Source organism: Hemiscyllium ocellatum, chromosome 18, assembly GCF_020745735.1.
Source record: "Hemiscyllium ocellatum isolate sHemOce1 chromosome 18, sHemOce1.pat.X.cur, whole genome shotgun sequence".
NCBI classification, from domain to species: Eukaryota; Metazoa; Chordata; class Chondrichthyes; order Orectolobiformes; family Hemiscylliidae; genus Hemiscyllium; species Hemiscyllium ocellatum.
In genome coordinates, this window is record NC_083418.1 from 59,017,063 (window position 1) to 59,138,958 (window position 121,896).

General features: G+C 40.8%; 1 protein-coding gene across 1 annotated transcript; it reads left to right on the top strand.

Annotated features, from left to right (window-relative positions):
• Nucleotides 1–63,678: 63,678 nt before the first annotated feature.
• On the top strand, nt 63,679–110,781 carry rcn1 (reticulocalbin 1, EF-hand calcium binding domain). Its single transcript, XM_060838564.1, has 7 exons — nt 63,679–63,852; nt 63,964–64,211; nt 78,803–78,996; nt 90,409–90,587; nt 96,922–96,982; nt 101,726–101,925; nt 107,299–110,781. Exons 2-7 carry the CDS (start codon nt 63,991–63,993, stop codon nt 107,404–107,406), a joined length of 963 nt encoding a protein of 320 aa, XP_060694547.1. The 5' UTR covers nt 63,679–63,852; nt 63,964–63,990; the 3' UTR covers nt 107,407–110,781.
• The last annotated feature ends 11,115 nt before the right edge of the window (nt 110,782–121,896 follow it).

The window sequence follows — 121,896 nt, forward strand, 5'->3', positions numbered from 1 at the left end:
TGTGTTTTCAGCCTAAAGATTGTTCTATGTTAATAAATTATGGCTCAGGATTGAGGTGCCATTTAGCCAACTACTATTATTAATTCATATGTCCTTCTTTAGCAGCTAAACTGCGGCCTGGGCTGCAGAGAATACCTTTGATGCATGAGCATCTTAACTGGCACAACTCCATACAAGGAAGACTAGTTATTCTGTCTGGAGCATTTGAGAACAAGCACATGTTGCGATATAATAGAATTACATAGGATAACTGCCACAAAATTAGTCATTTGGCCCAATCAGTCCACAAAAGTTTTGCATCATTTGACTATCCTCCCCATCTTTTCTCAATAAGTCTACCCTCTGCTTTTATTTCTTCCCTTCGATCACATATCAGGGAGGAATGATCCCCATTCTTTTCCATTAGTTGGGCTTGGATGTTTGATCTAGTTTTCTTTTAAGCCCTTCCTGAAGACAACAGGGAACTTAAGGGGAAAAGGATCTTTTTGAGTGTCTGCTATAGTTCAGTGGTTAGGACTTTTACCTCTGCATCAGAAAGTTGTAAATTTGTGGTACTCACCCAGAGACAAGGCACTGAACTTTGGCTAAAGTTTTCAGTTGAAATACTGTGGCTCAGCTAGTAGGAAGCTTGCTGCTGCTCACAAAGTTCTGGCTCCAAGTCCTGTATCAGGTCTTGCATACAAATATAAAGGTTGACACTCCAGTACAGATCTGAGCGAGCATTGTATCACTTCTGTTCTTGTTTCTTATAGTCTTATGGTCTGTAAAGCAAAGGGAGTGTTCATGTTTGTAGAGAAAAGACAAAGTGTAGATCCAAAGAAAGTATTAATTGTGGAATAAAAATCAGTTCTGACTGAAAGCAAAAATATGAAAACCAGATACAGACAGTACATGAAAAAAAATCATATGAAAATGGAGGATGGATTTACTTATTAGAAATTGTTGAACACAACATTGAATTCAGAAAATTGTAGAATATGAAATGTGGCTGCTCCACCTTGTGTTGGGCTTCCCTGGAACATTGCAGCAGGCACAGGACAGCAATGTGAGAATGAGAAGAAGATGGCACATTAATAGCCAAAGTTCAAGGATCTTGCTCCATATAGAGTCTTTTATAAAGTATAACATTCCAATTGTAGGACAGATGCCCGAAAGCTTTTCAGGAGAATCATAGCAGAGGAGACAGAGATCGAGAGATGGAAAGGTTTTGAGAAGGAATTCCATACTTTAGAGCCCAGGCATTTGAAAGGACAGCCACCAATTGCAGAGAAGTGGAAATCAATGTATTGCAAGAGGTTAGGCTTGAAAAAGATGGAATGTGGTCTGACGATTGTTTAGTAATAAAGGATGCCTTGATGGAGTGGGGTGGGTGAATTAAAATTAAAGTTAAAGGAATGAAGGGAATAGGAGGAGTCTGGCTTGAAATGATGAAAGCAGAAAAAGAGAAGTCTGTGATAGGGTGGAGGCCAGGATGTATTCAATGACAAAAAGAATCTACAGTGAAAAGTGAAAGGATAAGGAATGAGATGAAGAAACAAAAAAGATATCTAGCAAACCTGTGAATGACAGGATCCTGAATAGCTCTTATTTATTTGACTTTGTTTTCAATCTGCAACAACTGTTCTGTTTTTCTTCCTACTCCCACCTCTTTCACTTGTTTAAAAAACCTATTGCATTTCTAACTTTTCCCAGTTATGATGCATTTCAAAACATGAAAATTAGGAACAGGGACAGGCCATTTCATCCTTTGAGCCTGCACCACCATTCAATGTGATCAAGGCTGATCATGCAACTCAGTATCCTGTTCCTGCTTTTTCACCATACCCTTTGATCCCTTTAGCCCTAAGAACTATATGTAACTACCTCAATTCCTAAATAATGAATTCAAGCAACACCACCTGTCTCCCCAGTACCTTTCCACTATCTATAAGGCACGAGTCAGTAGTGGGTTAGACTAATCTCTGTTTGCCTGGATGAGTGCAGTTCCAACAACACAAAAGAAACTTGACACCATCCAGGTCAAAGCAGGCAACTTGATTGTCAGTCCATCTACCACCTTCAATATTTACCATTGTGAAGGCAAACTATAGCAACATACCAAAGGTCCTTCAAATTCTTGACTTTTGTCACCTACAAGGAGAAGGTCAGCAGATACATAGGAACACCACCACTTGCAAGTTCCCCTCCAAGCTCCATACCATCCAGACTTGGAAGTGTATTGGCATTCCTTTGTTGTCAGTGGATCAAAATCATGGAACTCTCTTCCTAACAATACTGTGGTTGAACCTACACCCAAAGACTGCAGGAGATCAATAAGGCTGTCACCTTCTCAAGGGCTATTTGGTATGGGCAATAAATAAGTCAAATATGAAAATTAGCAGCAGTTCAATACAGTGACAATGGAGAAAGAAATAATACCTTCAAGCAGACCTAAAAACACAACACATCAGATAGGAATTAAACTGGCTTATATGGAAGAGACAATTCATGGGATACAAAATTGCTTCAGGATTACAGAAAAAGGCTCAGAAGAACTAAATATTCCTGGTGGCAGATCATTTTTAAAATGTCAGAATGTAAGAGAAGAGACAGATACCTTTGACGATATTGTACAAGCATTTGACTGTTACTTTACATTAAGCAATGGAGAGAGCAAGAATACAGCTCACAGAAGAACATACTGATGATCTTTTAAAGAATCCTTATGTATTGTCAGAATTTTGTGTGTGTAGTAATTTGCAACCAGGATTACTTCAATACATAATTATCATCAGAATTTCTGATCCATTTCTTTTAAAGGACGATTCCATATCAGAAACAATGATCTGGATGGGGGTAGAAGCTTTAATTCAAAGATAGCATGAGACAATGATGAGAAGAGCAAACCAATCTAACTGGTGAACTTTATTATGCCTGTAATCTGTCAACTTTCCAAAGTACAAAATCACCAAACACTTTCATGATAAATCAACATAAAACGTCTTTAAATCTTTATCATTAGAACTCATTGTTCCAGATCTGGAAATAGAGAAACAGAAACACTGGGCCAGCATTATCATACCAATGCAAATTTATAAGGATGTGGGACATTTCCAGAGAATGTGCAAAAGTCATGAAGTGTTGAATAATGGAATTGATAATGCTTGCACAAAGAGGCCAGCATCTTTCTGCAAGCATCTTTGAAAGAAAATCCAGAGTAGCAGGGCATCCTTCAGTGGAATAAATATCCTTTTATGGCAATATTCTACCTTTGGAAGATGCAAATCAACTATTCCTTCGGGTAATAGGTGACTCATCCAAACCAGAAATGACAGCAATCATACAAGATAACGGTTATGCAATTCATTTCAAACTTGACTGCGGGGTAAATGTTACTCTATTATCTGAGAGGCAACCTTGGTTGAAGACAATAAAATTGCAGCTTTCTGATTTAGTACTACCTGGGGGAGGTGGAACAAACCCCAAAATGAAAGGCACGTTAAAAGAGTCCTTGCGGCATAAAGATTATAGCTACACTGAAATAGCGTATGTCATTCATAATCGTCAGAGCTCATTGTTGAGCAAGTTTCACTCTGAAACTCTTCTGCAGAGTAAAATAACTTGCAACAGAAAGGATAAGTTTGAGTAATAATGTCATAAACAAATCAAAGGTTTCAGTAAGCTTAACACAGAATATGGCATCATGTTAAGAAAAGATTCTAAACTTTTGTGGTTTTATACAACTAGGAAGATTTCTCATTGTTTAATGAAATGAATTAAGAAATGATTGCTAGAAATGACCAATATGGGTATCATCTCACATGTGACAAGGCTAAAAGAATTTTGTTCGGCAGGGACACTGTATCAAAACCTATTGATTCTATCAGAATATATGTCATTCTACCACACTACAGTGACTGAAAATGAGAGTCTACAAAACTTTCAAAAAACAAAATCTTTGATAAGGTTAATGACAATAATGGTTTCTGGCAAAATATAGGAGAAAAGTCCATATTGATTGTTACATTCATCACTCTGTTCCAAAAGACTGTGGTTTGGAATTTCTCAGCTTCAGAGATCTTCAAATGTATTATTTCTAGAAATCTACAAGGGTTGGAAGTTGTTGCATGTCCTCTGGGCAATATTCTGATCCTTGCAAAAATTCATGATGACAAGTGGATGTACAGTCTAAAAACAACTTGCAGGTAGCAAGATCTATGCTTTGTAAGAAATGTGAGTTCTCCAAAGACTCTATTCAATTTCTAGGGCATGTCATTGACAAAGGTGGTAAAAAGCCAAACCCTTGAAATACAAGGGGAGTAAAGGATTTTCCTACTCCATAGTTAGTACATGACTTACAAGGATTTCTGGGAATGATAAATCAGCTAGCAAAATGTTTACCCTACTTGGCAATCATCACAGATCTATTGAAAAAGATTACTCCAAAATGTCTCAAGGATAATGTTGGAACACAAGTCAGGAAGAGGCTTTTCAGACGATCACATATTTCCTGACTTCTGCAAATCTCTCATTTCCATTATTCTGTGAATGCCTTATCAATAGGTACTATACATGGGCAGCACGGTGGGCAGCACGGTGGCACAGTGGTTAGCACTGCTGCCTCACAGCGCCTGAGACCCGGGTTCAATTCCCGACTCAGGCGACTGACTGTGTGGAGTTTGCACGTTCTCCCCGTGTCTGCGTGGGTTTCCTCTGGGTGCTCCGGTTTCCTCCCACAGTCCAAAGATGTGCGGGTCAGGTGAATTGGCCATGCTAAATTGCCCGTAGTGTTAGGTAGGGGTAAATGTAGGGGTATGGGTGGGTTGCGCTTCGGTGGGTCGGTGTGGACTTGTTGGGCCGAAGGGCCTGTTTCCACACTGTAAGTAATCTAATCTAATCTACATAGCTGTTGGAGCAGTCATCTTCCAAAAACAGCTGCAAGGATATAGAAACCAATGTATCATGCATTTAAACATGATTTAACATGGAAACTCGGTATGCAGTTGTTGAAAATGAAGCTCTCTCAGTTATGTGGGCCTTTGAGAGATTTTCAGATTGCATACTGGGTCCAAGTAGGTGCAAGGGGTTTATAGCCATTAAAAATGTCCTCTCCTAAGCAACTGTTAGCAACCTTACATCAAATGAGTTTGCTGGTGAACTCAATTCATACACTCAAGCAAGAAGAATGTTGTGGCCAACAACACAAACAAAGCTTAAGCTCAGTGGAACAGAAAAAAATCTCAAAGTCTTGCCATATGTTGAAACTGTACAGAAGATTGGCCAGAAAAGAATCCTGGTGACTTAAGTATGAAAATTCATTGCAAATATTGGCAACATTACATTATGGTTGATGATTTACTGGTTTTCAATGGCAGACTCAGAAACACTCCTTCACTGAGAAACAATATCCTTGACAAATACATCAAGGACACCTGGACAAAATGGAAAGCTAGAGTTTGAACTTCAGTGTAGAGACCAGGAATCCTAAACATTGAAAATCAAATTACTGACTGCCTGTCATATATGTGCCAAACATAGCTACAAAAGATGGGAATGATTGATTCTTGTTACATTTCCAACAATTATGGGGCACATAGGGGTTGACCTGTTCCATTTGTGAAGTAATCTAATAGTGGCCACTCATTTTTCTCCATGAATTGAATTGAATTGAATTAAACTTTCCACAGTCGTCAAGGTTCTCTATGAAATATTTTCCATTCATTGAATCCAAGTTATGTTTATAACTGATAATGAACTACAATTTGCCAATAAGAGAAATTTGTAACCATTTCATCACCTTCAGTTGAATGGCAAAGCTGAAAATGGAGTCCCAACAGTACAAACATCTTCATACCTCTCTGAAACTTCAACCTCTCCAATGTGGCATCTCACCAGAAGGGCAGCCAAAGGGGAGAAGACTAAAACCCAGCTCTATAGCATTACAGAATGATTCATTCTATAAATAAGCCCATGCATTTAAAAATGTGGTGATGCAGGAGGAACCTTTGGTGATGCTTCCTTTCAGACCTCTGTACTATTGCAGTCAGGGATAGAGGAGATAGCTTCTAGTGGGCTTGGCCTTTTTGCTGTGATAGACATGTTGGCAGTACCTGCAAGACCAAAGAGACACAAGATGTGACTAGAAATGATATGCAATGAATATGCCTGACAGTGGGGTTAACATGAGAGTTGCAGTGGAATAAAAAGTGACACTTACTTGGTTGGCAGGACGTGGATGTCTCAGCATTTCCACAAGAATGATCATGGTTATCTCCTGAGAGGTCCAGGATTCCATCCTCAAAGGAACTGAGGAGTCAAATGTTGGCACCATGCCACCTTTCTGGGCCCTTTGACCCCTTTTGTGGGTTCACTTCTACTGGAATGAAAGAAAAGTGGAATTGATGAGGTGAAAATGGGTAGCACAACTATTTATGGTGGTACAGATTATTGAACGGCAGTGAGGTATCCTAGGTAATTCAGTCAGCAGTGGAGATGTCAGGCAGCATTAGTGGTATGGGAGTTTAGGCGTGTGTATTTGAACAAGTTAGGGAAAATGTTGCATTAAACAGTCAGAGTGGTGGAGCATGAGCCTTCTGGGATGTAGGTGCAGTGGCAGAGATAGAGTGAATGTGAAGTACCAAAGTGAAGAGTGTAGCACTTATTCCAGTAGATCAGAGAGAATCATTGATATTCTTACAGCACTGCTGGTTGGTCTGTTAACAAGCACAGACCCGGATGGTGACCTCAGACCAGGCTGGTAGTGAGGCCTCCTCTTCCAGCTCTACAGGAAAAGGACACCTTTCCTTTGCACTACCTCCTTGATCAGGATCTCCCGGTCCCTTCAGAGAATCATGGCACCATCTTCCCCTTTTTCGATATGTTCATATTCTGTCCTTAACCAAGCAGCTTCAGAATGCTAATGCTTATCTAGGAGCAGAGTGGCCTTTAAAATGTGGTACATGTGCTCTGGATGCTGCTCCCTAGGCAATACCTTGTGTGTACGAATTGTTCTGAGAATGGTGTGTATTAAAATGCGGATAAAAAATGGGATTCGCATAGATGACTGTTGGATGACTGGTGTGAACAAGATGGGCTGAAGGACCTTTTTTTGCACATAAAATTGCTAGGACTCTCAAATTGGATGTGAGCCACGCCATAGAGGTGGTGTAGGTAGTTAATGAGGTGCATTTGGTAACATAAACCAAGAAATATCAATAGGTTTCATTGTGAGGATCCCTCCAAAGAACCTGATGCAACTTGCACTTGGCCAAAAAAATGCAAGATTCAGCCCAATTTGTTTGGGTCTTCACTTGTTCATCCTCAAACTGAGGATATCAAAATGCACCAGCCTGTAGAAATTACCAAAATTGAATGTGTTTATTACTTCAGTGCAGTAATGTGGCACAGTCATGGATGCGTGAAGCCATCAATAAGAATAGTAGAAAATGTGAAGATAAAACTGCAAAGGTGAAACTCAGGTTTGGTTGGACAGTAAATCTAATGTAAAACTATTTCACATTAATGTATCGGAACTGCATTCATTTTGTTCAAACTTAACAGAAACATTATCTAAATTTTACATGCAATATTTTTAAAAATGAATCGACAAATCTTAATAAGGAGATGTGTTATGTGCACAGCAAATCATTGCTTATTTTATACTGCCTTACATTATTATTCTATGGATCTTGCAAACAGCAAAAAATATTTTTTGTTTAACAGTTGTTGTCATGCTACTTCTTGGAGAATGTGAATTACTACAATACTTACAGTAGTGACTACATACAAAATATTTCATTGGTTGTAAAGTGCTTAAGGACATCTTGAGAATATGAAAGTTGCTATTGGAATGCAAGCCTTTCTTTCTTGCAATATCGTCTTCACTTTAACCCTATTGTGTAGTATCTGAGAGAATGAGAGAGAAGGAGGGCATAGGTTTAGGGTGAGAGGAGAAAGATTCAAAAGGAGCAACTTTTTCACACAGAAGGTGGTACGTGTATGGAATGAGCTGCAAGAGGAAGTGGTGGAGGTTGGTACAATTACATCATTTAAGAGGCATCTGGATGGATATATGAATAGGAAGGATTTAGAGAGGTATGGGCCAAATGCTGGCAAATGGGACTAGATTAATTTAGGATATCTGCTCAGCATGGACGAGTTGGGTCGAAGGATCTATTTCCATGCTGTATATCTCTGTGACTGTATGACTCTATGACACATTCTGTGCAGTGCTTTAGACACTTTACTATTCTGCTAACTTATGCATGCACTCCTTGTTTTGTCTGAAAGCAAATAGGAATTATTGAAGTTAAAAAAAATGTCATTGCAGTTCTCTTATGGCACTGTTCCTAGAACTAGTTTTAAAAAATCCTCACCTGCTATTACACTGCATTTCAAAAGATTACAACCGGATTAGACTTTTCGGGTCCTTTAGCATGGTCTGCCAATAGACTGTAGCTAAACTTGACTTAGTTTTTCAACCTTGGTCCCATCATTTCTTTTTTAAAAACTATCAATCTTAGTTTTAATTTTTTGACTGCTCCCCAAATTCACAGAACCGGTGGAAGAACAGTAGACTAAAGCAGTACTACAAACTAAAACCTCCACCTTAAAGCTGGTAAGAGGGTCATGAAGGACAGTGTGGAAAAGATGTGAGTACAAAAACTAGTTACTCTCAGCAATTACAGAGTCCTCAGAGAAGAAGGTTTTGTGTGGCAGCCTAATCTGAGGTTTGGCTGGGAAACAGCTATTTTGGAGTTCTGTGAATAAAGTTAATAATTCCTGTAGGTAAGGGGAAATAAAGCTTCAAGTTAGTAGCACAAAGGACCAAACTGTGAAAAGTGGAAGTAAAAAAATAGCAGTTATGATTCACAGCAAGTGTTCCCACCCCTGCAAAGATGAGTACACACCAAGAAGCATGGATGAAATAAGGTAGTGAAGAGACATTGATTTAATTAACAATGAGGCTCCAAAATTAGGAATGTCACAGACCAGATTTAGGATCACAAGAGGGCAATTTTAAACATCTACAATACAGTCTGACAGAAGTATGTGGATGTACCTACTAGAGAAGGTACAAAACTTGACCTACTCTTGGAAATAAGGCAGGGTAGGTGACTGAGGTGTCAGTGGGGGAACACTTTGGGGCCAGCGACCATAATTCTATTCGTTTTAAAATAGTAATGGAAAATGATAGATCAGATCTAAAAGTTGAAGTTCTAAATTGGAGAAAAGCCAATTTTGACGGTATTAGACAAGAACTTTCAAAAGCTGATTGGAAGCAGATGTGCACAAGTAAAGGGATGACTGGAAAATGGGAAGCCTTCAGAAATGAGATAACAAGAATCCAGAGAAAGTATAAACTCTCAGGGTGAAAGGGAAGACTGGTAGGTATAGGGAATGCTGGATGACTAAAGAAATTGAGGGTTCGGTTAATAAAAAGAAGGAAGCATATGTCAGGTATAGACAGGATAGATCGAGTGAATCCTTAGAAGAGTATAAAGAAAGTAGGACTATACTTAAGAGGGAAATCAGGAGGGCAAAACGGGGACATGAGATAGCTTTGGCAAATAGAATTAAGGAGAATCCAAAGGGTTTTTACAAATATATTAAGGACAAAAGGGTAACTAGGGCGAGAATAGGGCCCCTCAAAGATCAGCAAGGCAGCCTTTGTGTGGAGCCACAGAAAATGGGGGAGACACTAAAGGAATATTTTGCATCAGTATTTACTGTAGAAAAGGATATGGAAGATATGGACCGTAGGGAGATAGATGGTGACATCTTGCAAAATGTCCAGATTACAGAGGAGGAAATGCTGGATGTCTTGAAATGGTTAAAGGTGGATAAATCCCCAGGACTTGATCAGGTGTACCCAAGAACTCTGTGGAAAGCTAGAGAAGTGATTGCTGGGCCTCTTGCTGAGATATTTGTATCATTGATAGTCACAGGTGAGGTGCCGAAAGACTGGGGGTTGGCAAACGTGGTGCCACTGTTTAAGAATGGCGGTAAAGACAAGCGAGGGAACTATAGACCAGTGAGCCTGACCTCGGTGGTAGGCAAGTTGTTGGAGGGAATCCTGAGGGACAGGATGTACATGTATTTGGAAAGGCAAGGACTGATTCAGGACAGTCAACATGGCTTTGTGCATGGGAAATCATGTCTCACAAAAATGATTGAGTTTTTTGAAGAAGTAACAAAGAGGATTGATGAGGGCAGAGCAGTGGATGTGATCTATATGGACTTCAGTAAGGCGTTCGACAAGTTCCCCATGGGAGACTGATTAGCAAGGTTAGATCTCATGGAATACAAGGAGAACTAGCCATTTGGATACAGAATGGGCTCAAAAGTAGAAGACAGAGGGTGGTGGTGGAGGGTTGTTTTTCATACTGGAAGCCTGTGACCAGTGGAGTACCACAAGGATCGGTGCTGGGCCCTCTAACTTTTTGTCATTTACATAAATGATTTGGATGCGAGCATATGAGGTACAGCCACAGTCAGTCACAGTCACAGAGATGTAAGAATCATAGAGATGTACAGCATCTTCAGCATAAATACCAACATTTTCCTAGCTACAACTTTTTCATGCAGAGGGTGGTACATGTATGGAATGAGCTGCCAGAAGGTGTGGTGGAGTCTGGTACAATTGCAAGATTTAAAAGGCATTTGGATGGGTATATGAATAGGAAGGGTTTGGAGGGATATGGGCCGAGTGCTGGCAAGTGGGACTAGTTTGGGTTGGGATATCTGGTCGGCGTGGACGGGTTGGACCGAAGGGTCTGGTTCCGTGCTGTACATCTCTTTAACTTTATAAATGGATAGTAGAATCTTAAGGCAGTGATAACATTGGGAGATGTATAATGCAAGCCATAGATTTAGGGCGAAGATTCATTAAGTCCACAGCCTAAGACATTTATTTGAAATATTGGGAACAGAGCATGAATTGTCTGTTAGGCCAAGAGAAAAAGAAAGTAGAGATACAAAGAGTGCAGAAGGTGCCAACAATCTTCAGATTTCCTGCAGAAGATGAGAAAACCATTATTTTGTTTGTAAGAAAATGTTGGGAAAACACCCAGCAAGCAGTACAGAGGTACAAATTCTTATTTAACATAATCAAAAGCTTTAAGCACAGCAAAATACTACCGCATTGTCACACAACAAAACAAGAACCACGTTTCCATGATACTGAGTTTAAACACTTGAAAAGCATTTAAAACCAGGGAATTAAATCAGAATTAAAAATCAGCAGATTGTCAAAAGCAGAGAAGTGGCAGTTTTAGAACAACTTTAAAGCAGACACATTAAGAAAGAAAATGACAGAAGAAGTAATACTATTTCAGCCTTTATGTTGGTGATGAGGCAAACAGAGCATAGGATTGGACAATTAACAACAGCTCTCAAGATGCAGCATTGATTCCTAATTAGAATCCCAACAGTGTGGAAGCAGGCCTTTATGTCCATCAGATCCACACCGACTCTCTGAAGAGCATCCCACCCAGACACATCCTTCTGCCCTATCCCTATTACCCTACATTCCCCATGGCTAAGCCACCAAACCAACACATCATTGGGCACTATGGACAATTTAGAATGGACAATCCATCTAAACTGCACATTGTGGACTGTGGGATGAAACCAGAGCACCCAAAGGAAACCCATGCAGAAACAGGGAGAATGTGCTAACTCCACACAGACAGTCACCTGAGGCTGGAATTGAACCTCGGTCGCTGGCGTTGTGAGGCATCAGTGCTAACCACTGGGCCATTATCTTAAGTCTTAAGTTTCAAGCTTAACAAATAAATGTAGGATATGTTTTATTTTATAAGAATAGGTAGGAGTATTGGTAACAGTTTTGTAATTTCTATCTTTAGTATTAACTGGTAGTGGCTGGTTCCACTAGACATTTAACAAGTAATGATAGCAGGAGTTGGAACAGCAGAATCCAGAACAGGAGGAACAGGACCAGCAGCAGCAAGTGGAACAGAAATAACAAGAAAAAAGTGCTGGCATGGTCACAGGAGCAGGAACAGGCACTACTTCTCCTTCACTACTCATTGCACAATAGGGTAGAGGTGATGAAGACAGAGCTGCAACTCACAGGAGGTGATATCCCAATGTAATGTATATAGACAGAGGATTGGCTTTCTGCACGTGACACAAGAGAACCTTGGAACACTATTCCTGACATCTGTAATATCCTTCTAAGTAGACCAACTAGACATATGTTGTCAATGGCTGTCAAGGCCACCATTGCTCTTAGTTTCTTCATCTTTGACTCCTGTTAGGGAGCTGTAATGGGTGCATATTTCACATAAGTGCACCTCTGCATTTGCTGCAGTGGCTGGATTTCCACAGTTACAGGTGTTGCAATATGTCATACATTTAAGACATATATCATCACTGCATTATACCTGAGGGTATAAGCATCTCAGACTTCATCTTAACTGGGGCCATTTGAAGCATGACATGCTGATGAAGGCATACAACTTATTGTAACTAGATTGCTTAATACTAACCCAAACATCTGTGACTAAAACATTTCTCCAGGCAGTCCCCGGATTATGAACAGGTTCCATTCCTGAGAGTATTCGTAAGTCAATTTGTATGCAAGTCAGAACACAATACAGTATTATATAAAATAGTCGGTCGTAATTATGAGTGAATGTTCCCACGTTGTATCCTTAAAAATAATATTCATATTAGACCTCATTGCTAAGTATGAGAACTCGTTAAGTCAAGCATTCATAAATTGTGGTTTGCCTGTATCTAACAGTAAGCTGTAATAAACATTTTATTGGATTCTTCAATACCTCATTCCCACATCTAACTTTTATATTATTAGTGATAACATAAGTATTGCTGTATTAAGTACAAATGTTTACAATTTTTAATATTTGGAATTACAGGACTAATGGCAGCATTTTGACCATTGTCAATTGTTGTAAAAACCCATGTGGTTCATTAATGTCTTGAAGAAAAGAAATCTGATGTCCTTATGTGACCTGACCTCCATATGAAACCAACCCTCAGCAATGGGGCTGACTGTTAACTGCCCTCTCAAATGGCCTAGCAACCCATTTAATTCAAGGTTAATTGGGTTAGGCAATAAATGCCGACATTACCAGAGAAACCCATATCTGTAAATGACAAAAGCACCTTGCTGGAGGCAAAATGTATATCAATAGAGAGTAATTGACTGCATCTGGATGTATCTATCAATCATAAAAGGATTCCATTCCATTACTATTCTGCTAAGGGTATTCATTCACATTTGTGCGAGATATCCTGGAAGCTGCCATGATTTCTTTATGCTGTAACAGTCTCATGACTCACAAGCCTTCACTCTAGAAAATGCAGTTGCTCCTTGGTGATAAGGTCTACGGTCTAGATCTAGCTGATGAAACCACTGAGGATCACTTCCATATGAGCAGGGGAAAGAGAATGAGGGCCCACATGAACAGAGGAGTGGTTACTGACCAAGTCATTGAGATGTGATTCTGGAGCCTGGACAGGTCAGGGGCTGCTTTTCAATACACACTAATAAGAAAATGGAGAACGATGTGCCTTGCCTGTTGTTCCTCACAAAATATTGCAAGGAGGAGAAATATGACAGCTACATTGCTACTTTGGAGGAAGAGCCAGAACTCTCACAGCTACTTACTTTGAGGACAGAGAAAAAAACTGTGATGGGCATGATTTGCTATCCTGCAGATATACAGCTATATGGCACATTCATTCTGTATCAACTGGACTATTGCTCCTACCCCTGTCATGCCAAGATAAAGAAATCACTTAGTCAATAAAACTTCTATGTTTTTGACACCCAGGTGAAAGGCAACAATGTAGATGATGGAGCAACAGAGTTTTGAAGTGGAGTTTATGTTGCATTAGCACTGACAACAAAATTGGTGCATTAATAAAGTTTTGGACACCCAAATGATATGTCTTTTGGTACTACATTTTATATCTTTCATTTCCCATTACTTAAACATGCTGCAACTCCTATGGCTTCAGCAGGCTGTTCATTCCCCTGCTCTGATATCTGATATGCTCATGGCAGGCAATCTCTGGGATTCAGATCTGTTGTTGCCAATGTGGTGTCTTAGAGGATGGTTAGTGTGAGCCAGCTTTATGAAAGAGAGTATTTTGCATCAGTACTTACTGAGGAGAATGACATGGAAGATGAAGACTGTAGGGAAATAGATGGTGACATCTTTCAAAATGTCCATATTACAGAGGAAGAAGTGCTGGATGTCTTGAAATGCATAAAGGTGGATAAATCCCCAGGACATGATCAGGTGTACCCCAGATCTCTGTGGGAAGCTAGGGAAGTGATTGCTGGGCCTCTTGCTGAGATATTTGTATCATCGATAGTCACAGGTGATGTGCCAGAAGAGGTTGGCTAATGTGGTGCCACTGTTTAAGAAGGGAACTATAGACGAGTGAGCCTGACATTGGTGGTGGGCATGTTGTTGGAAGGAATCCTGAGGGACAGGATGTACATGTATTTGGAAAAGCAAGGACTGAGTTGGGATAGTCAACATGGCTTTGCGCGTGGGAAATCATAGTCTCACAAACTTGATTGAGCTTTTTGAAGAAGTAATAAAAAGGATTGATGAGGGCAGAGTGGTAGATATGATCTATATGGACTTCAATAAGGCATTCAACAAGGTTCCTCATGGGAAACTGGTTAGCAAGACTAGATCTCATGGAATGCAGGGAGAACTAGCCATTTGGATACAGAACGGGCTCAAAGGTAGAAGACAGAGAGTGGTGTTGGAGGGTTGCTTTTCAGAATGGAGCCTGTGACCAGTGGAGTGCCACAAGGATCGGTGCTGGGTCCTCTATTTTTAGTAATTTATATAAATGATTTGGATGTGAGCATAAGAGGTACCGTTAGTAAGTTTGCAGATGACACCAAAATTGGAGGTGTAGTGGACAGCGAAGAAGGTTACCTCAGATTACAACAGGATCTTGATCAGATGGGCCAATGGGCTGATAAGTGGCAGATGGAGTTTAATTCAGATAAATGTGAGGTGCTGCATTTTGGGAAAACAAATCTTAGCAGGACTTATATACTTAATGGTAAGGTCCTAGGGAATGTTGCTGAACAAAAGAGACCTTTGAGTGCAGGTCCATAGCTCCTTAAAAGTGGAGTCACAGGATAGTGAAGAAGGCGTTTGGTATGCTTTCCTTTATTGTCAGAGTATTGAGTACAGGAGTTGGGAGGTAATGTTGCAGCTGTATAGGACATTGGTTAGGCCACTGTTGGAATGTTGTGTGCAATTCTGGTCTCCTTCCTATTGGAAAGATGTTGTGAAACCTGAAAGGTCTTAGAAAATATTTACAAGGATGTTGCCAGGGTTGGAGGATTTGAGCTATAGGGAGAGTTTGAACTGGCTGGGGCTGTTTTCCCTGGAATGTCAGAGGCTGAGGGGTGACCTTATCAAGGTTTACAAATTTATGAGGGGCATGGATAGGATAAATAGACAAAGTCTTTTCCTGGGGATGGGGGAGTCCAGAACCAGAGGGCATACATTTAGGGTGAGAGGGAAAAGCTATAAAAGAGACCTAAGGGACAACTTTTTTCATGCAGAGTGTGGTATGTGTATGGAATGAGCTGCCAGAGGAAGTGGTGGAGGCTGGTACAATTGCAAGATTTAAAAGGCATTTGGATGGGTATATGAATAGGAAGGGTTTGGAGGGATATGAGCCAGGTGCTGGCATGTGGGACTACTTTGGGTTGGGATATCTGGTCAGCATGGACGGGTTGGACCAAAGGGTCTATTTCCATGCTGTACATCTCTATGACTCTATGTGACTAGAATTTTTGAACTTCTCAAAATTAATTTTTAAACTTTTTCTACGTACAGTCTAACTGCATCAGGTCAAAGCTGTTGCTCCACTCTTACAGAGTCTCTGCATCATCCTCTGGTCATGGTTTCCTTTGTACATGCTTAAGAGTTAACCCTTTCATCTACATGGAACAAGATAAGGATTAGTGGCCTGACACCTCCAGCCATTTCTGTGAGCCACTGTGTACTTGCTTGAATGCCATTTCTGATGCTATGTACAAGGAGTCACTCTTTCCATGGAGGTGAATGTCAGTGCAATGGCCTGAGGTATCTGGGCGTTAATGCTATGGTTAAGCTTTTCCAACCCCTCTCCAGTTATGCCTCATGCCTCCTGCTGCTCCACGGTAGTCCACTTCATTGATGATCACGAGACTCATCATCTACATCCAACTGAACAGAACTTGGAGGCTCCTTGATCTCTGAGCAGGACTTTCCACTGATGCCAGATCTGGAAAATAAGGCAGACCTGAAATCTTCTCCTAGGGGAAAAGTGAGGACTGCAGAAGCTGGAGATGAGAGTTGAAAAATGTGGTGCTGGAAAAACACAGCAGGCCTGGCAGCATCCGAGGAGCAGGAGAATCGACATTTCGGGCATAAGCCTGGCCTGCTGTGTTTTTCCAGCACTACATTTTTCACCTCTGAAATCCTCTCCCTTCACATTAACCTGCTAAGTATTTCCAGCCATTTTCTCTCTGATTTTTAATCTTAGTCTTGGCATTTGTGTTCATAATTTAATGCTTATTGCCCTGGCAGCATTCTGACTGTTATAAGGTTTATCTTTGAAAATGTTGCATCATGTTACCTTCTACTGTATGAATGAAATAAAATCAGAAAATGATGGAAATAGCCAGAAAATCTAGTAGTGTCAGAGGAGAGAGAAACAGAATGAATATTTCAGTTCAATGAGCTTTCATCCCAATGTAATAGCCCTAGCATCAGATAAACCCTCATTCTGTTAACATGACAGCTTGATCAGATGGTGCAGAGAGAATATAGACAACAAATCTCTTTAGTATTCTATAGTATTCTAGTTCCCTTAGGGGACAATTGTCTCAGTAAGCAAAAAGCTTCTATAAACAAAGACTAATGTGGCACTTTCCTTTTTGGATTCAATTATTTATTAGGCAAAACAGACTTAATGTAAGTATTTCTGAGCTACAATACCCCCCTTTTATGTATATACAGACAGCAAAGATATTTCAGCTTTTGAAGCATTCTGGAGAGAAAAAAATTCAACACAAATGAACAGCAGGTAAAGCTGAAATAAAGACTAAAATTATTGAGATCTGGCAATATCTTTAAGCCATCATGGCTCTTCAAGACAGGAAAATCACTCCCTCGTTTATGCAGATTTTAAAGAAACATACTCAAAGGTTAATTAGTATTGAATGTATTTGATTAAAAACAATGTTTCAATAGCTAAAAATCAGGTCCTGCTGCTTGCGTGTGGAAAGTGAATTATACAGAGATACAGCATATACCAGCACTGGTCCTTCCAGCATGTTTTTTTTCTCTCTGTCTTTAATATTCAGGCTGAAAACTTTGAATATGTTTAACATTTTAACTGCTTGTCAGGGTCACCCCTGTCTCCTGTCACATTCATAATTATATGTTCTGATAAAGTTTCATTAGTGTCTCTGCGTCCCTCTTTTACACAATTGAAATACTGTCTGCTGGTAAGAAAAGATGAGCAACATTTTACGTCAGATCATTTGACCATTTGACAGCCATTATGCGATCAAGCTAAAATATGAGGAATTCAGTGTGTGGGGAGATGGGAAGAGAGAGAGAGAGAGAGAAACCTGAGGAATATTAGCAATAGGGAAAAAAATAAATTATTTTGTAAACTGATTTCATTTTATTTGCTTTTTGTATGACTTGGTAATTAATAATGACTGAACATGTTGTATTTAAACAAATTACCAATTCAGTTATAAAGTGGTGTATTACCTTGCAGCATTAAGTACATCATCTTATTTCAATTGTAAGTCTGCGACAGACATGTAGAATTTAAAAAGCAGAATACAGCAGTACAGCTTTTCAATTTCTTTATGGTTGGTTATGATCATTCCCATCACGTTAGGCGACAGATCTAAAAAATGCAGATACAATTTTTTGCTTCAGCAAGCTGCAGATATGCGAGATACCATCATGTTTCTGTTTATCACAGATTGATACCAATTGTGACCCGAAATGATGTTTTATTGTCTGGAACTCTAAAATGCTGACACAAACATTGGTATCTATTCAGTCATCAACAAAACTCGAGATAGATACAATGGTGATACCATGTACTTCACTACGGAATGTGACTAAGGCACTTCATTAAATTATGGAAGGAGAAAATAGACTGCATTTATGTAGCATGATTTATACTTAATTCTTTTAAAAAATACACAGATATCTGAAATGTTATGTTATACATGAAAGAGCTTGCACTCATATAACACCTTTGACCAGCTCTGGATGTTTCAAAGCATGTTATGAAATTAAGTACTTTTGATGTGTAATCTTTGTTGTAGCACATCTAACGCAGCATCCAATTTATGTACGACAATCTCTCACAAACAGCAATATGATAATCACCAGATAAGTACTGATCAGGGCACTAGGGTCAACTCCCCTGCTCTTTTTTTGCAATCAGATCTTTTACATCTGCCTGTGCGGTCAATTGGGACCTTGGTTTAATGTCTCATTTGAACAGCAGCACCTCTGAAAATGCAACACTATTGCAGTACATCAATGAATTGTCAGCAAGGTTTTCTGTTCAAGTCTCTGGAATGAATATCTTAGAAGTGAGATTGTGACCGTAAATCAAGGAATCCTCAACATACTTCCCTCATGTTTTTTTAAGGAAGACTAGGGATAGGGGAGTGACATGGAGCAGCTAGAGGATGGGAGTAGCTGTGGATGTTTTGGTGTGGGAGTAAGTTTCAGAATGGCTGTGAAGCCCATCAGACCACTAAATAATGAAGTTAGTTGATGCTCTCTCCTTCACTTTCGATGAAGGAGCAGCTAAGCACAGTTGGTAAAGGTATAATGTGAAAAGATAATGATCTATTGCTAGTTTCCCTGTGTTACTGAGACAGTGGGAGTTATATTTCTCCTTTCTCCCAATGGTCACAGGAGATGATGAGGCGCACAAATCTCAGGCCAGTACTGATTCTAAAAGATTTAATTCCTTGTCACTTTTCAAAGTCAGGGAGATATTGTTGCCATTTAATAAGTATCACTGCACATTTCAAATAAATTCAAATGAAACTAACATATAAAATAATAATAGTGCTTAATCATATTTGAAAAATAAATGTTTTTTTCTAAAAAGTAACAAGTGCTTTCTATTTTTTAGGTGAGATAATGGAATTAAGATACTGTAAGGCATGCGAGTATCGTGGGGGAGGGAAGGGAAGAACGAGGCTGACGCCAGACAGTGAATCATTGTTTACACACTCTGAGCATTCAGTAAATCCCTGATGGGACTCCATTGTCACAAACAATCCCAAACATTCCAGACAGCACACGCCGAAGTCATATTGCCCCCTTATTGCAATAAACTTTCACAGTTTGAAAAGCTGTTTTCTCAATCCTTGAATATCTTTTGACTGTAAAGATGAGATGTTAGCCTTGCTGGTAAATTCTCATTTTAGCATCACAAATGCAAAGAATTATACTTTTTTTTTCTTTGTATAGTCTTCAGATTGAAAAATAACACAGATATTGAAAACCTGGCAGTAGACAACAGGTTTATTTGAAAAGGAAGAAAGCAATTTTTGGCTTCACAGTTTCCAACAGAATTAATACTTAAATCACAGGTTGTCATTCCACCAATTCTTCTATTTTAAAACATCTAACCACATTTGTGAACCTTTAATTCTTTAGCAGTATCTGCTTTGAATCTTAAAGCCTGCAGTAAAAAATAAACATCTGCAAGTAATTGAAATGGGTGGAATTTGTATGGCAGTCATAGAGATATACAACACAGAAGCAGACCTGTCAGTCCAACTTGTCCATGCCGACCAGATATCCCAAATAAATCTAGTCCCATTTGCCAGCATCTGACTCATATCTCTATAAACCTTTTCTATTCATATACCCATCCAGGTGCCTTTTAAGTGTCATAATTGAACCAGCCTCCATCACTTCCTCTGGCAGGTCACTCCATGCATGTGCCACCTTCTGCATGGAAAAGTTGCTCCTTAGGTCCTTTCTAAATCTTTTCCCTGTCACCTTTAATCTATGGCGTCTAGTTTTGGATTTCCTCACCCTGGACAAAAGACCTTGTCTATTTATCCTATGCATACCCCACATGATTTTATAAACATCTATGAGGTCACCCCTCAGCCACCAATGCTCCAGGGAAAATAGCCCCAGACTGTTCAGCCAGTCCATATAGCTCAAGCCCTCCAATCCTGGCAACATCCTTGCAAATCTTTTCTGAACCCTTTCAAGTTTCAAGTCAACAGTAACTTGCATTTATATAGGGCTTTATCCCAACATACTTCTCAGGAATGTCAACAAAAACAACACTTATGGAGATTTTAGGAGATTCAGTCAAAGACACAGGAATGTCTTTGTGAAGGAGAAAAAAGAGAAGAGATTTCGTGAGGGAATTTTAGAGCTTAGGTTGTGGAAACTGAAGGCATGACTGTCAATGGTGGAGAGAAGGAAAGTGAGTGATATGCAAGAAGCCAGATTTGGAGGAACCTAAGTTTATTTCAGCTGATCTGATAAAGTATTCATAAAGAATCTCATAAATTGGCATCAGCATCTGAAGGTTTAAACATCATGCAGCGTCCTCCACATTTATGTTGGCTATACGTGAAATATCCATGCATTTCTTAATAGATTTAGATAGTATTCTTGTTTGTCCCTCAGACAGCAATTCTCAACTAACGTAGTTTTGGGTGTCCATCAGTCACTGAGCCTGTCAGAGTGTATTCCTGTATAACTACTGTCTGGTCAAAATTATTTTAATGCTTCTCTTTCTGGGTTAGAGAAAAGAAACCCTGACAATATTTGACAGAAATTAAATGTGACAACAAATTTTTACAAACAAAAATATGCCTAACAGCCTCCTTCATAACATAATCTTTTTGTAAGCATGTGTCTACGATACAGAGTCATAATGAACAACTGGCACACAGCCCAGTAGTGTCTGCTTGTAGACGAAAGCTAAGTAACTTCAGACTACCCAGGGAATGGCAGCAATTTGAGCAATAGGTGAGCAGTGTTGCTAAATGGTCTCATTAGAGGTAATTGTGAAGTGTCTGGATTCAAATTGGTTGATTCTATTCTTGCTTTATAACTGTGGAGAGGTGCCGTGTAGAAAATTACATCTCACCAAAGACAACTCACATTTACGCTGAACCTTAAACAAAATAAAACATCCCAAGGCACTTCAGAGGTGCATTAGCAAACAACATTTGACACCAAAGCACATGAAGGGATATTAGGAAAAGTGATCATGAGTTTGTTGAAAGAAGTGTGTGCTAATTGATACCTGAAAGTAGGAGAGGGAGCACAGAGAGATGGACAGAATTCCAGTGTTTAGGGACAACTGGCATAATGGCACAAGGAAAATGGGAGAATTTGCAAGAAACACAAATTGAAAAAACATAGAGACCTCAGCAGGTTGTAGAGCTGGGGGAAACTACAGGTTCGAGGCAGGCAAGACTATGGAGGAATTTGAAAACAAGAACAACAAATCTAGGATTTCACAGATTGAGAGCCAATGCAGCAATCAGAGGGAATGGATGAACAGAATTTGGTGGAAATTGGGATACAGCCAGCAGAAATGTTAATGAATTCAGATATACAGACTGGGTGAGTTGGAGGCTGGCAAGGAGAGCCATCCAAATCCTTGTTCTTGGCCACAACATTTACAGAAAGGGAACATCTTTAATTAAAACTATTTCTGCAAAATTTACTTAACTACAGTTAAAGTAACTGGAACAAATTAAAGAATTATAATATTGTAATTTCTAATTAATTACCAAGTTATCATTGGCAAGACACAAGATACAACAATAATGAAGTTACTAAAATCAATCATAGCAAGCAACATCTGCTGATTAATCTACAATATACCCAGAAATGAGGTGAGGAAAGATTCATTGATGGTAAACATTGGGATATAGACGTAAAAAGATGCTACATTTAGATGGCAACAGATGTAGCAGAGTGTATGGGACAGTATTAGATTGTGATTAGCCTGAAAGATTATTGCATGTATATCTATGTGGTATATGTGAATATCTTCAATGGTGCTGTAGGAGGAGGTTGAGTGGAAGTCGCTAGATTAAACATAAAAAAGTTTATGTAACAAATAAAATTGAAAATCCATTAACCGTAACTATACCACCAAGCTTGGTTGAACAAGAAAAACCGCATCCAACAATAAAAAAGCAGGAAAACCTTTGCTGCACCAACCCATCTCAATTGCGGATTCATTTGCTCTTTGGAATTGTCAAGAATTAGTGTCAAAGTTTTCTGAATCACCAGCAGGTGGTGCTATTAAAGCCGGAGAAATTGTAACACCAAATGACAAGGTTGATGAGAACTTCCTGAACTTGCTTCCCATCATTTGGATTTAATATGATTTTTATTTGAATGTTCTATAACACCATTTAGTTTCAGCATGTTAGCCCAGAAATTGCATTTGAACATTTGACATCAGTCTGCCATCTGTAGTAGACAGGACAGCCTTAAAAGACACAGGCCAGTGACTGTAGCCATTTAGTCCCTAATGTAATTGTAATTTCTTGACCAAAATGAAAATGCTGATGTAAGTTGATGAAATATATATCTGTGTTTAAGACATCAGTTTGAATGTCCTTTTACCAGATGAACTGACTCCAGATTAAGGTTGCATTTTTCGGAATTTATTTGAATCTGTAATAATTATACAAAATGAATTGGAGATGCCGGTGTTGGACTGGGTTGTACCAAGTTAAAAATCACACAACACCAGGTTATAGTCCAACAGGTTTACTTGGAAGCCCACTAGCTTTCAGAGCATCGCTCCTACATCAGGTGGTAGTGGAGGCCTCAATCCTACACTTTGAATCTTATCTGTTCCCAGGAGTGGCAATCAAAGTGGGTAGAGGAGTCATGCATGCTCATTGAAAGGGACTGTCACCAGAATTAAGTTCCTCTCCCACTTAAGTAATCTGCAAATGAGCAATGTATGCCTCAGATTTGGGACTGCATATAATTGTTAAACAGCAGGTGAGGTACTCAAATTGCTGGAACTGGAATAGGTAGCCACTCTTTTCTTTCCTCTTTGGGCCATTATTTTCAACAATGCAATGATTTAAATAAGGAGGAGGCAGAATAAGGGGCTGAGGGCAGGGAAGCTGGCTGAGGGAGACAGGGGGCCTAGACAGGAAGAGGTATAAGGAGAGACAACAAAGGAGGGACCATCAGATGTAAGAAGATGTAGGCTATTTGGCCTATCAAGTCTTGTCTGGAATTCAATAAGGTCATGGCTAATCTGATAATCCTCAACTCCACTTTCCTGCATTTTCCTCATAATCCTTGATTCCCTTAGTGATTGAAACTATGTCTATCTCAGCCATGAGCATACTTAACAACACAGCCTCGACAGCCCCTGAGGTGAAGAGTTCCAGAGATTCACTGCACTCTGAAAGAAAAAAATCCTTCCCTTCACTGTCCTAACTAGGTGGTCTTTACCCTGATATTATGTCCTCTGGTCCTAAGGGAAGCAATTTCTCTGCATCCACCCTGTCAAACTCCCTAAGAATTTTATAAATTTCAATAATAAGTATGTAAGTTAGCTCTCTGAGCTTAAAGGTGTGTTTTCAGACATTTCATCACCATACTAGGTAGCATCATCAGTGAGAGTCTCTGGTGAAGTGCTGGTGGTATGTCCTGCCTCTCCATTTATAGGTCTTGGTTTCTTAAGGTAGATGATGCCATTTCCATTTTTCTTTCAAGGGTAGGTGGATAGGATCTAAATAGATATATTTATTGATGAACTTCTGGAAGGAATGCCATGCCTCCAAGAATTCTTGTGCATGTCTTTGTTTCGTCTGTCCTGGGATGTGAGTGTTGTCCCAGTTAAAGTGGTATCCTTCTTTGTCTGTATGTATAAAAACTAGTAATCATCCCAATACCCACAAACGGAGCTGCATCAAGACATTATTTCATTGAGCTACATCACACTGCATCACCCAAGAACTACAAAAAGCAGAAGTGGGCGGCACAGTGGCACAGTGGTTAGCACTACTGCCTCACAGCACCAGAGACCCGGGTTCTATTCCCGACTCAGGCAACTGACTGTGTGGAGTTTGCACATTTTCACCGTGTCTGCGTGGGTTTCCTCTGGGTGCTCCGGTTTCCTCCCACAGTCCAAAGATGTGCAGGTTAGGTGAATTGGTCATGCTAAATTGCCTGTAGTGTTAGGTAAAGGGGTGGGTTGCGCTTCGGCGGGTCGGTGTGGACTTGTTGGGCTGAAGGGCCTGTTTCCACACTGTAAGTAATCTAAAATATTCATACAATGTTTTCAAGAAAAATGGGTACCCAATAAACACAATCTGCAGATTCCTCAGAAACAAACCCAAACAAGTAGACAAAATGCAACCAAAGCCTTACATCAAAGACATATCAGAAATTAGTTCCAGACTACTCAGACCCCATGGCATCATGGTAGCCCACAAACCTACCAACGCACTTAAGCAACGACTAATGAATCCAAAGGATTTATTAGATACCACCAGCAAAACTAATGTCATTTATAAGATACCATGCAAGAACTGCAAAAAACAACTACATCAGGCAAACTAGCAGGAAACTTGCCACCAGGATACATGAACACCAACTGTCTACCAACAGACATGACCCACTATCACTAATTTCTATACCTACAGACAAAGAAGGACACCACTTTGACTGAGACACTCATACATCCTAGGGCAAGCAAAACAAAGATACGCATGAGAATTCTTAGAGGCATAGCATTCTAATCAGAACTCCGACAATTATCACATCGATTTAGATCCTATCCACCTACCCTTGGAAAAAAAACAGAAATGACATCACACGTCTTAAGAAACCAAGACCTATAAATAGAAAGGCAGGCCATACCACCAGCGCTTTACCAGAGACTCTCACAAATGATGTTACCTAGTAAGGTGACAAAACATCTGAAATCAAACCTTCAAGCTCAGCGAGCTAACTTACATACTTATCATCAACCTGAGCTACAAATCTTCTCAACCATTACTAATATTTCAATAATGTTGCTTCTCATTCTTCTAATCGCCAAAGTGCATCACCTCACAGTTCCCATATTATATTCTATCTGCCAAACTTTCATCTCAGTCACTTAAAGTATCTCTGTCCTTCTGTAGACTTTTGTATTATTCTCACCACTTACCTTCTCACATATTTCTGTGTCAAACATGGTTGTAGTACATTCACTTTCCTCATCTAAGTCATTTATATATAACATACATACTTGTAGCTCCAGCATTGATTTCTGTGGTACTCCAGTGGATACAGAAGCCATCATTTTCAGGATGCGGATGTGCTGGTGTTGGACTGGGTGGACAAGGTTAAAAATCACACAAAACCAGGTTATAGTCCAACAGGTTTATTTGAAGTACAAGATTTCGGTGCGCTGCTTCTTCATCAGATAGCTAGTGGGGCAGGATCGTAGGACACAGAATTTATCGTACAAGATCAAAGTGTTACACAACTAATGCGATATATTCAATACATTGTATCAGTTGTATGACACTTTGATCTATCACTAGAAATTCTGTGTTCTATGATCCTGCCCATTAGCTACCTGATGAAGGGCCAGCACTCTGAAAGCTTGTACTTTCAAATGAACCTGTTGGACTATAACCTGGTGTTGGTGCGATTTTTAAAAATCATTTTCAGGGTAATCCTAACTTATCCCAACTCTCTCTCTTCTGTTTCTTAGCCAATCCTCTGCCCATGCTAATATACTATCCACAACACTACAGACTCTTATCTTATTAAGTAACCTTATTAATTAGTCATCTTTTGTTTTTAAAATTTTTTTCAGTCCTCTGGCTTACCACTAATTGTTGCCATATTGTATGTCTTTCTCTTTTAATTTGATCCTATCCACAACTTCTCCCGTGAGCCATAGTTGGCTTATTCCCAACCTGGACTCTTTTCTCACTAGGATATATCTTTGTTACAGAGTCATAGAGATGTACAGCATGGAAACAAACCCTTCAGTCCAACTCATCCATGCCTTTCCCAGAACCGCATCACCATATAGCCAAGAAAGTTCTGCCCTATGTCTCTCATCAAAATGAACAAGATTTTGGATGTAGGTTTGCTCGCTGAGCTGGAAGGTTTGTTTCTAGATGTTTCATCCCCCTATTAAGTAATATCTTCAGTGGGCCTCCAGGCGAAGCTCTTGTGTAAAGATTTTGTGTAAAGTTCAAAGTAATACTAAACAAGCAGATCCCAGAGTGAAATCTGGACTGGTCGACCATAAGTTTTATTATTACTATTTGTTTACCATGGTGGCTAGTCACTGAACTTATTCACAAGAGGCTGCTAATATACTTTTAACAAAAGGACACAAAAGTTATGGGCGGCACGGTAGCACAGTGGTTAGCACTGCTGCCTCACAGCACCAGAGACCTGGGTTCAATTCCCGTCTCAGGCAACTGTCTGTGTGGAGTTTGCACATTCTCCCCGTGTCTGCGTGGGTTTCCTCTGGGTGCTCCGTTTTCCCCCCACAGTCCAAAGATGTGCAGGTTAGGTGAATTGGCCATGCTAATTTGCCCATAGTGTTAGATGAAGGAGTAAATTAGGGGAATGGGTCTGGGTGGGTTGCTCTTCAGAGGGTTGGTGTGGACTTGTTGGGCCGAAGGGCCTGTTTCCACACTGTAAGTAATCTAAAACAAAACACAAATTATGTCATAATGTATAAGAACTATTTAAGATAGTCTGATTATAAATAACAGAAAGAAAGATTAATCCCTTTTTTCCCCACAATAACTTTACAGACATACAAACCTCAGTTTCTCCCTGTTCAGCAAGTATGCCTGTAACTGGCTTCCTTTCCAGCAGAGCTCTATGTATTTGCTTGATGATATTTTAAGCTAATGTTTTCTACTGAGACCCTTAAAGCTGCTAACTCAGTTCACTTGTTCTATAAACTTATGTCTTCATGTCATACATTTGTCCTCTCCAGCACAGTAATCTTCTATTTATGGGGGTTTCTTCTAAGCAACTCAGGACTTCTCCCTAGTCCTGTCTTGACTTTTTTTCTGAAGACTGCCAAACTAACAACATCTCTGCTGTTGGGAAATTGTTCTCTCTGAATGAAATTGCTCATTGCCAGACTTGTATCATTAGACAACAAGAGTTTTTTTTCCCTTCGTTTACACTGTCTAATGCACTGAAATGTTCACCTCAAGTGTCTAAGGCACCTCATTTAAATGAATGAAATCACAATAACTTTCTAGACACTCCAGACCACTTACAAAGCAAACCTAAAGTGAAACTGAAAATCTCCTTAACCCCCTTCTTAACACACATAATATAGAAATAAAAATTACTCTTAATGGTATATATTGTCTTCCACTTTAGGATCCAAGCTCAACAACAATAACACATGATAAACATTCACCATAAGATAAACCAGTTACATTAATTGCTTGTCACATGATCAAATGCAGTTCTATAAGATTTGTCAGTGGTCAATGAATATTAAACTTTATAAACATATTTAAGTTAACAGCCACACAGGCCAGAATCTGAAGGGAATTTATGATTGTCCAACTAACAACTCTTTACTGCATCAGTTACCATATGACAGTTGTTAACTGTTGTTGAGCTCATTTGTGGCTGGAAAATCGAACTGTTTGCCTTCATTAACTCTTGCTTATGTCTTGCCTTTATGAATGATTGTATCATAATGCAGTTCAGAGCCTTGACGCAATATTTGTCACATTACAGTACACCATCAAATCACCCATTCCCACTTGGAATGTACAAAACCATCTGATTCCTTCCTTATTAATAAAACTAAACTATAAAACATTTCTGGAGTGATCATGTAATTCAATAAACTGAAACTAATGTTTTATTCATTATCTTACACAGTTATTCATCACACTCACTTTGACTCAGAAGCATATAGATTCAAACATTTTGCTGGAGATTTGAGCACATATTCCATACTGACACATCACTGCAGCACTAAGTTAGCACTGAAATGGGAGAGGTTCTGAGCTTTTAATGTGCATTTAATCTCAGGTGTCTTCTGCCCTCTATGTTGGACATAAAAGTTTCCAAGACATCATTTCAAATAATAGCAGGTGAGTTCGCCCTTGTATTCTGGTCAACATTTCTCCTTCAACCAATATCACAAAAACAGACTTTTTTATGATCACATTATGTTATTTGAACTTGCTGTGTGGAAATTGATTGCTATGTTCTTTACACAGCAACAGTGAACAAACCTTAAAAATACATTATTCGTTGTGAAATACTTTAGAACACCCTATTTTCCTGCAAAAGGCTATATAATTGCACGTCTCTTTATCTGAGTAACTAATCCAACTATTTTGATTTGGTTTCATATGGTAATTGGAGCTGGTACTAGATTAATGGTATGATTATAGCCTAATTCCTGCAAATTCTTTCCAAGGTATTTGATGTTTCTCCATGTCAGCATTTAATAATGCTCCCCTCCCGCCTTGCTTGAATCCACTTTCCTCTCCAGTGTGCTTGTTGAACGAAGAGATGAAGATGGAGAATGATTGCACACCGCTACACAACTCTGAAGGATGATTTACCCAGGCAGACTAACTGGCTGCTGTGCCAGGTTCCCCAACAGATGGTAGTGGCGACAGCTCCACAGCTGTCTGTCACTTTAATCTGTCTCTTGTTGTTGGGATAACTTTATAAGCTTTCAATCGGACAATAGCACCATCTCTATATTTCCCCAGCTAATTAAAATAAAGCAATAGGTTTTCACCAGTGTAATTAAGCAAAAAAAAACAACTATGATGCTACTCCCTCTTTTTTTAAGAGGACAATTAACTGGAAACTAAACCATAAAAAATACTCATTAAACTAAATAATGATATTACGTCCACTGTTGACTATTGCCTCCAGTTCTTGCAGTGCCTTTGATTTCGGAAGACATTGTGCACTCTTTCTGGGGATAGTTGGAGTCAGACATGGCTGCTGAAGACAGTAGGTACAGCCAGTACAGATCACAGATATTTCTTACAGATGTTGATTGAGGGATCAAGTTTGATCAGGTCAATGGCGTAAACTCCCCAAATCTTCAAGATACTGGTGTGGATTCTTTATCACCCACCTGAGAAAGCAGATGGGGGCTTCATTTTAACATCTCATCTAAAAGCTGGCAGTTCCATCGATTCCAGCATAGCAGCTGCAGCCTGGAGCTTACATTTATTTGTTGGAGAAGGAGGTGTACCCTCTGACCATAAGGCAAAAACGGACCACAGCTGACATTATACCATACATTCTTGAGCATAAGTAATGATAGTATTGATCTTATCCAGCATGGTCTTAGCAGCATGAGTATTTAAATCAGTATTGTTACAATCATGATGTTCATTTATTATTACTTGCTTGGATCAAAACTTTAAGCTTAGGTTTGATGAAGGGAACCGTGTGACCTGTTCTGCAGTGTGTCTGCAGTATTCTGATCTTTACAAGAAACAGTTCCTATTCTGCTACTATCCAGCCAACCTATGCTACATCATGACAGAGCCTCAAATTGGCTGAGGTCATGTTTTTTTTTATCAGCCTTCAGCTTTGTTCCAAAAAGCTTTGCTATTCATGGAATCACACAATGCAAAAGAAATCCTTTGGCCCGATGCATCCATATTACCAAAACTACACTAAATCTACACTAGTCCCACTTACAGAACTGGCCTCATAGCCTTGAAGGTTATGACATTTCAAGTGCTCATCCAAGTACTTCTTAAAAGTTGTGAGGTTGCCTGTCTCAACTACCCTCCCAGTACATTCCATTTTGATACTAGAATATGGGGCTGCCAATTGACCTTGCTCATTGTACCTTAGCAACAGCTTTCTTAGCACAGCAGGACAAACCCATGGCTCAGTAGGTAGCAATTTCAGCTGCTTAAGAGATTTAAGCTCAGAATTGAGGCTGAAACTCCAGTGCAATAAAAAGCACAGTCTACTTTGACCAATTTAAACAATTTTAAGATATTCAAACAGAGACTTCTCCCTGAATTCATTTTGGTTTGTCATCCTGATAAGGTCAACAGTTCTACTAACTGATTTACTGTAAATTGGGTTGAAATAAAAACCATTAAACTGCTTAGTGTCTACAATGCAGAAATATGATATGAGCTGTGCAGGCATTCTTTACTCACAGTATAGTTTACTACTATTTTAAATTGTTAGCTGATGCTCCTTGTAGAGAAAGAGCAAATATAATTCCTCAATAATTCACCCAGATCAAAATCCCTGGGCTATTTTCTTTTGGAGATACAATGGAAGACTATGGAAAAATGGTTTACCAGGACCAACTTTGACACTGGCAGGAGGAGGTGGCAAGTGGTCTGCCTGCCCACAATACAAATGAGCTACTCACGTGACCATACCTGCTCCAGCCTCTGGACATTTTAGCTGAATTGGGAACCTTGCATAGGGAGATTGCTAGCTGGCCAGTGTTCTGTGGACAATCTTTGATCCATAAAGGGGTTCTCCACCATCAAGCCCACAGCCCCTATCCCCAACAGGCATTTCCTGCCCTCAGTGTAGTCTTCAAGTGTGATTATGTGAGTCACATATAATACACATTGTACTTGATTGGTTTAGCTTGAGTGTGAACAAACGTTCGAAAAGAACTAAGCAGACAGTAAACATTTTAAAGCAGCATTAATAAAACCTGTCACACACTTATGAACTGGTGTCATCTGTAAATTGTTCTATAATATAAAACAGTCTGACCCCCATAAACCCCTTACCTCTCATCTCTGAGCTGGTTGCACTGGACATGACTGATCATGGCCCACTCCTTGAATTGCTTTGATACGGAACACTGACCCAGACAACTCCAATTGGCTGATTGATCATGTCCAAGCTCTTTGGATGAGATTGGATTGTGCCCTAGAAAGACCGTTGTAATACCCTTGGATTGATGACAATCTCTTTACAAAGATTACTTACCACAAACTTTGAGAAATGACTATTTAGTATCTGGAAAATGCCTGTAAGTGCATTAGTGACATAGCATTGTACCATTCTGCAACATTTTCTGTTTTATATTATTTCAGGTTTTCAGTATCCACAGTATTTCATATTTGATTGACTTAATGTAAGTTGGATTGTGCATTTTAGCTACTGAGTGGTACTGAGACTGATACTGCAATTGTATATGTGAACCCAATTCACATAGTTGTGTCTGAAACTGACAGTTTTGTTTGTAAATACAATGCTGATAATTCCAGAATATCAAATACAGTTGAGCTAACATACATTACTTTGCTCAGTCACAAATAACAAGCTCCTTATCTCCATCAGTTTTCTCTTCCTCCAAAAATCCATAGCAAGCTTTCAAAATGCATGTCTATGAATCATTTAATCATTTAAGTTACTTAATCACATGAATTACCCCCCTATAATTCAACAATTTTCAATCTTGGTCATGGCCTTTACCTATGAACGTTAACTCTTCATTGCAGTTTTCAATAAGAAAAATAATAGGATGTTCTTTTTTTTGTAGCTGTTCATGTTTCTGCATAGCAGTTTTATTAATTACATGGAAAACAAAACAAAAATATTAAAAGATCTCCAAACTAATGAAAACAAGTTTGAAATAATTAATAAATGAACACTAGGAATAATGAGATATCTTTTGCCAGGAAAGTTATTATAATCAAGAATGTACAGTCTGAAAGGATGATGGAAGCAGATTCAAAAGAAACGTTCAGAAGATTCTGTATGTTTCTATACCCCTTAACATCTACCCTACATTATTCTGATTTACGATTTTATAGCCTAACTTTGAGTCTCGCAACAGACTTAGCCCAGACCAGTTTGGGCTGAGGTAGACATGTAGTCAACTGCCGAGGGTTTTTGAGTTGACAATTCATTTTTTAATAGTTAGGGAGAGATCCATATAACACCAAAATTGCAAACAATGTTAAAAATATCAGACTGTTTTGTGGAAAACATCACCGGACCATTCATGTTACTTACCCCTTGCTAATAATCAAAGGATGAAAAATAATTTATTGCACTGACACAACTTTTGAATACATAAGTTAGTGATATCAAAGCTGATTTCAACATCTGTACATATTACCAATGCAACTTTACTAATAATCATTTTAAAGGCAGTAACATTACCTTTAACCACATCTGCTATATGTTGCTGCAAAGATCTAAAAAAAACCAACTAAATAGAATATATGTACTTGTCTCTTATGATTGCCTATCCATTAAAGTTGTTATTTCAACCAGCTAGCTACTCTCATTTAATTTCATGCATAAATTTAATTTATATGCCAGAGTTTTAATCTGTTTACCCCCACCCCCTGCAGTTAATTACTTTAATTAATCTCTTTTTTTCTCTACGTGGCTATAAAATTATACATGAAAAGTCATAAGTTCAGTAATAAATAAACCTTATTAGCTTACCCTTTTCCATTCTATTTGATAGATTTGGTACTGTAGCATGTCAGCTTGGTCACATTATGTTTTTGTTTTTTGACTGTAAACTCCTGAAGCCAATGGGCTGGCATTTTCTCCTGGCTTCAATAAACTTTCTGTCTCTGCCAGGCTAGATCATGCAGAACAGAATTAGGTTGAAAGACATTAGCCATTCTATATTACATTGAGTGTATTAATAAATTTAAAGGCATTCTCTTATAGATTCAAGGTACAGAGGCCTACAACGCACCCAAGTGGTCACTCTTTATTTGTGTGCACAGTAATAAGCATCAGTGAGATATTTGACTGTAAGAGGCTTCAGAACTGGAATCAATTCTCATCCAACACCTAAACATGCTGCATATGTACAAAAGATGCAACTTCTGCTCTTTTAACATCCTTTCCCACTAAAGAAGTTCCCAAATACGTTTTCCAAGTAAAAGTGCAGTCTAATCTCCAGTTACTGGTGAGTAATCAAAGATATTAATTAGGTGCAAGTTGGAAGTTTTTAAGTGTTTGTCAGTGTAAACTGTAGCAGATGGGCAGTGGTTTTCAGGGGGAGGGGAAGGGGGGAGATGGGTTGTAGTGGGAGGGGTAGGTGGGAATAGGTAAAACCAATATAGAGGAGATACAGTTTTTGAAAATGTGTTGCTGTAAGAGTGCAGCAGGTCAGGCAGTATCCAAGGAACAGGAGATTCGACGTTTCAGGCATAAGCCCTTCTTCAGGAATGAAGAGGGCATAAGCCATTCCTGAAGAACGGCTTATGCCCAAAACATTGAATCTCCTGTTCCTTGGATGCTGCCTGACCTGCTGCGCTCTTCCAGCAACACATTTTCAGCTCTGATCTCCAGCATCTGCAGACCTCACTTTCTCCTTGGAGATACAGTATTGCCCAACTTTACTTTAATTAGTTGTTTTGTTCACTATTGTTGGTTTCCTCACCACCTTTCTAGCAGCTATGTCCTTTTGGACTCAACCAGCTCAGTGAGTAGTGGTGTATCTGGGCCACTTTTCATGATGAACAATAAAGTTCCCAACATGTTCTGTGTCCTTGTCAACCACAATGTTTCTTCCAATTGGTGTTCAACATAAAGAAGTAGGGGTTAATTTGCTAACAGTGTGGGGTGCGATAGGAGTAATCAGTAAGAGGTTTCCTTGTCTATGTTTGATTTGATGTGATGGGTTTTAAAGTCAATGTGGGGGATTTCTATGGCAACTTCCTCCCAGCTTCCTCTCCTATCTTTCTTTTGGTAGTGCTAGACATACCTAGGAATTGGAAATGACAATTCACTGAGGGCATTAATGAACTGGATCGGCTATTACAACCGTCATTTCATGGTCACCATCACTAAGGTTGGCTTTTAATTCCAGATTTATTCATTGAATTTGAATTCCACTGCAATATAATTTAAACTCAGTGCATTAACTTGAGCTCTGGGTAACCAATCCAGTGACATTATCACCACACCAATACTTCTTCCCTACCCTCTCCAAATGTGTGGAAGATCCACAATTAGGATAAGAGGGTTTAGATCTAATAACCATTACAGAGTCATAGTTGCATCACCTTCCCTCATGCTCCCATCTTTTGCTGAGGCCTGCTGCAGTGTTCCAGAGAAGCCCCACACAAGCTGGAGGAATAGCCATCATTTTCCAATTAGGCAGCTGCACTGATTGGAATGAGGCCCAGATGGCTCTCATTGAGTATAAAATCCCTGATTTGGGATGTTAACCTGGACTGATCAGGGAGTCCTGGCTGACAGATATAAACAGAATATTAGGAGTGCCTCCTCACTCTTGGGACTGGTTACTACACTTGTGGTGTACCTAAAGGTTGGCTTGGTAATGGGATACTAGCTTTTGTGCAGTTATTTCAATTTTCTGTATTCAACAGTGAGTTCACTAACTTCCAACCATGAACTCTGTCCTCTAGCTTAATATTATTGTCTCCCCAGTGTCAGTATCTTGTTTTTTATGTTTTTGGTGTCAATCAAAGCAAACTTTATGCTGCTATTAACACCTACTCTGTATCAACACTTTGTCTCTCCATCAAAACATTACAAATCCTCTTGCCTTTTTTCCAATGATACATCTGATTCCTATTCAATCTCTCACTCTAATCTTCCCTTACCTTCCTTTTGCTCTACTTACTGCTTCCCCACTTTATAAACAGTGTCAAATATATTGCATTACCGTGTCCCTTCTGTTCCAAAGAAGAGTCAATGTTTTGATCATAATTATTCCGTGAGTTTTAAGATAATCATGGAAAAGGATCATACTGGTCCTTGGGTGAGAGTACGAAAATTAGGAGAAGGCTAATTACAAAAGTATTAGATGGGACCTGGAAAAATTGGATTGGGACAACTGTCTGAAGCTAAGTCTGACATGTGGGAGTCTTTTGAAAGCCAGTTGACCAGACTTAAGAACCAGTATGTGAGAATGAAAGATAAGGATGGCAACATTTGGAAACCTTGGATGTTGTAAGTTTAATTAAAAAGAAAAAGGAAGCATATGTAAGGTTTAGGAAATTAAACAAGGTCCTTGAGTATGAAGAAAACAGAAAAAACATAGGTGATGGTAAGATTCGGGAGAGGTTTGCTGTTAGTCTAAGGCATGGTGATATCAAGAAGGAGATAGTGTTGGGTGTCTTGAAAAACATTAAGGAAGATAAATCCCAGGACCCAATGGACCTAGGGTTCAGAAGGAGGCAAGGGAGGAAATTGCTGAGGCCTTAACAGCAATCTTTGTATCCTCTTTAGCTGCAGGCAAGGTTACAGAAGACAGGAGAATAGCCGTTGATGTTCCTTTGTTTAAGAAAATCAACGGGGATAATCCAGGAAATTATAAGCCAATGAGCCTTACATCAGTAGTAGGGAAGTTATTTGAGAAATTCTTAGGGACAGATTCACTTGCATTTGGAGACGAATGGGCTTATTCAGGATAGTCGCTACGGCTTTACGCAGAAGAGGTCTTCTGTCAAATTTGCTTAAGTATTTTGAGGATGTGACGAAGACGATTAATAAGGGAAAGGTAGTGGATGTTAGTCTACATGGTCTTTCGCAAGGTCCCTTGTGGTAAGTTGGTCCAGAAGATCAAATCGCATGGAATCCATGGTGCATTCACAAATTGGATATAAAGTTGGATTGGGCATAGAAGACAGAGGGTAGTTGCAGAAGGGAGATTTTTCTGACTGAACGTCTGTAAGCTGTGGCGTTCCATAAGGATCAGTGTTAGGATCGCTGTTGTTTGTAATGTATATAAAGGAAAATGTCAGTCGTCGGATTCATCAGTTTGTAGGTAATACAAAAGTTGGTGGAGGTGGATAGTGAGGAAGGATAGCAAAGGATGCAGCAGGATATTGATCAGTTGGGCAGAGAAATAACAGATAGAGTTTTAATTTTTGAAAGTGGAGTTGCAGGAAGACAAGATAGTGAAGGCATTTGGCGTGCGTGCCTTTATTGGTCAGTGCTTTGAGTATAGGAGTTGGGAGGTCATGTTGCGGCTGTACAGGACATTGATTAGGGCAGTTGTGGAGTACTGCATATAATTCTGGTCTCCCTGCTATCGGAAGGATGTTGTGAAACTTGAAAAGATTCAGAAAAGACTTGCAAGATTTACAAAGCGCGATAAATTCTGGTGATCTGAAATAAAAGCAGGAAGCGCTGCAGAAACTCTGCAGGTTAGATAGCATCTATGCAGAGTGAAAGATTTCAATTCCAATAGAACATAGAACAGTACAGGACAGGAATGGGCTCTTCAGCCTACCATGTCCGTGCCACAAGGATCTTGCCCTGATTGAAGGGTTTGAGCTTCGGGGAGAGACTGAATAGGCTGGGGCCATTTTCCCTGGAGGGTTGGAAGCTGAGAGGCGACCTTAAGACATTTATAATATCATGAGAGGCATGGATAGGGTAAATAGACAAGGTCTTTTCTTCAGGATAGCACAGTCCAAAGCTAAAGGACATAGGTTTAAGGTGAGAGAGGAAAGATTTAAAAAGGATCTAAGGGACAACATTTTCAGCAGTGGGCTGGGCATTATTCTTTTGTGTGCTGGAGAAAGATGGTCTTAGGAGAAACAAGAGGAGTTGGTAGAAGCAGATATGTTTGAACATTTAAGAGGTATTTAAACAGGCACATGGACAGGCAGAGAAAAGAGGGATATTGTCCATGTACAGCCAAATGAGATTATTTTAAAATAGCATCATTGTCGGCACAGACATGGTGGGCTGAAGAGCCTGTTCCTGTGCTGCACTGTTCTATGTTCTGTTAGAACTGAAATTGGAGTATTAACTCTTTTACTCTGCACAGATGCTATCTGACCTGCAGAGTTGCTCCAGCACTTCCTGCTTTTATTTCAGATCACCAGTATTCACTGTGCTTTGCTTTTATTTTAATGATTAATTCATTGCCTCTTTACTGCAGGAATGGCTACTATGAAGATGTTCTGCACCTCCCCCACCCCTCCTCCGTCTTATCAGAATTCTGTTTATTCTTTCATCTTGTTCATCTTCATTGCTTTTTAATTTCTTCTTGGTGTTTTATAAGATGTTTACCAAAACTCATTTTGACAGTCATATCTCCTTCCTCAATGACTGTGTCTAGCCTCAACCTACCTCATGTGGATTCCATCTCTGAAGTTCCATCCTTCATGTTGCAAATCCACTCAGGTTTGCAGACATCTTCAGACATACAATATTCCTCAGCAACACCCTGAGATCTACACTCTGTACCATACATTGATGTGTGTACGCACTCAGCTTTTCTTTTCATCCACACTACTTCATGTTACATCAAAGCTGTCATGGATTTTAGTTCCATTTCATTCTTTATCTCATTCAACATTTTAACATAATACATTTTCTCTTTCTAAGTAGGATTGCAAGCTGTAATAACTTAAGGGTACCATCCTTGAAGAGAAAAGCAGAGTTAACATTTCAGGTCAATGTGATTTCCACAGAAATAGAGGAAGTTACATGTTTAGCAGTTATTAAGCAAGAAGAGGAGGCAGAAAAATGGATTGTTGAGGGACTGGGAGAAAGGTCTGTGATAAGGTTTTAGGAGAAAAGGTGAACTGACAGAATGATAGTGTAAGGCAAAAGGGAACAGCAATGAGACAAATAAACAAACAAAATACGAGATCTAAATGGTATCAACAGAATTATTTGGAATCCTGTCCAAAAACTGAGAAGTCCATGCTGAGTCAGAAGCTTGTCAAGTCTTATGTTAGATCTCTAGTATTTTTCCAGTTGTCAGTAACTGGGTTATGTTCTTGTCTGTCACCTTACATTTATTTCCATTTCCATTTCCATTTCTGCTACCTATACAATTCAAACTCCATTGTGCTTTTCCTATTCAGTGCAATATCAGAATTACTGTGTTTTTCCTACTCCATTGCATAAGATTATATTTATCCTATGCCATCCATTACTGTTCTTCAATGTCCCTCAAGCCAAAGTAGAGCAAGGAAGTAAGGAAGAAACATGGGAATCTTTTATTCTGATTTGGGACCAGAGCTTCCTTTGGTACATTGCTCAAGATCTGAATTATTCTAATGGGTCCACCTCGGTCTCCAGTCAAGAAGGACGGACGTCTGTACCCATAAAATGCAATAAATTATATTTTCATGTTAGCAAAGATTTGATAGGCTAGTTGGGCATTTTACTGATATTAAAAAGGTGAGGCACTCAACAAGAAAAACAAATGTAGTCAAGAGTGTGATGCTGGAAAAGCACAACAGGTCAGGCAGCATCCAAGGAGCAGCAGAATCGGAATTTCGGGCAAGAGCCCGAAAGAAATGTAATTAAGTGTTACCTTTCATCTCTTTGGGAAATCCCAAAGCTGCCAACAAGATACTTTTAAAGTACAGTCTCCACTCTAAGTATTGCAAACATCACAGTTAAGTATAGCTCAGCAAGGTCCCATAAACAACAACTGAACCAGTGACAAAAAGGATCCATTTTTGTGATGTTAGTTGGATGACAAACGCTGACCAAGATACTGGAGAGCTCTCCTATAACCTTCATTTAAATAATACCATGGGATATTATTCCTGATATACCTCATTCCTGATGAAGGGCTCTGGCCCGAAACGTCGAATTTCCTGTTCCTTGGATGCTGCCTAACCTGCTGTGCTTTAACCAGCAACACATTCTCAGCATGGGATATTACACATCCACCTCAGATGGGGTCTCAGTTTAACACTTCATCATAAAGACAGCACTTCAGCATTGATTTATCAGGCTGGATTTAGTGCTGGAGTGGAATTTGAGCCCGTGATCTTTCTTACTCTGCAGTCATGGAAGGTGCCATATAAATGCAAACCATTTGTTTTTGTTTAAGAAACAAAAATAAGCACAATATCTTGTGCCTGAAACGAATGAATGTTGTGGCAATTCATCACAGGAAAGAAGAGCTGCCAGACTGAAGTTGGACAGAAATGTGGGGAAGGGTCTGTGAGAAATGACAGCAAGGTAAAAACAATGACTGCAGATGCTGGATTCTGGATTAGTGGTGCTGGAAGAGCACAGCAGTTCAGGCAGCATCCGAGGAGCAGTAAAATCGATGTTTCGGGCAAAAGGCCTTCATCAGGAATACAGGCAGAGAGCCTGAAGGGTGGAGAGATAAGTGAGAGGAGGGTGGAGGTGGGGAGAAAGTAGCATAGAGTACAATAGATGAATGGGGGAGCGGATGGGGGTGGAGGATGGAGTAGATAGGTGGAAAAGAAGGTAGGCAGGTAGGACAAGTCATGGGACAGTGCTGAGCTGGAAGTTTGGAACTGGGGTGAGGTGGGGGAAGGGGAAATGAGGAAACTGTTGAAGTCCACATTGATGCCCTGGGGTTGAAGTGTTCCGAGGCGGAAGATGAGGCGTTCTTCCTTCAGGCGCCTGGTGGTGAGGGAGTGGCGGTGAAGGAGGCCCAGGACCTCCATGTCCTCAGCAGAGTGGGAGGGGGAGTTGAAATGTTGGGCCACAGGGTGGTGTGGTTGGTTGGTGCGGGTGTCTCGGAGGTGTTCCCTAAAGCGCTCTGCTAGGAGGCGTCCAGTCTCCCCAATGTAGAGGAGACTGCATCGAGTGCAACGGATACAATAAATAATATTGGTGGATGTGCAGGTAAAACATTGATGGATGTGGAAGGCTCAGTGAGAGACAATAAAAAACAGGCAACATTGCAAGGCTCAGGATGAATCGCTGCAGGGATCAGTCAAACTCAAGATGAGCCACGTGATTCCTGCCTGCTGTACATTAGAGCATCCCCAGCAATCACAGCAAGAAGTGACAGCTTTTCTCAAGATTACTCAAGAACCAAGTGTCCTGATTAATTAGTTAATTCCTATAAATATCAAACATGTCACAATGAGTCTTCATGAGAGAAAAGAGTACCGTTCTGTATACCCTGATATGAAGCCAGTAGAAAGCAGTAACAAGTCATTCAACAAGTGTGTTCTCCTTCCTAGTGACATTCTGAAGAAAGAAAAAACCAACGGCAAACACAAATAGTGTTCCTGTGAATGCGCCTGTTATAAAGAGTGGGGATTGTGTACCAGTGGAATCTTTAGACTGGAAAGACAAAGGAGCTTCGGCACAAGATTATATTTGAAAGGCATACCCAGACACAACTAAACCAAAATATCAGCCACGATTATGTGCTCAAGTCTCTGAATTGGGAGTGTGAAATTCTCAACCTTCCAAGTCAGAGGTATGAGTGCTACCCAACTGAGCCAGAATTGTCATTACATTGAGGATAAGCCAATTTCATTATCGTAACTTGTTTCTATTTCGTCACATGTATCGCGACAGGTAAAATGTTTGCATTGTCACTGCTCTTGCTCTTTGCACTATATGATTTGAATTTGTAACTTAGAGCCAAATTTTATGTTGTCTCAGCTATGTCTGAGTTGTGTCAAATGTTTTGGAGGCTTAGCAAGTTCTCTTGCCCTATCTTACTAAACTCACCTCATTAATTACCTATCCTGTCCTTCTGGCATCCCTCACACCCAATTTCCAACACAGCTTACTGCACACATTCCCAGAACAACTCGTTGCTCATTGGATATCCTGGAATTCAATGATATCTGTGTCATTTTTGAAAGCCCATTGTGTACTAGGTCAAGAACTGCCCATATGGAGCTGCTTGTACAGTTGCTGACATTTGTTGTGGACATGACAGACAGTGGAAAATCCACACCCCATTTTTTAGGCAAACTCCTAGAGGTTCTGGGCTGGACGGCTTGGTGCCAACACAGGACTTCATCCTCCCCCAGCACCAGCAGTAGAGTCTCAGCATCAGACCATGCCAGCCTGGTCTGAGGTTGCTACTCAGAGTAAAATATTCTGTGCTGTCTTGAGAAATGCCCGGCAAAGTATCAAGAAGATTGATGTCCTTCTCCAGTTTGCCAGACTACATTTCACCACCTTATCTCCAATGCCTCACATTCTTTCTATCTCTGCCATATGCCCCCATCTCTCCAAGACTCATCCTCTACCACTCTTGCTATTGCCTGCAGCATCTTCCCCACTCACTGTCACCCACCCCAATCCCTGACACCACTAACTCTGCATGCCTTCTGTGCTGCCTACTCACGCAGTTGTGAACAAAAAGACAATAATATTGCAGTGTCCCTTAGCCTAATTTCAGTTTGTACTAAATTTCACCTGACAGAGATCATTAGGAATATTTGTATATAAATAGTTATGCAAATAATTATAGTGTCAGTCAAGAATAGTCGTGAGAAATTGTGGAATGCTGTTTGAATAAATAACTGTTTTATTATGCTATGCTATTGAATAAACTAATATCTGGGCAAGATTCCATTATCAGCATCTGGGCTTCACATACCCAACATGTTACAAATGACCACCTTCCTTGAGCAGGTTAAACAGACTGCTCTTTGGAATCAAATTGGGAAGTATGTGTTCATGTCAACTTTCCTTGGGAGAATTGGTAATCTATTGACTGAAATGCAGCAAGTATTTGAGATTGCTCTAGGATTTGGGAGTTATGGAAGCTGCCAGGATAGTGGGCACACACCTCTAGGAAATGGTATCAGTGAGCAAAGATCTCCTGCATATTAATGGAATGGAATAATTTCTTGCTGAAGAATTCTGCAATATTATGATACGGCCCTCTCAGTGCCATGTGTGTACAGTTATTAGCACACTGCACATGGGGGAATGGTTCTGAATGCGGCACAGTAGCACAGCGGTTAGCACTGCTGCCTCACAGTGCCAGGGGCCAGAGTTTGTTTCCATCCTTGGGTGCCTGTCTGTGTGAAGTTTGTACATTCTCCCCTGCAGGAGTCTTCTCTGCATGCTCCCGTTTTCTCCCACAATCCAAAGATTGCCCTGTAAAAGTTGCCCTGTAGTGTCCAGGGCTGAACAGATTAGATGGGTTAGTCATGGTAAAAACCCCATGCAGATTTATGGGAGTAGGTCTAGGTGGGATTCTGTTTGGAGGATCGGTGTAGAGTCAATGAGTTTAATGGCCTCTTTCTGCACTGTAGGGATTCTATGTATCCTGCTGCCCCTGGTCTGCAGTACTGACCTTGTCATAAGCCAGTTGATCTTGCATGGAAGGCATTGGTCACTGTCTTGGTACATTTGTGGATGACTGACAGTGATATCCAACACAGGTCACCCATTGCTCCCTGGAAATAACCAGTTGCAAAGATGATCAAAAGGGCTATTACCTTCATAGACACTGGGAGCAATGTTTCCTCTAAGTTGCCCACACATGCAGAGGTTCCATGTACACTGATCAGTATGATTGACATACCACGTGTTGACATCCAGTTTTAGAGTTTGCTGCTCCACACTGACCTTGGAGTTGCTCATACTGAGAAAACAAATGAGGAATATTGACTAGGAGAAGATTGCCTCCCACTCCTGCAGCTCTCAGGCTCTGCTGTAGCATGTGACATAGCTCCATCACAGTGTCCTGGGACATGTGGAGCCTCTTTCAACACTGGAAATGGAGGGAGAAAATCTCAGGTCATTGTGTACACAATGTGCATCCTGATGGACCCTGTGGATGCACTTCTCCCTGAGCTCAGTGCCCCTTGTCCTTCATAGCAGCCTGCTGCTGCTTCTTAGCTTTGCAGGTTGCCCTGATCATTCTGCATTGCTTTCACCTTATTCGGAATGCAGCCACAATGACTGATGTCCCACCAGCAGCTGAGTGCATGATTCTTGTTGGCAATGTCATAAGGAATAAATCAGGTTCTTAGCACTGAGAACAGGCAGTAGTGATATGCCCTATAGATATCACGGTGGCACAGTGGTTAGCACTGCTGCCTCACAGTGCCGGAGACCTGGGTTCAATTCCCAACTCAGGTGACTGACTGTGTGGAGTTTGCACATTCTCCCCGTGTCTGCGTGGGTTTCCTCCTGGTGCTCCGGTTTCCTCCCATAGTCCAAAGATGTGCAGGTCAGGTGAATTGGCCATGCTAAATTGCCCGTAGTATTAGGTAAGGGGTAAATGTAGGGGTATGGGTGGGTTGCGCTTCGGCGGGTCAGTGTGGACTTGTTGGGCCGAAGGGCCTGTTTCCACACTGTAAGTAATCTAATCTAATAGAGGCTGAACACACTCCTCCATACAGGCAGAAATTCAGCACCCTCATTATGAGAGCCACAACTCTGTCATTCATTAACTGCAATCTCAGCACATGCAGCAATTTGGTGACAGTACTGGGCTGGCTAAGTAACCAACATACCATCAAAAAGGAAATATCTGCTGTGTTCTGACTCCTTCGACGCACATTGACCGTGAAATATATAATTGAATTCAGTATAGTCCATTGTAAAACTTGGAGGACAAATGAAGAAGTGATTGCCTCTGCCTCCTTGAAGGTCTCACAAGTTGTGCTTCACTATAGGACAGCATTCACCTTTTTCTAAGTCAATGCCACTAACTCCTACATTGTTGGGGTTCAATTTGCATAATGGCATTGTGCAAATAGACTTTGACAGCATTTGAACTCTAAACACATTCACTCTGCATGCATTGTAAATAGACAATGAAATGATTGGAAATTACATTTGGCTGCAGTTTGCAAGAGTATGCTTCATATATTTGGTCTGTGCACAGTACTATTGGGAGCAACATCTCCTGACTGACAGTCGCCTCCCAACCTCCCTTGTCTGGACTAAGGACCAGTCCCTGTCTTGCTTCAGACATAGCCATTTGGCTGAATGGATGTGTGATGTGTTTATCACATGGGCAGCTGGCACATTGTCAATGTCAGATTGTTGTCTCTGTGTGCTGTACAACAAGATGTCCTCCTCTCCAGACAAAACTATAGACAAGTATGATAAGCAGCCTATCTGTGTGTCTTCCCAAAAGATCAATGTGGCAGCACTGATAGTCTTAGGCTCTAGCGGAAACATCAAAGTACTAATAGGTTTTGCATGCCTGGCAAGACACGGATGCTGAAAATATGTTGCTGGAAAAGCGCAGCAGGTCAGGCAGCATCCAAGGAACAGGAGATTTGACGTTTCGGGCATAAGCCCATCTTCAGGAATGCCCGAAACGTCGAATCTCCTGTTCCTTGGATGCTTATGCCCGAAACGTCGAATCTCCTGTTCCTTGTATGCTGCCTGACCTGCTGCGCTTTTCCAGCAACACATTTTCAGCTCTGATCTCCAGCATCTGCAGTCCTCACTTTCTCCTCGAAGACACGGATGCTGCAAGCATGCAGGTACATGCTAAGTCAATGATTGCAAAGAGACCAAGTAAGCAGCTATGAGACACAGCCTGGTTAAATATGTGAGTTGGGTGCCTGACCCTGTGTGCAAAGTTTTCTTACATGATCCTTTCAATGCAAGTTGACAATGAACCCTAAAATACAGGTTTTGATAGAGTCCAGAAGTGTATGTCTATGTGGATCCTGAGGGATTGGCAGTTGTCGGATGCCAATGTTTATATACAAGGGATGCACGCAGCAGGTGCCCATGGATTGCGGCCTAATATGCTATGGCATTATAACCAACATGAATGGTCTTTGCAGCCAGAGACAAGCTGATGTTATAAAGTATGCACTCTGATTTTGATAAGAGAATTCTGGGCTTTTAGTTTGCTCATGGCAGGTGGCAGGGTAAGAAGTTGCACATTAATGAGGTGAGATGTGCAGTTGACATGATCGTTAACATACAATAACCTCCATTAATAGGAAACTCACTGCTGCCTATTGAGAATTTTGCCTCGACACTTGAACCTTAGTTAAAAGGTGAGTTGCTCCTGATGTTGGGATAAGACCTCATTGAATTTTTCAGGTAATTCTGCCACATTTCTCATCATAATTCACATCATTCATGTTCCTACATTATTCTGCATTTATGTCATTTTCACCACTTGATTTCAATCTAATTTTATGTCTCCTGCAAACACAGTGATAGTACATTTGCTCATCCAACTCTATAATATATATTGTTAATAACTGTGGTCCCAATATTGACCACTGTGGTTGTCCATAAATTATAGGTTGGGACTCTGAAAATGACCCCTTATTTCAATTCTTTGTCTTCTATTGGTTAGCCAAACCTCTATACTTGTTAATATGCTACCCCAATTTATTATCTTATTTTATCTTATTAAGGAGCTTTACGTGCATTGGTTTTCCCCATTATCTATCCTATTTGTTACCACTTTAAAAAATTCTAATAATTTGTCATGCATGGTTTCCCTTTAATGGAGCCATACTGACACTGTTTGGTTATGACGGTATTTCTATATGCTCTGTTATGATGTACTTTATAAAAGACTCTGATAATGTTCCATTAACAAGCTGACTGGTCTGTTGTTATTTGTTCTTTCAGAAGAAAGTGAGGACTGCAGAACCCTCCAACCACAAGGGATGAATGCAGATTTCTCCAGCTTCCTCATTTCCCCTCTCCCCACCTTATCTCTGTCCCAACCCTCGGACTCAGCACAGCCTTCTTGACCTGCAATCTTCTTCCCGACCTCTCCGCCCCCACCCCCTTTCCGGCCTATCACCCTCACTTTAACCTCCTTCCACCTATCGCATTCCCAACGCCCCTCCCCCAAGTCCCTCCTCCCTACCTTTTATCTTAGCCTGCTTGACACACCTTCCTCATTCCTGAAGAAAGGCTTATGCCTGAAACGTTGATCCTCCTGCTCCTTGGATGCTGCCTGACCTGCTGTGCTTTTCCAGCAATACATTTTTCAGCTTATTTGATCTTTTGTCTTCTTTTGTTTTTTAATACGCGAGTTGCATTGACACATTCCCTGTCCTCGAGGACTTTCCCAGAACCTATAGATCCTTGGAACATTACTACCACAACATTCAGTATCTGTAGCTATTTTCTTTAATATTCTAGGATGCAACTTATCAGGTCCAAGGTATTTTTCAGCCTTTAGCTCCATTAGTTTCTCTAGTAATATTTTTCTATTGATGGCTATTGCATTGACTTCTACTCCTCATTCTGGCACTTTGATTATTTAGTGTTTTTGAAATGAAAGTAGTGTCTTCTATCATGAAGACTGATGCAAAATATTTATTCAACTTCTCTACAATTTCCTGGGTTTTCTTTCTTCATTCATGGGATGCAGGTATCACTGAATGGCTTTGCTGATCTGTAGTTGCTCTTGAGTGAGTAGTGGTGAGTGACCTTCTTGGTGATGAATCACTATACTTCAGTGCTCTAGTGCTGTGGGTAGATAGTGAGGGAGGGAGTTCCAGTATTTTGACCCAGCTACACTGAAGGAACAATGCTATATTTCAAAGTCAAGATGATGAATGGTTTGGAGCAGTAATGTTCCTGATAATGCATTATTATTCAGTCATCCTCATCCTTTAAGGTTTTGCATTAACTTTGGCTCCTCACTTCTCTTTTTAGATATTTTAAGAAATTCTGACTATTCATTTTGATATTATTTGCTAGTTTACCTTAAAAGTTTATTTTCCCTCTTTTTTTTTGGTCATCCTTTATTGGTTTTGAAATTTTTCTCAATCGTCCTGCTTATCACCAATTTTTCTTTCCAAATATTATTCTTAACTTCCATGGTGAACCATGGTTAGCTTATTCCCTTCCTGGGATCCTTCTCTCTTATTGCAGTATAGCTTTGCCATACTTTCCTACATGTCTGCCATTGTTACATAGAACATAGAACATTACAGCGCAGTATAGGCCCTTTGGCCCTTGATGTCGCACTGCCCTGTCATACTAATCTGAAGCACATCCCACCTACACTATTCCATGTACATCCATTTGCCTGTCTAATGACGACTTAAATGCACTTAAACTTGGCAAATCTATTACCGTTGCAGGCAAAGCATTCCATACCCTTACTACTCTCTGAGTAAGGAAACTACCTCTGACATCTATCTTATATCTATCTCCCCTCACTTTAAAGTTGTGTCCCCTCATGTTTGCTGTCCCCATACTTGGAAAAAGGCTCTCCCTGTCCACTCTATCTAACCCTCTGATTATCTTGTATGTCTCGATTAAGTCACCTCTCAACCTTCTTCTCTCTAACGAGAACAGCCTCAAGGCCCTCAGCCTTTCCTCGTATGGTATTTCTTCCATACCAGGCAAATCTCCTCTGCACCCTTTCCAAAGCTTCTACATCCTTCTTTTATTGCGGTGACCAGAACTGTACACAATACTCCAAGTGTGGCCATACCAGAGCTTTGTACAGCTGCAGCATAACCTCCTGCTTCTGGAATTCAATCCCTCTATTAATAAAGGCCAAAACACTGTATGCCTTCTTAACAACCCTGTCAATCAGGGTGGCAACTTTCAGGGATCTGCGTACATGGACACCGAGATCTCTCTGCTCATCTGCATGCCCAAGAATCTTACCATTAGCACAGTACTTTGCATTCTGATTACTCAGTCCAAAGTGTATCACCTCACACTTGTCCACATTAAATTCCATTTGCCACCTCTCAGCCCAGCTCTGCATCCTATCTATGTCTCTCTGCAACCTACTACATCCTTTGTCACTATCCACAACTCCACCAACCTTAGTGTTGTCCACAAATTTACTAACCCACCCTTCTAAGCCCTCATCCAGGTCATTTATATAAATGATGAACAGCAGTGGACCCAACACCAACCCTTGCGGTACACCACTATTAACTGGACACCAAGATGAACATATTTCATCAACTACAACCCTCTGTTTTCTTTCAGCAAGCCAAATACTGATCCAAACTGCTATGTCTCCCACAATCCCATTCCTCTGCATTTTGTACTGTGGGTAACCTTATCGAACGCCTTGCTGAAATCCATATACACCACATCAACCGATTTACTCTCATCTACCTGTTTGGTCACTTTGTCAAAAAAGTCAATGAGATTCGTTAGGCATGACCTACCCTTCACAAAACTGTGCTGACTGTCCCTGATCAGATTATTCTGTTCTAGATGGTTATAAATCCTATCTCTTATAACCTTTTCCAACACTTTACCAACAACTGAAGTGAGACTCACTGGTTTGTAATTACCAGGGTTGTCTCTACTGCCCTTTTTGAACAAGAGAACCACATTTGCTATCCTCCAGTCCTCAGGCACTATTCCTGTAAAAAATGATGATTTGAAGATCAATGCCAAAAGCTCGGCAATCTCTTCCTTTGCTTCCCAGAGGATCCTAGGATAGATCCCATCCAGCCCAGGGGACTTGTCTATTTTCACACTCTGCAGTATTTCTAATATCTCTTCCTTGTGAACCTCAATCTCTTCTAGTCTAGATGCAAGTATCTCTGTATCTTCCTCGCCAGCATTTTCATTTTCTATAGTGACCACTGTTGAAAAATATTTATATAGTGCTTCCCCTATCTCCTCTGACTCCACACACAACTTCCCACTATTATCCTTGATTGGCCCTAATTTAACTCTCATCACTCTTTTATTCCTGACATACCTATGGAAAGCCTTAGGGTTTACCCTGATCCTATCCACCAACAACTTCTCATGTCTCCTCCTGGCTCTTCTGAGCTCTCTTTTTAGGTCTTTCCTCTCAAGGTAACACTCAAGCGCCCTGAGTTTTCACATTTCGTCCTAACATAAGCTTTCTTCTTCTTCTTGACCAGGGATTCCACTTCCTTAGTAAACCACAGCTCACATGTTCTATATCTTCCTCTCTGCCTGACAGGTACATACCTATCTAGGACATACAGGAGCTTTTCCTTGAATAAGCTCCACATTTTTAATGTGCTCATCCCCTGCAGTTTCCTTCCCCATTCTAAGCTTCCTAAATCTTTCCTATTTGCATCGTAATTTCCCTTCCCCCAGCTGTAACTCTTGCTCAGTGGAGTACACCTATCCCTTTCCATCACTAAAGTAAACCTGACAGAATTGTGATCGCTGACTCCAAAGTGCTCACCTACTTCCAAATCTAACACCTGGCCAGGCTCATTACCCAGTACTAAATCTAATGTTCATCAATTATCTTTAAATTTCTTTCCCAGTCCACTCCAGCAGGCTCTATCGTCATTTCTTTGTAATCATAATTCTAAAAAAAACTTTAGCACAGTTGTTTCTCCTGCAACAAAAATAGAAATTGCTGGTGAAGCTCTGCTGGTCTGGCAGCATTGGTGGGAAGAAAAGAGAGCAAATATTTCAAGTCAAGTGATTTTTCATCAGAACTACAGACGGATTGCACAGAAGTCAGTTTCTCAATAGCACGGTTTCAGCACCTGTCAAGCATTCTGTTAAACAAAGAAAAAATGTTTTATCATTTCCCACCAGTTGGATTTATATCTACTATGGACTAACTTTCGCCTCTACCAGGACATCCCTTGAGGGGAAGTGAAAACATGAAATACCATCTTTGCAGAATGTGGTTCTCCCAAGTATTTCTGGTTCTCTTGTGACACAGAAAAAATATTAAATGCACTGTCTAAATACTTTCCTTTAAAAGTACCTTATACCTGTTAACACCAGCAGAAAATTCTAGGTCAAATGGATCACAATAGAAGCATTGAGCACAGCTGTTGAAGTTAATGTCAGTTTGGTCAAGTATTTGGGTAGGTTTGTGCTATAAGTGCCAAACTCAGCAAAACTTTAAAATGCTTAACAGCTTTCAAGATAGAAGAGGTGTTTACTTCTTGGCCGAGTATTGAACTCACACCCTACATTTATAAGCCCAAGTAGAGCTGTTCAAACCAGTCTGACAGCCATGTTACTTCATTCCACTTTCGCAGAAATCACTTGACAAAACCACCCCAAAGGATCTAGGGTAAGTTTTTTTAAAAAAAGGGCTCCATGGTGAACAACCTTAAAGGTGGAGCTAAACCATTCAAGGATAAACATTTCCAATAACAAAATCAATAAAAATCAATAACTCAATACTTCCAAGATTCTGTTAAGGCTGATTGAAAGTTTCAAAACTGAGATTGATAGATTTTTGTTCAGTAACAGCATTAAGATGGCTCGGTAGTTTTTTAACATAATCGGTGATATAATTGAACGGTGGAACAGACTCAAGGGGCTGAACATCAAATCTTGTTTCTTCAGCTGTCATATTATGATCATTGATTAATAAAATAAGCATAATGATAAATAATCTTATGTGAATCATGTGAAATGAAAGAAAATTGAACAGACTGCATTTATATTCCATATTTCACATTCCCAAGACATGACAAAGTGCTTCACCAATTAGCTGCTCGGTTACTGTTGTTTTCCAGACAAACATGACAATTAATTTGTCGGCTGTTAGGTTCTGCATGTTCCTGATGAAGGGCTTTTGCCTGAAACGTCAATTTCGCTGCTTGTTGGATGCTGCCTGAACTGCTGTGCTCTTCCAGCACCACTGATCCAGGTTCTGCATATAGCTGAGATAAAATACTATTTAATGAGCAGAATTTTCTCATTTTCACTTAAAGTGTTTTGTTGAGTGAGATTCATGGTGCCCAATCCACCATGGCTTGGAGGCTGTTTTATCATTCAATCTTCTTCTCTTCACCTCATTATACAACTGGGCTCATGAACATCATTCTTAGGGAATCCACAGCCACAGAGGCTTGCCTCTGCAGGGTCCTCCCATTAAACACATCTCTGGAGCTATACTCACTACATACACAAACAGACACACATCTCACCAAGGGCAATGAGCTACAACTCTCAGTATTGCATGCAACGTGTCCACTCAACAGTTGTCACCTACCTCATCCTTGAAGCTACTAATTCTTTCTCTCTGTTTTTCTTATTCACTCAGTGGGGACACCTTACCACCTCTCCTGTTCATGCATCACCACTAGCTGCTGTTCTATTCACTTCCAATACATTAAATCTCTCTTATTTGTCTCACTGCAGGAAGCATTGGCCAACAACTTCACTGAGAGGTGTAGCAGGTGTTGGACATCAGACTCCTCATTCCCTGTGAAAAAAAATTCTGGATTTGGCCAGAGAAGAGCATGACTGCTCATGTAGGGATAGAAAATCTCAGTATGCAACTAATCCACTAAACTTCATTGCGAGATGCAGCTCTCCATTACCACAAATATAATGTAATCAGCATAAGTTTTTATCCTTCTTGAAAACTAATTCCCTCTCTTAGATAGATACAAACACTAGCCAGTGAATCACTGTGAAATGCCAGCGCTAGAGATTCTTAGCTATCCTTCCACCTCTGAGGAGGAAGCCACTGAATCTTCAAAAAGATGCATCCACCAGCTCAGAGACTTGGTTGATAGTTTATTTTTATTAGCCTTGGGAGCATTATCTGGTAATCCCATCAGTGACTGCAATGTCAATGCAAAAGATAAGGCTTTTTTAAAATTTACTGGTTGGGCATCGCTGACAGGTCAGCATTTATTGCCTGTCTCTAGTCGCTGTTGAAAAGGTTGTGGCACAGTCCCACTGAATGACAGAGCAGATTTGATAGGCTAAATGGCCCACCTCTGCTACTACATCCAGTCCACATGCTGTCAGTTGACCCACAATGCTCTGAGGGAGGTAATTCCAGGATTTTGACCCAGCGACACTGAAGGAACATGATATATTTCCAAGTTAGGACAGGGAGTGACTTGGAGGGGAATTTGCAGGTGGTTGTGTTCCCATTGTCCTGGATGGTGTCAAGCTTCTTGAGTGTCATTGGAACTGCACCCCTCCAGACAAGTGGACAATATTCTATCACACTCCTGACTTGTGCCTCGTAGAAGATGGACAAGTTTTCAGGAGTCAGGAGGTAAGTTACTCTCTGCAGAATTCTCAGCATCTTACCTGCGACCTTAGTTTAGCTGACCTGAGAAATGAGATTTACAAACTTAAATTGCCACCTTCTCACCTGAAAGGTGGTTAGGAGGTGAAAAAGTTGCTCTTTTTTTAAGATTGTAAACGGACTAGACAACATAGACGTAAGCAAGCTATTTTGTTTCGTCCAGACAGTAGAGCCAGGGGACATGGTCTGCATTAAAACAGGGCAAATTCAACCTAAATTTGTATAAACAACATTTCAACAAAAGGATAGTCAGTCTATAGAACAGGGTACCCAGGGGAATGACAAAGGCATTTAGTATTGATCCTTTAAATCTATTTCTTATGGCATCTCCCTGGCACTTTTTTCCAAGTTTAAGCACTAATGTATTTTCTGTGTCTTGTTAAGCGGAATACCATGAATTCTGTAGTGAATGGTAATCGGTCACAGTCGTTCTTAATGCGATGAACAGTCTGATTCAGGTGGTCACACATTAAAAATGGAAAGGACTGCAAATGCTGTAAATCAAAGACAAAGATAGAAAGTGCTGGAAAAGCTCAGCAGGTCGAGCAGCATCTGGGGAGAGAAATCAGAGTGAACTGAGTTCTGAGGAAGGGCCACTCCACCCAAAACGTTAACTCTGATTTCTCTCCCCTGATGCGCCTGACCTGCTGAGCTTTTCCAGCAATTCTATTTTTGTCTTTGTAATTCTCTTGGTACCCTGCTCTATACACTAGCCATCCTTTTGTTTAAATGTTGTTGAAATTGAGTTCTGAGGAAGGGCCACTCCATCCAAAATGTTAACTTTGATTCCTCTCCACTGATGCTGCTAGACCTGCTGAGCTTTTCCAGCATTTTCAGTTTTGGTCACAGTCACATGTAGGGTCATTCCTGAAATTCCAGTTATGGAAGAGGTGTGAAGTCCTAGTATGGAGGATGCAAGTCCTGTTGAGTGTAGACCAACAGATTGAGGATGTCAAACTCTGAAGGCTGTACTGTCTGTTAATTCCACAGATATTTGCAATTGATTTTGTTGTCAGCCCAAAGGCTGGAACATTTGTTCTTTTTTGTGAGAAGTTGCATTGCTCAAAGCCTTGTCAGGGCTCTAGAAAGGTTTGTGAAACGTGAGTTTCATGTTTGGCATGTTTTGAAGATCTTCAGGGATTGGCAGTTCTGAGTTGTCTTTAATGCAGTTAAACTATGTTAGTGGATGTGTCCTCTGGTGCACGTCATGAGATGGGATATTAGACAGGACAAGAGCCAATCCATCACTGATTATTGATATGTTCAGGGATATGTATAAGCATTTTGTGCGACTTCTCTATCTGTGTGTACACAGGAATGATATTCTGATGAAAAACACTCAACAACAATGTTAACAGTACAAAGATTGAAAATAAAATCAGAAATTGTTGGAGAACATCAGCTGGTCTGGCAGCATCCATGGCAGAGTCAACATCAGCAAAAGCATCTTTACCAATGTATGTCAATAGGAGATTTCTAGCTCACTGTTAACCAAATGGTTGCTGCAGTGGGAAACATTGACCATGGTCTTAATCAGGTTTGGATGGAATGACCGTTAGTTCAGATATTGCTCTATCATTTCTAAGTCCGAGGACAAAATGCTGTTGAGATCTTCAAGGTTGGTTGTTTAGATAGAATGGACCAGATAATTTTCATTAGCAAGAGGTTGTGGGAGGCATATCACTCACACAGATGAGAAGATTCGAGCAAAAACAGAATTATGAGGAATTCTACCATTGTGAGTCACTGGGGAACTTGTTCAGTTAAACCCTATATCGTTGTTGTTCAGCATTGAAGAAAGTATATTGTAGCCTGACACTGGGAAAATCTGGCATCTTTCAACAGAAGACCATACTGCCACATTGTGTGATATGCTGGTGAAAGGTTTATGGGTGATCTCATTGAATGACAGAGCAGATTTAGAACATAGAACATAGAACAATACAGCACAGAGCAGGCCCTTCTGCCCTCAATGTTGTGTTGACCTGTGAACTATTCTCAGCTCGTCCCCCTACCCTATCCCATCATTATCCATGCGCTTATCCAAGCTTTGTTTAAATCTCCCTAATGTGGCTGAGTTAACTACATTGGCAGGGAGGGCATTACATGCCCTTACCACTCTCTGAGTAAAGAACTTGCCACTGACATCTGTCTTAAATCTATCACCCAGGTAAAAACAATGACTGCGGATGCTGGAAACCAGATTCTGGATTAGAGTGGTGCTGGAAAAGCACAGCAGTTCAGACAGCATCCGAGAGGCAGTAAAATTGATGTTTCGGGCAAAAGCCCTTCATCAGGAAGACAGGCAGAGTGCCTGAAGGGTGGAGAGATAAATGAGAGGAGGGTGGGGGTGGGGAGAAAGTAGCATTGAGTACAATAGGTGAATAGGGGTGGGGATGAAGGTGATAGGTTGGGGAGGACGGTGGGGGAAGATAGCAAAGAGTACAATGGGTGGATGGGGGTGGGATGAAGGTGATAGGTCATAGAGGAGGGTGGAGTGGATAGGTGGAAAGGAAGATAGGCATATAGGACAAGTCATGGGGACAATGTTGAGCTAGAAATTTGGAGTTGGGGTGAGGTGGGGGGAGGGAAAATGAAGAAACTGGTGAAGTCCACATTGATGCCCTGGGTTGAAGTGTTTCAAGGAGAAAGATAAGGGGTTCTTCCTCCAGGCATCGGGTGGTGAGGGAGCAGTAGTGAAGGAGGCCTAGGACCACCATGTCCTCAGCTGAGTGGGTGGGGGATTTGAAATGTTGGGCCACAGGACGGTGTGGTTGATTGGTGTGGGTGTCCCAGAGATGTTCCCTAAAGCGCTCTGATAGGAGGCGTCCGGTCTCCCCAATGTAGAGGAGACCGCATCGGGAGCAATGGATACAATAAATGATATCGGTGGACGTGCAGATAAAACTTTGATGGATATGGAAGTCTCCTTTAGGGCCTTGGATGGAGGTGAGGGAGGAGGTGTGGGCGCTAGTTTTGCAATTCCTGCGGTGGCAGGGGAAGGTGCCAGGGTGTGTTGTTGGGGGGCGTGGACCTGACCAGGTAGTCACGGAGGGAACGGTCTTTGCGGAAGGCGAAAAGGGGTGGGGAGGGAAATATATCCTGGTAGTGGGGTCTGTTTGGAGGTGGCGGAAATGTCGGTGGATGATTTGGTTTATGCGAAGGTTTGTAGGATGAAAGGTGAGCACCAGGGGCGTTCTGTCCTTGTTACGGTTGGAGGGGTGTGGTCTGAGGGCAGAGGTGCAGGATGTGGACAAGATGCGTTGGAGGGCATCTTTAACCACGGGGGAGGGAAATTGCAGTCTCCCAAAAAAAAGAAGCCAACTGGTGTGTTCTATGGTGGAACTTGTCCTCCTGGGAGCAGGTATGGCAGAGGCAGAGGAATTGGGAATAAGGGATGGCATTTTTGCAGGAGGTAGGGTGGAAGAGGTGTAATCCAGGTAGCTGTTGGAGTCGGTGGGTTTGTAAAAAAGGCCGGTGTCAGGTCGGTCATCATTAACGGAAATGGCGAGATCCAGGAAGGGGAGGGAGGTGTCAGAGATGATCCAGGTAAATGTAAGGTCAGGGTGGAATGTGTTGGTGAAGTTGATGAATTGCTCAACCTCCTCGCGGGAGCATGAGGTAGCGCCAATGCAGTCATCAATGTAGCGGAGGAAGAGGTGGGAAGTGGTGCCGGTGTAATTACGGAAGATGGACTGTTCTACGTAGCCAACAAAGAGACAGGCATAGCTGGGGCCCATACGGGTGCCCATGGCTACCCCTTTGGTCTGGAGGAAGTGGGAGGATTTGAAGGAGGACCAGTTCAGCCAAACGAATGAGAGTGTCGGTAGAAGGATACTGTTGGGGACGTCAGGAGAGGAAGAAACAGAGGGCTTGGATGCCCTGGTCATGGCAGATGGAGGTGTAGAGGGATATTTGATATCCATGGTGAAGATGAGGCGTTGGGGGCCGGGTAAATGGAAGTCATGGAGGAGGTGGAGTGCATGGGTGGTGTCTCGAATGTATGTGGGGAGTTCCCGGACTAGGGGGGATAGGATATGTCGAGGTAAGTAGAGATGAGTTCAGTGGGGCAGGAGCATGCTGAGACAATGGGTCGGTCAGGGTGATCAGGCTTGTGGATCTTGGGAAGGAGGTAGAACTGGGCAGTGCAGGGTTCCCGGACTCTGAGGTTGGAAGCTGTGGGTGGGAGATCTCCTGAGGTGATGAGGTTCTGTATGGTCTGGGAGATGATAGTTTGGTGATGGGGGGTGGGGTCATGGTCGAGGGGCAGTAGGAGGAGGTGGCCTCGACTTGGCGTCTGGTTCCGCGGTGTAGACTGGCTTCCGCCAGACTACCACTGCGCCCCCTTTATCTGCTAGCTTGATGGTGAGGTCGGGATTGGAGCAGAGGGAGTAGGGGGCAGCGCATTGTGAGGGTGAGAGGTTGGAGTGGGGTTGGTGGGTAGACAGATTGAGGCGGTTAATGTCCCAGCGGCAGTTGGAAATGAAGAGGTCGAGGTCGAGGGCGAGTAATAGGACAGCACGGGGTGTTGGAGAGTGTTGGAGGCAGGGGAAGGGGTCCTCGGAAGGTGGGCTGAAGTCCTGATTGTGAAAGTAAGCTGGGAAGCAGAGGCAGTGGAAGAAGTGTTCAACGTCATAGTGTGTACTAAATTCATTGATGCGGGGGTGGAGGGGAATAAGGGGGAAGCCTTTGCTGAGGACTGATCGTTCGTCCTCAGTGAGGGGGAAGTCTGGAGGGATGGTGAAAACTTGGCAGGGCTGGGACCTGGGATCTGGTGTGCGTGTGGAACTGGGAATGGGGGTGGAGCCTGTAACTGGAGTGGGTGTGGTGGTGGGGGGAATGGGGGTGGTGTCATGAGCAGCAGTGGTGTTTCCCTCAGGGTTCTGGAGGACGGGGATGGTGACAGTGGGATCTGTGGGGGGCATGTCAGCAGAATGCAGGTGAGTGGCATTGGTGGGTGTGGAAGTGGTGGCAAACACAGCAGTGGGGGGGGCGGAGGTCACTGAGCGTGTGACATCAGCAATGATGTGAGGGGTGTAAGTGATGTCACGTGCGGTGCATGAGGAATTGTGAGAGGCGGAAGTGGTTGTGGAAGCGGCCATGATGGGGGCAGAAGTGATGTCATCCATCATCGTTGGGATGGTAGCTGCAGCAGCCACATGGCTAATGGCATCCAAGCAGTTCCAGAGGCCGGGGGAATCTTCTGCAATGTTTGAGGAGTGCTATCACTCCTCAATTTGTAGTTATGCCCCCTTGTACAAGCTGATGTCATCATCCTAGGAAAAAGACTTTCACTGTCTACCCTATCTAATCCTCTGATCATCTTGTATGTCTCTATCAAATCCCCTCTCAGCCTTCTTTCCAATGAGAACTGACCTAAGCCTTTCAGCCGTTCCTCATAAGACCTTCCCTCCAGACCAGGCAACATCCTGGTAAATCTCCTTTGCACCTTTTCCAATCCTTCCACAGTCTTCCCGAAATATGGCAACCAGAACTATACACAATATTCCAAGTGCAGCCGCAGTAGCGTTTTGTATAGTTGCAGCATGATATTGCGGCTCTGGAACTCAATCCCTCTACCAATGAAACCGAATACACCGTATGCCTTCTTAACAACACTATCATCCTGGGTGGCAACTTTCAGGGATCTATGTACATGGACTCCAAGATCCCTCTTCACACTACCAAGAATCTTTCCGTTGACCCAGTACTCTGCCTTCCTGTTATTCTTGCCAAAGTGAATCACCTCACATTTAGTTGTATTAAACTCCACTTGCCACCTCTCAGCCCAATTCTGCAGTTTATCCAAGTCCCCCGTAACCTGTAACATTCTTCTAAACTGTCCACTACTCCACTGACATTAGTGTCATCTGCAAATTTACTAATCCATCCACCTATGCCTGCATCTAAGTCACTTATAAAATGACAAACAGCAGTGGTCCCAAAACAGATCCTTGTGGCACATCAAGGCTGAATATTTTCCATCAACCATCATTCGCTGCCTTCGTTCAGAAAACCAATTTCTAATCCAAACTGCTAAATCACCCTCAATCCCATGCTTCTGAATTTTCTCCAACAGCCTACCATGTGGAACCTTATCAAAGGCTTTACTGAAGTCCAAGTATACTATGTCAACTGCCCTGTCCTCATCTACATGCTTGGTCACCTTCTCAAAAACGTCAATGAGGTTTGTGAGACACAACCTGCCCTTGACGAAAACCATGTTGACTATCTGAAATCAAATTGTTGCTTGCTAGATGATTACAAATCCTATCTCTTATAATCCTTTTGAAAACCTTTCCTACAACAGAAGTAAAGCTCACTGGTCTATAATTACATAGGTCATCTCACTGCCCTTCTTGAACAAGGGCACAACATTTGCAATCCTCCAGTCCTCCGGTACTAAACCTGTAGAAAATGACAACTCAAATATCAAAGCCAAAGGCTCTGCTATCTCCTCCCTAGCTTCCCAGAGAATCCTTGGATAAATTCCCACTCGGCCCAGGGGACTTGTCTACTTTCACTCCTTCTAGAATTGAGAACACCTCTTCGTAACTAACCTCAATCCTTTCTAGTCTAATATCTCGTATCTCATTCTTCTCCTCTACAATATTCTCCTTTTCCTGAGTGAAAGCCATTGAGAAATGTTTGTTTATCACCTCTCCAATCTCCACAGGGTCCACACTCAACTTCCAACTTCTGTCTTTGACTGGCCCTATTCCTACTCTAGTCATCCTTTTATTCCTCACATACCGAGAGAAAGCTTTAGGGTTCTCCTTTATTCTATTTGATAAAGACTGTTTGTGTCCTCTCTTTGCTCTTCTTAACTCTCTCTTTAAATCCTTCCTAGCTGATCTGTAACTCTTCATTGCCTCATCCGAACCATCTTGTCTCATTAACACATAAGCCTCCTTCTTCTGCTTAGCAAGAGATGTAATTTCTGTAGTAAACCATGGTTCCCTTACCTTATCACTTCCTCCCTGCTTGAAAGGAATATACCTATCAAGGATACGCAATACCTGTTCCTTAAAGCAGCTCCACATTGCCATTGCCTACATCCCCTGCATTTTGCTACCCCATTCTATGCATCCTAATTCTTGCCTAATCGCATTGTAATTGTCCTTACCCCATCAATAATTCTTGACCTGTGGCATGTACCTATCCCTTTCCATCGCTAAACTAAATGTAACTGAATTATGGTCACTCCCTCCAAAGTGCTCACCTACAACTAAATCAAACACCTGGCCTGGTTCATTACCAAGCACAAGATCCAGTGTGGCCTCCCCTCTTGTCGGCCCTTTGACACACTGTGTCAGGAAATCCGCCTGTACACATTGGACCAAAACTGATCCATCCGACGTACTAGGATTATAGCATTTCCAGTCATTGTTGGGGAAGTTAAAGTTCCCCATAATGACCACCCTGTTCCTTTCACTCCTACCCAGAATAATTTTGCCAATCCTCTCCTCCACCTCCCTGACATTCTGCGGAGCCCTATAAAAAACTCCAAGCAGTGTGACCTCTCCTCTACTACTTCTAACCTTAGCCCACACTACCTCAGTAGACAAGTCCTCCTCAAAAGTTCTTTCAGCCACTGTTATACTATTCTTGACTAACAAGGCCACACCTCCCCCTCTTTTACCACCTTTCTTGTTCTTAATGAAAGATTTAAACACTGGAACCTGTAACATCCATTCCTCACCCTGTTCTATCCATGTCTCCGAAATGGCCACAACATCGAAGTCCCAGGTACCTATCCATGCTGCAAGATCACCTACCTTATTTTGGATACTTCCGGTGTTGAAGTAGACACACTTCAAACCAGCTTGCTGTCTGCCAGCACATACCTGTGACCATGAAATCCTGTCACTGTCCTCCCTACTCTCATCCTCCTGCACACTGCAACTATACCTCAGGTTCCCATCCCCCTGCTGAGCTAAGTTAAAGTCACCCAAATAGCACCAGAAAATTTCCCACCCAGGATATTAGCACCCCTCTGGTTTAAATGAAGACCATCCCGTTTGTACAGGTTCCACCTTCCCCAGAGTAAGCCCTAGTCTTTCCTCCTGCTCCATCCTTGCAGCCATGTGTTCAGCTGATATCTCTCCCTATTCCTTGCCTCGCTATCATGTGGCATGGGTAACAAACCAGAGATAACAACTCTGTTTGTTCTAGCTCTCAGCTTCCACCCCAGCTCCCTGAAATCCTGCCTTACATCCCTATCCCTCTTTCTGCCTATGTCGTTGGTACATATGTGGACCATGACTTGGGGCTGGTCAACCTCTCCCTTCAGGACCCCAAAGATACGATCCAAGACATCATGGACCCTGGCACTTAGGAGGCAACACACCAACCATGAGTCTCGTTCATTCCCAATAAACTTTCTATATGACCCTCTAACTATTGAGTCACCAATGACTAAAACTGTCCTCCTTTCCCTCCTTCCCTTCTGGGTAACAGGGACAGGCTCTGTACCAGAGACCTGGACTCCACTGCATACCCCCCAACAATATTCAAAATGGTATACACATTTTTCAAAGAAACAACTGCAAGGGATCCCTCCACTGGCTGGTTTTTCCCCCTTCGAATAGTCACCCAGCTTTCTTCGCACCTCGGAATAATTACTTCCTTGTAACTCTTATCTATCACAGCCTACGCCTCCCAAATGATCCAAAGTTCAGCCAGCTCCTGCTTCAGTTCCCTAATACAGTCTTGGAGGAGCGAGAGTTGGGTGCACTTCCTGCAGATGTGCTTGGATGGGACACTAATGGCAACCCTCACCTCAAACATCATGCAGGAGGAACATTCCTCTCCCTGCACTGCCATCCCTGCTAGTCCCCTTATCACAAAGTAAAAAAGAAGAAACGCCTACCTGATATATCCCTGGTCTTTAAGGTTAGAGGAGGTAGTTGGGTAGGAGGCTCTACAAAGGTAGGGTCTTGGGTTTAGAAAACACTGATTTATATAGCTGGACAGAAATAAAAAAAAGTCTCTCCTTTCCCAGAAACCTCTGCTGTCTGACTTCAAATACATAAGTTCAAATCAGTGACTCACCACTCCTGGCAGACCCCTGGTCCAAGCTCCCACCCTTCGAGCTGCTGCTGCTGCTGAAAAACAGAAATGGAAGACTCCCACGCTCAAGGTAAGTTTTTAAAGGTTCAAATCAGTGACTCACCACTCCCAGCAGGCCCCCTGGTCCAAGCTCCTGCCCTTCGAGCTGCTGCTGCTGATGAAAAACAGAAAAAAAAATTGATGTCCTGAATGCCCCACCTCTGCTATTACATCTTATAGATCGTGTGTTGAATGGGCATTGGTAGCTAGCCGCAGTGTGGCTGGCAACTCAGTATTTGGTATCAGCTCCAACTAGGTCTGAAACCAGCTTGCTCTTTGGTAAGGTTGGATTCAACCAGTGGAGAGAACCTGACCTGAAGAAGAAACTCAGTCTGTAAGAGGTACATAACAAAGAAATGTAGAACCATGCACAGTTCAATCATTCATTTGGCTTCATTTATTGTAGTCACATGTACCTAAGTACAGTGAAAAGTTTTGTTTTGTGAGCAGTACAGGCAGATCATAGAAAACAAGGAAATACACCCCATCATAGGGTGCTTAGACAGAGCAAGGCACAAGATTATGGTCGCATAGAAGGTGCACAAAGTAAGATCAACATTAACAAGATCAACATCACTAGAGAGGTCCATTCAGCAGTCTAATAACAGCAGGAAAGAAGCTGTTCTTAAACCTGTCGGTGTGTGTGTGTGTGTGTGTGTGTGTGTGTGTGTGTGTGTTCAAGCTTCTGTCTCTTCTCCCTGATGGATGAGGTTGTAGGAGAGCATTACTGGGGTGAGGGGGGTCTTTGTTGATGTTGGCAGCCTTTTCATGGCAACGAGAAATGTAAATGCAGTCCATGGATGGGAGGTTGGCTTCCGTGATGGTCTGGGTTGTGCAAATAATTTTCTGTAATTTCTTGCAGTCCTGGACAGAGCAGTTACTGTTCTAGGCCATTGTGCACTTGGATAGAACGCTTTCTGTAGTACGCCTGTAAAAGAGGGTCCATATGGTCATGCCAAATTTCCTAACCCACCTGAGGATGAAGAGGCATTGTTGTGCTTTCTTGACTATCACATCTACTTGGGAGGTCCAAGACAATTTGTTGGTTATTGCCACTCCAAGGAACTTGATGCTTTCAACCCTCTCCACCTCAGCTCCGTTGTTGTAGATAGGGGTGTGTTCTGCTCCTTTCTTCCTGAAGTCAATGATCAATTCTTTGGTTTTTCTGACATTGTGAGACAGGTAATTATCATTGCACCACAACGCCAAGTATCTATCTCCTTCCTGTATTCGGATTCATTGTTGTTTAATATCATTGAGCGGTGCATGATTCTACATTTCTTTGTTATGTACCTCTTGCAGACTGAGACCCTTCTTCAGGTCAGGTTCTCTCCACTGGTTGAATCCAACCTTACGAAAAAGCAAACTGGTTTCAGACCTAGTTGGAGCTAATACCAAATACTGAGTTGCCAGCCAAACTGCGGCTCGCTACCAATCAACACAGGATCTATAAGATAAATTCTTGATGTCACAAGGAATTAAGGACTATGGGGAGAATGCTGGTAAGTGGAGTTGAAATGCCCATCAGCCATGATTGAATGGTGGAGTGGACTCGATGGGCCGAATGGCCTTACTTCCACTCCTATATCTTATGGTCTTATCCTACCATGGCGGTATCATCAGCAAACTTATTGATGCATTTGTACAGAATTTGGCTATATGTACCTAAGTATAGTAGGGGGCAGAGTATGTATCCTTGCTGGGTGCTAGTGTTGAGGATTATCGTGGAGGAACTGCTGTTATCTATCTTCACTGATTGAGATTTATGGGCCAGGAAGCTCAGGGTCCAGTTACAGAGTGCGGAGTTGAGACTTGGGTCTTGGAGTTTTGAGATTAGTCTGGTCGGGATTATGGTATTGAAGGCAGAGCTGTACTCAATTAGTAGGAACCGGACATAGGCATCCTTGTTAACTAAATGTTCCAGGGATGAGTGTAGGGCTAGGAAAGTGGTGTCTGCTGTGGACCTGTTTCACTGGAGGCAAATTGCTGGAGATTGAGGCAGGCTGGGAGGCTAGAGGTGATGAGGCCCATGACCAGCACTTCATTATTATGGAGGTCAGAGACTCTGGATGGTAGTCATTGAGGCACTCAAATGCAAAATGTTTGGGTTTCTTTCAGACACATAAAAACTATATTTTGGATTCCAGCCTATTAGTGACTGAGACACGTGTGGTAAATATAGTGAGGAACAGGTGACTTTAGACCAATGGTTCCTAAAGTTCTCCCTCAGGTTTTACTCACTTCATCTCTGTGTCTGTTGTAGACTCGTTGACAAGAGAATGGTCGCTCTATCAACAACCTGTTGAATAATATAACCCCTGGGATGGGATAAACTGAATTAGACCTTTTTGTGCCTAACAACTCCTACTTTTTCTTTTTTAAAGATTATCTTACATCTGTAGCATCATCTGAGATCTATTATGCCTTAGCGGAACACGATATCCCAAGCGTCACAGAAAATGTGTATTAAGTGCAATATTCTTTTATACATTGGCTTTTGTGGGCGTTTGAGCTTCAACTAAAGGATAATGAACATAACATTTTCCTAAATGGAAAGTCCAAAAAAACCCTGAATGGCTCTTGTGATGGTAACACGAGTGCGTTAGATCTAAATAGTATTCTACCGTGAGCATACAAGATCCTGTTTCACTTTTATATGTGAAGATATGCAAAGGAACAAAAACACGTTAGAATGCAGACACAAACGGTTGCATTCTAGATATGGGTTAAAGGAGAAGCGTTAAAAAGTGATTGTCAACGAGATTTGCTCTTGCAGCCCTGCAACGTGGCGACTTCCAACCTCCCCCAACACGGTCACGCCCTCTCCCCAATCGGAAGCGCCTTAACAAAACCGCACTCTGCTTTCTAACCTGCAATCGGAGTGTTGAGTGGCTCAGTCCCACATCAAAGGCTGATACATGAAGCGGAGTAGTGGGGGACGAAGTTAGCCGCTGGGTTTGAAATAACTTTGTAACTTATGCGGGACAGAATCCTGTGCATAGCTGAAAAGAAGCGGTCGCTCCACTCATCAACGGGGATCGGTTCAAACAGGTATCTTGAGATTTTCTTCCATGAATAAGAGAAAATGCAATGAATGAATGAAGCAGAAGTTTGTAGAGTTGTATTTTTTTTCTCTCTCTGTTGGTTGTATCTTTGTTGCAGGTTGCATTTGTTCCAAGATATTCCAGCATGAGGACCCCACGCCTACTTTGTTTGCTGCTTCTCTATGTGACCGGAGCCTGCCCCAAGCCCACTTTGAGACACGAGCGGGTCCATCAAGAGCCACAGCTCAGCGATCAGGTACACGCCGACTCGGAAAACTTCCAGTACGATCACGAGGCCTTCTTGGGCAAGGAAGAAGCCAAGACGTTCGAACAGTTGACCCCGGAGGAGAGCGTGGAGAATCTGCGGTGAGTTTGGGAGGTGGCTTTGTGATCGAGTTGAAACTGGGCGTTCAGTCCTCTCCGTCAGCTGTGGCTGCCAATTCACCAACTTTAAACACGCGGCCAAGGGCTGCATTTCAGCCCCTGTTAATTTCCGCGGATTCCACGTATCACCACGTTTAAAGTTTTAAACTAAGTTCTGAACAATTAACTTGACAGTAAAAGTGCAGGTGAGCTGTTGCCACAGTCAGATAGAAATCCTGCTCCGTCAAGCAGTTTAAAATTCCTTTAGAAAGTTTCAGTTTGCGATCTGCTGCTGTTACACATTTCCCAGAAGAGCAGCAGGCAATGTCTTTGGAGAAATGTCTTGTTCACGCAGAAACGTGGCAGTGGGCATCTGTCCAACGATCAACTGCTTCTGGAATGTAATTTAGGGCTCTCTCCTTAACTACAAAGACATCACATTTATTCATCGAACCCCCTTGGCCTCAGGATGCCCAACCACTCCTTACCACCAAGGGAACACTTCCTTGGAAGTGTAATCACAACTGTAACATAAGTAAATACAGGACCCAAATGGCAAACCCCCCATGGGCAGCAATGTGAGGACAACCCAGAACAGGTTAAGTGTAGAATAAATGCTTTGGAAGGCTCTGGTGATTTCTGTACAGTATTTAATGTTTTGTCAAAAATAGGGCATCTCTAACAGTGTAGCTCTCCCGCAATGTAGATGATGTGCTAAAGTCTTTAAAGCGGGGTTTGAACTTTTAAATCAGATCTTTTAAATCTCAGGCTAGAGTTTTACAGCTGACACACTACAGCTACCTGGAGTAGACCTCCTCCCACCCTGCTTCCTGTAAAAATGCTATCCCTTATTCCCAAATTCTCCACCTCCGCCACATCTGATCCCAGGAGGACCAGTTCCTCCATCGAACACAACAGATGGCCTTCTTCTTGAAAGACCACAATTTCTTCTCCCACATGGTGGTTGATGCCCTCCAGTGCATCTCATCCACTTTCCCACCTCTGACCTCGAACCCATCCCTCCAACTGCAACAAGGACAGAACCCCCCTGGTCCTCACCTTCCACCCCACCAAACTCCGTATGCATCATATCATCCTCCGCCATTTGCGCCACCTACAAACGGACCCCACCACCAGGGATATATTTCCCTCCCTACCCCATCTGCTTTCAGCAAAGACCGTTCCCTCCGTGACTCCCTTGTCAGGTCCACACCCCTCACCAACCCACCCTCCCCTCCCGGCACCTTCCCCTGCTACCACAAGAATTGCAAAACCTGTGCCCACACCACCCCCTCACCTCTGTCCAAGGCCCCAAAGGAGGCTTCCACATCCAGGAAAGTTCCATCTGCACTTCCACGCATGTCATTTACTGTATTTGTTGCTCTCAGTGCAGTCTCCTCTACATTGGGAAGACAGGATGTCTATGTCGCAGAGCGCTGCAGAGAACATTTCCGGGACACCTGCACTAACCAACCCCACTGCCCCATGGCCGAACACTTCAACTTCCCCTCCCACTCCGCCAAGGACATACAGGTTCTGGCCCCCTCCATCGCCGCACACTAACCATCTGACCCCTGGAGGAAGAACGCCTCATCTTCTGCCTCAGGACTGTCCAACCCCATGACATCAATGTGGATTTCACCAGTTTCCTCATTTCTCCTCTCCTCACCTTATCCCAGATCCAACCTTCCAACTCTGCATTGCCCTCATGACCTGTCCTATCTGTCCATCTTCCTTCCCACCTATCGGCTCTATCCTCCCCTGTAACCTATCACCATTACCCAACATCCATCCACCTATTGCAACTCTCAGCTACCTTCCCCCCTCCAGTCCTACCCCCTTCCCATTTATCTCTTCACCCCCGAGGCTCCCAGCCTCATTCCTGATGAAGTGCTTTTGCCCAAACGTTGATTTTCCTGTTCCTCGGATGCTGCCAGACCTGCTGTGCTTTTCCAGCACCACACTCTTGACTCTACTGTTAATCCTTAGATAGCACCTTCCAAACCCACAAACACTTTAAACTAGAATAGCAAGAGCAGAAAATACAGGGAACACCACCACCTGCATATTCCCCTCCAAGCCAGTCATATGGGCATCTGTCACCATTCCTTCAAAGTTGCCGTGTCAAAATCATGGAACTCCCTCTCTAACAATATTGTGGGTGTAGCCACACCAAATGAATTGCAGCAGTTCAAGCTGGCAATTCACCACCACCACCTCGAAGGTAACTAGGGATGGTCAATGAATGCTGACCTGGCTTGTGATGCCCACATTCCATGAGTGAAGACAATAAAGGGAACTGAACCTCATACAGGGCAAGGAATGAGAGAGAGCTACTGAAAATAGTTTATAGGTGCAGATTAGTTTCTGAATCTTAACTGCATTGTGCAATGAGATTGGTTCCTTAAAATTGCAATGTTCAGCAAAATGAATTTAATATCTTTGTGGGAGATCTGACACACCTTTTCCAGCCTTGCACACAGTTTCCATATGAAATTGTAAGGTGTAAACCACGGCCAAGAAGATTGGAAACTTCTGAAGCCTGTCTGTAATTTATTTAAATCTTTAGTGCCACGCTGACATGCAGGCCACAGCTTTTAAACCTGCACCTAAAAGTTAACTGGTGGGTGAGAAGCCATCATATACTTCTGTAGAACTTTCTCCTCCGCAACATTATTCATGTTTCATTTAGACAAACATCAGTCTCCAGTCATGGCTGCAAACCTCATTATTATTTCCAGGGACAGACTAATTTAAATGGTTGATACCAGGAAGATTAAACATTGTTACCTTTTTCTCTAGAAGTAACATGATTCAATAGAGGATTTAAGAATCTGAAAGGATTTGATGTGCCCATAATAAATGGAGCACAAGCATCTATTGTGCTCTTTGAGCTTGCTATGCCTTCCAGTAACATCACAGCTGACTTTCTCTGTCAACTCCACTCTCTGATACTATCCTCCAATCCCTTCATTTACTAAGTATCCAAAACCTATGTATGTCTGATTTGAATGTCAGTGAGATAGGTGTGGAAGGTATGTTTCTTTTCAAAATTAGAAACTAAAAGGACACACTTTGAAACATTGGCTAACAATTGGATATCTCTGAGATGTTCATTCTCCTTTCTGTGATTTACCACTCAAATTATCTCCAAGCAATACATTATTTTTCATTTCGGCACAACCTTTTATTGCATAGTTAATAGAGAATTCCGTTCATGTAAAGAGTACATGACTTGCAATAAGGGCTACACAATACATTACCATAATCTGCTAGTATGCCCCATGAAATTATTTACAACATTTCCAAATAAAACTTATGGTACATATGTATTCCATGACCTAGTTGGATCCAAACCTGATCTCACCTCAGTTTAAAACTTTGCATTTCCATATTAAAACCTCTCCCTGACTTCATCCCTCCCAAGTTACCTAATCTCCTCCAGTCCTAAACTTTTGCTAAGATACCTGCAATCCCCTTATTCAGACTTCTTGTGCATTATTGATTTTTTTCATCAAGCTACCATTTGCAGCTGTGCTGTCAGCTTTCTGAACCCTATGTTCTACAATTCCATTCCCATATCTTTCCACTTATGCACTTAAGATACTTATATGAACCTGTCTCTTCAAACAAAGTTTAGTCATCCATTCTAGTACTTACATTGTATGTTTTATTACATTAAATGGCAGTCACAAAGTTGAGCCACATGGTAATTCAAATTGAAAAACAAAAGATAATTCAGATCATAAGTCACACATTATAGACAATTAACAATGTTATCTGTCACTGCTTTATTTATTTTAAGTAATACTTCTCCGATGAATACCTCATTATATTATAAAACCTAGTGAAAGAATTGTAGCATTTTAAGTCATATAAATTGAGAAAGTAATTCATGCCCTAACATACAGTTAGAGGACTAACTTGCCATGCTGAGCAACAGGAAGAAAGTAAACACAAAAGGATTAAATGCTTTAGGTCAGCAGGCCATTGCAAACACTGTAGGTGCTGTTGCTGTTGTCACACTAGATGGTGGGCACTGGAAGTATGAAATTAGCAATCATTGGAATCTGAGAACTTGCATGTTATTGACTACAGGTCAAGATTAGAGTGGTGCTGGAAGTGCACCTCAGGTCAGGCAGCATGCTATTGACTATGGACTATTCAAGCAGTTTGAATGCAGATTTGTGTACAATAATTTAACAGTATCATATTTGGGTTTGACTCAAAAAATTCAGGATTCACATCCCTTCACAAAGATGTGAACACATAAGCCAACCTGACATTCCAGTGCAATGCTGTGGGAGTGCTGTCTAACAGATGAGATATTAAGCAGAAGGTCTCTTTTGCCCTCTTGGTTGAGTGTAAATGATCCCACAGTACTATTTTGAGAAACGGGGGCATTCTCTCTGGTGTCTAGGGGGATAATTATTCCTTAGAAATAATATTTAGCTACAAATTATTTAGTCATTATCAAATTGCTGTTTTGCGAGCTTGCTGTGTGCAGATTGATGTCTCGTGGAATAAGTAAAGTGACTCCACTTCAAAAGTCCTCAATAGCTGTAAAGCACTTTGGGATATCTTAAAATTGGGAGAAGCTTATCAATCCAATTCATTCTTTGCACTGATGTCATTACTGAACGACCCCTTAATGAATCATGAATCATTCTTCTATCTGCTATTTTAGTGCAGGTATTAAACCATTTCTGGATGCTACTACTTTTATAACTGTAGAAAAATTGTCTTCCTTTTGTGTAAAATTGAGTGATGTTGCTGAAGTCAATAGCTGGGAATGTTCATTGAAGAACCATGGAGCCAGTGCAGCATAAAATGAGGCCATTCAGCCCAATGAGTTCATGTCCCTGCTGTGTGCAGCAATCCAGCCAATCCCATTTCCCACTTTCTTCCTGTAGTAACTCAAGTTTATTTCCTTCAAGTGCCTATCTAATTTCCTTTCCAATGGTATCATTGACATCTCTGCTTCTCCCATCCTTAAGTTCCAGGTCATTACCGCACATTATGCAAAAATAATTCTTCCTTGTATCCCTCCTACATTTCTAACCCAGAACCTTAAACCTGTGTCCCTAGACCTTGTACCAGCAGCTAATGAACGATGTCCCTATTTACCTTATCTGATCATGTCAAATCTTGAGATAATTTTTTTGTTCTACAACTGCAACATTTAAAAGGCATCTGGATGGGTATATGAATAGGAAGGGTTTGGAGGCATATGAGCCAGGTGCTGGCAGGTGGGACTAGATTGGATTGGGACATCTGGTCAGCATGGACGAGTTGGATTGAAGGGTCTGTTTCCGTGCTGTACATCTCTATGACTGTATAATATGTTCAATCTAATCTTGAAAATAAAATTCTCCCTCCCTGGAACCACTTTGGGAAATCTCCTCTGCATCCTCTAAAGGACCTTCTAAGATTTGGTAATCTAACATTAGGTAATCATCCAGTTGTAGCCTTACCAGACCTTGGTAAAGGTTCAGCATATCTTCCTTGCTGTTGTCCTCACTTTCTCAACATCCACAGATCCGGCAGTGGTGTTTGCTGAAGTGGAGAGGTGGAACATTTAGATTTTTGCAATCTTCTTCTGTTGCTTGCTCCTGGCCTTCTTCTGGGCTTATTAAGGATAGTTGTCATCATTGGCAACTTTGTGGATGCTTCTTTTCCAGTCTGGGTGGTTTTGGCTGAGAGGTTCCCATGAACTGGTGGTGATATTGCATGTTTTCAAGGAGACTTTGAGGACCCTTTTTGAAGTGTTTCCTTTGCCCTCATCTGTGTTAAGAGCTCATTTTGTAAGTCTTGTGTCAGGCATATGGATGATGTAGCCTGTCTGCACAGCTCATTGATCGTAAGCAGCGCCTGGTTGCTGGGGCTATTGGTCTAAGAAACGATAATGATATTAGAAGATTAAAAGATAATGCCTATCCTGCAGTGGTTTTGTATGACTTAATGGAAGCATTGCTGGAGTATCATCACTCTTGTCTTCCCACATATAGGAAGGTTGGAATAATTTCCCATTTACCCATTAATTAACTTCACATCAGCGGAGTCTTCAGAATATGAGGTGAAGTGTTGCAGCAAGGAACATGGAGAAGAGTGTTGCTTTGATAACCCCAGTTCGTGCAAGTATTGGGTCTGTGGCAGACCCATTAGTGACAGCTTGCATGCTGTTCTACAGCAGGCAGAGGATGGTGACAAATATCTGCAGGTGCAAAAATTTGATGAGGGCGCTGCATCAGCTCTCTTGGTAGATGGAGCAGAACCATAGAATCCCTACAGTGTGGGAGCAGATCATTCTGCCCATCGAGTCCACACCAACCCATCGAAGAGCATCCCACTCACACCCCTACCCTATCACCCCGCATTTCCCATGGCCAAATCACCTAACCTGCACATCTTGGATTTCGAGAGGAAATCGGAGCATCTGGAGGAAACCCATGCAGACATGGGGAGAATGTGTAAACTGAACACGGAGAGTTGCCAAAGGGTGGAATTGAACCTGGGTCCCTGGTGCTGTGAGGAAGCAGTGCTAACCACTGAGCTACCATGCTACTCAAAGGTCTTTGTGAGGTCAAAGAAAGCAACATGCAGAGGTTGCCACTGCTGTCTGCACTTTTCTTGGATGTCTTGTTGTGAAGATCTTGGCCTATGCCTCTTGTTGGATGGAATCTGCATTGTGGTTCTCCAAGGATGTCTTCATCTATTGCAAGGAGGTAATTGAGGAGATTTCTCGCAAGGACCTTTCCCATGGTTGACAGCAGGGATGTAGTTACTGCAGTTGGCCTAATCTCCTTTCTTGCAGATTATGGTGGGTTTACAAGCTTCCCTGTTGCGCTGTCCTCCTCCTAGATGAGAGCTATGATGTTGTGTAAACATGCATAAAGTATTTTTTCACCATAACTGAATTGAGAAGGAAGTTTCACTGACTTTGGGTTTGGATCAACTGGGCACAATGAATAACAGAGAGCCAGACATATTTCTTTAAGGACATTCATTTTGACACACTGGTTTTTCCAATATTTCTGATTCTTGGTGATCCAGTGAGACAGGAATTAGATCTTGCAATTTTTTTTAGTTACTTGTTCATGGAATGTTGATGTCACTGGTTAGGCCTGCGTTATTGCTCAGAAGGTCGTTAAGAATCCACTACATTGTCGTGAGTCTGCAGTCATACCTAAGTGAAACTAGGTAAAAATGGCAGATGTCCATCCCTGCAGAACATTCCTGAACCAGATGGATTTTTATGATAAATTATGGTGGTTGTATGATTGCCATTAAGTTAGCTTTCCATTCCAGATTTTAATGTATTCAAGCCAGGTTTAAACTAATGTCCTCTGATCAGTTGTGGATTACTGGTTCAATGATGTTACCATTTGGCAGTGCCTACACCCACTGAACAAACCCCTCCCCCATTGTAGCCTGTGAATATTCTTTTAAGATAAAAGTAAAATGCATGTTTCTAGTTAGAACAAATTTAAACTTTGTCATCTTTTCATTGATCATCACTGGAACAAGGAATGATGCATTTGTTACTTCTTGGGAAAGATATAAATGAGTTTGAAAAAGTTTAACTCAAACAATGCCTAGAACCCTGGACAATTTGAGAAATTACTTGATAAGACACATTGAGATCCTGAGCTAATAGGGACACAGAGTACAAAATTAAAGAAGCTTTGATAAATCTTTCATTAATGACATCATCAACCCAAGGAAACCTAAACATTTAAATAGAAAGTGGATCACTAACAGCAGTGCTTCATTGGAAGTTCACTGATGATGTTATCTAGTATGGTGATGAAACATCTGAAAATGAACCTGCCAGGTTAGCGAGCATCCAGATCCTTAATTAATATTAGTACTCCAACTCAGATTGAAATGTGTCCAGTGGTGAGGATGTGAAAACATTCAAGAGGATGCAAGAAAGATTTATGAGAATGGTCCTAAGGATGAAAGACTTCAGTTATGTGGTAGATTGGAAATGCTCACATTGTTCTTCTTAGAAATGAAAAGGTTGATGGATCTGGACACAACAGATAGGGAAAAACAGCTTTCATTGGCAACAGAGGGCACTTACTTAAGGTGAATGGCAAAACAATGAAAGGTGACATGAGAAAAGATTTTTCTTCACAGTATGTGGTTAGACTCTGGAGTGCACTGCCTGAGAATGAGATGGAGACAGTTTGAACTGCGGTTTTCAAACTGGAATTGGAGAGTTATCTGAAAAAAAAACTGGTACATGGGGGCAGGTAGGAAAATACAACTAATTGACTTGCTCCTGCAGAGAGCTGGCGTGGATATGATGGACTGAATGACTTTTATTGTGTAACCATTTCATAATGCTTGATTTATATTCTGTAGAAAAAGCTGCTTAATTGGACATAGCCTTGAGTATGTTACTATTATAAGCAGGTACACCTTTTTTCAGAATGGCTGGAAAAGTCGGTGAGTCCCTCCACTAGCCTGTCTTCATGTTGGCATGTTTGCAATTCACAACCTGATTTTAGAATAAAGCTTGCCACTGCATATATTTGGGACACTTGCAAATATGTACTCTTTTTTTGCTTTTACTGCAGTCATCTACTCAGTAACAGTGTCCTCTCCAGAGACTTGGGTTATATTGACACCAATTGTAAACCAGGGTGAGATTTCAGTTGAGAACAAAATTGTTTGGGTCTAACATGGAGTGAGACTAGCTTGAAATGGGGATCCCATCCTAGTTGTTCTGGACTCAAGTCCAGCAAGGATTTTGAATTTAAATTGTTTACTTGACAGTCCGCAAAATCGGACTGAAATGTGGATGAAACGTCAACAGTTCTGATTTCATGTACATAAATGAGATATCCTTCAAAGTAGAACACTTGCTGTAAGATCTGCTGTCAAACTGTGCCACACCTAGATTGGAAGAGGATAGAAATATGAGCTTACAGTTGAAAGTATGGCACCAGTATAGCAAGATATTTTTGCGACACATGTGTTATGCACTCTGATTATTCAGCACTATGAGACTTAGAGCTGTATGTATTAGGTTACAGTAATCAACTTAGCCAAAACGTAAAGCTCTTTAGTGCCTATTCTTAGTTCCATGTTGTTAACTCTCTAATGTCTTTTGCATGATGCACAACCAACTTCATTTCTATATACAATGCAATAAGTTAACCTTTTTGTTCTGTGTGCATTTTGACACAGAACAAATCTCTAACTTTTTCATAATGAAGCTCTCTTTATTCCTTGACAACTCGATGCACTTAAACCTATGGTTAACCTCTTTAAACCAATGGCTTAACCTCCAATATTTTTAGCATAAATGTTGATAATACAAAATAAGGCAATGGCTCATGTCTGCTATGGTGTACATGATGCAAACAACTTTTGATTGGATTCTGACATTTGATAAGAATCTTAATCCCCTCTAACCCTTTTAAAATCTTATACATTCACACCCACTCCCTTGCTGCTGGCTGGGTGGAGTTACAACTCCATTGTATGTGTTTACCCTTTTCATTCCCTTTTTTTACCGTTAATGTTTTAAAGAAATAAGTTTGTTCCATTTCATTTATATTTCTGACTTTTTTTTTTGCTGTGCTGATGCACTGGGAGAGTTCAAATCCTCACATTACATTAAACTCCTTCACATGTTTGTTAATGATAAATACTTTGATTCCGATGAGTATAATTTCTAGAAGACTGTGCAGATATTCATTATGACAGACAAATTTGGGGATGACTAGTTTTTACTGTTCCTGGAGAGACCAATAATTTTTAAAAAGAGGCAGAAATGTCCCACGGACTTATGCAAAGAATCTCATGACTAGATTATACACTTTAAGATTTTTACCATCCAACAATCTAAAATCAATATCAACTAAACAGTATTTAATAGGCAGCTAATTTACAAAATTACAGAAAAGTTAGTTTCAACTAACTTCTGAACACCACTGAAAACCCAAAGCCACCTTTTATACATTGTATCAAACTCTCTGCAGAGATGTAATCTTGTGATTAAAATCCAAAACTTCTCCTGGATTTAATATAACCTCTTTCCCTGCTTTACAAGAGTGACAATTCCAATGTCCTTTTTAAAGAAAAGTTCCCTTCAAACATCATTGTAAGCATCAGCAATTGACCCCTGTTGCAAAGTTCCCTCTGGGATTCTGTAGTCTTTAACTTTTCACACTCTTGCTTGCCTGAATTGAGTTTCCATCTTTCTTGTGTGGTAATTGACCTAAAAACAGACCTTGTCTCTGCCTGGCAAAGGACTGGTTGAAGCTTTTCTTTCCCAAATTTCTTGGACTGATTACACATTCAGGGCAGCAGTAAGGCTACCTTCATCCTACTGTTGTGAGCGCTGTGCTCTTGGTAAGGTTTTGACCTGGTCCCCTGGTGTCATGACAACCATGTTGTAAAGACATGTCTCCAGATAGATTCTGCAGGAGGTCCCATCCACCTCTTCAAAACAACCCATTTAATTTGAATTAACGGAGATCGTTCAAAATATATATCAGGTTATATCATCCAGCATTCTTAGCATTGTTTTGATATTTTCAAAACACCTCCTGAGCAAAAGTTGCAATAATAGTCTGTATAATTCTGTGATCAGAAACATTGTAAATCTTGGTCAAAACTGAATCAGTGAAACTGATGGGAGATTATTGGCAGAATTTTAACACTACTTGCATGTTGAAGAAACTGATGGTGTCAGAAACAATTTTCGTTATTTACCATGCCCAACTTTCAAAATTTTCTGATCAAGGCTATTCAGTGATGTTATTGTACATGTCTGGAGAAGGTGGGACTTGAACCCAAGCCTCCTGGCTCAGAGATAGGGAAACTACTACTGCACCACAAAAGCCCTTTTACATGCCTGATTTTATTCTTTTCCTGTTTAGGGGACCTGAATATCATAGTAGGGCAGCATTAATTGCCTATTCTGAATGGCTGTGGTGGAAGCAGTGATACACCACCATTTCAGAGAGTGTACGCTTTGCTGTAAAGCTGGATACTAAAATGGCTAGATCAGATAAAGGTAGCTGCAGTCCTGCCTCAGTCTGGTAGTTTCATGGTCTCCTTTACTGATACTAGCTCTTCATTCCAGATTTATTTGATTAGTTAAATGTTACCTAGATGGTGAGATTTGAACGTGTATCTCTAAAGCCCTCAGCCAGGCCTTTAGATTGCTAACTCAATAACATGGTTAAAACTGGCTTGCAATCAGCTTGGCTTCAAAGGAATGGCTGCGGTTTGACATTGTTGCAAACTCCTCCTGTCGATTTTATGATTTAACAATTTCAACTGCCTTGGCTCTAGGTTTTGCATTTTTCTTCCTGAACCTTTTCTAAAATCTCTACTTTTCCTTCTATTCCTTTAAGGTGCTTTTTAAAACTTTCCTTTTTTCTCTGGGCTCATAGCCATCAGTCCTAACCATGGCTTGTCACCTAATTTATTTTCAAGCACTCCTGCGAATTGGTTATGAAATTTAAATTGTGTTATATACGTAAGTTGTTTTGTTGTAAATCTACTACTCACTGATTGCTGCTAATGAAAGGAATTCTAAATTGCATAAAGTTATTTACAGCACAGCGGAGGTCTCTGCCCTTTTGTGTTCTTGCCAAACCTCTGCAGAGTAAACTAGTTGGTCTCATCCCTGCTGTACATTTCTATCCCTAAAACTTCCAATTTCTTTTTGAAATCAATGATTGTGTTTTTAATTAATTTAGGGGACGTGGACTTTGGCTGGGCCAGCATTTATTACACATCCCTAATTGCCCTTGAGAAGATGTTAGCGAGCTGCCTTTTTGAACTGTTATAGTCTATGTGGCATGGTACACCCACAATGTTGTTAGGGAGGCAGTTCCAGTTTTGGCCTAACAATAGAGAAGAAATGTCAGGATGGTGAATTGTTCCATGGACATTGTTCCATGTCAGGATCGTGAATGGCTTGGAAAGGAATTTGCAAGTGATAATGTTCCTATGCAACTGTTCCCCTTGTCTGTCCAGAAGGTAGCAGTTATGGATTTTGGAAAGTGCTGTCTGAAGTCCCTAATTTGTGCAGTGAATCTTATGAGTGTTACACATTGTTGCTACAGTGAATCAATAGTGGTGGAGTGAATGCTTGTGGCACCAATCAAGTGGCTGCTTTGTCCTGGATCTTTTCAAGCTTCTTGAGTGTTGCTGGAGATGCATTCATACAATTGAGGAGTATTCTATCATACTCCTGACTTAACGTCTTGTAGATTGTAAATGGGCTTTGGGTAATCTAGAGGTGAGTTGCTTAATGCAGGATTCCTAGCTTCTGATTTGCTCCTGTAGTTATAGTATTTATATTGGTGGTCCGGTACAATTTCTAGTCAATGGTAACTCCCATAGGTGTTACCAGCAGTCACTTTGGTGAGTGGTACCAAGCCATTGTAAAATTTATATCCTACAATTGTGGTTCCAGGACAATCCATTGCCCTATGGCTTGAGATTTATAATAATAATCATATTATTCACAAATATTTTTGCTAATTTTCTTTTTTGAAAATTGTGATCTTCCTGTAGTTGTATTTCAAGTAGTCCTGTTGCCCAGTCAGGGAGATTGCATATAGGAATCATTTGAACCCTTCCTTTGGCAGTGTAGCTCGATTGCTTCTGACTGGTTGTCACCTTTTTTTAGTACCAGTGTCTTACTTTTTATCTGCAAAGAGAGAAGACTGTATTCTAAAGTCACTGCTATTTTGTCAAATAGCTCAATGTGTAGCATTCTCATCTTTTGAGTCAGAGGTTGTTTATTCAGGCCCAACTCAGTGACTTGGAGTACAAAATCTGAGTTTATTTTGCATATGCTGATTTGATAGAGCACAGCACGCTTTTGGATGTGTCACCATTTGGATGAAATGTTAAACTATAGCCCTGTTTGCCCTCTTGGATGGAAGCAAAAGATTCAATGGCACTTTTTCAAAGATGATAATTGGAATGCTCTTCTCGCTTTTAGATAATATTATCAAACAGCCAAAATCACTAAAGCACATTGCCTCATCATTAATGCAGTGCCATTTGTGAGAGTTTACTCTGAACAAAATTGGAGGACACATATGCCATATAACATTTCAAAGTACATATTTGGCAGTAGATTTTGAAATATCCATAGGTTGTAAAAAGAGCAATTGAAATGAAAGCTTGTTTTTGATAGTTTTACAATTCTGTTTCTTTTGCCTCCCTGATTTTAATTGTTTTGATTGCCCAGGTCTTATACCCCGAATTCTCTTCCTCAACCATTCCATCTCTACATTTTTTTTCCCTCCTTTAAAATGCTTCTTAAAATCTAGCTCTTTAACCAGATTTTTAGTTATTGAGTCATAGAAATGTACAGCACTGAAAAAGACCCTTCAGTCCAACTCATCCATGCTGCCTGGGTATTCTAAATAAATCTAGTCCCATTTGCTAGCATTTGGCCCATATTCCCCTGAAGCCTTCTTATTCATATACCTATTCAGATGCATTCTAAGTGTTGTAATCGTACCAGCATTACCTGTTCTGAAATCTCAATGTGGCTGAATGTCAATTTTTATTTGCTGAAGCTTCTCAACCCTTCCTATTCATATACCCATCCAAATGCCTCTTAAATGTACCAGTCTCCACCACTACCTCTGGTAGCTCATTCCATACACATACCACTCTGTGTGAAAAAGTTGCCCCTTAAGTCTCTTTTATATCTTTCGCCTCTCACCCTAAACCTATGCCCTCTAGTTCTGGACTTACCGACTCCAGGGAAAAGACTTAATCTATTTACCCTTCCATGCCCCTCTTAATTTTATAAATCTCTATAAGGTCACCCCTCAGCCTCCGACGCTCCAGTGAAAACAGACCCCACCTGTTCAGCCTCTCCTTATAGCTCAAATTCTCCAACCCAGGCAACATCCTTGTACATCTTTTCTGAATCCTTTCAAGTTTCACATCTTTCTGATAGGAAGGAGACCAGAATTTCACACAATATTCCAACAGCTCTCTTTATTGTTCTTTTTTCATCTGAAGTGATCCAAATAAATTCAGCACCGATCATGTGTCTGCAATACCAGAACACTTTTTTGCCTTGAGTAAACTTGTTAGTGGAATCAAACTTTGTGTTGGACTATTCATTTTCAAGTTTTTCATACTCTGTCAATGCTATTAATGATGCTTTTCATCAAAGCAAAGTCTAAGACTCCTCCCTTCCCTTGTTGCTTTAAATTTCAGGATCACAATATAATTCTCCAAGGTGATCTAGTACCTAAGCTTGTCACTGTCTAGTAATGGCTGCATGCTCCTGAAATGTTCACCTTCATAGACATGGTGGCTTCTTATTCAAGTTCCCTCAAATTACATTAATCAAACTGCCTGGTGCCATCATTTATAGTTCTTACAAAGTCATGGGCAAAAGTCATTCTTGAGAACACAGCTTGCTGCCTGAGATTAACAGAGATTCAAGCTGACCTCTGATTTAAATGTGAGAGTCAGTACCTGAAGCAAAGCACCCCAAACAGTTACCATAGTGGGATAATTGTTGATTGTTACACATTTGACATGGATATACTCAAAGTACAAAACTTTTTTGTCTGTTCTTTCAGAAAAATTGTGGAAAGGATAGACGCCAACCAAGATCAGTTTGTAACCACTGAAGAACTGAAAGCATGGATTATACGGGTGCAGAAACGTTATATTTATGAAAATGTAGCAAAAGTGTGGAGGGACTATGACCTGAACAAAGACAACAAAATTTCCTGGGAAGAATACAAAAAAGCGACGTATGGCTACTATCTTGGTATGTCTACTGTAGTCCAAATCTCCTGCCTGTTAATCTGTTGGGTACTGTCTGAATGGACATGATAAATATCAAGTTTAATATAAGATTTGGATTAAGGGGATATAATGGATGATAGAAATTCTGGAATTCAATTGAGGAGCTTATGGGCATGGAGTTAAATTTCCATTATCACCATAACAATCTGTTTTTATTTAATGGTTTTAATGTAAGAAAACAGTCCAAGACACTTCAGAGAAGCATTCTAAATTAAAATTAGAAACTGAGACTCTTAGGGTGATATTAGGGCAGATGGCCACAATCTTGCTCTGAGAAGTAAGCATTAAGGAGAGTTTTAAACAAGAGAAGGTGAGAAAGAGGAATTTGCAAGCTTGGAGCTCGGCATCTGAAACCCAGTCATCAAATATGGTGAGATTATATTGTGGCTTCTCAAAAAGCCAGAATTAATTGAGCTTGGATGTGTCTGCAGGTGGCGGAATCGGAGGAGATTTCCGAGATAAGGAGGGGTGAGGACATGGAAGCTTTTGAAAACAGAAATGAGAATTTTAAAACTGAAGCAGCGTTTAGTTGGGAGCTACAGTCGGACAGAAAGCAATAATGGAGCATGATTTAAAGTGACTTAGAACATGAGCAGCAAAGTTCAGATGATTTCAAGTTTATAGTGAGCAGAACATGAGAAGTTGCTCAGCAGTGTGATGGAACAGTCCAGTCTACTGATGACAAAGTATATGTACAAGTATTTCATCATGTAAAGAACAAACATCACCAAGAGCTTGGGACTGCTGCATTAATGCAGACAATTGTTAGATGGGGCGGGCTGGTATTATGATATTATCTGTTTTACCATAGTTAGCCAAAACCAAATGTAGTATTTAGCTAAAGCGGGGTTAGAGAGTGCGTAGTCCAAAAGGTTAAGGGTAATTAGTACAGAGTGCATGCCCATTATTTGGTATGCATTTTGAAGTCATATATTTTTGCCATTATTTTTAGATTTGCATTGTAAAGCAGTGTCATTGCTCAAGGTTTGTGCGAAGTGTCATTGCTATAATTGCCAGGGTGATGCTCCTGGTATGTAGTGCAACAAGTCTAGATAAGCTGTTTCCTTTGTAAACCTGGATGCAAGCATTCATATTTGTTGAATCAGGTGTAGGGGTCTGAAAGGGTTAATACTGAGGACAGCCTTAAGCACCACCCACTAGGCTGTTGTCATGTACATTTACAGAACCGTTTGGATCTCAGAGGAGTCAGACCTGACATCTCATATTCTCTGTAGCAGTGTCTATGTTATCATTGTAAGTCTTAAGCCTTAACTAGTTCCTGACTAGTTCTAGTCTCTTCCACTTGGGCAAGGCAGTGGTTTTCCTCTACCACATGAGACCAAGCAGGCACTGTAGACCCCTGCATTTAATGTGAGTGCTGGCAGCAGACCAGTGCTTGGATATGGTGCAGGTATGGTTTAAGTGCACATACAATTTGGTGGGCAGTGGAGCTGCTTCATTTAGCTGTATGTCAGTATTATTAAAAGTTCACAAAAAATGCAACATCTTCCCCACTCACTGCCACCAACCCCAAACCCCCGTCAGTATTCCGTCCATGTGACTTCAGGGCTGCTTGCCCACTCACTCACCATCTGCACCAAAAGTAACAGCTGTGCCACCCAGTAACATCTTCCTTAGTACCCGTCTCTGTCTTATTCCTGGTGGAAACAGCCCCCAGTGGGACAGAAAGACTCTAGGCTGGTGGTGAGCTGCCCTAGTGTTCAACTTCTCATCTCTTATATGGAGAGCATCCTGGCCCTGACTGCCCAGGGCGGCTGACTGACCATTTTCAAGCCTCTGGACTGGTGTCTGCTGGCACTCCCTGAGTGAAAGCTATTCCCCTTGACTTGACTGAGGTCTGCTGACAACCATGAAGAGTTTCCTGGCTTTGTATGCCTGGTAAACTGTCAAGCAAGACAGAGGTAACATAATTGTTGCATATCCGAGGGGGTAAAGGACAAAAGGGCCAGATTGGATTGCTGTGAGCATTCAGTAAACTAACAATGAATGAGTGTTATGACAATGAGCAAAGAGCCTGGAGATGCAGCCTGGTCTAGTCTTCGAGCTGTGTGCACAGTGTCCTTGCTGCAGCGTTACAATGACAGTTTCCAGTGCAGCCTGAGGTACAGCACTAAAGTGCAGAAGGATCCTGTAAGTGGATCAGAGATATGCCATGAGGGATTTTAGAGTCTGACACATGTTAGATGCCAATGTATGTCGATGTGAGGTGCATGTGGCTGGTGCCTATCAGACATGCCCTAAGATGTTGATGCCAGATGTCCAACAAACAGCATCTTCAGAACCAGCAGTGAGCTGAATTTACTAAGTACCCATTCTGGTAATAATTCTGCCGCTTATGAAATGTATCAAAGATGGAATGAGGCTTCACGATTAGCCTCAGCAGGCGTCTCACCCTATCATGCCACAAATCTCACCATAGGCAACATTGCTGGGAGCCCTACCAATATCCTCAAAACTGGAAGAAGTTTCCATTCAGACACTGTTGATACACTTGTTTAAGAATATTCTAATGCCTCCATAGTTTGAAAATTTTGTACCTTGATTCCATTCTCCTCAAAGGTTTACCTTGAATGAATTTGGTCCTGTTTGTGTATCTGTATCTTTTGTACCAAAACCCACCATCACCTTGAACTCGTATATGCCATATTCACTAAATTTGATGAGTCGTTTCCACTCATTAAAATAATGTTTCCTTTTGAAAGTGAGTAAACTGTGTTAGCTACAAGTCTTGAGAACCAGCAAGAAGTCTCTTGAGAATTGAATTGGCATCAGTGGAGATTCTTGAGTGTTGAAGTTGGACTGTGCACACATCAGTCCCTGAAAAAGCAAAAACATTTCCCAAACTAGAATATTAATGTTGAAAGTTGGTGATTGTAACAGCTGAATACCTATTATATTTTTAATGACAAAACTCTTTCTACTAGTTCAATAACGATATTAAACACTCAGAAATAAATGAGTAATGCCTGTGATAATATTGAGGACTCAGGAATTCCATGCTCGTTAAACATTCAGTCGCTAATATAGTCAGCTGTAATGTCCCGGTCTATAATCAGTAAAGAAAATTGCATGCTTGCTACTTAATTTCATTTTACCAATGGGAAAGAATACTCTTTTTTCATCAGGTATTTAATAAGGCATAGCAACTACCATTTCTTCTCAGGAAAGAACTGTTGTGATATGTTTTCTTTCTCATTGCCTTGCAGCTACAGCTAGTCCACTTGAGGACAATTTTGTCCTACAGCACTAACTGGAGTTATTCCACTACTCATGTTTCAGGTATCCTACAAATAATAAAATCCAAGCCTGTTTCAAGCGTGAGAATGGGGTGATGGGGTAAAGAATGTTGGCCAATATAGACTGTTATGACCAGACTCTAAATGAGGTTCTTCAAACCTAAAAATCACACAACACCAGGTTATAGTCCAACAGGTTTAATTGGAATTAAACCTGTTGGACTATAACCTGGTGTTGTGTGATTTTTAACTTTGTACACCCCAGACCAACACCGGCATCTCTAAATCAGTTCTTCAAATCACTACAGTTCCAGGCAAGTTACCCCAAAACTATTACACTCCCATTGAGAAGGGATATACTGGCTCCACTTCTTTCTTCACCCACCCCCTCAGTTATATCCTTTCCTTGTGAATACCTTTCTCCCATAATGTACTTATGTTTTAAAAGGAGCCAATATGAGCAGGTTCTCAATGAATGAGTAAAAACTATGAATTTGTTAATTACTAACATGAGAAGGATTAGCTAGGTAATAGGATCTCTGATGGATAATTCAATTCCCAAAGACTTTGGCTACTCTATATGGGGCACTGAACTGGCCCTTTAAGGGTTCACCTGATTCTGGTCGGAATCTCCTTGTCAAAAGGTTTGGGCCATGGCATGTTTATTTACTTTTTGTTCCAACACTGTTTGTGAGATGTTCAAGTGTTCTCGTGCTACCTCACAGGCTCGCGAGAGTCACTGTCAGAACTCTGCTGTGTAATCAAACAAGCAGAATTCCTTGTTTTGCTCTCAACCCTCTTCTTGATTCATTTAAGGCCAATACTTGGGGCCCATAAACCAATTTAAATGGAACAAAACTGGTGGACTAGGAGAAAGTGAGGACTGCAGATGCTGGAGATCAGAGCTTAAAAATGTCTTGCTGGAAAAGCGCAGCAGGTCAGGCAGCACCAAAGAACAGGAGAATCGACATTTCGGGCAAAAGCCCTTCTTCAGGAATGAGGAAGGTGTGCCAAGCAGGCTAAGATAAAAGGTAGGGAGGAGGGACTTGGGGGAGGGGCGTTAGGAATACAAAAGGTGGGAGGAGGTTAAGGTGAGGGTGATAGGCCGGAGAAAGGGTGGAGGCGGAGATGTCGGGAAGAAGATTGCAGGTCAAGAAGGCGGTGCTAAGTCCTAGAGTTGGGACTGAGATAAGGTGGGTGGAGAGGAAATTAGAAAGGTGGAGGAATCTGCATTCATCCCTTGTGGTTGGAGGGTTCCTAGGCGGAAGAAGAGGTACTCTTCCTCCTGGCGTCATGTTCCCATGGTCTGGTGATGGAGGAGGCCAAGGACCTGCATGTCTTTGGAGGAGTGGGAGGGGGAGTTAAAGCGTTCAGCCACGGGGTGGTTGGGTTGGTTGGTGCGGGTGTCCCAGAGGTGTTCTCTGAAATGTTCCGCAAGTAGGCGGCCTGTCTCCCCAATGTATAGGAGGCCACATCGGATGCAGCGGATGCAGTAAATGATGGGTGTGGAGGTGCAGTTGAATTTCTGACAGATATGGAAGGATCCCTTGGGGCCTTGGAGGAAAGTGAGGGGGGAGGTGCGGGCGCAAGTTTTGCATTTCTTGCGGTTGCAGGGGAAGGTGCCGGGAGTGGAGGTTGGGTTAGTGGGGTGTGTGGACCTGACAAGGGAGTCGCGGAGGGAATGGTCTTTCCAGAACACCCTCCTCATTCCTGAAGAAGGGCTTGCGCCCAAAACGTCGATTCTCCTGTTCCTTTGATGCTGTCTGACCTGCTGTGCTTTTCCAGCAACACATTTTTAAGCTCAAAACTGGTGGGCTCACTGGATGAGGCCCTGCTGATGAACAAAGGAAAATTTGAGTCCTTTTTCCTTGTCATGGGGTACGTCTGATCATTTTTGTTTTGGGTCTGACGATTTCATTCTAATGCAGCCTGTGACTGTGGGCAATATGCTGAAGAATTCTGCTGAGTCTGGCCCAGTTTACCCATGACTTCCTGGAGTATTTTGAACATGAAATTGCGCCTTTGTCTGACTGGATCTCAATGAGCTAACCATAACAAGTAAAGAGTTGTGAGCAGTCTCATATGGTTATCAAGGGAAGAGCCTCTGGGAAATGGTTAACAGTATTCATGATGTTGAAGTCAAAAATCACGTGACATCCAGTTATAGTCCAATAGGTTTATTTTTTGACTTTGTCCATCCAGTCCATCGCCACATCATGATGTTGAGCGTCAATGAACCGACTGTTCAAGTACCAATATCAATGCAAGTGGTAACTTCACTGCAACAGCCACAGTGTTCAATTAGCCACTCTTCATTAACAATTCAAAAACTGATCTATAGATTTTATTTAACTTTTATCTTTTGGTTTCACCTCTTCTCCCTAATCTGTGTGAACAATATGCATGTTACTCTCATTTCATAAGTGACGGTCATTCTTGTTTTAGAAAACTTGGCTAAATTAGCTCTTTTAAAAACTTAATTTCACTTGAATCTCAGAGTAAAATATCCACATGAGAAAGGATCAACTTTTAAAACAATCTAGTTGTGACCAACTGAGCAGATGGGTGAACTAGGATATTCTGTCTGCAACTGGAATAAATTGAGGGACTTCACCAGGGGTCTGGTCATAACAGTATCACCTACAAAATGTTCAGCAACATTTAACCTCTATTATCTGAACAAACCCTTAAGGGCAGCATGGGAACATGTTCAAACTTCTCTTATGAGTCACACACCATCCTGATGTGTTTGTATATCTCCATTCCTTCATTGTCATTTGGTCAAAATCAAAGTGCCCCCCCCCCCCCCCATCTGAAGCATCTTCATCACAAAAACTTCAGTGATTCATGAAGAAGGCCCATCACCATCATCAATTAGGGATTGAGAAATTAGTGCCAGTCTTGCCAGTGATGCCCAAATCCTGAGAATTATTTTTAAATGATGATTCAGTTGGAACGTTGCCTCGAAACAGAATAAAGCTTAGAACAGGGATGAAAAATGTTTTAACAAAGTCCCAAATATATCTGTAAGCTAAGCTACATTAGTTGGATGATCAAGTTTAATTTAGTAGGCTGAATGGCCATTTATGTTCTGTATTGCCCATCATGCTTGTATTTTGTTGTTGTTAAATTTTGAAGTTTCTTTTTTGGGATTTTCCGTGCCCTTTAAGTTTTGGTCAATTTAAAAATATAAACAGTCACTTTATATAAGGTTTCAAGCTGAGTTAATATTAACCTGACACTGCTTAAATAACCCATCCAATGCTTCCTTGCTTTAATTTTATCTCCATAGTTCACAGTCCCTGAGATAATAGTTGATCTCTGTCTGGTTTTGAACAAGTGGTATCATAAGTACAAATCAAGTGGAACATCTTAAATAATTCTAGTGTGGAGGAATCAAACCTGTCACCAGAAAGCTGTGTCCAATTTGCAAACAACAGTCCTGTTATTAATGCCAGTTAACCCCATTTTATCTTTTGACACCCAAAAGACTTGCCCTTCCTTGGTCTGGAGGTTAAGGTCACAGCAAGTCAATTGTTGTTGGCCTCAGTCAGCCTGAAACTAAGATGATGATACCCAACACTATTCCTGACATTCTTTAGAGAAATTTCACTAGAGGGAATTGTTTTGACGCTAAGAAAAGCAATGAGCGTAACTTCAAATCATTCCTGCCTTCTATTCAAATTCTATCACTCCATTCAAGCATTTCTATTCACTAATAAGGAGCAGTAAAAATCCATTATCCCTGAATGTCAAGATTGATAAATTTTTTTCTGCTTTTTTTTGCAGATTACTAACTACAACCCCCTGTGTCTTTATAAAACAAAAATTGAAAATGCACAAAATTAGGTCATTTGATGGATTAAAGCACTTCGTCAGCAGTGCTGCAACTGAATACTGACTAGTTTTAGCATATTTCTTTGCATCTTAGACCAGTCCCTCACCTCACCCTTCCACCAGTAACATCAACATTTCTTTCAGTCTCTGAAACTACAAATTATTTTCTTGCTTTAAAATAAAGTGCTTTTATTAATCTGAAATGCAAAAATGTGGCAGGAAGTAGGTCTGACTTTTGATGGAGACAATTTGATGTGTCAGTGGAGGAGGGGTGTAATTTAGATTTTGTGGAATAATATAAAAGGGATAATTGTGATTTGTAGCTTGTTTTCCATGTCTCTCGAGTTTTGTTTTTAAAGCACTTTGGGAAGACCTATATATTGTTTGGAATTACACTGCCTAATGCATAACTAGTTCACTTTGTGTTCATCCAGAAGTCTTTATAACACAAAAAGTGAGGGAATGTGAAACAGAACTGCGAGGATATTAAATGCCATTGATGACATTAAATGTGACCACATCCGGAGACCAGTTCCGAGTCAGATTAAACATGTGCGTTCATAGATTAGATTTCATGTTACTTAGACTGAAACCTACCAAATCTGTAGATCAGTTCATGAGCAGATACAGAGAAAATGGTCATTGAGTGATTTTTTTTTCAGATGGGGAGCTAATTAACAGAATAGTTGAGATGGTGATTATATCCAACTTGCCATGGAAACTTTCCAGAATGTTTTTCTAGACAAACTGAAGAACTGTGGAGGGATGGGTATAAGATTGAAGTGAGCCTCTTAGGATTCTGAATACTGAATTCTGAAGACGCTGAATACAAACAAGATGCTTGACATAATCATTAGCAAACCCAGGCATTACAAGACATGTAGAAGGTACAGTTTTCAAGGAAAGCCCAGCTTTCAACCAGTTTTGTAAGGTATGTGACAGAGAAGGCCATTAGCAGAAGCAGCACAAACAAGCAAAGGCTGATGCAGCTAAAAAGAGCAATTCACTGACCCAATAAACCATTCTTGAGGAATATCTTCAAGCTACAATACAAACCAACTGATGTCCCATTGAAGGTGGAACAACCAGAATCTGACAGAATACTGTGAGACAAAGAAGCGAAACTCATGTTTCTCATTGTTAGTCTCGTGGAAAACCTCAATGTTATCGCACCATCTGACGTGTTTTCAAAAATTTAAATGATAGAAGTGCCACAAATGCAAGCAGGCCATTCAGCCCATCAAGTCCACACCAGTCCTCCGAAGAGCATTCCACCTAGACCCAACCCGTTATCCCCATAGCCCTGCACTTTCCATGGTTGACCCACGTAGCCTACGCATCCTTGGACACTATGGGCAGTTTAGCATAGCCAATCGACCAAACCTGCACGTCTTTAGACTGTAGGAAGAAACCGGAGCACCCAGAGGAAACCCACACAGAAGTTGCCTGAGGGTGAAATTGAACCTGGGTTCCCAGCAGTGAGGCAGCAGCAATAATCACCAAGCGACCATGCCACCATTTGTTATCAGAACACTGGGACTGTTATTGGCTGAGATTAACACAGGGGCTTAACATTATCCTGTCCCTGTGAATTAAAAAAAACCTGTGAATGTACATGGATATGAAAGCCATGTCAAAACCAATGAATGTAAAACTTGCAGTGTACAATTCAACATGCAGGGTCAATAGTGCTGGATTGCAAGTTCCATCAATTTTCCTGGAAGTTACTATGTTCTACCTCATAGACACTGTTAGACAGCAATTATAGGTTTAACAATATGTTGTAACCTGACAGTAAATACAATCCATGGAATCTGTCAGAAATAAGACAACTAATCAAGCTCAAAACCTTTCTCTATCAGTTCAATTCATGACTTAAGACTGAAATATCCAGAATGTCTTGAGGAAAATTGGCAATTTAAAGGGAGGTGCAATACTGCAATTGATGAAGAACACAAGCCTGCCCAGTGATCCACCCCATAAGTTCAGTATCCACCCAAGAGATAAATTGCAGATCGAGCTAGACAAGATGGAGCAAGATGGAACCATGATAAAAGATTACAGGAGCGCACAGACTGGTGTAGTCAAATAATATATGTCATGCTGACGGATGGATCTTTGAGAATATGCTTTGATCAGCAGCACCAAAGTGTTACAAAATAGTACTGTTAGAAGACACATATTTTGGCGAAGAAAATCTGGAATTAAGAATATTCTTATGACCATGAAACCATTGTCAAATGTCATCTGGCTCACTAATGTCCTTCAAGGAAGGAAGTCTACAATCCTCACCTGGTCAGGCCCACATGTGACTCCGGAAACACAGCAATGTGTTTGACTCTCGACTGCCCTCTGAAATTGCTACTCTGTTGTATCAATTGCTTAAAAGGTCTCAACAAAGAAATGAAACTGGATGGACCATCCGGCATCAACCTAGGCATCGAGAAAGATGGCAGAAACGTATTTGCTGACTTTGCATTCTTTCTTACTAACATTTGGGGGCTAGTGCCAAAATTAGGAGAGTTATCTCACAGACTAGTAAAGCAACAGCCAGACACAATATTCTTATGCAATCATGCTTTTCAGATAATGTCCCAAAAACTATCATTAGCAGCTTCGATCTCACCCAGAGAGTTGCCCTAGGAGTCCTCAACATTTACTCTGAACCCCATGAAGTTTCATTGTTTGACATTAAACATGGGCAAGGAAATTACCACATATCGTCCTCCTTCAGCTGATTAATCAGTATTGCTTCACATTGAGCAACATATGGAAGAAGTACTGAGGATGGCATGGGTGCAAAATGTACTCTGAGTGAGGGATTTCAATATCTCGGCAGCAGCACTACTGATTGAGATGGTCAGGTCCTAAAGGTCATATATGATAGACTGGGACTGCAACATGTGGTAAGGGAACCGACAGGAGGGAAAATATACTTGATCTCAGCCTTACCAATTTCCGAGTGGCAGATACATATGTCCATGACAGTATCGATAAGAGTGACACATGCACACTCCTTGTGAAGATGTGGCCCCGTCTTCATATTGAGAATACCCTCCATACTGTTGTGTGCCACTGTCACTGTTCTAAATGGAACAGACCTCGAACAGATTTAGCAACTCAAGATGGGGAATCCACGAGGGACTGTGGGCCATCAACAGCAGCAAAACTGTAATCCAGCACAATCTGCATCTCATGGTCAATGGCATATCCCCGCTCAACAATTAACATCAAACCAGGGATCAGCAATGGTTCAATGGAGAATGCCGAAGGGCATGCCAGCAGCAGCACCAGGCATATCTAAAAATGAGCTATCAACCTTGTGAAGCTACAAAACAGGACTGCGTACATGCTAAACAGCTTAAGCAGCAAGTGATAAACAGAGCTAAGTGGTCCCACACTCTCACTCAGCCGAGGACATGGAGGCCCTGGGCCTCCTTCACTGCCGCTCCCTCACCACCCGACGCCTGGAGGTAGAACGCCTCATCTTCCGCCTCGGAACACTTCAACCCCAGGGCATCAATGTGGACTTCACCAGTTTCCTCATTTCCCCTCCCCCCACCTCATCCCAGCTCCAAACTTCCAGCTCAGCACTGTCCCCATGACTTGTCCTACCTGCCTATCTTCCTTTCCACCTATCCACTCCACCCTCCTCCCCGACCTATCACCTTCATCCCCACCCCAATTCACCTATTGTACTCTATGTTACTTTCTCTCCAACCCCCCACCCTCCTCTCATTTATCTCTCCACCCTCATTTATGTCTCCACTCTGCCTGTAGTCCTGATGAAGGGCTTTTGCCTGAAACGTTGATTTTCCTGCTCCTTGGATGCTGTCTGAACTGCTGTGCTTTTCCAGCACTACTCTAATGTAGAATCTGGTTTCCAGCATCTGCAGTCATTGTTTTTACCTAAATGGTCCCACAACCAACAGATCAGATCTAACAAAAACATTGCTGAAAAAGCTCAGCATATCTAGCAGCACCTGTGGAGAGAAATCAAAGTTAACGTTTCGGGTCCAGTGACCCTACTTCAGAACAGTGATTTGTTTAAATAAAATTAAGAGTTGAACTTAGCTAACGGATTGCTGAAATACTTGATGTATAGGTGGTTCTTCATCTACTTTATATAGCACTGAGTTGCAGTGTAATGGCATTTGAATTGTCAATGGACTTTCACTTTTATTGAAATCTCGATGGTTGTTAAATGCAGTGTGTCAAATGCAGTTGGTCTAGATTGCAGCAACTCACTAACTTAGAACCTGGCCTTTTGTGGATCACAGACAATCCTGAAGAGTTTCTAGATGCAGCAGATCAGCTCAGCTTTAAGAAGGTGCTTCCTCGAGATGAGCGGAGATTCAAAGCTGCAGATATTGATGGAGACATGGTGGCCACCAGAGAGGAGTTCACAGCCTTTCTTCACCCAGAGGAGTTTGAGCACATGAAAGAAATTGTTATATATGTAAGTAAGAAGTTTCCTTTATGCTGTTGAATGTGTGTATAGAACTGGACAATTGCAGCAAAGAGGAAGGTCTTTTGACCATTGTGACTGTATCAGATCTTTGAATTAAAAGGTGAAATCGGCAAAAGCTCTTTTTTTAAATAACCAGCAAAGACATTTTCTATATCTCATTTTCTGTGACCTTTGGAGTGCAGAATATCAACTCAAATGCTTAATTTTTCAAGAATTTTAAAGCATTAAATTGCTTAATTTGGCTCTTGGTTTCATCTCATTTGGAAGGTGCTAACAATGAATTCAGACTGCAGCATGATTTCTTGTTCAGAACTTATTTCCTTCTGATCCTCCTCACCAACCTCCAAAGCCTTCCCTTTCCACCCACAAAAACTAACACCCGCATCTCAGTGCTGATTGTACCATGAGGGCTACTGTTGTGGAATGTTTTCCATTTTGGGACATTCAGGGTGGTGCTAAGTTGCCCCCATGTCACTTGACAGGAACTAGGCCCTTATTAATGATACCATTCTCAAAAGAACCAAAACATATGTTCCCATAAAAATAAAAGAAACACTGAAAATATAGCAACAAAGCCCAGACTAAGCAAACAGGAACCTTAAACAAGAACTTGTGATGGTATTGACCCTGCTTATAAATCAGGCACTTGCATTAGGTGACAGTAGACTCTGCTGCCTCCTATTCTTCCCACAACACAGCCTCCTTTTACCTAAAAACTATTCTTATGCTATTAACCTTGACTAGGTATGTGTCCCATCTTATCCAATGTTGACCACCAGATGGAACCTTTAATTGTGCAATAAATGTTCTGCTCAGAATTTATTTGCTAAGTGTATATAAACCACTCTTTTTCTTCTACATGATCCCAGTTCAGTAGAAAGGTCTTCTACTACAACAGTTAATGGATCATTTCCCAACTGCTACACTTTATTTAATAGTTACATTGATTAATCCATGCTGTTTGATTGGAACAATTAGATTTTGTTGCTGAAGACATTCTTGCTCCTTAACAATGGTAAGGTAATGACACCTCCTTGTTTTTCAATTGTTAATATGGTAAATGAAAGATAATTTTTTTATTATAGCTAGTAATTCTTAAACTGATAAATGAGAGCAATTGTGCATTTAGTTTAACTAATGTGTATTTGTTGTTGGTTTAATGGAAGTATGTAGCCAGATATGGCAAAGCAAGGTCTAGAGGGTGGTACTTGATTCGGTCTTCAGATTCAGTCAATCTGAATAGAGGTTTAATCTATGAAATTCAATAGAAATAATCCAAGTACAGAATTCTGAATGCATTAAATGTCTTTCTCCACCATTCTATAGTGTCCCTGGCAGGGACAACATTTGTGTATGATTCTCATCCAATCATTAACTCTGCTGTTAATCATCTTTCTCCTGCATAAGACAGGCACAGTCATCCCTTTCACATGTAACCTTTCAGAGTTTGTCAGCTTTTAACTTAAACTTTCACTCAGCCAACATCATAAGACAAGGTTATCTTGTTGTTAACACATTACTATAGCCACATTTGATACAAAAATAGGCTGGGAAGCAAGTTGCAATGAATAAATAAGAATTTTACAAATTGATATGGTTGGATGAATGGGCCAAAACTTGGCAGACAACATTTAACATTGATAAGTGCGAGGTTATCTATTCGGTCAGACAAATATAAAGGAAACATTATCTAAATGGAGAGAAACCTCAAATGCTTCGGTGCTGAAAGATCTGGGTGTCCTGACACATGAAGTGCAGAAGACTAGTATGCAGGCAATAGAAAGGCAAATGGAATTTTAGCATTTGGTGCCCTTATTTGAGGAGGAAGGCAGTTGCATTGGAGGCAGTCAAGAAGGTTCACTAGGTTGATTCCAGAAATGAGGAGTTTGTTTTATGAAGAGAGAGTGAACAAATTAGGCCTTTGCTCTCTGGAGCTTAGAAGAATGAGAGAGGACGTAATTTAGATTGACAAAGTATGTGTAGAAAAGATATTTCCTCATGTGGGACAATCTAAAATGAGAGGTCATCGTTTTAGGAATAACGAGTTTCAGATTTACAACAGAGATGAGAAGTTGCTTCTCTCAAAGAATCATGAATCTGTGGAATTCACTACCCATGAGTGCACAGGGTAAACATTGAGTAAATTTAAGTCGGAGAGCGATAGATTTTTACTTAGTAATGGGTTGATGGGATGTGGAAAGTGAGCAGGAGAGAGATGGAGATGAAATCAACCATGATTTTGTTTCAAATGGTGGAACAGGCTTGAATAACTAAATTGGCTACTCCTGCTCCAACTTTTTATGTTGGCTGTTGATTGTGGAAACTTGCTGTGCACAGATTGGCTGCAGCATTTCCTACAACACATTTTAAAACTACTTCATTGGCTGTACTTCAGTTTGTACTGTCCTGAGTTCATGCAACACTGTATAGAACCACAGTAATATGATTTATAAAACACTAATTTGGCTACAACAGGCCATTCATTTTTGCATAATTATACTCTGAATCTTCAAGTTTGATATTTACCCTAACTTCTTTAGTTTCGTCTCAGATAGTGGGTCCTTTCCTTAGAATTTTTCATTATTATAGGAATATGCCTATTCTGATTATTCTGAAATATTCTCATAAGTGTCTAACACTGCTTCTCAATTGATCTATCCTTTAGATAAATATCCTGAGTTACTCTAGCCAGGTCAGATTTCATCCACACATAATGCCCTTATTTAAGATAGAAGTATTAATCATTAGGATCTTTATATGTTTCAATCAAGTCATCTTTTACATTTCTAAACTCTAGCAGATATAAACCTACCCTCTTCAACATTTCCTTATAAAACAATGTGCTCTTCTGGCTATTAGTCTGGTAAATCTTCTCTAACTTGCTTCCAATGATTTACATCTTTCCTTAATTGAGATGACCAATGCAGCACACAGCTCCAGCCTATTCAACCTCTCCCAATAGCTCAAATCCTCCAACCTTGGCAACATCCTTGTAAACCTTTTGTAAACCCTTACAAGTCTCACAACATCCTTCTGATAGGAAGGAGACCAGAATTGCACGCAATATTCCAAAAATGACTGAACCAATGTCCTGTTCAGCTGCAATGTGACCTCCCAACTCTTGTGCTCAATACTCTGACCAATAAAGGAAAGCATACCAAATGCCTTCTTCACTATCCTATCTACCTGCGACTCTACTTTCAAGGTGCTATGAATCTGCACTCCAAGGTCTCTTTGTTCAGCTACACTCTTTAGGATCTTACTATTAAGTGTATAAGTTCTGCTAAGATTTGCTTTCCCAAAATTAAGCACCTAGCATTTATCTGAATTAAATTCCATCTGCCACTTCTCAGCCCATTAAACCATCTGATCAAGATTCCATTGTAATCTGAGGTAATCTTCTTCGCTGTTCACTACACCTCCACTTTTGGTGTCAGTCTGAAAACTTACTAACTATACCTCCTATATACATATCCAAATCATTTATATAAATGATGAAAAGCCATGGACCCAGCACCTATCCTTGTGGTACTCCAATGGTCACAGGCCTCCAGTACTCCAATGCAGTGTCACCAATATCACATACAACTGAATCTAACCTCTATACATTTGCATTCAATTTCCCCAACAGCAAAGGATTGCATTATAATAGCTTTCCTAATTACTTGCTGTATTTGCTTTTTTTTTGTAATTCATGCATGAGGACATCCAGATCTCTCTGCAAGTCAGAGCTGTGCAGTCGTTCGCCATTTAGATAATATGCTTTTTTATTCTTCCTGCTAAAATGGATAATTTCACATTTTTCCACATTATGTCCCATTTGCCACATCTTTACCCATTGACTTAACATATAAAGAAGTTCCATTCAATATCTTCAAATCTAAAGATTTTTAAAAATTAAAACTGATGCGTCAATTATCTCACTCACTACTTCTTTTAAGGTCTTTAAATTAAGTGGAACAAAATGACCAGGTGTTTCTTCTCCTCCCTGAATTGTCCCAAAGCCTTCAACGGAGCATACCGAAGAATTTGCCTTGGATTGCTGTCAGTCCAGAAGCTCTCACATTCTGTAGCTGCAACACAATACTTTTGATGGTGTACTGATAGCTTAATTTTAATTTTTAATCAATCAAAATTGATAATTGCTATTCTTCGCCACAATATGGGCAGATCAGTTGCAGGTGGAATTTAACCTTGAAGAGTGTGAGGTGATACACTTTGGAAGAAATAACAGGACATGGAAATACTCAATGAATGGCAGGACATGAGGAAGCTAAGAGGAACAGAGGGCACTTGACCTCAAATCCCTTAAGGTGCTAGAGTATGTTAATAGGTACTTATGAAGGCACAGGACACGCCTTTATCAGTCATGACACAGATTTTAGGCGCAGGGAGGTTATGTTGGAGGTGTACAAATCATTGATTAGACCATAGCTGGAATACTGTGTTCATTTTTGGTCTCCTCATTGTAGGAATGATGTGATTGCACTGAAGGGCATGCAGAAGGTATTTACCAGGATGTTGCCTTGGTTAAATGACTTTAATTATGCAGAGAAGCTGGATGGGTTTGAAAACTAAAACAAAAGTTGCTGGAAAAGCTCAGCAGGTCTGGCAGCATCTGTGCAGGGAAATCAGAGTTACTGTTTCGGGTCCAGTCTCCCTTTCTTGGAATTGTTTTCTCTGCACAGATGCTGCCAGATCTGCTGAACTTTTCCAGCAACTTCTGTTTTTGTTTCTGATTTACAGCATCCACAGTTTCTTTTGGTTTTTAAGTGGATATTTTTGGGTTGTTTTGTTTAGAACAGACAAGGCTGGGGGTAGAAGGGTGAATGCTCACTGAGGTATATAAGATTATGAGGGGCATGGAAAGGATGGATAGGTATCAGCTGTTCCCCTTGGTTGACGGGTGAATAATAAGGGGGGGGGGAGGATTTTAAGCTGAAAGACAAACATTTAGGGCGGATTTGAGAAACAATGTTTTCACCCAGAGGCTGGTGTGAATCTAGAATGCATTACCTGTGAGGGGGAGCAAAGGCTTTCTAGCTAATGATCAAGACCCCTGTCACCTCCATTAAAAAGCCTCTAACCACAGGAATTCTCTCTGAATTTCTTTATTGTATTAATTAGTGACTATCTTTTATTTGTGATTCCCTGCTTTAGGTCTCCCCAAATGTGGAAAATTTCGATGTTTACATCAAAACCATTCATATTTTCAGCCTGCTTATTCCTTCCAATCATTGTAACTCTCCCTGCAACTGCCCTGTTCGGTTGCAGATTGAGTATTATAACTGTGAATAATGGTGTGCATTCTCCATGACAGTGCCTCTAATAATCAGAATCCACTAGCCAAACAATCAGCACTCTCTTTTCATGCATTGTTAAATATTGGTTTTCTCCTTGAATTGGTATTTCTTGTGAATTGTCCTGATGAGTGCATGAGAAAAAGCTTTGACAAAATGTATCTTTTTAAAAATATTCCAGTTATGTCGCATTAGACAATGATTTGACCATCACAACAGTGACCATAGAGGAGTCTATGGTTGGCTGCTGCATCACTTACATTGATTTGTCATCAGACTGTAATGTATGTGATTTTTGGAAACAGCAATAACAGCTTGCATTTATATATTACCACTAATGTAGCAAAACATCTGTAGATGCATTTTGGTAGTAGGTTATCAAAATTTGATACTGAGCTATATAAGAAGACATTAAGCCAGCAGATTGGTCATACAGTTAGATATTAATGAATGCCCCTTAAGGGAGGATACTGGCAGAAATGCAAAGAGATTTAGGGAGGAAATGCCAGTGTTTTGTGCTTAAGTAGCTGAATACAACAATCAAAGGTTACAAAGGTAAAGAGTGATGAGGCAACTGAAAATAAAGTGCTTTGCAATGGCCTGATATTATGAAATGTGCAACATATGACATCCTCAGAGCTCTCAATAGTGTGCTGTGGAAACAATGTTTCCTGTTGTAGGAAAAGCTATAATTTAGCATCACTTTCAAAACAAACGATTGACCTTTTTTAAGACCGATATAAGGAGACTTTCCTTTCTGAGCATCATGAGTCTTTGGAAATCTGTTCCTCCAAAAGGCAGTGGAAATGGTGTCTGAATATTTTTAAGGATTAGCAAGGAGATGATAGGATATAGAGAGTAGGCAGGAATGTGGAGTATCAGATAAGCCATGATTTTATGGGATGGTAGAGCAGGCTAGAGAGACTGAATGGCCCACACCTCCTAATTTGTATGTTCTTAAGAATGCAAGTTTTTTCTATGTATCATCAGTAACTGTACTTACAAAGTGTTTTTATTACTAGGAAACACTTGAAGATATTGATAAGAATGAAGATGGATTTGTTGATGAGGATGAGTATATTGGTAAGCAATGATGCCTTTTGAATCACTTACTACAACTCAATCATTAGACTCTGATGATTTTCGTAGAATCACTTGTAATCAAAGTGAAACACAACGGTAACTCCTGGAGGTTGTCTTTTCCCTGATGTAGCAGCAGTGCCCTCTGCAGTAATGGGAGGAATGGCAGACTCCAGATTTTTTTTAAAAATTGAAATTTCTGTGCTTCTACGTTTCCTTACCAACAATTTCAGCAGCTAGCATTGTACAAAACAAACTGAGGGAGATTAAAGAATTTTTAAAATTGCTTGTTGTGATCTGAATGTATTGCATGGAAGAGGGCTGGAAGCAAATTTAATAGTTTTCACCAGGGAATTGAATAAACCTCATTGAAAGGAAAGTCATTGCAGGGCTATGAAGGAAGAACAATGTGTAGAAATAACTCCATGGCTTTTTCAAAGGGCTGACAAAGGCTCATTAGCCAAAAGACTTCCATCAATGTTGTATCATCCTGTAAATTCCATCAGTATCATAAAGGTTTAGACTACAATTAAATGACTAAGATTTACACTTTCCCTCTATGATTGAAATCAAACTGACCGATTTACTAGTTTTGCTTGTTGTGGCTTAGTGAAACACAAGCAAGAACTCCATGTTCATTTCTGAACACATTGAAAAATTTCACTGAATACATTTTGAAGGGTTTTCAATGAACAATAGTCTGTGTCTGATGAGTTGTGTATTCAGTGTGACATTACATTCAATAGCTAACATAAATACAAATGCCAAAAGAAAGAACTGCATTTACGTAGCGCCTTTCATTATTTTAGTGTTCCACTTTTTGTAGTATAGTTCCGGTTGCCATGGAAGAAACATGACAGCAAATTTGGGCCCAGCAAGGTCCCACAAGTGGCAAAATGACAGAAACAGGACAATATGGTACAATAAAGTTGATTGAAAGATAATTATATTTTAATATTGTATATACATAAATAAAGGAAAAATGAATTATTTTGACTTTTGACTTGGCTGATGAATATTTCAATTTGTGCTGATACTAGTTCTCTATTGAAGATTTGAAGTAAAATGCTGTTCGTAGAGCAGCCTGGAATATCACTGAAGCCATTTCAGTTTTACTGAGACCTTTATGGCCAAATCCTATGGGGTCACAGTGACAAAGTGATAGTGTTGCTGGACTTTGTAATCCAAAATCTCAGGCCTGTACTCTGGACTCAAGGATTTGAATCAAACCGTGTCAGATGGTGAAATTTGAATTCAATAAGAAGTTGGAATAATGGCAATCATAATTACCATCAATTTTTGTAAGAAACCATCTGGTTCCTTAAAGTCCTGTTGAGAATGAAATCTGTTGTCTTACCCGGCTGTGACTCCATACCTATAGCAACTGTTCTCTGGGCAAATAAGGATAAAAATTAGAGTGAAATCTGGTCAAAATTTAAAAAAAGGATTGGATTAAGAGAGAGAGTGAAAAAGGGATAGAGAGTTAAAGTAAGAAAGGACTAATAAATATATTTCCAAAAATAGTCAAAAAGGAAAGTAAAACATTTCATTTGGTATTTTTAGACTTTTTTACCAGAGGATCGCAACTTGAACGAATGAGACTTCATGTACAATTGCCACTTATTAACAATAGACATGTTTTTAACAGGTACTTGTTTTAAGTATAAGCCTAACATTTTATGGTGAGTTTAATTGAACAGTACCAGCAAATCTAGCCCAAACTCTTAAAAATAATGAAGAGACCACTTTTAGAATACTGCATACAATTCTGGTTGTCCTGCTATAGGAAGGATGTTGTTAAACTTGAGAGGGTGCAGAAAAGATTTATATGGATGTTGAGTCATTTGGAGAGGCTGAATAGGCTGGAGCTATTTTCTCTGGAGCCTTGGAGACTGAGGGGTGACCTCAGAGAGGTTTATAAAACAATGAGAGGCAAGGAGAGGGTGCCTAGCCAAATTCTTTTTCCTAGGGTGGGGGAGCTCAAAACTAGACAGCACTGGTCTAAGGTAAGAGGGGAAAGAATTACAAAGGACCTGAGGGGTAACTTTTTCACTTAGTGGGTGGTACATGTATGGAATGAGCTGCCAGAGGAAGTGGTGGAGGCAGGTACAATTGCAACATTTAAAAGGCATCGGATGGGATATGAATAGGAAGAGTTTAGAAGGATATGGGCCAAAAGCTGGCAAATGGGAGTAGGTCAGTTTGGGATGTCTGGTCGGCAGAGATGAGTTACACTGAAGGTTCTGTTGGATTAGCAATTCATTATATATAGCTTGTTTCCCTGACCTTGTTGGGCAACTTGTTAATAACTGTGTGTTAGTTTCTATCCTAATATTTTTAAAAGGCAAATTTGCCCATTGTTCTTGTTCGATTTTGACCCATGAATTCCTCAGAGGCCTTCTGTTGGCTATCTTGACTGGGTTTGCTGTGTGAGGTCGGCATCAGTTTAACACAAGGCACCAAGAATAAAGTGAATTTCACATTGTGTAGTAAATTGTTAAGTAATTGTGATTACCTCTCAATAACAAAGAATACCTAAAAACATTGATTTTACTATATACATACATATGTAGTAAATCTAACCCTCATACATATAGCACCTTTAAAAAGGAAAGTATCCTAAGACACTTCACAGCAGTGTTATCAAACAAGTTCAGACACTGAACCCGATAGGGAGATGTTGGGTTAAGTGACAAAGAATATTTTCAAAGAAGTAGTTTGAAAGTAGTGTCCTAAAGGAAGAAAGTTCAGTTTAGGGAGTGAATCCCAGATGTTAAGGTTTTCAGCAGCTTAAAATGCAGCCATTGGTGGATTAGTGAAAATAGCTTAAAGACCAAAATTTGAAAAGTGCAGAAATCTGTACCAGGATGACAGGAAGCTGCAGGTACAGGCAGGATCCAGGTCACGGAGAGATTTGAAAATTAGAGGTGTTTTTAAAAATTGAAGAATTTTTGTAATGCGAGTCATTCAAATTCACGAGCACAGGAGTGATATGTGAACAAGCCTCAGTATGAGTTAGAATAGACAGTGATTTCACATTAATTAATTTCACAGTAATTAAATTCCATTCAGGGCCATTAGCTACCTGTAATTGCTCCGTAGTTGTCATCAGGTGCTGAAATGTGAACAGTGGTGGCTGCTTTCTTTCTATGAGTGTGCAGACTACCTTCATCCCATACATACTGAACATATTAAACATATGCAGCAAAATGAACCAATCTAATGGAGCACGTCAACTTAAATTATTTTTACATTGTGAAAATGCTTGATTTTAATTAATGGAACAAATTAGAAGGTAAGATCTCTCCCAAGGTTTTTTTTTCCCTTCTCTTGTTTCTCAGGTATAGAACCAGACTTCCCAAACCCTACCACTAACTCAATGAGTAATTATGTACTGGTTAGTCAGACACTGACCCATTCAGAATTATTCATTCTTAGAAAGAAAACAATTCTATTTAGCACAAAGGTATTGTAATATTCTCAGGTGAAAGATATGTTGTCACACAAAGAAATAACAAAGGCTGAAATTAATAGCAAGTGTTTTCAGGGTGCTTTTATTTATATTAGGAAAACTATTGGCATAGTCAGCTGTTGGAGCATAATCTTGTAGCTGTTGATAATTACAAAATATAAATTACACCAACCTTACTTGCTAGCATCTTCCTGAGTTTGCCCTGTTGGTTTTGCTGTGGCTTAAATGATTCTGTGACTGTGAAGGGAGAGGATACACAATAATTGCCAAGTCCTATTCCTACTTCGTAAGAGTATTTATCAAAAAAAATTTCACATCGACTCACCAAAGGAAGTTTTGGGATAGGTGATCAAAACTTGGTGAAAGGTGGGATTCCCATCCTAAATCTCTCCAAGTTAAGGCTTTAGGCAGCAATTAGGGCCACTAAGCGTGAAGTGATTCAAAGTGGAACTTAGAGGTTCTCGTGGAATAATGATGGTGTCCCTACCTCTGAACCAAGAGATCTGGGTTCAAGTCTCACCAGCTCCAGGAGGTTGATTAATAGTATTTAAAAATGGGGTTGGGAGTGTTTGCAAGTTGAAAAATAGACTCTTGTAGCACAGTGTCAGTGTCCCTATCTCTAAGCCAGATGCTCCGGGCTCAGTTCCCATCTGGTCCAGATGTGTATAATAACATCGCTGAACAGATTAGATTAGATTACTTACAGTGCGGAAACAGGCCCTTCGGCCCAACAAGTCCACACCGACCCGCCGAAGCGCAACCCACCCATACCCCTACATATACCCCTTACCTAACACTACGGGCAATTTAGCATGGCCAATTCACCTGACCCGCACATCTTTGGACTGTGGGAGGAAACCGGAGCACCCGGAGGAAACCCACGCAGACACGGGGAGAACGTGCAAACTCCACACAGTCGGGAACTGAACCCAGGTCTCAGGCGCTGTGAGGCAACAGTGCTAACCACTGTGCCACCGCACCACCCAGGAACAGGTTGATTAGAAAATATCTACAATTGGGCCAGAGTGAAGGTGTGCAGAGATCTTGGATGGTTACAGGAATGCAAGAGATTTCAGAGATGGAGAGGGGCAAAGCCATGAGGAACTTGAATACAGGGATGAAAGTTATAAAATTAAGGCATTACTGGGCCATGAGCCAGTGTAGGTCAATGAGGACATGAGTGCTGGAAGAACAAGATCTCTCCTGCATGCACATTCTGAGCTCGATGGCACTGGATTCATGGGGCTGCTAGACTCATTTTCCTACTCTTTCAGCTGATATGTATGCACAAGAAGAAGGTGTTCCTGAGCCTGAATGGGTCAAAACTGAGCGGGAGCAGTTTTCTGATTTCCGTGACATAAACAAGGATGGAAAGATGGACAAATCTGAAATCAAACATTGGATCCTCCCGGAAGATTATGACCACGCACAGGCTGAAGCTAGACATCTCGTCTACGAATCTGACAAGAACGGAGTGAGTAAAAATATATACCTGTATGTCTACAGTGGCTCTGCACTTAAGATCATAGAAGTTTATGATACAGAAAGAAGCCATTTGGTCTATTGCTCATGTGCCAATTCTTTGAAAGATTTGTCCAATTTAACCACTTAACCCAACTTTTGTCCCTTATTCTTGAAAATTAGTCTATTTCAAATACATATCCAGTTGTTTTTTAAAAGCTCCCATCTCAAAACTCCTGTCTATGCACAACCTCCTTCTCAATTTCCCTCTAATCTTTTTGCCATTTAGATTTATGTATGATTTTGATTACCAACCCACTTGCAGTGGAAATAGTTTTTCTCCTGACTTGCTCCATCGAAACCCCTCATTATTCTGAAAGCCTCAATTAAATCACCTTCTTCACCTTGTCTATTTCAAAGTGACCAATCCCAGTTTCTCCAGTCTCCCCACGCAACTGAAACCCATTATCCCTGGTATCATGATGGTCAACTCTGCTAACCCCGTCCAAGGCGTTTACACACTTGCTAAAAACTTAGGCCCAAATTGAACTCCTGTCATGGCCTAGTCAGTGAGTAGTAAAAATTTAATATGACTTTCTTGTTTTTGTATTCAGTGCTGCTATTTCCAAAGCCAGGTTTCCAATACGCTGTTCTATCTGCCTGATATACCTGCCCTTCAAACTCAAAGACTTATGAATGTGTTCTATTTGATGTTCTTGTCGTAGGGTCATATAGTCATACAGCATGGAAACAGACCCTTTGATTCAACTCATCCTTGCTGACCAGGTTTCTCAAACTAAAGTAGTCCCTGCATTTGGGCCATATCCCTTTAAATCCTTCGTGTTCATGTACCCTGTCCAAATGTCTTTTAAATGTTCTAACTGTATGTGCATTTAGCACTTCCTCTGGCAGTTTATTCCATATATGAAGCACACACTGTGTGAAAATGTTGTCCATCAGGTCCATTTTAAATCTATCTCCTCTCACCTAAAATATATTCCCTTGTTTTCAATTCCCCCATACTAGGGAAAGACCTTTGCTGTTCACCTTATTTATGCTACTCATGATTTTATAAACCTCTGTGAGGTTGTCCCTCAACTTCCTATGCTCCAGGGAAAGAGTCCCAGACTATCCAGCCTGTCCTAATGACTCAAACCCTCCATTCCCTGCACAATCCTTGTAAATATTTTTTTCACCCTTTTAAGTATTAATAATATCCTTCCAATAACAGGGCAAGCATAACTGTACCTGGTACTCCAAAAATGGCCTCACTAAAGTCATGTATGGCCACAACGTGACATCTCAACTTCTTTACTCAATGGTCTCACTATCTTCACTATCCTGCCTACTGTCATGCACTTTCAAGGAAGTGTGTACCTAAATCCTTGGGTCTCTCTGTTAGACAACACCCTCTAGGTCCCACCATTAACTGTACAAATCATGCCTTTGTTTGACTTACCAAAATGCAACACTTTGCATTTATCTAAATTAAACTCCGTCTGCCACTCATCAGCCTATTGGCCAAGTTGATCAAGATCCTGTTGTACTCTTAGATAACATTCTTCACTTTGTGGGCAGCATAGTGGCACAGTGGCTAGCACTACTGCCTCACAGTGCCAGAGACCTGGGTTCAATTCCTGCCTCAGGCAACTGTCTATGTGGAGTTTGCACATTCTCCCCGTGTCTGCGTGGGTTTCCTCCCACAGTCTAAAAATGTGCAGGTTAGGTGAATTGGCCATGCTAAATTACCTGTAGTGTTAGATGTAGGGGAATGGGTCTGGGTAGGCTGCTCTTTGGATGGTTGGTGTGGGCTTGTTGGGCTGAAGGACCTGTTTCCACATTGTAAGTGATCTAATCTGTCCACTCTACCAACATTTTGGTGTCATCTCCAAACTTACTAAAGCATGTTCGTCCACATTGTTTATGTAAAAGACAAAAGCAATGGACCCAACACTGATCCCTGTGGAACACTGCTAGTCACGGGCCTGCAGACCAAAAAACAACCCTCCAATACCATCCTCTATCTCCTACCATCAAATCAATTCTGCATCCACTTGGCAATTTCTCCCTGGATCCCATGTGATCTAACTTTACTAAACCGTCTACCATGCAGAACCTTGTTAAAGGCCTTACTAAAGTCCATGTAGACAAGGTCTACTGCTCTGCCTTCATTTATCTTCTTGGTTGTGTCCTCAAAAAACTCAATCACGTTTGTGTTGTTCCAGGAATAATGAGCACCAGTGTGCAACTGTAAGGCATTAATCCAATTGAAGTGTTTGGATGATATCTGAATCTAAAAGGTTTGAATTGCCTATCACCTTGTGGTTACAAAAATCTACAACAATCAGTTAGTTTGGAATTATCCCATTGCTTTTGAAGTGTGAGGTCAGTGTGTTGGGTGGTGACTAACTTGCCACCCTAACCACTGAGGAAACTCACCACATTGACCACTAGTCAGTTCATTAATTGCTGACCAACTCACTTCAGCGAGTTTCTCAAGTTAATTTCAAGCCTCAGTATTTGCATTCTGAGTCACCAGAAGCTGCTAACCAGTCAGTGGCCAGGGTCATTTGGATCCTAAAGTCTGCTGGTTGAGACTGGTACCTTAGGACTGGGGTGTGTGTGTGTGTGTGTGTGTGTCGTTCATGGGGAGAGGATGTTCAGGGACTATAACTGGTGGTGGTTTTTTGTGGATCCCTTACAACCAGTACAAATACTCCCAGATTGGAACAATTCAAAACCCTCACACAACCTGGCAGACCAGTTGCCCCAGTTTTACAGTCAGGAAAGTAGACACTTTACTTAAATAAAACAAAGAACTGCAGTTGCTCAAAATCTGAAACAAAAAAAATTTGCTGCAGAAACTCGGTCTGGCTGAGAAAAAGCAGATTTAACATTTTGAGTTCAGTGATCCTTCTTCAGAACTATTCTGAAGAAGGGTCACTGGAATCGAAACATTAACTCTGATTTTTAACTACTTTTCTTGCCTGTCAAGGAGCCAGGTGATCAAGAAGGTAACTAGTTGAGGTCTGTAAGTGTTCATTAATTGACCATATAAAGAGTGTCTACTTAAAGGCCTTAATTGATGGCAATTCAAGAAAGATGTTAGTTGGACACTGTCATTATTCCCGTCCCATTATTTAACCTTCAGACCCACTGCAAGGAGGGGAAATCATACCCTTAAAGTGAGGCAGGCATGGGCTGTTATTTAGTGAGGTATATGCCTGCCTTCCACTTTTGCAGTTCCTTATCATTGCTGTCTTATGTTGGTATTAGTAGGAACTGTCATTTGTTGTGCTTTTTTCTTTAAAAAGCCAGATGGTGTGGTTCCCACAGTTTAATGTGGTATATTTAAATCCCACTGTTCCGAGCCAGAGTAGTGATGACTGGGCAATTTCCCGCTAATCACTTTTGAAATTTGCTGTGATTGGTTTTAAGGAAATCATTTGTGTTCTTTAACTGTCCTCTATTTGCTGCATCTTACTGGATGTACATGGAAAAGTTGGTGCAGTTTTTAAACACAATTTCGATCAGTTTGTGACTGTGTCTGTTTAAACAGACTCTTTAGGTTTTTGCTGAGTAAATAGACTGCAATAAATCCTTCCCTAAATCTCATCCTGTTTCCAAGTAATTTGCTAATACAAAAGTGTCAATAGGTATGCTTTCCATTATCGTTACTAACGGTTATTACCCTGTAGACATTCGGATCCTTAAGAGAGGTCATTTTTATGAACCATGAACAGAACTGACCTCTGCTGTGACAAACATCATTGCCAAAAAAACCTCAAATAGGCATAAATAGAACTGCTACACAATTCCATTCTGCATTAAACAACATTGCTGGATATCCTTCAATGACTAATAGGATATAATCAAACCAAAAGAGAATATCAACGTGATTAATGCTTGATAATCAATACTGGATGATTCATCATCATAAATTGTAAGCCGTGGTTAGCACTGCTGCCTCACAGCGCCAGAGACCCGGGTTCAATTCCCGCCTCAGGCGACTGACTGTGTGGAGTTCGCACATTCTCCCCGTGTCTGCGTGGGTTTCCTCCGGGTGCTCCAGTTTCCTCCCACAATCCAAAAATGTGCAGGTTAGGTGAATTGGCCATGCTAAATTGCCCATAGTGTTAGGTGAACGGGTAAGTGTAGGGGAATGGGTCTGGGTGGGTTGCGCTTTGGCAGGTTGGTGTGGACTTGTTGGGCCGAAGGGCCTGTTTCCACACAGAAGTATGTAAGTAAGTAATCTAATAGATACTACATTGTGTTGCATAGCCAGTTAGATGTTATTGTCATGTGTACTTGAGTACAGGAATACAGGAGTACAGTGAAAAGTGCACCAAGTCACCACTCTCTGGCACCATCTAAGTACACAAGACAGGATTAAAAACAGAAGTAGATAGAAAAGAAACCACTAAAAGAAAAGGAAATGTCCAGATCTCTCCTGTGCATGAGTCTTCACCGCTAGAAAAACAAAGCCACAAAGTCCTTTCCTCAGTGTGCAAACACTCAGGTGCCCTGAGTCCCCGCACGCTGCAGCAGCCAGAACATCACCACTTCTGCGTTCAGGTAACCAGGCCCAGCCATATCCTGGAGCCACACCACAGCCACTAAAATTGTTATACATGTTAAAGAATTATGCAGGATAGAAGGAGGCCATTTAACTCATGGAGCCTCTGCCAGGTCTTTACAAGAGCGATCCAATTAATTCCAATATATCTGTCCTATCCTATAGCTTTGCAATTTCTTTTCCTTATCCAAATCCTTTTTCAAAGTTATTAGTGAATCTATTCCATGATCCCTTCTAAGCAGCATATTCCAAATCAAAACAACTCATTCGGTGAAAACATTTCTCATCATTTTCATTCTTACTTTTTTGCGAATTATCCTAATTCTGCGTTCTTTGATGACCAACTCTCAAGCTAGTGGAAGTAGTTTCTTCCTGCCTATGTTATCAAATCTCATAATTTTGAAAACCTCTATTTAATTCCCCAATTAAACCATTCTGCTTTGCTCTCAACACAACAATTTCTGTTTGTCCAATTTCTGCATTTCCCCATCTCATATGTAATTAAAATAAAGTGTGCTTTGTCACACAAAAATAATTACCTACCATCAACTTATTCGCGACTTAGATTTTTACAGCTCTAAAACCCCATTCATCCCATCAGCACTATGCTGGATACCTTGAAAGAGATGTCTAATTTAGTCACTTTTCCCCCAAGTCCTGCAAATATATCTTTCTTAACATATGTACACTTGCTGTTTGAAAGTTCACCTACTGCTCCGGTTATACATAAGAACTAAATATTGATAGGATACAGCTTGCTCTGTTTTTGTCCCAAAACATTTAATGTTCTGTATTTCTTTATTTTAATAGGATAAAAGATTATCAAAACAGGAAATTCTAGACAATTGGAATATGTTTGTTGGCAGCCAGGCCACCAACTACGGGGAAGATTTGACTCGTAACCATATTGAGTTGTGATAGCAGCAAAGAAACTAAAGTTGGCGGTGTGATTCTTCTCCCACTCGAAAACAATTAGCATATTTCTGTTGAAGACACGGGAGCTGACTAATGGACTGCAAGTACTTACCATATGTAAAGTGACTGAAGCTGTTACTCTAATCTCACTTTCTTAATGTAGTCCATTCTTTACCTCATTAACTCATGGGCTACCTTAGTCCATATGTTTGTTTACACCATTGGTGAGTGAGGGCTAATCCATGTGTGTAGTGCAGAGCCTTTATTTCAATACATAGTATAGTTGTATAGTTTAAAATGCTGGGAGTATTACGCACATTCATTTATTTTTCCTTTCGCATAGGATTTAAAATGTCAGATCATTTCTACCCAATTACAAGAACTGTTCTTGTAAGTAATGAAACACCAGCCAGATCTTCCGCTAAGAAGTGTTATTTGGTTGTGTTCTGAATTAATACTATATGTGGTGCTATTATGACCGTGTGCATTACAGAAGATAACATATTCAGTTGATTTTAACATTGGCTTCCAAAACTGTGAATGCCACCGTTTAGGAGGAAGCAGTTGTCAGGTATTTGGGAACGTTAGTGCACATTCCCCTCCAAATCACACACCACTCTGTTTGGAAATATATTGCCATTTCCATCAAGGTCACTGGTTCAAAATCCTGGGTCTCTCAACGTAATAGCACTGTGGACGTACCGACACCAAACAGCAGTTCAAATAGATGGATCATCGCCAATTTCTCAAGAACAAATTAGGGCTGGTTAATAAATGCTGGTTTTGCCACCAGTGCCTGTGTCTTGAGAATGAAATTATATAAAAAAAATTCCTGCAATCTGTCTTTTTGAATGGTATTAATTTTTCATTGCCTTTTTTTTAGTTCTATACTGATGATGTTTGAAATAATTGAACCACCATACTCAATCGACCTAACTCACATGATGTTTTCCTGTGCATTTCCTGGTAAACTAAACTTTTCCAGTCGGTATGTTCCAAATGATGCAATGGGTTGTTCTGTGTTGGATCATCTGAACAGGTTACCTGGGAACCTAGATCTGAAAAGGAGGGGCAGTGAAAAATCAGTAAAAAGAAACAGACTACCAATGATTTATGGCACCAAATGAAATAAATTAGTTTCAGTGTTGACAGTCAGATTTATTCAGTAGTTGTTAATTATTAGATTTAGATTTGGTCATTCTTTTTAGGTTGGTTGATAAATGTTGTGTTGTAGACACAACAAAACTTGCATTTATATAGCATCTTCAAGAGGAAATAAACAGCAATACTTGGAAATGAATGTACTAGACCTCCAGTAATTTGAAACTTTAATAGTTATTTTTCCATTGGGAGTTTAATAATGTTATGAGCTATGAGATATATTCTGACTAGTCTAAAGATTGGTCAGGAAAGTAGCTTTTAAGACAAGTGGGAGGCTTTAAGAAAGGAATTCTAAAGTTTGGGCCTGGGCAGCTGCAGGTACTGCTGCTGATTGGGGATTGATTAAAAGCAAGCTGACAAAGAGGTTAAAATTGGAGGAGTGCAGAGATTGTAGAGGAGTGTGGAACTGGTGGCAGTTACACAGATAGGAGTGAGGTCATGAACAGATCTGTACAGAAGGATGAGAATTTTAAAAATGGATTATTGACAATTGCTTCCATTTCTTTGAATAGTTTGTTGAAGGAAACTTGTGCCAAGCAATCTGACAAATCAGAGACACTGTATATCAGGAGAGGTGGAAGTGAGGGAGGGCTGACTGTGATAACTGAACATCTGGAATGCACTTTTTTATGATGTTGTGTAATGGCAGCACATAAAAAGTGACTCCAAGGATAGATCTATGGGGGAATTCCTGAAGTAAAGATGTAAGAGTGGAAAAGGAAAGCAGGTGATTCTCTGTTTGCAGCTGGATAGTTAGATAATGTTAGAATTAGAAGATGACTTCAAGTAGAAGTGGGGTTAATTGAGTTAATTAGCACTTTTGCACCTTTCGATCTGTTATGTCTGATTATATCCACCATTTCAACAAATAATATCATTTTATGGGATTTTAATCAGACTGAGAGTCAAGTGATATGGAGTACTTACATTTCAGACTCTTTTTTTTCTCTGTGGACACATAGATGGATTCTTTCATGAAGAATTTAATTTTGTTCAATTCAACTGTATATAACACAGTTCAGTGATGTGGTGTTGGCCTGATACTAAAATTCCTTGTGGCACGAAATGATGTGTGATAATGTGTAGGGACCACTTTGTGTGAAATATAAGTCCACCTGCTTCACTCCTGGCACTTCTTGCACTTTCCAAATCAGAGGTGAATGCTCCTTGGTTTGGTGATCACCTTCATCCGTAATCTAAATTCTCCAGAATAAACGTTGCCAATGATTCTAATGAAATACACCAAAACCAACTACCATACTTTTGAGTTATTGTGTTCGCTCACATTTCTGTATTCTTTTTAAGGTAGGAAAACATCCCAAAGCCCTTCAAAGGAATGTGATCAACCAAAGTTTGACCTGGTGTTGCAGAAGGAGATTTAAGGACAGATGACCAAAAGTTTCATTAAAAAACCGGTTTTATGGATCATCAAAAAAGAGAAAGAAAGAGAGGTGGAGAGGTTTAAGATTGGAATACCAGAATTAAAGACCTAGGCAGTTGAGGTTACAGCCACTTCAACAGATTAAAATCATAAATCATAAGGGCATAGAATTGGAGGAGTGTCAAAATCTCAGAGGGCCGAATCACTGGAGGAGGGTCTGACAGTGGTAGGGAGAGGTGAAGCCATGGAACAATTTAAATACAATGTTATATTTTAAAAATCCAAATGTTGCCTGGGAGCCAAAGTAGACCAACAAACATAGGCATGATGGATGAATGCAACTTGATGCAAGTTGAGGTGTAGACAACAGAACTTTGGATGAGCCAAATGGCAGTGACTATGAAGCAAATCAAGTGAAAGAACTTAAAGATTGTCTTGAATGGTCTGAAGTTGCTGGATTTGAAGCATTGTGCAAACGCCACTAAAACCCTAATGAAGATGTATTGCTTAAACAAAAGTGAGCTAAATAGTATTCCCACCATGGGGTGTTTTATAAGTAACTACTGAGACGGAGACAGTAACATCATTTAAAAGGGAATTGGACAAATATTTGAAAATGTACAGTTTAAAAGGATAGAGGGAAAGGCCGAAAATGAGATGAGAATGGATATTTAAATTGAAGATCACTATTACAATGATCAAAGAACCATCAACTATAATACAGTTTTTATGATTTTATGCAGCACCAAACATTTACAAATCTTGTTATATTCTTTTTTTTGTCCTAACTGCTACGTTAACATTTTAAATGTATAGTATAAATAATATTTATAGATTGGAACAAAACAAAATGTTTTTCAGTAAGTAGCTTTCAAAGATACTGTCAGTGGAGCTATTACCATTTACATCATTCATTAAAATAAAATACTTTGATATAACGTTTCTGAAATTCATTGTCTTTAAATAAAATTAAACTCCATTATGGCTACAATGATGGGTTGATGATTATTAAGGCTGATGATTGGTGTTTTAATGAGCTTATGTCAACCTACTAATAGATGGTCACCAGTTGTCTTGTACGAGTTACTGAGCCAGGTTGCTGTGTAGGTGGCTGAAACTCCTCATTTGAAAATTTTATGCAAAATATTTAATTAATAAAAGGCATTATTCAATGATGTTCCTCTTAAATAGTACAGCATCATAAAATACAGAGCAGTTGTGGCATTGAATTAAGTGTCTCATTACATCACTATGTGCTCTGTGCTCTTGTACATCTATAAAATATGAAGATGCAAATCTCATTGTGTAACAATAAAGTTCATGATTTTGTGACTCATTGGGGTTATAGAAAATTACTGTAAGTTAAGTAATACAATATCAAGGCAAACATGACTGAGCTGCCAGCCTACCACACATGTAGTCCCACAGAACAACAGGGCCCACTGATGAAGGAAACTCTATGAAATGAACAACTAGTTTCTTAGTCAAGGGTCAGTGAACACCGCAAGGCAGCAATCTAGGCAGCTCTGGTCCTCTTACTTACGGAAAGATATTGCTTCATTGGAGGGAGCTCAGAGAATGTTCACTAGGATGATCCCCATTATGGAGGGATTGTTTTATGAGCAAAGGTTAAACAGTTTGGAATTTTATTCATTGGAATTTAGAAGAATGAGATGTGATCTCATTGTAACATTTAGGATTCTTAAGGGCCTTGACAGGATAAATATGAGAGGATATTTTGTTTCATGGGAGAATCTAGGGCCACAGGACATAGTCTCAGAATTAAAGGGTGCTAATTTAAGATTGGGATGAGGAGGAATTTCTCAGAGGGTCGTGAGTCTTTGGAACCCCTTGCCACAGACAGATGTGGCGTCAGAGTACTTGTGTATATTTAAGGCTGAGATAGATAGACAGATTCTTGATCAGTAAGGGAATCAAGGATTATGGGGAAAGGCCAGGAAACTGGATATGAGAAGCATTGGATCCTAATGAAAGGTAGAGCAGGCTCTAGGGGTCATATGGCCTACTCCTGTTCTTGTTTCTTAAGAACTGAAGACCCACTGAACTACGATTGCCAATCCTGGTTGAACATTATCACGGGCCATTGTACCGGGTATGGATTAGAAATCTCACTAGTGTTTCTGCTAAACAGAACAAACAGGCAGCATCGTTATCATGCTGGCAAGAGTATAGAGAATGGTAGACAGTGGAACTTAATTGTGTGTGAGATCAAAAGTCAACTTCCCAACCATGGGATGAAATTCTCTTACTTAGAGCATGATTATCTCGGAGAGTGGTGAACCTGTGGAATTCCGTGCATCGAAAACAGTTGAGGCCAAACATTGAATGTTTTCAAGAAGGACTTAGATTTTGTTCTTAGGACTAAAAGGACTTGGAACTAAAGGGACCAAAGTATATGAGAGAAAGCAGGACCTTGGTACTTTGTTCGATGATCAGTCATGAACACATTGAGCTGCCAAGCAGGTTCAATAAGCCAAATAGCCTATTCATGAACATATTTTCTATGTTTCTATGTTTACCTTTGAAGGTGAGTCAAGCGTCCTAACAGCAAGCACAAGGAAGCCCCTTTTGCATGTATCTGCGCATAATGCATTCTCATTGAAAAGCTGTCATGCCAGAATGATCAAATGTAGTTGTACTTATCGCTGTTATGCAATAAAACTTGTTTTGTAAGAACTTGTATCTCCCTCTGTAGATACTCTGGAGATGTTTACCTTCTACTGCTAATAATAAAGGTGAAGGCAAAGTAAAGATAATACAGAATTGGTGATAATGAACTACCCTTACTCATTACCACATACTGATAGAGGGGTAAAATATCTTAAAGGTATCAGGTGTGGTCATCCGGGGAAATAACACATCAACTAAGCAGAGCAATGTGGAACTGGTAGAGCACCTACAACAATTCAGAGCGAACAGCCTGAGGACGCAGTCACCACATCGTTCCATGTCCATGTTGCTGGGGAGAGAAAGCCTCATTAATACCAAGCCTGTACAGCCATTAATGTGGACAGCTGGAAGAACACAGTAAGCCAGGCAGCATCAGGAGGTGGAGAAATCAATGTTTCAGGTACAACACTTCATCAGGACTAGATGTGGGGGTGGGGGAATTACAGTTAAAGGGATTGGAGTGCAGGGAGAGTAGCAGAATAGTGATCCCTACTACCTCACCAGTCTGCTACTCTCCCCACCCAAACACCTCCCCTCTTTATCTGTAGCTCCCCCTACTTCCACATCTAGTCCTGACGAAGGGTTATACCGGAACAGTGACTTCTCCACCTCCTGATGCTGCCTGGCTTGCTGTGTTCTTCCAGCCTCTTGATGGTCTACATCTGCAATTTTTTTTTGTCTAATTAAAATAGACAGCAGCTGCACAAATACGACAGACAATTGTAAAATGGTATACTGCTGCAGAAAACTTTGCATTCTAATCAAATAAATTAAAGACAGACTAGTCAGATCAAACAGTATCTAAGAAATAAATGATACAGGTGAACATTAAGTAACTTTTTTGGGTTAGATCGCAAAATTCAAGGAGAATTTTGGAATACTGACATTAAGGCCAATGGGCACTGAACAATGTTAAATTAGATACAAGGAAGAGTATAGATCCTTTCTGACATTACAGTGAGTGAAACCTGATTTTCACTAGCCATCAGTTATAATACCTCATGGTTGGAGTGTATACAGTTGAAACAAATGGGCAGTTGCTGGTTACATTTCAATGTAAGTGAAAATAAATTACTGAAGCTCTATGTTATTCAAAATCAGGAGTGCCCTTATTGAGTTGGACTGCTGCCCAGATTTGACACTTATCTAGAAGGTGAAGGAGGTAAACTATCTCAATAAAGTAGAAACATTTAAGTTAGAATTTCCAAAACTAATCACAAGTGTAGGAAAGCCCCAAATGTTAACCATATTAGACTAAGGTCAGGTGCCAAGCCACTTTTCTGCACCAACTCTTGAAAATGGCGAGACGATAAATTGAATTCAAGCTGTACCGGGAGTAATACAATGCATTTACTACAGGCATGGTTCCTGTACCCAAGCCTAACAACTCAATTTGCATCTATGTCTTGCTCATGCATTTGAACAAAGCTCTGGAAAGTGAGGCCTACCCCATGCCATGTGTGGATGATAGCCTCATTAAGCTCACCCAAGCTCAAATAAAGGCTAGAGACTGCTGATGCTAGAAATCTGATACTAACACAGATTGTTGGAGAAACTCTACAGAGAGAGGAACAAAGTTAACGTTTCAAATGCAGTATGATTGTTCTGAAGAAGAGTTATACTGAACTTGAAAAGTTAACAGTTTTTCTCTCCACAGATGTTGCAAGATCTTATGATTTTCTATAGAAAACCCTGTGCTTATGAGTACAAGGTTCGATTTTTATTGAGCTGGATGTGTTCAGCAGCTTCTTGTAGCTAGTTAGGTAAAAAGCCAAATTACTAGTGGCATTTATCATGCCTCTTGAGTGGTATTTCTTCAATCAGCTACAATTTGGGATTTGCTTTGGCACCTGAGATTTTTCAACGTCCCATGACCAGCATTTTAGAAAAACTCAAAGGGATCAGCTGTCACATGGATCACATCCTCATTCCCAGATCTGACACTTTGGAGCATGATGCTGAGGTCAAAGCAGAATTGCAAGTCTTGCAGGCCGCTGGCCTTACACTTAACCACAAAAGTCAGTTCTCTAAACCCAGTATCAACTTTTGATGCCTTGTTAATCTTGCAACTGTTGTCAAAGCTGACCCCCAGCAATCCACAATCAATAAGGGCTCACCACCACACTTTAACCTTCCGACACTTCAAGGGTATGGTCAATCAGTTAAGGAAGTTTCTGTTTATGTTTAACACATAAACAAGCTATTAATGACATCTAACTAGTACTGAGATGAGCATCAACAGACTGCATTCACAGAATCATGGAGTTGTTCAAGTCAATGGAAATAATATTTCATTCCAACCCAAACTTACCATCGTTGCCAGGGCCTGCAAATCAATTTGGTGCCAGGAATCACCAAAGATATTGAATATGTGGTTTTCAGTTGTATTGTTTGTGTAATCTATTGGCAAGACCAGAAAAAAAGTTGTGGGATCATTATTCTCACCTTGACAATGGTGACTTTATTGATACTGTAACCCCGTATATCAATGGGTTGAAATCCCCTAATTATGAAAGTTAATGTTTCTGGCCAGTAAATACTAACTTCAGCTTTCAATGTCAAATTCCTATGAGATTTTATAATCTTGCATATTGTTAGTCATTCTGCCCAACTAAATTTTATCAGAACTGGTAGATTTATCTGCTGTGTTTTCTGTTTCATTTTCTGTTTTCTGTGACATTCCAATGTGGCCTCACAGACTTTAAAAATAACATTTCATTTAAACCATATTCGTTGTCAGAAACCTTTTGAAGTACTTTATTGGTGGATATCAGGAAAACGTAAATGAATTGTACGTTTATAACTTTACAATGCTATTTAGCTATGATAATAAACACACAGAGTATCAGCATTAAAAGTTAAAATGAAATTAGTTACCATTTAGTACATTAGTAAAGAAAAGCCAAATATTCAGTCATGAAAAATTATTACAATTACAATTAAATCAGTAATCACTTTGACCAGAGCCTCTCAATAACTCAAATAACATCAACAGCCTGGAAACAAATACCCAATCCTAACCTAAATAATGATTCACATCAAAAAATGGTGTCAAGGCCTTTTAATCAACAAAGGCAACCACCAAGAGAGAACACGAGAGATGTAAAGAGAGGGTAGCTGCATGATTCAACAATCCCTCATTATATCACCTAGCTAACAACCAATATTCTCAATGTGTGGCAGTATGCAAGATCAAGACAGAGTTCATAAACCATCTCTGAAACCACAGCAAATGCTCACATCTCATTTAAACCCAACCATCTGAAGGAAAGATATTTCTCAAAGGGAGGGATCATCAACCTCTACAAGGTCACCACTAACCCTCTGTCATTCCAGGGAAGATAGCCCCCAGTCTATTCAAGCTCTCCCACTATCTTAAATCCTCCAACTCTGGCAATGTCCATGTAAATCCTTGTAAGAGAGAGGTGATTAGGAAACTGTAGAGCAAAAGATCTTAATTTATTGAATCACTCCAGAATTTCCCATAGTATCAAGAAATTGAAGATCAATCTTTACTGTGAGCAATTCAGGAGAAAAATTAAAGGGGCAGTCAAGTGCTTTTCCTGATCACACATGAAAAGTATCAGGGATGGGTAAAGAATACGGTTTGATTGCTCGTGTTATCCAATCAGCAAGTAAGAATCCATTCATCTGCAATTAATATGGTGCATTGTGAAGATTGAGAGGTCAGGTAATTAATAGCAGAAGTGCAGAGCCAGAGCTATTGGAGGTGCTAGTCATGTGATGAAACCTGTGGAAAGCACCTAAGTGGGCAATCCTGGGCTCTATCTAATTAAATAATGAATGGAAACTTCAGCTTCCAACTTCCTGATATGCATACCACCCTACCTAAACAATGTAACCTCACATCTGTAATAGAAACAAAGAAGATTTGTGCAGGAATAGATCATTTGATACCTCCAAGCTGTTCTGCCATTCAATATGATCATGGTTGATCATCAAACTCAATACCTTAAACATGCCCTCCCCTTATATCCTTTGATCCCTTTAGCCAAAGGAACTGTATGAACATAGGAGGTATGGTTAGTAAGTTTGCAGATGATACCAAAATTGGTGGTGTGGCAAACAGAGAAGAAGGTTACCTCGGAATACAATAGGACTTTGATTAGATGGGAAAATTGGCCAAAGAGCTGCAGATGGAGTTTAATGGGGTGACACAGTGACTCAGTGGTTAGCACTGTTGCCTCACAGTGCCAGAGACCCTGGTCTGATTCCCACCTCAGGCACCTGTCTGTGTGGCATTTGCACATTCTCCCTGTGTCTTCATGGGTTTCTCTGGGTGCTCTGGTTTCCTCCCACAATCCAAAGATATGCAGATTAGACAAATTGGCCTTGCTAAATTGCCCATAATGTTCAGGGATTTGGAGGTAGGTGCATTAGTCTGGGATAAATGTAGAGTAGTAGAGAAATGGGTCTGGCTGGGTTACTCTTCAGACGGATGGTGTGGACACGTTGGTCCAAAGGGCCTGTTTGCACACTGTAGGGATGCTATAAATTCAGATAAATATGAGATGCTGCATTTTGGAAAGACAGATCAGGGCATGACTTATACACTTAACAGGAAGTATTGCCAAACAAAGACACTTTGAGGTGCCAATTCATAATTCCTCAAAAGCGGAGTTGCAGATCAATAGGATAGTGAAGAAGGCATTTTTACGCTTGCCTTTATTGCTCAGTGCATTGAGTCTAGGAGTTGGGTAGTCATGTTGCATCTGTACAGGACATTGGTTAGGTACCTTTGGAATACTGCTATTCTGGCCAAACTGCCATAGGGAAGCTGTTATGAAACTTGAAACATATCAGAAAGGATTTACAAGGATGTTGCCAGGGTTGGAGGGTTTGAGGTATAGGGAGAGGTTGAATAGACTTCTGAAGTGCCAGAGGCTGAGGGGTTACCTTATAGAGGTTTATAAAATCATGAAGGGCATTTTTTAGGGTAAATAGTCAAGGATATTTCTCTAGGAAGGGGAGTCCAAAACTAGAGGGCATATGTTTATGGTGAGAGGGAAAAGATTTAAAAAGGACCTAATGGGCAACTTTTTTCACGCAGAGGGTGCTGCATTTATGGAATGAACTGCCAGAGGAGGTGGTGGAGGCTGGCACAATTATAACATTGAAAAGACATCTGGGTGGTTACATGAATAGGAAGGATTTAGAGGGATGTGAGTCAAATGCTGGCAAATGGGACTAGATGGTGGGCAGCACAGTAGCACTGCTGCCTCACAGCGCCAGAGACCCGGGTTCAATTCCCGCCTCAGGCGACTCTCTGTGTGGAGTTTGCACATTCTCCCCGTGTCTGCGTGGGTTTCCTCCAAGTGCTCCGGTTTCCTCCTACAATCCAAAAATGCGCAGTTTAGGTGAACTGGCCGTGCTAAATTGCCCATAGTGTTAGGGGAATGGGTCTGGGTGGGTTGCCCTTCGGCGGGTCGGTGTGGACATGTTGGGCCGAAGGGCCTGTTTCCACCATGTAAGTAATCTAATCTAATTTAGGATATTTGGTTGCCATGGAGGAGTTGGAGCAAAGGGTCTATTTCTGTACTATACATCTCTATGACTCTATCTATGAATCTAACTATCTCTTTTGAAAACACAATATTTTGGCTTCAACCACTTTTTGTGGTAGTGAATTCTATAGGCTTTACTCTCTCTTCATCTCAGTTCTAAAAGGTTTACCCCTTATCTTTAAACTAGGACCTTTGGTTGTGGATTCCCCCATAATTGAGAACATCCTTCATGTATCCAATCTGTCTAGTCCTGTTATAATTTAATATGTTAATGTGAAATCTTCCCTAGACTTCAGTGAAAGAAATTTTAACCTACTCAATATCCCCTCATATGTCAGTCTTGCCATCCCAGGAATCAAGTTGGTAAACCTTGCTGCAGTCCCTGTATAGCAACAACATCTTTCCTCAGATAAGGAGACTAAAACTGCACACAATATTCCAGATATGGCCTCACCAGCACCCTGTATAATTGCAGCAAGACATCTTGTTCCTGTACTGTTGTTCTTGTGCCTGCTGCACCTATGTGTTTACATTCAGAGACTGATGCATGAGAATATCCAGGTCTTGTGGAATATTCCCTTCTCTCAATTGATTACCATTCAAATAATAATCTGCTTTCCTGTTTTTGCTACCAAAGTGGATAACATTACATTTATCCACATCATGCTACATCTGCTATGCATTTGCCCACTCACTCAGCCTATCCAAATCACACTGTAACATCTCTGCATCCTCCTCACACCTCACCCTTTCAATTTTGTGTCATCTGCAAATTTTGAGATATTGCATTTAGTTTCCTCATCTAAACTATTAACATACATTGTGAATAGCTGTGACCCCAGTACCAATCCCCATGGTACTCCACTGGTCACTGCTGCCATTCAGAAAAAAAAAATTTTTCTTTGTTTTCAGTATACTAACCAATTTTCTCTTCATCTCAATACACTGCCCCCAATCTCATGCACTTTCATTTTATACATTCATCTCTTATAGTGGACTTTGTCAAAAGCCTTCTGAAAAGCTAAATAAACCATATCCATTTGTTCCCCTCATCAACTCTATTTGTTACATCCTTGAAGAATTCCAGTAGATTTGTCATGTGTGATTTCCCTTTTGTAAATCTTTTCACTTTCTGCTCATTTGAGATTAATGTATTCAACATTTAGCTGTCTTGCAGACCTTCCTGCATGATTCTCCCATTTACCTATTGACTTCATTGATCATTGCACTTCAAGGAGGTAGATTTTAATGAACATTTTTAAAGAAGAGAAATAAAGAAAGAGAAAAGGTATAAGGTGGGAATTCCAGAGGATGAGGTGGAGGCAGTTGAAGGTTTGTTCGCCAAAGGTGGAGTGCTCAAGACTGGTGAAAAGAGGCTGGAATTAGAGAAATGCAGAGTTGAAAGAATGAAAGCTGTTACCAGCAAAGAGAGCACGGAGGTCATGCAGAGAGTTTAAAATAAAGATGAACATTTTAAAATAGAGGAATTGCTGATTTGGAGCCAATATTAAGATGGCCAGCATAAGATAGATAGGGGATAACTAGGCAACTGGAAACTGGAGGTTGTAACTGTGGACTGAGCAGAGGTGCTCAACAAAGCAATCATGCAATCTGCGTTTGATGTCCACAATGGAAAATAAATCGCACTGTGTAACTGGACCACAGTTTGGATGTCAAAGGCATTAACAAATGCAAAATTTCTCATGTTAATGAAAGATCATTAGTAATGATTAATTACTGGCTAGGCACCAGGAGCGTTTAATGTAAAACTGCCTAGATTATCTGTGGAGATGCCTTGAACAAAATCTTGGTACAAGGGACAAAATAATGAAAGGATAGATTGACAGGAATAGATAAAATAATTGGAATCTTGTGAGTTGCAGAAACATTGGGAAAAAAATCGGATGCTGAAAATGTGTTGCTGGAAAAGCGCAGCAGGTCAGGCAGCATCCAAGGAGCAGGAGAGTCGACGTTTCGGGCATGATCCCTTCTTCAGGAATGAGGAAAGTGTGTCCAGCAGGCTAAGATAAAAGGTAGGGAGGAGGGACTTGGGAGAGGGGTGTTGGAAATGCGATAGGTGAAAGGAGGTCAAGGTGAGGGTGATAGGCCGGAGAGGGGATGGGGGCTGAGAGGTCAGGAAGAAGATTGCAGGTTAGGAAGGCGGTGCTGAGTTCGAGGGATTCAACTGAAACAAGGTGGGGGGAGGGGAAATGAGGAAACCCTTGCCTTGACCTCCTTCCACCTATCGCATTTCCAACGCCCCTCCTCCAAGTCCCTCCTCCCTACCTTTTATCTTAGCCTATTGGACACACTTTCCTCATTCCTGAAGAAGGACTCGTGCCCGAAACGTCGACTCTCCTGCTCCTTGGATGCTGCCTGACCTGCTGCGCTTTTCCAGCAACACATTTTCAGCTCTGAACTCCAGCATCTTCAGTCCTCGCTTTCTCCTAAAAAATTGGATGACCCACTTTTGTGCTGTAAGATTTGACATAATGTGTGACGGCTGTAATCTGCTACATAATTGTTTTGTTATTTTCTGGAAGTATTCAGGAATCTATATAACTGATTGAAAGGAAACAGTAGAGTCACAGAATCAAAGAGATGGACAGGACGGAAACAGAACCTTCAATCCAACTTATCCGTGCCGACAAGATATTCCATCCCAATCTAGTCCCACCTGCCAGCATCCGGCCCACATCCCTCCAAACCCTTTCTTTTCATATATCCATCCAGATGCCTTGTAAATGTTGCAATTGTACCAGCTTCCACTGCTTCCTCTGGCAGACCATTCTACACACTCACCATGAAAAAATTGCCCCTTAGATCTCTTTTATATCTTTCCCCTCTCACCCTAAACCTACGCCCTCTAGTTCTGGACTTCCCCACCCCAGGGAAAAGACTTTGTCTGTTTATCCTATCCATAGTTAAAAATCACACAAAACCAGGTTATAGTTCAACAGGTTTAACTGGAAGCACTAGCTTTCAGAGCGCTGCTCCTTCATCAGGCTGCTCCACAACCACCTGATGAAGGAGCACTGCTCCAAAAGCTAGTGCTTCCAGTTAAACCTGTTGGACTATAACCTGGTGTTGTGAGATTTGTAACTTTGTACAACCCAGTCCAACACTGGCATCTCCAAATCATGACTATCCTATCCATGCTCCTCATGATTTTATAAACCTCTATAAGGTCACCCCTCAACCTCTTACGCTCCAGGTAAAACAGCCCCAGCCTGTTCAGCCTCTCCCTATAGCTCAAATCCTCCAACCCTGGCAACATTCTTGTAAATCTTTTCTGAACCCTTTCAAGTTTCACAACATCCTTCCAATAGGAAGAAGACCAGAATTGCACGTAATATTCCAAAAGTGGCCTAACCAATGTCCTGTACAGCTGCAACATGACCTCCAAGCTGCTGTACTCCAAACTCTGACCAATAACGGAAAGCATACTAAACGCCTTCTGCACTATCCTATATATCTGCAACAGTACTTTCAAGGAGCTATGAACCTGCACTCCAAGGTCACTTTGTTTAATATCACTCCCTAGGACCTTACTATTAAGGGTATAAGTCTTGCTATGATTTGCTTTCCCAAAGTGCAGCACCTCATATTTATCTAAATTAAACTCCAACTGCCACTCCTCAGCCCATTGGCCCATCTGATCAAAATCCTGTTGTAATTGAGGTAACCCTCTTCGCTGTCTACTACACTTCCAATTTTGGTGTCACCTGCAAACTT

Bases quoted from the DNA above. Each gene is read 5' to 3' on its own strand.
- rcn1 (XM_060838564.1), top strand. From the start codon at position 63,991: ATGAGGACCCCACGCCTACTTTGTTTGCTGCTTCTCTATGTGACCGGA. The intron at 90,588-96,921 runs GTAAGTAAGAAG...TTTTATTACTAG, and splicing joins TGAAAGAAATTGTTATATAT to GAAACACTTGAAGATATTGA. The intron at 96,983-101,725 runs GTAAGCAATGAT...CTACTCTTTCAG, and splicing joins TGATGAGGATGAGTATATTG to CTGATATGTATGCACAAGAA.